Here is a 144,179-nt window from a genome sequence, read left to right as displayed (position 1 = left end):
CAATACCTATAAATTTTTGGATTTTTTTGGCCAATAGAATATTGTCGCTTACAAACTTGCAATATTTAAAAATTATGATATTCATGCAAAATCATACACTTGTTATACAATTTTCACATCAACACATTTACATATACATGTAAACTTGACAAAGATGTAAGTAGAGCCATAACTAAATATCGTATGCGAATAACCCTTAATGGTTTAAAACTTAAGTTTTTTAAGGTAGAACTAGTTTAGTTCTTGTTTCATTGTTTCATTTCACACTTTCTCTCTTCATCTCTTTATATCCACCACATCCCTCCTACCTACTACGATGGATGCTCGTGCACACTTTGATGAGTGGATCCACAAGACTATCTTTGCCAACCAGGGTGATGAGATATTCTAGGTTTTCTCTGAGAACTTCAACCTTGAAAGCGCGCTCTCATCGCTGGATCCCCCCCTTCAGGTTTTGGAAGACTTTGTGAGCACCATTACTACATGCACATACTCCATCGAGGGATCCAACATGACTTAGATGCCTCTGGAACGGCTCATGGTATTTCGGGCAGGGAAGAATCACCAAAAAGTGGTGAATAGGTGTTTGGCCCATGTGGATCCTTCGCATAGAGTATGCACTGTTCCCATGGGAAGTGCACCATGGACATCACCTTTGGGTCTCGTGGAGTGTGATTGCACATTGGCAATTTACCTCCTTGCAATGGATACACCCCTAGAGGAGGAGAGCGATGAAGATACAACTCCACAAATTGTTTCTATCACATAAACGAGAGAAGAACCGATTGAAGAGCTCATAAATGTTGAAGAGGAGCATCGAGTGGTGGTAGAGCAAGGGTTGGCTCTCATGGTGCCATCTTCTTCAGAACAGCCACAAGTCGACAAACCCAACCTTGCCTCCTTAACACCCATTGAAGTAGATGGTGTACAATACTTGCTCCTATCAGATGTACTGCAATACTTGGAAATGAAGGAAGAACAGTTGTTTTCTATCCTAGTCAGGGATTCAATGGAAGACCTGATCAATTATGATTACATGGATGTGCATCCAACAATGGCAGAGATTGGAAGATATGATGGCACAAGCTTAGATACTGTGAGTGCGATCATAGCAGCACAGAAGCATATTACCTCAGTTGAAGAAGATTACCTTGTGTTAGATGCTGAATTTAAAGTACTACAGCATGATTTGTTCGAATCGAGCCCTCTCCCTGACACATGAGAAAATGAAGATACAAGATGATTTGGAGAAGGTGAGATTTCTAACTACCATATATTTTTATGCAATGAAGCTTGATGGTAGGGTGAGTCAGGTCCCCCTGAGTCCACTGGTGAAATCTTGGCAAAAAATTATGCCTACAACTGCCCTGTCCGAAGTCGGTGCCTAGGGCCCCAACTTTGGATAGGGTAACTGCATTTATCATTTTTTGCCAAGATTTCACCGGTGGACTTCCAGGGACCCGATGCACCCTATTGTCAAGTTTCATCGCTTTCTAATAACTCTAGGTTAGTCACTAAATATATTGTTTGATTTGACTTTGTCACTCAGGACATACTGTATATAGATGAGTTTGCATCAAGGAAAGGAGGAGCTTGACATGCAGATCAACGGAAGGATTTAGCTCTAAAGGAGTATATTGTTAACCTTGTTTGCAGATTTGGTGGTCTTCCATAAGAAGTGCTCACCAGGAGGGCAAGAAATAATCATGAAAATTCGAGCTTTGACCAAGTTTGGACCTTTTCGAGCGATACCTATGACATCTAGATTGGAGAAGGTGGTGCTAATCAAGTAGTCAAATCTTCTTTACTTGTTTGACCAAACGCGTGGTGGAGCAATGTGTGTGCTTACTACATTAGGCAACCTCACTAAAGTGTCAGATTCGCTTCTCCTAGAGAAAGAGATGAAGGGGAAGCGCATCATTTTTGAAGCAAAGAAGAAACTTATATTTTCATCGGAAGCTGGCCTCTCCTCTCCACCAATGAAAAAGCCAAGGAACAATTGAGAGTTCTTGTTGGCTATTGGCTTTTATAAGTGTGACGATAATGTGTGGTACGTGAATGACGCATTCGTATACATTAATATAATTCACCGTGTCGTACTACTCTTGCGATTGTGTAAGTGTGACGATAATGTGTGGTACGTGAATGACGCATTCACATATATTAACATAGTTCAACATGTAGTACTGCACTTGCCATTTTGCATAAGCAATAACTTAACTTGTATCCATATATATTACTACTTTTGATGCGTTCGTACATTAAACAAAAATTAAGAGTCATGTGTTTCAAGAAACAAAACAAAACAACTTTACTCAATTATTTGAATTCAGTACACATCACATGAGATATTATGTATATATAAATAAATATTTCAATGTGGCAGAGTATACAAAATTTTTTGGCCTTCCAAGATATTATGGCAATGTAACACTCATTACAAACCTTGCATCATTAATCTAGTAAACTATGGCGGAGTCCTCTTGCCGTGTCGAAGCCGAATGATAAAGTTCATGTCTTTATCTGTGATTGTGACAAGCTTTGCATGGATGGCCGCAAGCTGTGTATCATTGAGCAAGTCAATGAGAAACGCCTCTGCAGCTGTTTGTAGGGCCTCCATAGCTGTAGCAGTCCACCTTCCCTGCTAATGGGCCATCCCTCACTCATGCCCAAAATCTTCCCATCCCTTTCAGCTCCCAAGTCTTGCATGACTTCTCAAACGACCTTATGAAAAGAACTTTACGGGATGAGAAGCTCATATTCGCGTTGGATTCTCCTTATCTCTCGAAGGGCAACAGTGCCCAGTTTCCATCTCCTCTTCTTTTGTGGTGGCCCTTGTGCTCTACGGGGAGCACCTGTTGGCTGTACTAAAGGAGGCTCCACCTTGTGCTCCAAGTGGCGGGCCTTTGTGTGATGTCTTTCCAGGGCCAAAATGGTGACATGCTTGCTTGGTCTAAAGTCTGGCATCTAAAGCCACTTTCTTGCATGGTTCCAAACACTAGACTTCGGACCAAGGGTTTGCAAACACTTTTTTTAACGAGTGCGCGTGTGAAGTTTCGTTGCATTCCGATACAGTTTAGTATTTTTAAAATTATCCCACACCAAAATTATGGATGGATTGATAATTGAGAAATCAACATCGCGACTACTAGCCCTTAGAAACTTCACACCACATAGACTATACAAAGGCATCAGGAGTAAAGTCTACAACAAGAAATGGCAAATTTTTGCATGTTATTCCTATCAAAATTGACAATGCTAACAAAAACTGTAAGTAAGAATTGAAAATACAGTGAAGATGCATAGTCAAAGTTGAGAGTGAATGACAAGTGTAAATTTTTAATTCATATTTTAAGGGCACATACAATAGTTTTGCATTGGGACATAGTCATATGTCCAATGCACGAGGATAACACTATGTCAAAAAAGATAACATTACAAACTGTGTTCATTACATTGGAACAAATGCATCCTTCACTGCTTGAAGATTTCTTACAAGTCATATGTCCAATGCACGAGGATAACACTATGTCAAAAAAGATAACATTACAAATTGTGTTCATTCCATTGGAATGAATGCATCCTTCACTGCTTGAAAATTTCTTACAAGTTAGAAGTCCTTGGGAGTTACAGTGATGCGCTTCACATGTATTGCACAACGTTGAGCATCAGCCATCAAGTCAACTAAAAAGGCCTCTACAGCACACTGTAAAGCATGAAGACATTCTTTTGTGAAGCGATTAGGTCTATCCTGACCTTGTGCCAAAAACCACCTCCTGCTTTCTGTGTGGTAGAGGTCTTGCACAATCTCGCGAACAAGTCTCGAGAAGCTCACCTTCGGAATGATGAGATCAAAAGAGTGTTGATACCTTCTAATTTCTCTCAAGGCCACCGAACCTGGCTTCCACTTGCGTTTCTTGTGGGGATGCTAAGGAGGACCCTTGTGAGGGCGGCTTGAGAAAGGTGGATTAGGTTGAGAAGGGGGTGCATCTAAGCTAGTAGATGCTCCAAGGGGCTGAACACAATATGGGGCTCTAAGCAAAAGCTTATTTGCAACTACCTTAGACCTAGCCATCTTTCCTGCACAAGAGATGTGAGAAGTCGATGAATAAGATAGAAAGTGAAACCCTCTTTTATATAACCCTAAACTGTGAGACTCACTCACATAGATGCATACTCTCTCCTTCTCTCTTAAACTATGAATTGCATTCACACTGACTCGCATTGTTCATCTTACTATCTTAGCTCTCTTCGAACCCATTTGCTACCTTGTCGAAGCCTTGTTTCTAGCCACTTAGCATGGTTTTCTTTGGCACTTGAGGCTTCATAACGCACTCTTTTAGTGACACAATGTAATTCCATCATGTCTGCAGTCGATTCATTAGCACTTTCATTTGCTCTCTTTTGCGAGAGTTTTGCGAGAGTTTAGCTTCATCCGCTACTATAATCCTATACCACCAAGATAGAAATTAGATCATTGGATTGCTACCATTCACCCCTCCACCATGATCAGTTTTTCTTTGGTATGCACCACGTGCTATCCAATGTGAATTTTCCATCCCTTGTGTGAACCAAATTTCGATGCTTTCCTTTTTTGCAAAGTATGGCCCATGTGCCTCAAGGATATGCTACAAAGACACATATCACACATGAGTAAAACTATGCTCAATAGTTTATACAATTCATACAATTTTAAAATATTAACTTAGTACACACCATGTAATGTGTGATAGAGCTTTTGCCCTATGCTTCCACCACGTTTTCGTAGAAGCTATGCATAGCATTGATAAATTCTTGCTTATCTTCATTGTTAAACACCATCTTGCGAAGTAAGGGAGCCAATTTATTAAGAATTATCCAAACCTTAGCTTTGGACAATCTTGTTTTTCCTCCATTACTTCAATCAGGAACTGCACAATGTAACTTTTTCCACCCATCATAGTCCTGCGGCCTACGAACCATGACATTCCCTTCCTCATTGACGGGTACTGAGAGAAAATTCCTAGCCTTTGCTCCTCCAAAGCAAGGCTTTTTTGGCAAGTTACTAGATTTTCCTAATCTCTTCTCATCTTTTTCAATTGTCACTTGATGCTTGTGTAGCCCAATTTCTGATAGCACTTGCTCCACATTCCTACATGTTGCAATGGCTTCTTTTTCTGGTTGCATCCTATAAGCAAAGCAAATGTATTCATATACAAGTTTCTCCATGATTCTGACAAAATCATGCAATGAAAAAATGTGAATACGATCCAAGGGAATGTTGAAGATGGGCTTCCAAGTGGAATCTTCTCTATTGCACATTGGTGCAGCACTTGTCACCTTTCACCGGTTCTTCTTTCCGTCCTTTCCTTCCACCCTCTTTGTCAAGCAATATAGGCATGGATTCTTTGTATTTGCACCATTCGAGATTCCACACATGCATTTTAAAGTTTTCAAGTCTCCTACAAGATGCCATTCAACCAAGTATTGACCATACCCTTCAACCGAGAGTATCTCACCATGTTCCTAACCATCGATGATGCTTGGAATGCTTGTGTACATAAAGAATAGCTGCAACACCTCAAATGTTTCCTTAGGAACTTCAAATGCAGCCAGCCACCACACATGGTGCTCAAATTGAACACTAAATTTCCCTGGGTTGTTCTTGTCGATTGTAAAGCTCTATTCATCAGAGTTACACTAACTCTTTCAAGCTTTACTCCTTTGACGACCTCACTTTCAACTAATTTTTTGTTTCAAGCTTTACTCCTTTGATGACCTCACTTTCATCTAATTTTATAATAAAGTGCAATTTACCATTACATTCCTCAACAGACATATTGTAGTACATTACCATTGCCGACTGCACCTTGTTCAAATCTAAATAGTACTTGTTGAGTTCGGTGAACTTCACCTCATATGCATTTTTGGTCCCAACCTTTAGTGTTTTCACACATTGAACATGCATGGGATCTCCTATCAACTCCAAAACCTTTGTATTAAGTTGTCGTCGGGCCTCCATTAACTTTGAAGGTTGAGGAAGAGGCATGATTCTATTTCTCTTCAGCACACGATCAAACCCAGCCTTCACACCTTTGAATATCTTTGAGTAAGTCATTGTGCTAATGCCAGCCCTGTCACAAATAGATTGTGCATCCACAATTGAGAACTCATTTGACACATCTTTTAACATGCACTCAATCACCTTTTCCTTCACAGCCTTAAACTTAGGATTGCTCAAAGCATTTTCCAATGTACTTGCCTTCAGCAATCTACTAATACACGATCCAACCTCACCCTCACCTAGGTTCTATTTCTAAGCTACCTTACGTGCTTTGATACGTCGCTTCCACTGGTCACTATTCACAATTAACTCATTGATTGGCTTCTTCTTTCGTTTGTGCTCATGTGTTGGCTTGATGTTGATCTTTCTCAAGTCGTCCTATTGTGCCTTTGCCTTCTCATATGAGATGCCAATGTCATGGATAGTGTCCTACATTGAAATAATTTGATTTTTTTTGTTGAATTATAGTGTCATTCAGCTGTACCAGTTGTCCTATGAGTTGTTGTATATGAAGTTGATGTGCAGCGATCACATCGTGGCAATTTTTTATGGTTGCTTGACAAGTTGTAAATACTTTAAACGCCTGATCATTGAGCCGCCTAGTATAACCAAGTAACCCATTTTCACCCTCGCACACATACTTCAGTAAATTTGTGATTCTTGAGAAAGTTAGAGGTCTATTGTTTAAGGGGTCAATTAGGTAGATTTTCCCATCAACCCACAAATCCACATGTTTCAATCCCATTTGCCTGTAACTCTACAAAAACCTGAGGGTTGACACTGGTACGGTGGGTTCTTTTGAATAACTTGGTTTGTCACAAGAGGTAGAGTGGAGATTCATAGAGAGGCACACAAAGGTGCCGAGGGAAAGGAGGGTGTAAGTAATTCACTCTGTTAATGAAGGTTGCATAAACACAGAGAAGAGGTCACAATAGAGCCATGAGAGAGTATAGATATGGGGGGAAATAGCTCAGAGGGTAGGGATGTCCAAGACTTTTCGAATTTTAGATATCTCTAGTTTGCCTCCAAAAACATCTCCAAAAAACACGAAATTTGACCAGTTGATTTGTTTTTTTACCAAAATCTAGGATATAAAAAATCCCCAAAATATCTTAAAAGGAACTTTCGAAATTTTGTTTTCCTTGTTCTCGATTAAAAAATCAATTACCTAGTATCTACTAATCATTTTGCATTGAAAATGAAGCACCACACTCCCGTAACTAACTCCTTTTTTAATATAAAATTTGGTTTAAAAATACTTCTTGAATGAGGAGAGAGAGGGAATTTGAGTATATCTTTGTAGATAATATAAAAAATGCAAAACGAGATTGCAAAAGTGGAGAGAGAGGAGGATTATTTTACTATTATTCTCTCCTCTTTTCCTTGTTTTAAGGAGGAGAGAGGGGGGACTAAAAGGCCCATTTGTGAGTTCATTTTTTTCCTAATGTTCTATGTCTGGCTTCTGCAAGGGTATGTCCCTCCCAAAGCCATCTAAACGCCCTTAGCCCTTCGCTTTCCAATCCTAGGAAGGATTCAAAACATTCCCGAGGGAGGGAGGGGGTAAGGAGGTAAGGAGGAAAAGAAATAGGCATAAAAAGAGAAAAGGAAACAAGCATAAAAAGAAAACTAGAAACAAAGAAAACAAACGTGCCTTTAAGTATCAATCAATGTTGAAATGACAAGACTTAGAATGTGGAAAATTTATCATAGATACTTTTGAATCATGTGGATTGCTTGAAGCATAAACTTTAATCTATGCTTAAGTATTTCGCATTCTCAAGAAGCTTTCATGTATGTTTTATCTACCTCTTGGTGGAAGCCGACTCAAGAAAACTAATGGTATGGGCCATGATATATATCAGGAACCTAAAATGACAAGGTAAGATAAAGGTAGCAAGCTCCCATTCCTGGAGGAAGAGTAAGCAAAGTACGGCTTGACAGTAGAAACGAAAGACTATAGCCAGTTCACATTCAAGCACACCCTAAACCTAGAAGATGCCGACCTTAGAAGAGCTGCCCATAAAACAACTCGTGGACCAATGCAGCCTACAGAAGTACATAGACAAGGTCGGTCGACTACAGCAAGTGTGTAGAATTTCTGAGGAGTTTCAATACCAAAAGAAATTGTGGCATGGTGACGATCAAAAAAGGGAAAGCAGCCCACCAAGTAGAGGTGGAATTGAGCCGTGCAATGGTAGAGAAGGCCCTAGGTTTGGCTAGCAGGACAGAGAGACCCCAAAGAGGGACTTGTATAGCATGTTGGGGATGAGTAAGGCTGTCATACACATAGTGGATGGGATAATCTTGGTGGACATCCCAAATCCTGAAATCAAACTACAGGCAAAGATGGTTCATACTCTCTTCTCTAGTCAAAGGTACAATGCCCTTATGAACAGAATCGAGGTGCCGTTGAAAGCTGGAAAGTGTCGTAGCTGGATCCCCAGATGAGGTATACTGGAATTCCTTCGTGCGAAAGACTATTGAAAGCTCAACAAAAGCCTTGACCACAGGCACATCAGTAGCAGGAGGGGAATCTCTGGCCTCCACATCAAGGTCCTCCTCCGAGGCATCCACCATCAGGTTCGGTGGAGTACTAATGCCCATCATCTAGGAGGCCCTAAAGGACATAGAAGGCAATTTTTACACAAACATGAGTAGTCTAGTGAGAGGACTATAAGTGATAGGGAAGAGCAAGAGACAGAGTTTGGCCAAAGAGAGCCCAAGACACCAAAGAAGAGAACCTTGTCAAAGCCACAAAAGGAAATAAAGGAAACAATGACAAAGGAGGAATGGCATGAGCTAAAGAGGGCCCAAAGAGAGTCCAAGAGGGCCGAAGATGAGAGGAAAAGAAAAGAAGAGCAAGAGGTGGAAGAGTTGAGAAGAAAGACAAAGACATAGCCAAGGCCATGCACAAGTTAGTGGAGGAGACCTTGGGTATGGAGGAGCTAGCTACCATGAGCCCCAGGAGGGAAAGAGAGCCAAGCAACAGTGCCAGGGCCTTAGAAATTAAAGCAATCTTGATGGTATTAGGCAAGGGCAAGGCCCCAACGCATCCTCTCCCATCAATCTTCACGTCCCACTCCATGACCACCTTGACTACCCAAGACATTGCAGTCGTCATGGACACTAGCAAGTTAATGTCCATGATGCATTTTTTGGTGGCGAAGATGTAGGAGATAGCTCCAGATTTGGGAGCAAGGGCCCCCCTTGTTGCAGGAGCTAAAAGACTAGCCGCAATGATGCCAAGCCAAGGCAAGATCCCAAGAGGCAGAAGCTAGAGGCCTCCACGACTACAACATCCCCTACAATGCCTGTGGCCTTTTGATGAGTATGTCTAAGAGCTCCTAATGCAGGTAGAAAAGGCCAAGGAGGAAAAGAGAGTAGTAGCAGCTGAGCTGGAGATTGAGAGAGAAGCCTCAACTACACTCAAGTTGGAAGCAACCCACCAAGCAGCAAAGCATCAATGAGAAATCTGAGAGCTAAAAGAGCAGCTTGAAGCAAAGAAAGGAGAAAAAGGAAAGTGGGTAGCAAGGTGGACTGAGGAGAAACAAAATCTCGTGAGCATGCAGTAGCTTAATGAGGAACTAGCAAAGTTGGGTGAAAAGTTGCAAGGGAATATGCAAAACATCCTCAAGGCTATGGAGTAGCTAGAGGCCACAACAGAAGAGAGGGCACGAGGATATAAAAAAGAAATAGAAGACTTGAAAATGAGGACTATCCTAGCACTAGAGGAACAAGGGAGACTGGAAAGGGAAATCAAATTCTTGGAGAAAGAGAGGGAAGAAGACATCGAGAAAGCAACCCAAGGGCTGCAGGAGGAGTTGAAGAACCTAGAATGGGAGGTGGAGGAGACAAAAACCATGGCCGAATCTGAAAGACATCAGCAAGAAGGAAACCAAGATGCCCACACAAAGATCTATCCAAAAGGCTGTCGAAAGCTTCCATGCAGCTCTCCGTGGCGCAACAAGCCCAGCAAATAGCTGAGGAGCAATTGAACCACCAGAACAAGGAAAAAATGCACATGCTAGATGTATGGAATGAATAATAGTAGGTGGTAATGATGTTGTCTCAAAGCATGGAGAAGGGCAAGGAGGAGTTGGAAGAGAAAGCCAAATAGTGGAAAGAGCACAACTTCAAACGAGTACGAGAACGTATCGAGTTCTTGGCCATAGCGGAATGCGAGCAGGTGTTGTGTCCAAGGCCAAATCCAAAGCCGTAGAAGCAAGTTCAAAGGCGCAATGGCAAGCCTTCTTAAGCACAATGCTCCATGTAGCACAAGCAAATAGCAAGAATTCCGTGGAGAGGATGAGAAGGAAGTTAGAATTGACAACCAAAGCCCTAAAATACAGTGTGCAAGAGCATGCTCTCCCAACCAGCATCGGCCTAATGAGAAAACAACAATGCCAATATTTGAGGCAAGCCAACCTCTCCACTGATGAGTTGAAGAAGTTAGGTTTTGAAGAGCAGGAGTACCCGCATCCAGCCCTAGCTCTAACCCCACAAGAGCAACTGCCAAAGGAAGGGCCAGGGGACTTCAAGCAAGAGTTAGGAGAAGGGCAACAAGCTTGAGAGCTTAGCCAACCACTGGCCAAATGTACCCCAAGAAGATTTCGAAGGTAGCTAAGTACCTGAGCGCATCATTGCAGCTAAGAAAAGAAGACGGGAATTGGTGGAGCAAGCGTAGCAGAGAGCTAGAGCACAACCCCAATAGCTTCTTGGAGAGCCCATGCCACAACACGGGGATTGCTAGCCTGTCAACTAGCCCCACGAACTGAGTATTTGGGAGCAAGGAGAACTCTAAACTCGGCCTTTCAAACAATTGATGGGTCGCAAAGTGGAGCATAGTCATCACTCGATGGAGGCGAGAAGTTCTAGACTACTAGCAGGATAAGGTGTACCAGGTTCCCAACATGGTCCAAGGCTATGGATCACAAGCCAAGTGGTGGAGGAGGATCTGGAATACGAACCTTGATGCATGGATGACATTCTAAGGCACACTCCCTGAAGAAAGAAATGATCCTATCTACATGGCATACCCTCGCAACATTACAATAGGGAGGAGAATGGTAGGTATGACTTCCCGAAGATCTACAATGCCAATGTAGAGAATCCTAAGGAGCGCCTAACCTTCAAGGTAGGAGACATTAGTCCTTCAATCACACGCTTCCTCAAGGATTTCTCATCTTGTCCAAACCCTTCTTTCATCACAACTTTTTATTATCTTAGGACTATTAGGTTTCTACCAAAGCAAAAACTAGCCGCCAAGGAGGCCCACCTACCTCCACTCTTTTTTTTTCAACCTAGGAATATATAGTTATGCCATGGCCTGGGCTAATGATGAGGGCTATGTTGTTACCTTCTTTTTGTATGAAGATGCTCGAAGACATGAACGATAGTCAGTTTATGAGGTGTGACACCCCTTTTTGTCAACCACACCTCTAAGCATTAGGGCTAATCTCAAGAGCTACATATAAAGCCGTGCCTTATTTAGCAAATCCCTTACGTCACCCCATGATGCATCATCAGAAGAGGACCGAGATGCAACCTAAGAGCACCCCTATATCTATCAAAAGAAAAGAGGAGAAGAAGGGAAAAAGAAAAAGAAATAGGAAATGAAAGAAAAAGAAAAGAAAATAAAGAAAAAGAAAGAGAGGGAAAAGACCAAGTCCCTCAAATTATTCGAGTGCCACAATCACTACACCTAGGATTTTTTACCTTGACATATTCCTCACTTCACGCTTGGGGCACCTCAAGGGCAAGACTTCTAGACCTGTCTCCCTAAGCCATGCACTGCACTAACAATGATGCACAAACTGGGTCCTCAAGTGTGGTACAACACCACAAGCTTGTGACCCCAATTCCCAGTTCCACTAGCACAAGCGCAATGCATCACGCCGCAAGATAGACACTACCCCTAAGTTGTGCACTTCTTTTCTTTTTAGATACAAACAAAGGTAGTAAACCACCAACTTTAGAGGCCCCGTCATTCACTCCAACCATTCTCGACCTCCACCATCTGAACATTTTGATCAGATGCCAACAACCAATCCCTACGTGGCTCCACTGTCATCAACTCACCCACCACCCTTTAGATCACCAAACTCTCATCAACAGAGACATGTAAGTGCCATGGGACTCACACTTGTCTAGGAGGGGGTAATTTTAACCCCAGTTCGAGATGGAGAAAAATAAATCCAAGAAAACTCCATGTGCGGACACAAAGAAAGAAGCACGAAGGGAAATGGCCAAAAGTGCAAGGGCGGCCTTAAAAGCTAAGCCAAAGGCAAAAGCGCATTTTTAAATGTAAGGCGCCCATAAAACTTTTGTAAAAAAGCGCTAGGCTCCCTCCTGTGAAAATTGTAAAGGGTAGAAGGACATAGGTAAAGAGAAGGGAATGGGAAAAGAGGACCTTGCCAAGATGGCTGGTCATGTAAAAAAGGGGATGGGTGCCCAAAGGGATAAGGGCTTTGTATATAAACTCGAAAAGTGAATGAGAAGCTCATTCTTTGGTGTGTGGCAAAGTGGACTCTTCTTCTTCTCTTCTTCTTTCCTTATTGCTTGCTTGTGTGTGCTTGAGAGGGAGAGGGAGAGGGAGAGTGTGAGGGTAAGGGATCACGGAGAATAAGCTCTCTATCATCTCCTTTCTTCTTCCCTTCTCTTCTCTTCTCTTATCTCTCATGCGGCTATGGAGGATGGAGCTTCAAGGTGGGGGCTTGAGGTTGCTTGAGCTCGCATCATGAATCGTGGAGCTAACGTTGTGCTTAAAGGAGGAGGGTACTCAATCGGGCATCGAGGTAAGCTCATTACACTCGTAGAGAGGGATAGTGTATCGACTATGTCAGAGGTACACTACAAGGGAATGGGGCAATAGCAACGGCCATTTGCGATGCAAAAAAGTGGTGTCGCTAAAAGCGTCACTAATTCTATTAGCGATGCAAATAGCGACACTAATAGAGATGCTAATAGCGACGCATATAGTAACACTAATAGCGACACCAGTCTGAGGAAAAAGTTTCGAAAACCCGAGCGTAAAAATTGCCAAGAAAACATTTGCAAGAAAGAATGAAAGAGAGAGCGAGAGAGCTTAAAGCTGGGAGAGCAAGAGAGATGAAAAGAAATATATATATATATATATAGAGAGAGAGAGAGAGAGCTCATCACCATCGTCACTGCCGCCGCCGCTATATACGAAGAAGAAAGAGAAGTGTGCAAGGGAGAAGGGAGGGAAGGTGCAAAGTGAAGGTACAAAGGGTTTCATCTTCAGGCCTTTGAGGTAGGTATGTTGCCTCTTCTTGCTTTATTTTTGTGTTCTCTTGTTTTCTTTTTTTGTTTTTCTTTGCGTGAGAGGAAGAGAGAAAAAGGGAGAGAAAGGAAACAAAGAGAAAGAGGATGAGAGAAATGAGAGATGAAGGGAGGGAGAGAGGAGGATGAGTGAGAGAAACAATGAGAGAGAGAGAGAGGGAGAAACAAAGACAGAAAACAAAGAAAGGGAAATAGAGAGAGAAAGAGAGGGGAAGAGAAATAGAGAGAGGGAGAGGGAAGGAAGAGAGGAGGAGGCGGTAAAAAAGAAGGGTGAGGTAAAGAGAGAAAGGAGAGTGAAAAGAAGAGAGAGAGAGAGGGAGAAAGAGAGATAGAGAGAAAAAATAGAGAGTAAGAGAGAGGGAGAGAGAAATAGGAAAACAATGAGAGAATGAGAGAGAAGGTTAAGAAAGAAAAGTAAAGGGAGAGGGGGGAGAAAGAAAAGAAAGAAAGAAAGAAATAAAGTTTTATTAATGTCTTCTAAAGACCAAAACTAGCCTATGAGACAAACTGTGATACAACTGATGAGGTCCAGCTATCCAAAATAAAAGAAAAATAGAGAGGGAGAGAGAGAGAAATAAAAAGAGGTGGGGTGACATTTCTTTCAATATCTTTATTTCTTAAGCTTTTTATTTTCTATCTTTGATTGTCTTTGCAATGAGATGAGTTGAGTGAGAGTGGGGAGGGAAGGAGGGAGAGAAATAGAGAGAAGAAGGGAGGGGAAGGAAGAGAGAGATGGAGAGAAATAAAAAATGGGAGAGAGAGGGCCTTCATAAAAAAGTGTCAAAACCCGAGTATGGCATTTTACAAGTTTGTAAACAAGCAAAAGAGAGAGAGAGAGAGAGAGAGAGAGGCCGCTGCCACTACCGCCATCCACGAAGAGGGAGGAGACAAGTATAAAGGAGAAGGAAGGAACTGCCGAAGGAGAAAAAAATGAGAGAAGTACAAAGGGATTCTTCTTCAAGCTTTGAGGTAAGTGCATTATCTCTTCTCTCTTTGTTTTTCTCTTTTCTTTACTTCTCTCTTTCTTTTTGTTGATGAAGAGTGTATAGAGAGAAGAAGTGAGAGAGATCAACGTGCGCAAGGGAGAGAGAGAGAGAGAGAGAGAGAGGTTGCTGCCACTGCCAATCCACCACAAAAAGAGAGGGGACAAAGGGAACACGTGAAGGAGAAGACGAAGAAGGAGATAAGTGCAAAAGGATTCTTCTTCAAGCTTTGAGGTAAGTGCATTATCTCTTCTCTCTTTGTTTTTCTCTTTTCTTTACTTCTCTCTTTCTTTTTGTTGATGAAGAGTGTATAGAGAGAAGAAGTGAGAGAGATCAACGTGTGCAAGGGAGATTGAGAGAGAGAGAGAGAGAGAGAGAGAGAGAGAGAGAGAGAGAGAGAGAGAGGTCGCTACCACCGCCAATCCACCACAAAAAGAGAGGGGACAACTACAAAGAAGAAAGATGGAACCCGTAAAGGAGAAGAAGAAGAAAAAGAAAAGCGCGAAAGGATTCTTCTTCAAGCTTTGAGGTAAGTGCATTCTCTCTTCTCTCTTTGTTTTTCTCTTTTCTTTACTTCTCTCTTTCTTTTTGTTGATGAAGAGATGTATAGAGAGAAGAAGGGAGACAGATCAACACAAGGGAAATTGAGAGAGAGAGAGAGAGAGAGAGGCTGCCACTGCCACTACCATTGCCACCGCATCCACTAAAAGAGAGGGGACAACTACAAAGGAGAAGGAGGGAATCCCCAACCTCTGTCTCTTCTCCATCTTGCCCTCCTCGAGCTTGCATGGCAGGCACCAAGCAAGCATGTCCCCGTTTCTCGGCCATGGAAAGGTCTCATGCCAAAGCCCGCCACCTGGAGCACAAGGTGGAGCCTCCTCTAGTGCAGCAATAGGTGCTCCCCATAGAGCACAACGACCACTGGAGAAGAAGAGGAGATGAAAACCGGGCACTATCACCCTTCAGGAGATAAGGAGAATGCAATGCGGATATGAGCTTCTCATCCCGAAAAGATCTTTTCATAAGGATGTTGTTCAGGAAGTCATGCAAGACTTGGAGCTGAAAGGGATGGAAATATTTTGGGCACGAGTGCGGGACGGCCCACCAGTAGGAAGGTAGACTGCTGCAACTATATGATGACAAAAAGAAGAGCCTACATGATATACTATATGTACCTTCTATTACCAAGAATCTATTGTCGATTGGACAGATGGCAGAATAAAATTTGCAAGAATCTACTGTCGGTTGGATAGATTATTTCAACTGATACACATGGTTGTACATTCGGAAATACAAGAATGAGGTACTCGATGTCTTTAAGAAAATGGGTTTATAAAGAGAAATGCAAGTCAGATGGTTCGTTGGAAAGGTATAAAGCCCGGCTCGTTGCAAAGGGATATGCATAGCAATACAGTCTAGATTATGAGAAGACTTTCAGTTCGGTTGCCAAGATGGAAATGGTGAGAATAGTCATTGCATTAGTGGCTTCTAAGGGCTGAAAACTATGACAGATGGATGTCAAAAATGCATTCCTGAATGGCGACTTGCTTGAAGAGGTATATATGGAGTAGCATGAGGGTTATGTACACAACGTGAGGTGTATATGGATGCTGGCTAGCAACCCCGTCTATCATGCTAGATCCAAACACATCGAGATTCATTACAATTTCATAAGAGAAATGGTACTTACAGGACAGATTGATCTACTTCATGTGAAGACAGAAGACTAGTTAGCTGATATCTTTACCAAATCACTTAATAAAGAGAAATTCGTTCGTTTCAAGGATCTACTTGGAGTACAACAACTAGTTTGAGCTCAAGAAATGGAGTTTGAGAAGGGGGAGGATGAGCTTGATTCTTTTGATCTTAAAACACCTCCATCCATTGAGATTAAGGGTGAAGACAAGAAAGAAGAGATAGAAGATGACTTAGACGTAGGTAAAAACAAGAAGGAAGAAGTAGAGCTTAGAGACACTACCACTCCCTATATAAGTGTTTTTGGCTCCAAGACCATGGTATAACTCTTACAAATGTCCAAATGCTCCCCCAAAAAGACTTGAATAAGTTTGGAATAAGCTGGAGTGAGCAAAAGATCAATGGGACTTATTCATACCTCAAGGCCCTGACTATAATGAAAGCTTGAAGTGAAGCTCTTCTTCTTGGGCCTAACAAGTGATAAAAAAGCTCCTTGAGTAATACTTTTTTGAATTGATTATATCTAGCTTTTGTAATCACAAGCTCTTTTTCTTCTCGGGCCTAAGCAAGTGATGAAAAAGCTCCTTGCGAAATATATTTTCGATTTGATTATATCTAGCTTTTACAATCAAAGGATTCAATTTTTTTTTAAAATCTGATACACAATTTTTAGACATTAGGTGTAGGTGACATTGGCAAATGAATTATGCAAGAATATTTAGTGCATATAGCTAGAAGGGCTGCATGCCCTGCCACCTAATTTTTTTCCCTCTGTAACCGTCGCTATTTGCGTCGGAAATTTACTTTGCAACTGTCACTATAAGTGTCGCTATTTGCGTCGCTAACCCAATTAGTAACGCTAATAACGACACAAATAGCAACGCTAATAGTGATGCTTATAGCGACGAATCGATCACGTCGCTAATAGCGACGCGAATAGCGATAATGGGGGGTAATTTTTTCCATGAATAATTCTGTCGCTTTAAACATCGCTATTGGGTCTATATGTTGTAGTGATAGCCATTAGTGCTCGGCTTGAAACGCTTGAACAATAAGTGGTTTGTGGATCTTGGCAATTGATCGTGAGCTCCCAACAATAGGTTTTTGGCAATGTTAACTTCGATGAATCGATGCATAAGCACATCCTCAAATCCATGCTTTACTTGATATATATAACCTCTACAAGACTTCTTAAATGAGTTATTATATTTGATTTAATTGATGAAAATCTCCATTTTGAAATACATTGACTATCTTTTTCAAATTATAAAATATGTTTAAAACCATTTTAATAGTTTATTTTTCCATCTCTCACCTTGGTATTCATTCACTTTCAAATCTTGAACAACTTTGGATCTACAATAGCTTCAAACCTTTGGCAAGTCCTATGTATGGATGTAGAAGAATGAACACCCATTGCCAAGCCCTAAAGAGAAAGGGGGGAGGGAGGTTATAGCTGGCCTTTATTGAGTGATGTGTATGCATGTGCACATATGGATGAATGGATATCCATTAGAGAGAGGGGGATTATTAGTTGGTCTTTGGCGAGTGCCATGTATGCATGTGCTCATGAATGAATATTCTTTTATCTTTGAGTCCAGGACACCTTTGAGTTAGGGTTTTCGGTTGCGAATGTGTTTATCAATTATACCTTCAATGGCTTTGAGATTTCTCTATTGGAACTCTTGTACTATGTTGAAAGTTTTGTGTAGTCATCATGGAACAAAGCAAAGTGATGGGGACAATGTTCCAAACATAGTGCGTTCGACTCCAATACAATTGATTCAGTGGAACTAAAGAAAACAACCATGACATCATCTCTTCGACGCTTGCTTTCTTTGAGTCATTTGCATGGGTATGGGAGATAGTTATTCTATTTGTATTTACATCAAGGTGTTGTATACATTTTTTTGGAGATAGTCATTTGTATATTTTGTTGCAGCCAAAATGTGGAGTCTAATAGAGTGAATAAAGTTAATATGTGAAAGATGAAAAAAGTGGCAAGGCAACAGGGAACGCATGTTGCTAAATCTACAAGAATGACAAGGATTCGAAGAAACATAGAGGCTGCTTCAAGTTCTTTAGAGGTTAAACATCTCGAGACTAGGATGAATGAGTTGACGGAATTGCATATGACTTAATGCACATGTGTCGATCATGCACTTGCCATTTACTCTACAAAGTTATGTGAACATGCTAAAGGTTTGTATGGTGTTCTGTGTGAGACAAAGCACACCTAGAGTGTTCTTCAACAAGTCTCAAGTGGTTTGGGTGTGGTAAAGTAAGGGAACTTTCGACAATTGTCTCTAAGACAAGCAGGTTGATGAATTTGTTGGTGAATGATATGTGGACATCGTTTTGGGGGCTTGGAGATAACTACGAGCCTATGATTTGCCAAAGGGTTGTGGACTACCATTCTTGCAATTTAAAATAAATGTTAATAGGTTTAATACATTGCTGGCAGTAATTGAGTAGCAAATGAACGGTCACGATAGAGGAGGAATTGCTCGGGATGAAGCATATGAGCTATTATTGTCTTGCTTATATTATTTTAAAGTGCTTGGGCCACCACTTTTTTTTGATAATGATGCTTCTTTTTTTTTAAAGCCGACATTGGTTTTGATGTAATAAAGCTAAATTGAGTAAAATGTATTGGGTACCTATAATGTGATGTGATGCCTCTTTCTTGAGATTTGATCTATAGAAAGAATTATCATGTCTTACAATCTAGATAAAACTTTATTGATTTTTGCAATTTAATGCATATGAGAATAATAATCTCAAGAGAATGCTTAGTGTATGATCTAATTATAATATTTGAATATTCACCTCTCTCTCTCTCCAACGTTTAGTTCAATGCATAGGGACTTGGATTAGGTTAGAATAATATGCATTTTTCTCTCTTTTAAAGAGAGTTTGTAAACATTGATCATATCTTTAATTTTCTCTCTTTTGGATTAAGCTAGACTGGATGTATCAAGTTTAAAGGTTAACTTATATAAAAATTTATTACCTCTTGCAATTTGTGAAGAAATAACTTTGTTACTATTTTTGTCGTGGGGCAAAGGTAATTATTGAATCTCAATCAAGTCTTCTTCGATAATTTCATGTTAAATGCATATGTGTTGGTTTCTCTCTCTCTCTCTCTCTCTCTCTCTCTCTCTCTCTCTCTCTCTCTCTCTCTCTCTCTCTCTCTCTCTCTCTCTCTCTCTCTCTCTCTCTCTCTCTCTCTCTCTTTGTGACATCCATCTATAATATTCGAGGAAGTTATTAGTGTTGGGAATAATTTAAGAATCCTAATGTTTTAGGTATATTGTACATTCCTATTGAAGAATGATATACTTGGGTTTAAGTTATAGTTATAGCTTTGGGGGATCGTTGCTGGTTAGATATAATTTTTATTTGTCTCTATTTGGATTAGATATCTAATTATATAGAATATAAAGATATATAATTTTGATTTTGACTACTAGCATTCATTGTGCATAGGAGCATTGTGCTAATTTAAATTGCTACAATGTTTTGATTTATGTGATTCTAGATTGATTCTACTTTTAAGTCTTTTTTAAAATACTAATCCCAATCAAGTCTCTCACTAAAAGAATGCATGGCCTCCCTTGACGTGCAAGCTTTGTGAGAATCCAATCAATATGGGATTTTTGCATTGGACAACTAGCAAAGTCTATGTGTTACGTATTCATAGGTATAGACTCAACTCTACGTGACATAGACAACGACAAGTTGCTAGGCTTAGTGCTTAAATGGCAAAATTGATCAAAGGGGGAAGAAAGAGATGTGTTTTACTATAGTTGGGTGCCATAACATTTCAAAGAGAGGAGCTCTAAATCATGGTAGCTTGATTTCTTATGGGAGTTCAAAGTTTGATGCATAGTATGCAAAATATGCCTTCTCACATGGGAATTTTAAATGGAAACAATGAATCGATTGAGTAGCAATTTGCTATGAATTATGATTGCGATATTGGAAATTACCAAAGTCTAGGAAATCCTGTGATTAATGAGTCACGTGTCAATAATGATCCAACCTTTAGCCCTCAAAATGGAGATTTTTGCTCCATTTTGCATGCTTTGCCTGCAATGGACATCCTACAACAATAATATTACTATTTCAAGACCCGATTATGCATTCCATGGGAAGTCTTTCTAAGATGTGTGAGTGATGTTCGACTAAATTGTGGAGATGTGAGACTTGAGTGCAAGGATCAATTTTGTTTGGTTAACATTGTTATCAAAATGAAAAATTAATGTTGCCACCATTGCAACATCCACCATAGCCATTGCATGATTTGTTGCATGGTATGCATCCTCAAAGTAGAATATTTAAAAATAATATATGAGCATATAATAGTGCTCTTGTATTTGTGTCACTTGGTACCAATGTTGATGTGTTTTTGTTTGTTTTAGGAAATTCTTATACTTTTAGAGTGCATGGCTCCATTTATCATCATATAGGCTCTTTGCTTCCTAATGTGCAATGCTAAGAAAGGCCAAGATTTGCACAACTTTATGTTTATGATACGAACCATGAGTTATCTAATTGATTGGGCGTTATGCCTAACTTATTGCCAAATTTACTTGGAAAGCTTCAATATATGATGTATCAACACAATGTATATGCACAAGCTTCTAGATCTGTGGGTATGCAATTGCAAAACAATCCCTTCCATGATTTGAGGATTACTATTTTTGGAGTTCAACAGGCTAATAGAGTACTTAGCTCCAGTGGCAACTCAAGTTGTGGCTATCATGTCAAGACAAGGTGATGAGAATACTCTTGATCATCAAGACATACATGTTTATAGTCGAGATGGATAATGTATTGCTATTTCAAACTTGCATAGGGTATATATGCCAATGCTATATGTTTTTCTTTTTCCTATGGGTGATGATGGTTGGCATGTAAAGGTACCTTATAGTAATACTAATATTCCAGTTATTAATATACATGGATTGTCTAATAAGAACTATGTTAGATGCAATTTTATGCATTTTGACTACAAGTGCATGACGACACTGAGGTGTGCATGTTGTGTGGTGGTTGATTGTTGCAACAATTTATTGTTGATGCTTATTGTAGAGTATAGAGCAATATAGCTTGGCTTGGTGTCGTCAGAATTGATCAGTTTAATGCTTGGAAGTTTATAAGGGCTTGGCAGATATAATGGGAGTGATGGATGATGGGCAAGTACAAATTATTAGTACCTCTATTGGTAAAAGGGTGGTTTTGCCATATTCTTTTACTGGTGGGCTAAGACACATATATCAGTTGTATTAAGATGCCACAGCTATAGTGCATGGCTATAGTGCTGAGTAAGGAAAAACCTGATCTCTTTATAACAATGACATGTAATCCAGAGTGGTTAGAGATAGCTAATGCTTTGTTGCTCATATAGATTGTTTATGATTATTCTAATTTGTATGCTCGAGTCTTTCATAAGAAACATGTTGAAATGATGCATACATTGTTGAAAAGGAATTTGTTTGGAAATGTTGCAGGTTATGTTAGTGTGATTGAGTTTCAAAAGTGAGGGCTACGACATTCTCATACTTTGCTAAATTTTTAGCACCCTTTTAAAGCCTATGAAGCATGCCGTTATGATAGATTTGTTTGTGCCGAGCTTCCTCATAAAGCAAAGTTTTCAGCTTTGTTTGAAACTATCTCAAAATGCAATGTCCATGGTCCTTGTGGTGCATTGAATCCCAAGAGCCCTTGCATGTGTGATGGTCAATGTACTAAAAATTTTCCTCGGAGGCTTGAGAATGTGATAACTGTTGATAGCTCTAGCTACCCTATTTATAGAAGACGGGACAATGAAAACACGGTCACAATAAAGGGTAATACTATTGATAATTGAAGGATTGTTCCATACAATCCTTACTTGAGTAACTTGAGTAAAAAATACAATGTACATATAAATGTTGAGGTATACTCAACGGTGGCATCTATTAAGTATTTGTATATGTATATATACAAGGGACATGATCGTGCAACCATTAAATTTTCTATTGGAAACTCGAGATTGAATGGTACAAGTATCCATGAAGTGGACAAGATCAAGAGTTATTTAGATGCACGATATGCTTTTGCTTCAAAAGTATGTTGGCGAATATATGACTATGCATTGCATAATGAGAAGCCTAATATATAGTGATTGTAGGTGCACTTGCCTAATGAGATATGTGTGGTGTTTCAAGATACATACAATATATTAGATGTTATGCAAAATGAAGGCATCAAGAAAACTACTCTTACAGAATGGTCTGTGTGCAATTGTACACAGAATGGTTTGTGTGCAATTGTATTTATCCAAAGACTTGATTATTAGATGTTATGCAAAATGAAGGTATCAAGAAAACTACTCTTACAGAATGGTCTGTGTGTAATTGTACACAGAATGGTCTGTGTGCAATTGTATTTATTCAAAGACTTGATTATTAGATGTTATGCAAAATGAAGGTATCAAGAAAACTACTCTTACAGAATGGTCTGTGTGCAATTGTACACAGAATGGTCTCTGTGCAATTGTATTTATCCAAAGACTTGAGCTATTCGTCGCTATCAAGACTTCCTAGTGTATTGGCTGCGGAATGCATAGTGAAAGATGTGGACGAGGAGAAAGCATGGAAATACATGTGGTCAAATATACGTTGTGCTGCCTACATGTGGTGAGTGTTATTACTTGCGAATGCTCTTAACAATGTCTCAAGGATGTATGTCTTTTGAGGATTTGCGTACTGTTGATAATGTTACATATTCCATCTGGCATGGTATGAAAATAACACTCTATTGAAACCTTGGTTGATAGTGTGTACAATGGGAGACTTTGAAGCATATTTCAGTGAGCATACTATACTTGCAGCGTGTAATACAAAGGTGCCTTCTTTGAATCATCATGCATTGCAATTGATGTGAGGAGACATTATACAATACTATAGTGTGGATTCGATTGCAAAGACGGATGATAGCTTATTTTTATACTCTATAGAGTATTTAAATACACTGGATCCTAGAGGTGGACTTCCTCCCCATCTATTATTGATAAAGATGAATGCACCTATTATTCTACTTAGGAACTTAAATCTAGGAAAATGTCTCTATAATAGTACACGGTTGACATGTAAGGCATTTAATAAAAAGGCGATAGATGTTGAGATAATAATATGAACAAATATAGGGTCATGGATTTTCATTCCTAGGATCACTTTTATTCCTAGCACTTGGCAATTTCCATTTACTATGAGGCAGATGCAATTTCCTATTTGATTGGTGTTTGCTATGACGATCAATAAGTCACAGGGCCAGACTTTGTTTGTTGTTGGTATTTACTTAAAGACACTGGTATTTACACATGGATAGTTGTATGTTGCATTTTCAAGGTGAAATCCTCATGTGGTATGAAAGTCTTGCTAGATGAGAATGGAAGCGTTGTGAATGTCATGACGAACATTGTGTACAAGGATGTACTTTAGAAGATGCATACAAAAATGTATTTTTTGGGGGATGGAATGATATGCTTGCTTTTTTGCAGAGATGTATCTATTGAAATTTGACAGCTTTGTAGTCCCTAGTTGGCACATATGTGAAATGGCCTTTATACTATGTTTAGTTGGCATATACTTGGTGGCAACTGATTATTTCCTACACTATATTTAAGTGTTTACTCAACTTTTGTAGATGCCTACTCCAAGTTGGGGTTATTATCCAGCTGAGTATCAGAGGGAAATACAGTGTATCTTGCGCACAATAATAATGCATGATATTATAAGAAGAACGCTTGTAAGGGTTGTTGAGCATTTATATGATGATGTCAATATAGAGATTTTACTTCTAGTTTTATTGAGGTGGTTCATTGTGGATATACTCACTATTTTCGAGTGCATATGGGTGAAGCTGAACATGATAAGAGGTTTCAATGATCTCACAATGATAAAATACCAAGGGGATGGCTGACGTATGAATTTCAAGACCTCAATTGTTTTGCGCGACATCAAGCTATGACAATGCCTACTGAGTGGTTTGCAGATGTTAGGCTATGTATTGTTATTCTAAAGTTAAGTAATGTCAATTGTTAGATGTGTTTATGTTTACACTATGACTTTATGAAATTTTCGGTGCAAGATCATGTCCCCTGTTACCATTGCCAAGACGAAGAGTGGTGACAAGACTTGCTTCAACTAACCATGCTATGTTAGAGAATGGAAAATTTCCCAATGATTCCTCGAAGAAAAGAGAAAGCTTTATTTTGGTTTACACTATGACTTTATGAAATTTTCGGTGCAAGATCATGTCCCCTGTTACCATTGCCAAGACGAAGAGCGGTGACAGGACTTGCTTCACCTAACCATGCTATGTTAGAGAATGGAAAATTTCCCAATGATTCCTTGAAGAAAAGAGAAAGCTTTATTTTGGTTTACACTATGACTTTATGAAATTTTCGGTGCAAGATCATGTCCCCTGTTACCATTGCCAAGACGAAGAGCGGTGACAGGACTTGCTTCACCTAACCATGCTATGTTAGAGAATGGAAAATTTCCCAATGATTCCTTGAAGAAAAGAGAAAGCTTTATTTTGGTTAGGCCTCATTGGAAGTTTCTAAAATTTTGTAACATTTGGATACAGATGCATAAGCACAATCAAGGAGTAATGCTTTGTGGTTTGTCGATACTTAACTTTGTGGTGCAAAGTTATTAGTGCAATCTCTAGAACAAACTCTGGTTTCAGGCTCTACTTCACTTGCGTGTATTATTAATACGGAGAGTTTATTTGTAATGCTTGGATACACTCAGACTTTGTGGTGTATTTCATGTATCTTTCATTTATGGTTCATTTCAATGTAGCAATGTTATTTCTCATTATAATATCCAAGGATCATATAGAGCTATTTCTAACTATTATACTGAGCAAGTGTGGATATAAGTTTACGAGTTTGGTGCACAGTCATTGCATGCATATATGAGTCTCTGTACTTCTAGATGCAAATGCATGTCTAGCCTTTTATACACGAGCGTACGAGAGAGAGAGAGAGAGAGAGAGAGAGAGAGAGAGAGAGAGAGAGAGAGAGAGAGAGAGAGAGAGAGAGAGAGAGAGAGAGTGTGTGTGTGTGTGTGTGTGAAAAGAGAGGGGAGAGGTGTGAAAGGGGTGAGAGATAGAGGGGTTGCATAAGAGGGATAAAAAAGGGGAGAGAGGGAGAGGTGAAAAGAGGGGAGGGAGAAAGAGATAGAGGTTGCAGAGAGAGAGGAGAGATAAAAAGGGAGGAGGGAGGGAATGAGGAAAATATATGAGAGAGAGAGAGAGAGAGAGAGAGAGAGAGAGAGAGAGAGAGAGAGAGAGAGAGAGAGAGAGAGAGATGTGTGTGTGTGTGTGAAAAGAGAGGGGAGAGGTGTGAAAGGGGTGAGAGATAGAGGGGTTGCGTAAGAGGGATAAAAAAGGGGAGAGGTGAAAAGAGGGGAGGGAGGAAGAGATAGAGGTTGCAGAGAGAGAGGAGAGATAAAAAGGGAGGAGGGAGGGAATGAGGAAAATATATGTGAGAGAGAGAGAGAGAGAGAGAGAGAGAGAGAGAGAGAGAGAGAGAGAGAGAGAGAGAGAGAGAGAGAGAGATGGGTAATAAATATATGAGAGAAGTCAGAAAGAGAGGAGGGGGTGAAAAGGGGTAGGGAGAGAGAGGAAGAGAGGCAAAAAATAGTGAGAGAGATTCAGGATAGAGAGAAAATAGTGAGCAAGCATGTGATTTCTTACACTGAAGGATACAAAATATGCATTTTGAATGTCTTTTGTTTTTGAATTGTAATATCCAATGATCGTATAGAGCTACTTCTAGATATCATACAAAGTAAGTATGGGTAAAGTTTACAAGTCTGGTGCATAAAAGGCATTGCATACATATACGAGTCTCTCTATACACCTATGCAAATGCATATCTATCCTTTTATGCATGTGTACATGAGAGAGAGAGAGAGAGAGAGAGAGTGTGTGTGTGTGTAAAGAGGGGAGAGATGTAAAAATCGAGAGAGAGAGAGAGGGGTCGCAAATAAAGGATAGGGATAAACAAGGGGAAGGAGGGAGAGGCGGAAAGGAGAGGAGAGAGAAAGCGATGGGTGTTACAACATAGAGGAAAGAATAAATAGGAGAGAGAGAGAGAGAGATAACAAATATGTGAGAGAAAAATCACAAAGAGAGGAGAGGTGTGAAAAAGGGTAGGGCAAGAGAGATTGGCAACAAATAGTGAGAGAGATTCAAAAAAGAGAGAAAATAGTGAGCAAGTATGTAACTTCTTGTGCTCGAGGATGTAAAAGAAAAATATATGTTCATATTATGGTTATTCAATTGTATACATGTTACAATTATGCATAGACTAACATGCGATAGCGAAGCATGTGATGTTTTTATACTCAAAGATGGCAAAGTTACGTGCAATAGGGAAGCATAGCACGGTAAGCACGGTAAACTTTGCCTTGTGTGAGACCCTCTCACACACACACACACACACATACGCGCACGTGTATGTAGTGTGCCAGAATTCGTGGGAAACTCATTTGGATGCTTTGGAGTTCGGAGTACGTTATAACTTTGCTTGACTTCGGAGGCAGGGGAGCACCTCCCTCCTCCTCCCCCTCCCCCTCCCTCCGTTCCTCCGTCACTCTCTCGCTCTGAACGCAGGATTTATCGATTGTGATCTGAGGGTGCGGCTCGGAACCACCCATGGCTTCCTCCAGAGCTCTGCTGGCCAGAAGCCTCCGGTCGCGTAGACGCCCCCTCTCCTCACATTCAGCCGTCTACTCCTGTGTAAGCACAAACCCATGCCGCTGTTTGTTCTGCATTGAGCGTCGGATGTTATTTTTCATACTTAGCTTCCGATACTGAAGCTTTATTTCGAGCTCCCAGCAGGGGTCCTCTCATTTGCTTAACGCTCTTTTTGTGGGAATGCTTGGATTTCATTCAAAAGGGTTTTTGAGAAATAGTAACAGCACTCACTGACTCTGTTAGCATTGCCTGTAACGGCAAGCTATTGTAATTGTTGATGTGCACCCTTTGGGTAGAGCGATCGAATTACATCATGTCTACTAACACAATAAGTTTTAGACGAATTTCCACTACAATTCCCACATTGGGAATTCTGACAAGCGTCCCTCCTGAGCAGAAGCTTATGATGTTCAACACTACATGAAAAGAGCCTCTTTTTCCATATGGAAAAATGTTAAAAACTTATTGTGTAAAGCTCACTAGTATACATTTTCAAAAATTTTAATGATTATTATCATGCAGTTGGAGACACATCATGTCTAGTTGTTACTGTTCACTCATGGGAAGCCAAGTGCATCAACATGTTCTGTCGACCCCTGTTAATTATCCATTCATTATGTTCTATACTTCTGATTTCACTCCTGTTAATCATCCAGTGTAGATAAGTTCTATTTGATTATCAAGCATTCCAAGTATACTTGAGGTTGGATTGGACAAGTTTTATTTGATTATCAAGTATTCCAAGTAGTGGACAACTAGTTGCCATAAGTTATGCCACACATGTACTTGGTGGTATTTGGTATTAGTTGTTGGTCTACGTTATTCATTTGGTCATAAGTGTTAGTTGGTGACACTAGAGAAGTAGTGTTTAATGGTACCTAACGCCAATGTGATGGTTAAAGATGTTGCTGAGACACTCGAAAATGGAAGTTGCCTAGCTAATTTATTATTGGCCAGTTAGATTATTTTTCTAGGCGCTGAAACAATTATTAGATTAATTTAAGCAAGTAATGTACTCTGGTATAAGACTAGTTGTTTTGGGTACTAATATCTCTTGTAGATCATCCTCATCCATTTCACCAAATGCAATCTCTGCTGATAAGGTATTTATAGCGGAATACTTAGCCAAGTCACTAATGTGATTCATGTCTATCTACCAATGGTGATACACAGCAACTTGTATGCCACATCATCAAGTTTTGAGTTATTAGGAAAGGGTCTTTATTCTTTGCCCTAACTCTTCTTTACTGTTCAAAGCACCAAAGCGTATTATCTTCTATCATGCAATTTTTACTGTCTTGTGTGAGTACCTCAATGTTATGTGCTTGCAGATACAACTCTCTTTCAGCATCATATCTCGGCTATCATATTGTAGCACATGGAGTTCAACGGTATTGAGAGACATTACCTTAAGAGACTACCTTCCATGCCTAAACTATTTTGCATCTTGTTCATTTGGATCTATGTTTATCCATATATATTCCTTGTTTGCATGGCTTTTTGTTTTTCCTTATTATTGGTTGGTGACTATTCTTGCAATAGTTGAGTCCTACAAGTCTATAACCTACGAGAAGCTTGGAGAGTATGTCTCAAGTCGAGTTTGAAACTTATAGGTGAATTAGAATGATCCATAGTATTTTAAGTTTCTCTGATTTTACTTGTTTCCTTCTTAAAGTCCATGTGCAAACTGGCATTGAGAGACATTGTCTAGAGAGATTTTATTCATTGGGATCTATGTGGGCCTGTTCTTGTTCATTTGGATCCATATGTGTTGGGTGTAAAGGCCCTTATGCTACTCTCATGTATATATTAATTTACACATGTGAACACACCCTTGCGGGTGTAAGTGTATCATACCCTGAGTATAAATACATTCTTTTATTCTTTGTGTGTACCACATTGGTACACACCCATCTCTCGACTCTTCACTCTCTCACTACACTGAACAGTTGCACGCATCTTGATTGACACATGGAGTTCTTGAGTGCTTCCTCTCGTACACTTCAAATTGGTATCAGAGCATTGGAAAACGTGTGTTCTGGAGGACCGAAACAGGCAGTCATTGTCAGTCTGACCGGCAGTCATGACCAGCTAGCATAGGCAACAGGATTGTATGATAGTCTGCATCCAGGCGACAACGTTTGCAGTTAGGCGCAATCATGACAGGTTGGTAGGCGACGAAAAGGGCTGCGACAGGCAGGAAAGTGACGAACAGGTCTATGATAGTAGTCGTACGTCACAAACAGGTCAGCAGCGACTAGACTCAGCACCTCGGGCCAGTGTTTCAGCTGGTGGCAGCTTGCAAGCAGTCGACAGGTCAATGGCGTGACTCTTCGACCTTGGGTTCATGCGCACAAGCATAGAGTCCAGATCTGTGCGGATTTATTCCCGAAAATTTGGGGCCTTTCTCGGATTTGATGCTGGTCATGCAAAATCGTGACATCTGACCTAGAAGTTGCAGACATTGTGTGTATTTGCCTAAAAATTTGGGGCTTTTCTTACACAAGTGAAATTTTTCTTAGCTGAGCCAATTTCATTGTAATTTATGCACATTTGGTTCCCAAATTCGGGGGTTTTGCAGAATTTGTGAAATTTCTGCAACATTTTCCCTTATTTGACACTCGGGATGATGTATTAATGGAATTAGGGCAGATTTATTGCGAAAATTTTGGGGCTTTTTGCATCGGTGATGCATTTTGAGCTGATTTGTGCTTTGACAGTGAAATTACAGAAGATTCATTGATGAGTGGGAGAAATTGAGACTTGGGATGTAGCAAATGTTATAAAAGGGCAGCTTCTCTTGGTACATGTATTGCTGAGTGCTCATTATGCAATGAAACAGTGGTACATACAGCACTTGGGTTATTGCATTTGGGCATTACGGTGATGTATTATTAAAGTGGGAGCTATCATTTGTGCAAATGTATCAGATTTGATTCATGTATATGCTATAATCGGAACTTGGGACTGAAATTGCAGCAAAACATTTGCTTCTTGGACACCTTTGAAAATACAAGTGTGTGTACTTGTTGTTATATTCAGCAACCTTGCTATTGGCTGGAAGTATTTAACATTTTATTGTAGTCTTTTGTTGAAGATGGTTGGTAGTCTGACACAAAGAATCGCTTTGAGATTTGTAAACTTGATGATGCTTTGGTAGAACATAAGCCTGTTTCTTTGTCAGATGAGGATTGGGCTAAAATGAATAAGAAAGCCATTATTTACATTAAAATAGTTGTCATAGATGAATATCTTGGTTGATATCAAGGGACTTACTACTACTTATGCAGTTTTGGAGAAACTCAAGGCTATGTATGAGAATACAACTCTTGTCAATCAGGTATATCCCATATAAAAGTTAGGTAACTTGAAGCTTAATGAGTCTAAGCCTGCTGCCTCAAAGCATTTAAATGCTTTCACTGGTATTTTGAGTCAATTACAAGATGCAGGCTTGCTAGCTTTTGATTTTAAACTGAGGACTATCTTCTTGCTCACGACTTTGCCTAATTCATGGGAAGCATTGGTTGTGTCTTTGAGATGGTGTGCATGGTTCTATTCTCAATGAGGAGATTAGACGCAAGGCAAGTGGGGAAGTGGATCAGCCTACAATGTAGGGAGCAAGAACACAAGAAGCAGGTTAATGCAAAAGGCAAAAAGAATGAGAAGGATGGCAACTCTTCCCCTAAAGAAACAGAAAAGACAAATGTGGTATCTAATGTTGTTATTGAGGAGATAGAAGAAGATAAAGATTCTGATTAGTTGGTTGCATCTTTAGAACCACATGCTATGACAATGGAAGACATGTATATCACTAAAAGGGATGCAATAGATGCCTTGTTATCAGCTCATGATGTTTTGTCACAATTGTGGATTGTTGATAGTGGTGCTCCATTTCATGTAACCCCATCCTTGGAGTGTTTCTCTTCTTATATAAAAGGTAACCTTGGTAAAGTCTATTTAGGCAACAACCATGCATGTGATATTGAAGGAATGGGCACCATACACTTGGCTCTTGAAATGGTTAGGAATTGATCCTTCGTGATGCTAGCTATGTACCTGGCATTAAGAGGAGCTTGCTTTTTGTTGGGCAGCTAGACAGTAGGGGTTGCTTTACTATCTTTGGTGGTACAATGCGGAAGATATAGAAAGGATCTATACTAATAGAGGTGGTAAAAAGGGAGCTCTATATTATCTCCATTGCAAGGCACTTCTTGGAAAGTTTGTTGCAGTTGCTGAAGTGCAGTCACACATGGAGTTATGACACAAGTGTCTTGGATACGAGCCAAAAGGGTTTACATGCACTTTCTTCACTTGGAAGAGTTGATCTGAAAAATTCAAAGCTTTACTTTTGTGATGACTGTGTTTTGGGAAAACATGTAAAGAGTTCATATTCTCATGGAGCCTCTAGGAAGGCATGTATCTTGGATTTAGTCCATTTTGATATATGTACAATGCCAATAAAAACTCATAGTAGTTTTCGTTTATTTGTGTCTTTTATTGATTACCATTTAAGAAAGCTATGGGTTTACTTGCTTAAGCAGAAAAGCGAGGCATTGGACGCCTTTAAAAAGTTTTATACATTTGTTAGTGTTAGAAATGAATGTAGCGATGGAAGAGTAGGAAACTGCTGTAATAGACTGCTGGACGAGAGAGAGAGAGAGAGAGAGAGAGAGAGAGAGAGAAAAGAAACACTGTAAGAGAACTCAAAATAAAAGAGATACTCAGGAAATGAAATCCATATACCAAGACATGAGACAGTACAGAAGCAATGTAGGTATCGGCTGGGTGTTAGCGGGTCATTCCCTCGCAACGTTAGCAGTACGGACAGCGCAAAGGATGGTGCAAGATGCCACATCAGCAGGTCGGACAGGTGCCATGTGGCACAGCTGCAATTGGCTACATTAAATGCAGCCGACCTGTTTTTGCCTATTTTTTGTGATTATTTTCTCTGTTATTTATAGCAGTTTAGTCCAGCACTTGGACACACATTTTGATCTTGAGATCTGACAAAGACAGAATGCAGAGACGAACGGGCTGACAGAGATTGGGGTCCTCAAGGCAGAGAGACGTAGATATTTTCTCTACATCCGTGTATATTTCTGCATTCCTATACAGCATACTACTCTGCAGATTTTCTGCGTTACAGTCTCCTTTTCTCTCTCTCTTCTCTCTGTGTTCACTCTCTCTCAGTCTTTGTCCTACGCTTCCGCATCGCTGCACTCTGACATGGTATCAGAGCGGTGAAGACGGACTGATTGAGTGCTAAACCTACCTGAAGAGGAGATTTCAGCGCGACACAAGGCTGCGTTTCTACCATTCTGTAAACACCCCGAACAACGTAGTATGCTTAACAATTATGATATTTACTTGTTTTTGAGATTTAATATAAAAGAGAATGAACACTTAAAGCTGAAAATGAAAATTACTCACAAAATTACAGCCATGAAAATATAAAAGTAATGGAGACAAGATTGAGGGTTGAAGATGGGCAACCAACCCCCCCCACCGAAGGAATGTATTTCCGCTTAAACCAAGTCCCTTAGGGAAGAGCTCAGTTACAATCAACCTGAGAGTGAGGAGAAGTAATTCTCACTCTCACAAGATCATGCAAAGATGTACAAACACACATGCATTATCTATTATGCAATGATAAGAACAGATTTCTTTACAGTATGAGAGAAGAAAGAGGGGAAATCAGCCTTTCTTCATCGTTGATTAGCGGTACATGGATAGGACTTGCTTCTTGTTGCTAAAATGGAAGAAAGAGTGGGACACTTGGAAACTTGTGTGACAAGTGTCTTGACACTTGTCTCTTCTCTATGGCCTCAAGAATAGAAACAACCAAATTTAGTAAGCACAGTCAGAGTACAGAATTTACTATTTTTAGAATGACATCTCTATTTTTTAGGACTAGCATTTTTAGGCTAATTCGAGGCTCCTAAAGTTTAGGGACCTCCTAAAATTTAGGGATCCCCCCAATATGGATGTTATATGAAAGCTTTTTCCGTGTACATCGCAAAAACGGTATCAGAATCTTCATGTGACTTTCCTATGCAAAGAAATGTGCATTTCAAGCTTTCAGCCCACACATGCACATTGTACAAGCATTTCATGATCATGCCATCTTGTTGATTGTAACTGTCTGTTCTGGCGGATCTAGCCCATACTTCAAGGCATCAATCCTTTCTGTGTGCGAGTCTAATCCTGATATGCGTGAGTTCTAGTCACAGGCGCCCAATTGGGCCATATAGGTGGAAGTGTGAACTATCTTTTCTCTAATCCACCGTGTGGGTCCACCATAACCTGTGACCACTCATCAGTGGCCAGCTTCAATGCACTTTTCTTTATATCTAATTAGTGCAAAGGAAACAAATTTAATAAATCATTATATAGACAAATTAATGAAAAAGGATACAAATTCTGTTTCTATAGAGTTGTGATACATTCAAGGGCGAGCGGGAGGGTTGTGCATCGGAATAAGGCTGAAGTGAGCGTGGATGTACGGGAAAGGAGTCCAGTAGGTGAATTTGCTGCAGGTTGTTGCTATTTGAAGGGGAGCAAGGCTGCATTTTAGGCGGAGGAAAGAGCCCTAGCAAGTTGCGTCTTCACAGTTAGAGGGGGCTGCTTTTGCGTTTGTGTAGGCATTGCAGGTGAACATGTCTATAGAGACTGATTTGGAGTTCTAGGCGATCATGGACAGGAAGGTGCCTGTGCTACTATCAGATCAGAAGTTTGATGGTGACAATTACCGTATCTGGCGGGTGATGATGTTGGCGATTTTGGAGTCTTATGATTTGACAGAACTTGTGATGGAGGAGATTAACAGGTCCGCAGTGAGAGATGAGCCCAAACTCTCCTCCAATGCTTGTGCGAAGTTGACCAAGGCCCAGTCTCATTCCGACAAACTAAATGCTAGGATTCGTTTTTTCTTTTTCTGTCTTGTACTACAGCCGCGATCGCTCACATCTGTGAGAGTGCGCAGCGAAAGAAGAACACGAACACAGAGGAGAGGAGAGAGGAAGCAGAGAATGAAGGAAGAAAATCTGCACTGACTGAGATGAATGCTGACACTGGAATGGACAGAACAGTCCCTGCACGCAGCCCGGAGCGTCAGTGAGGGAACCAGGACAGACTGGAAGCAGAGGCAGCACCAATGCCGGAGACGGAGACGGAGGGAGCAGTGCTGAACCTGCAGAGCATGAATGCTGGACTGACTGGGGGGGCAGCTATAAATAGCCCCCAGCCAGAAAACTGGCCGACCAGCTAAACTGGCCGACTATGGCCAGATCTGGCCGACTATGGCCAGATCTGGTCCGACTGGCCAGTTCTGGTCCGACTGACCAGAACTGGTCCGACTGCCCAAAATAATGGGCAGTCACCCCAAAAACAGCCCAGATCTGGGCTGTAAAATGCCCAGGGCTGCATGCTGACTAGAGCAGCCTGAAAACACACTGACAGAGCTCCTCTGTCTCCTGTCAGACTCTGACAGGAGCTCACAACCAGGAGATGACAGACTGAGACTAAATAAGAGCAGGCTAACACCCCCTCTCAACTCCTGGGAGAGTCTGAAGACCCAAGAACCGCATGTGATGAAGCAAAGAAGCCTGAGGCAAAGGCTTCGTAAAGAGATCAGCTGCATTGGCCGCCGTAGGACAATAGACCACCACCAGCTCCGAATCCACGATCCGCTCTCGAACATAGTGATACTGAACCTCAATGTGCTTCGTACGAGCATGAAACACCGGGTTCTTGGCCAGAGCAAGAGCACTCTGGTTATCCACGCGCAGCTCCGTAGGTCCGGTCTGGGAAAAGCCAATCTCCGCGAGTAAGCGACGGAGCCAAACTGCCTCCATAGCGGTCGAACATAGGGCCCGATACTCAGCCTCTGTAGAAGAAAGTGCCACAGTAGGCTGCTTCTTGCTGCTCCAAGAGACAGCACCAGATCCAAGGGTGAAAGCATAACCTGTAGTGGATCGTCGCGAATCCACATCACCTGCCCAATCAGAATCACTCCATCCAGAAAGGGTAATCCCATCTCCATACATGATCCCAAAGGATCGAGTCCCCTGCAAATAGCGAAGAACCCGCAAGGCCGCCTGCCAGTGATCCTGGGTAGGAGTCTGCATAAAAGAAGACAATAAAGCCACCACAAAGGAGATATCCGGCCGAGTGTGAAGCAGCCAGATAAGAGAGCCGACAAGGCACCTGTAACGAGTGGGATCGGTAAGAGGAACTCCAGCGGTCAGTAGCTTGGACTCAGGGTCCATAGGGCATGAGATAGGCCGACACTCAGCCATATCAAACTCCGAAAGAAGCTCGGAGATGTACCTGTGCTGCGAGATAAAAATGCCCTGTGCCATCTGATAGATCTCCAGACCAAGAAAGAAGTGAAGGATCCCTAGATCCGTCATGTCAAACTCCTGCTGTAGAATGGACCGTGTATGCTCCACCTGCTGAGTGTCGCTCCCTGTAATAATAAGATCATCCACATACAAGATGAGGAACACCGAAAGAGAATCCACAACCCGTAAGTAGAGGTTGGGATCATAAGCGGAGCGCGCAAAGCCACTCTGTAGAAAGAAGCGGTCAATCCGCTGGTACCAAGCACGAGGAGCCTGCTTTAGGCCATAAAGAGCCTTCCGTAGCCTGTAGACATGATCCTCCTTCCTCTGCACAAGAAAACCAGGAGGCTGTGAAACATAAATCTCCTCCTCAAGAACGCCATTCAGGAAAGCAGACTTGACGTCCATCTGATAGACAGGCCAACGGTGGTGAGCAGCAAGAGCCAAAAGCACTCGGATGGTGGACATCCTAGCTGTAGGAGCAAAAGTCTCAAAGTAATCCAACCCTGCACGCTGGGCAAAACCCTTGGCAACAAGCCTAGCTTTATGCTTGTCCAAGGAGCCATCTGCAAGATATTTGGTCTTAAAGACCCATTTCACACCAATCACCTTCCGTTTCGCGGGACGCGGTACAAGCTCCCACGTATGGTTGCGCTCGATGGAGTTGAGCTCGGCCTGCATAGCCTGTCGCCAAATATCCTGTGCAAGAGCCTCCTCCACAGTGGAAGGCTCAGAATCCTGAAGAATCTGTGACATAAGAGCATAGTTCACACATAGTGAACTGTCCCGCTGGGCCTGTAAACGGGCTGATCGACGAGGACCTGTAGAAGAAGCAGGAAAGTGAGTAACACCTGAATCTTGCATGAGCCGGCGATACCATAAAGGAATCCTGAGAGACTCCTTCTGTGAGGGAGACCGGGGGATCTCCGGAACCTGTAAAGCACCCAAGTCGGAGAGGGATTCCCCCTCACCGAGTGAAGGTAAATCCTCCGCATCTGAAGAAGGCTGTATATCCCGTGAAGATCCCGAAGAGGCGGTAGAAGAGCTCGTAGAAGACGAAGGCACATCCACCAAAGGGGAAAGGGAAGCCGAAGGAGGAGGAATAGGGGGGGTGCTAAGGGTGATCCTGGAAGGAAGTGAAGGGAGAGAAGGTGGGGGGGGGGGTCCGTCGATGATGAAGAAACATCGGAAATAGAACCATCAATCGGATCCTCAGAGGCCGAAGCCTCATCAAAGATCACATCCCTGCTCACCTCAACCTGCCGCGTCGTCGGGTCGTAGAGCCGATATCCCTTCGTGGTCGTACTATAACCAACAAAGATAAGCTTTCTCGACTTAGAGTCGAACTTCGTCTTCCTCTTCTTCTTGTCCACATGGACAAAAGCATCGCACCCAAAGATGCGAAAATGGGACATGGAAGGCTTCTTTCCAAAGAAAGCCTCATATGGAGTCATGTCCTATAACGCCGAAGTCGGAGAGCGGTTGCGTATATGCACCGCTGTAGCCACCGCCTCACCCCAAAGGAAATGAGGAAGACTCCTATGCTCCAGCATAGATCGGGCCATCTCAATCATGGTCCGATTCGCACGCTCCACCACACCATTCTCTGATGGTGTGTTCGGATGGGAATACTCCACCCGAATACCATGATCCCTGCAAAACTGAGAGAAAAGGTGAGAAGTGAACTCTCCACCGTGATCAGCTCGAACACCACGGACTTTGGAAGTTGTTTGGGTCTCCACAAACACCTGCCACTCACAGAAACGGGAGTACGCCTCGCTCTTATACTCCAAGAAATAAGGCCACACATAACGACTAAAGTCGTCCACAATCAGCATCAAATACTTGGCCTTTCCAAGGGAGGCCGTGCCCATAGGTCCGCAAAGGTCGGTATGAACCAACTCAAGTGGTGAAGTAGCCCTCCTAGAAGCAACCTGCGGGTGAGGCTGCCTGTGCTGCTTGCCCCTCAAGCAGCTAGGGCACAAAGTGTGAAGAGGAGGGAAATCAGGAAGTCCCTCCACCATCTTCCTCCTAGAAGCCCGGCGAAGAGAATCGAGGTTCAAATGACCATACCGAGCATGCCAGAGCAGCCCAAGCTCATGGGAAGTCCGCGCAGCCAAGGCTGTGAGCGTATAAAGCCCACCCTCCTGTGTACCTGCCCAAAGAGCATCACCTGTAGAAGCATCCTCCACTGTGACTGCATCCTGAGTAAAAATGACTCGGGTACCTAACTGAGTAAGACCATGCACAGATAATAGGTTAAAACCCAAATCAGGCACATAGAGAACTTTGGCGGAGGAAGACCGCCTGTCAGAAAACATAGGTAAAGTCCCCACTCCATGAACAGGAACTGTAGAATTGTCACCAATGGTGATTGTACCCCCTCTGGAACGAAGATCCTGAAGCCAATCCTGACGGAAGGTCATATGTGAAGATGCTCCACTGTTGACGAGCCAAGGCTTCTCCTGAGTGGTAGAAGCTAGGGCAGTGTCTTCCTCAACAAAGAGATGCACAAACGCAGATTCTGTTGTGGCTGGGGCCGCCTTCGAGTCCTTCTCCTTAGGCTTCAAATGGGGATACTTCTGCCAACACTTCTCCTCGGGATGAGTGCCCTTCCCACAATGGGGACACTTGGGCTTCTTCTCCTTCGCATCCTTCTTATCTTCCTCCTCCTTGTCCTTGGACTTCTCCTTCTTTTGTTTCTTCTTCTTGCCACCACCTGTGGCAGCCGTAAATGCCTTGGTGGAGCCACTGGCTTCCACCTCTTTGAGTCGCTCGTCATGCTTCAAGACAAGCGGGGAAAGCTCCTCCCATAGGAGAGTCTCACGGGTTCTCGTAGTGATGAGGCTGGTGTAGAAGACATCATAACGGGGTGATGGCAGCTGAGTCAATAGAATCATCGCCATATCCTCAGACGATATTAGACGACCAAGAGAGGCGAGCTCGCCTCGCATATCCTCCATCTTCGTGATGTGCTCCTTCATGGAAGAAGAACCATCAAGACTGAGCATCCGCAACTTCTTCTCCAGGGAAATCTTGTGGGCAAATGTCTTGTGCTGATACAAAGACGCAAGCTTTGTCCATACTTCCGCCGCGGTCTTTAACCTGTGAACATGTACAAGAACAGAATCATGGAGACTCATAAAAAGAAAGGAATGGGCTCGAGAGTTGAGCCTATCCCATAAGGCTGCACGGTCCATAGAGGTGCCATCGGATGAATCCACGGGGGGTCGGTCGATAGGCGAAGAAACAAGATCCCACAGATCAAAGGTATCAAGGATGCAAGCCACCTTGCATGACCATAGGGAATAGTTGGAACCATCCAACTTGTCTTCCTTCGGAAAGGAAGGGAGAATCGGCACCTGGATAGAGGGAATCAAGGAAGGCATCCGCACAGTTGATGTAGTCTTCACTGAAGAAACCTTCGCAGTAGATGGAACCCTCTGAGATGCATGGACTGAAGAAGGACGAGTGCGAGGAGGGTCATCCCGATGTCGAACTTCACGATAGTCCCGCCTCCGCTCAGAGGAATGATGAGAAAGAAGCTCATCCTCTGAGTCTTCAAAGCCTGAAAACTGGTAAGACATCTTCCAATCTACAAAATACCAAAGAAAGTTGTGCCGCTGACGAAATAGGACCAACAGTGTGGTCACCAACCACCAAGATGCAGGCAGAGAGTGCCTACAGCCACCTGGATCTGCAAAACGCAAATAGATCTGATGTCGAACACCAGAATCGAGACCACCAGCACCGGGAACTTGCCCAGACAGAGGTCGCCTGCAGGATAGAAGCAGCCAGGGTAGAAGCGACCTGCAAAACAGCAAAACGCAAGCTGGAGGAGGGTCGCCCTGCAGCAGAGGAGGTCGCCTGGCAGCAAACGCAGGGTTGCTGCGTCATTGGATGACGTGGCAGCCCATGTACAGCAAACGCAGGCTGTACAGCCTTCTGATGCAGTCGCCTGGCTGGAATAGACCTGTTGGCAGCCTCCTGAAGGAATCGCCTGGCTGTTGTGGAACTGTGGACAGCAGCAGTAAGGTATTTCTCTCGTCCTCCGTGCTCTCAATCAGGCGATAATACCATGTGAGAGTGCGTAGCGAAAGAAGAACACGAACACAGAGGAGAGGAGAGAGGAAGCAGAGAATGAAGGAAGAAAATCTGCACTGACTGAGATGAATGCTGAATACACTGGAATGGACAGAACAGTCCCTGCACGCAGCCCGGAGCGTCAGTGAGGGAACCAGGACAGACTGGAAGCAGAGGCAGCACCAATGCCGGAGACGGAGACGGAGGGAGCAGTGCTGAACCTGCAGAGCATGAATGCTGGACTGACTGGGGGGGCAGCTATAAATAGCCCCCAGCCAGAAAACTGGCCGACCAGCTAAACTGGCCGACCTGGCCAGATCTGGCCGACTATGGCCAGATCTGGCCGACTATGGCCAGATCTGGTCCGACTGGCCAGTTCTGGTCCGACTGACCAGAACTGGTCCGACTGCCCAAAATAATGGGCAGTCACCCCAAAAACAGCCCAGATCTGGGCTGTAAAATGCCCAGGGCTGCATGCTGACTAGAGCAGCCTGAAAACACACTGACAGAGCTCCTCTGTCTCCTGTCAGACTCTGACAGGAGCTCACAACCAGGAGATGACAGACTGAGACTAAATAAGAGCAGGCTAACAACATCAAGCACTTGACGGTGGCTCAAGAGATATGACTGGAGCTCGACCAGATGTATAACCGGATGACCCTGATGAAGAGGGTTTCTTTGGAGGTGCAGATGCGGACCTTGTCCGTGAATAAGTCTTCTTCACTTTGGGAACACATCAACAAGCTTTGGTAGTTTCAGATGCTGGTTTAAAATGCGGGGAAGCGTATTTCTTTTGAAGACATGGCGATCACTTTGTTGTCCCAATTACCGCCACAATTCGGTACCTTTTATTCCGCTCTTATTGCATTAGGACTGGAGTCGACTCTTCGGTGGGAAGAGTTGGTTCCTATGGTCTTGGACCAAGAGGAATAGTTGAAGGGACAGAATGCTTCCAAATCGGAGGCTTTGGTTGATCAAGCCTCTCAGAAGAAGGGGAAGGACCAAAAAAAGAAGGAGGATAATAAATCCAAGAATCCAAGAAGGACAAGAAGAAATCAACTTTCCATATTTGTGGTAAGACTGGTCATTGGAAGAAGGATTGCCCCGACAAAGACAAGAAGGACACCAAGAAGAAGGACACGAAGGATTCTAGAGCAGTGGCTGCACCCTCATCAGTTGCTTTTCTGCACTTAGCGATCATTGAGGACCCTACACCAAAGACTCTTGATGCTACGATGATAGCTCCCCAGGCTCGAGAGTGAATTGTGGACAGTGGTGCCTCATGGCACATGACTCCTTTTCCCGTTGGTGTTGCCCATTTGCGACCTTCGCGTGGGTAGATTCTCATAGGAGACAACTCTTATGTGTCTGTTGCTGCATAGAGTGAGATGCAGCTGATTCTAGATGGACGTGGTGCACGCTTTTTTGGTGTTGCATGTGCCAGGCTTGGGGTATCATTTACTTTTGGTCCATTAGATTTATGCTCTTGGCCTCTTGGTGGAGTTTGACAATGATATTGTTCGAGTCCTTGATCGTGGATCGAGGAAAGTTCTCTCTGCAGGGTATGAGGAGAGTTGCATCTATAAATTGAAGTCTTCTACAGCTCTTACCTCTCTTCTTCTTACCTCTCAGGCATAGTCTGAGCTATGGCATGCTCGGTTTGGCCACTTGAACTATGAGTACCTTGGGAAGGCGTCTTGAGGATCGTTTGTCGCGGTGAGCCATCAGCCATATGTTTCTTGCATTTGGGGGAAACTACATTGGGATGCGATTCCCAACAAAGCTTCGCGGCGGTCTACTTCATATATGGAGCTTGTATCTACCGATCTTTGTGGCGTGATGAGGATTGAGTCCCTGAAGGGGAGCTTGTACTTCATGTTGATCGTAGATGACTACAACAGGTTGACATGGGCCTATTTCTTGACATTGAAGTCGGAGGCTTTCTCTCACTTTAAGGATTGGCTTCTCTTTGAGGAGAACCGATTAGGCCAGAGGCTGAAGACCTTGCATTCAGACAAGGGCGGTGAATTTATGTCTAATGAGTTTGCTCGTTTTTGTGCTAATAGGGGCATTCACAAGGAGTTTGCTAACACCAACACTTCTCAAGAGAATGGCATTTTGGAGCGGAAGAACCGAAGTGTGATCAAGATGGCGTGCACCATGATGGCGCACCGACAAACGCCTGAGTTTTTGTGGGCTGAGGCAATGGCTTCCGTAGTTCACATCCTCAATCGATCTCCCACTTCAGCCATTGACATGATGACTCCTTTTGAGGCTTACTTTGGGACTAAGTCTGATGTCTCGTATTTTAGGATCTTTGGGTGTGACGTCTATGTGCACATCCCAAAGACGCAGCGTGACAAGTTTGAGGCGGCTTCTCGATGACAGGTTTTTGTTGGCTACAGCTCCCAGTCCCAAGGTTATCGTCTATTTGATCCTATTAAGTGGGATGTTTATACAAGTCGATATGTGCGGTTCGCGGAAGTTCCGGCCCCACAGAGGAGGGTGAGGAGCACCCTATCCTTGGAGATTTAGGGGAGAGTTGGGCTCTTGAGACAGTTCCTTTGAAGCCAGAGCCTCTTGATGGAGATTCTTCTTTTGATTCAGAGTCTTCCCTTCCACTGGCCACCCCAGTGGAGCTTCCACCGGTGGATGTACTTGAGTCTTTAGTAGATAGAGAGCGATGGGGAGAGATCCGCCGGCCTCCTCGTTGGGCCCATGACACACTCCGCGATTTAGGGATCGAGGGGGTTCCTAAGGAGTGGGAATCGCAAATGGACCGTGGAGGTCACGGAGGAATCATGCACATTCTTGGAAGCTTGTTTGCTCTAACTATTGTTTGATGACCCATGTTATGCAGGATCGAGAGTCCATTTCAGTGAAGGAGGCTTTGGAGTCTAACCATTGGTGGAAGGCTATGGAAGCTGAGTTGGAGGCTATTGAGAGGAATAGCACTTGGTCTCTTGTGCCTCGTCCCTCTCACAAGAAGGTGATTGGTGTCAAGTGGGTCTTCAAGACCAAGTACCTTAGCGATGGTTCTTTGGACAAGTACAAGGCTTGCCTTGTTGCTAAAGGTTTTGCTTAGTGCCCAGGCATTGACTTCCATGATACCTTTGCCCCCACTACTCGTATGGCAACTATTCGAGTTGTTCTTGCCTTGGCTGGCCATAGGAGATGGCTTGTTTATCAGTTGGATGTGAAGTTGGCCTTTCTCAATGGTGACTTTAAGGGGGAGATCTATGTAGAGCAGCCCTCCTGGCTTTGGATCCTTGGATGGGCAAGTTTACAGGTTGAAGAAGGCCTATATGGCCTCAAGCAAGCTCAACGTGCATGGAACGAGAAGATTAACTCGTTTCTTCAGTCAAAGTTGGGATATTGGTGCTCCACGGCCGATCCGCAGCTTTATATGTACACTTCCAAGGCTGTTCATGTGTTGTTTGTGTTGTATGTTGATGATTTGATTTTGACAGGGGATCATGCACAGAAGGTTCACGTGACCAAGACAGCTTTACATCAGACGTTTGAGATGACGGATTTAGGGCTTCTTCATTTCTTCTTGGGTCACGAGATTTATCAGTCTCAGAGGGGGATTTTCATCTCTCAGCAGAGATACATTGAGGAGCTCTTGGTGACTTTTGAGATGGAGACTTGTCGGTCCATTTCTACTTCTATGGATCCGAACTAGAAGGCCACTTTACACTCAGATTCTCCCTTGACGGATGCTTTCCGCTACCGTCAGTTGATTGGATCCTTGATTTGGCTACTCAACACTCGTATTGATCTTTGTTTTGCTGTGGGTCTTTTGGCGGGGTTCATGAGTGAACCCTAGCAGGTGCATTGGCAAGTTGCCTTGAGGATTCTTCGGTATTTGAGGGGGACCTCTGACTTTGGGATTTCTTATCCAGCAGGTACAGATGCTTCAGATCTTGTTCTTGCAGGTTGGAGTGACTTGGGTTGGCGATGTGGACGACTGGCAGTCTACTACAGGCTATTGTTTTACCTTGGGTACTGGTGTTATCTCTTGGAGTAGCAAGAAGCAGCCCACAATAGCCTGTTCTTTTACTGAGGCGGAGTATCGGGCCGCACCTTCCACCACATGTGAGGCTTCAGAGATTGTTGGAGGAGCTTGGCTGCCCATCCTACTCTTCTGCGGTGCGACAATGAGAGTTGCATTGCCTTGGTACGGAAACCTGTATTCCATGCCCGGACGAAGCACATTGAGATCCAGTATCACTTCATTCGGGAGAAGCTTCTGGATGGGACCATTGATGTGGCGTACTGTAAGACGAAGGATAATCTTGCAGATTTGTTCACGAAGGCGCTTCCCCAGGCTCCTCTTCCGTAACATTCCAGATCCCTGAGTCTTCTGCCCTGTCCAAGATCTGAGAGGGGGTGTTAGCGAGCCATTCCCTTGCCACGTCAGCAGTATGGACAACGCAGAGGATGTCACATGATGCCACGTGGCACAACTACAGTTGGTCAGTTTTCTGTGCAATCAGTTGCATTAAATGCAGTCGACCTGTTTCTGCCTATTTTTTGTGATTATTTTCTCTGCTATTTATAGCAGTTCAGTCCAGCATTCGGACACACATTTTGATCTTGAGATCTGACAGAGACAGACTGCAGAGACGGACAGCACTCCGGCTGATGGAGATCGGGGTCCTCAAGGCGGAGACACATGCAAATATTTTCTCTGCACCCGTGTATATTTCTGCATTCCTATACAGCATACTACAGTGTAGATTCTTTGCGTTACACTGTCTCCTTTTCTCTCTCTCCTCTCTGTGTTCACTCTCTCTTAGTCTTTGTCCTATTCTTCCGCATCGCTGCACTCTGACACTGGGGGGGCACTGGCACCTACTCCCTCTCCCAAGGACTGTCAAGTGATGAATGAATGTGGAGGACGGAGCCTGCGAATATATAGGCCAAATAAATGCCATAAAATATGACTGGTCGGCTGGCATTAAATGTTGACCGACTGGCTGCAAATAATGCCAAATCACAATAAATGTTAGCAAATAAAATGCCTAAAATATCTCTAGTGCCCATTTTGTTGTACCACATTCATAGACTCAGCCATGAGCTGACTAATCTGCTAACACTCTCTCTTAGATCATGGGTGATCTGACAATACAATATACAACGATAATGTCTCATCATAGTACAAACAGCAATGTCCATCAGAGTAGAACCATGGATCCCCAAGTAGTGGGTGTGCAAGCCACCACCAAGGTGCTTTGAAGAGAACCTAATGTCAATGTCGATCGTACCACCTCCTAAAAGAATCATAGTAGCTCTCATGTCCGTTAACGATGCCTTTGATGTAGCATATGTGACCATCCTGTCACCAATGCCGTAGCACATAAATGACCATGAATTCTCCTCCTTTGGCCAGACCGCCAAAGTGTCCTCTCATGTGAGCTCTAGATGAAAGCCACCCGCTCCCTGTCAAGAAAATAACAGCTCATCATGAACTTGGATGGCAATCCCAGCTCTAGGATTTGTACCTGCCATTATGCGTCAGGGAAACCCTCTTTGAATCCTGTGCACTTGTATAGAAGTATAGATGAGGTCTAATTGCCCCATCACACCACGCTCTCACACTCCCTCTCTGGCACAAGGAAGTTGTGAGGGATGTCCACACCACCTGCACTAGCGAGCTGGAAGGGAAGCCCTTGCAGCCATCACCCTAGCTGCATAACTGGAGCCCGTACCTGAACCCGTAGATGAGGAAGACCCTCGGAGAGAGGCATCACCCGTCGAATGTGGTCACTCCCTTGCCTCCTGAATAACTGCTAATGTCGTGCAATCCTTTTGGAGATGTCCCTTCTTGCCACAATACTAGCACTGAGGTCGCTTCTTCTTGGGCCAAATCTCACCCCTCTTGAAAACTGGAACAACAAAGTACCAAGAGACAGCATCGGCATTCCAACTTGAATCTAAACACAACATTGCTTCAACATAATGGTTGTTGATGAGTAGATAAAATCTGGAGGTCAAGCATTAGAAGGAGGATATGGAGATGCCATGATGAGATAGGGATTGACAGAAGATGAATAAAGGCAAGGGAGCAACTGGAAGAAAGGTTTGCTAGTATTTAGACTCACAAAAGTTCCACAAGTGCAAAAGCAAGAGATAAAGCACATAGAGCAAGAATCAATAGTAATTAGAGTGTAGCAAGAAGAACACGACAACTTGGATGCACATGAACCCTCCCTAAAGCTGAGCAGCGTATCACAAAATACAGCCAAAGCCTGCAAAAATGGTCTCAAAATAGTGTCGCCCAGCCCTGCATAGACACGGAAAAAATGAAATGCAGATGCTGAGGACAAAATTGCAGACTGAAACTGCATTAAATGCAGTCGATTGGCCCACAAACAGGTCGCCCCAGCCTGCAGCCACCAAAACGGTGATGAAGAAGGGTTAAAATTGGGTCCCAGCCCTGAAATCAGTCCCAAACCAGCAAAAACGAAAATGATAGACTGCAAATGTTGAGGAAAAAGGCAGAAAACAAGCCGAAAACTGCCAAGAATATGGTCGCCCAGGTTGTAGTTCAGTCGCAGCAGTCAGAATCAGGTCAGATCAGCAGCAGAAAATAAAAAATCCAGACCTGAAACAGTAGAAAACAGCAGCAAAAACCTTGACCCAAAATCTGAAACAATGTTAGAACCCGAAATCTGATACCATGTCAGAAGTGGATGCAGCAATGGAAGCGTGGGAAACTGCTGCAATAGACTGCTGAGCGCAAGAGAGAGAGAAAATAGAATCACTGCAAGAGAACTCAGAAGAAAAGAGATGCTCGGGAAATAGAATCCATATACCAAGACATGCGATAGTATAGAAGCAATGTGAGTCACCGGCTGGGGGGGCACTGGCATATGCTCTCTCTCCCCAAGAACTGTCAAGTGATGAATGAATGTGGAGGAGGGAGCTTGAGAATATATAGGCCAAATAAATGCCATAAAATAATGCCAAATCACAATAAATACTGGTAAATAAAATACCTAAAATATCTCTAGTGCCCAACCTGTTGTACCACATGCACAGACTGAGCCATGAATTGACTAGTCTGCTAACAGTTAGTACCCAAAAGAGCTTAAAATTAAAATGCATTAGAATAGACAACGGGGGGAAGAGTATGTATCTAAAGAATTCAATATGTTTTGTGATGTCAATGGGATTAAATGAGAGCTTACAACTCCTTATTATTCATCATCTAATGGTGTGGCTGAGTGAATGAATCACACTTTATGTGAGAAGATTCGGTCCATGCTGTCCACAACTAAACTCCCGCAATCATTTTGGGGAGAGGCACTTAAAGCTGCAATGCATATTTGCAATTGATCTCCACATTGTGCACTTGAAAGTGACATCCCTGAAGAGGTTTGGTTTGGCAAACCTGCTTCATATGATCATTTATTAAGGGTCTTTAGCTGTGAATGCTATGTACATGTACCTATTGATAGCATAACTAAACTTGAGATGAAATCCCATAGAGGCATCTTTATGGGTTATGGAGATAAAGGTGAAATGGGCTATAGAGTTTGAGTTCCAAGCATGAAAAAGGTGCTACGCAGTTGAGATGTGGTATTTCATGAGTCAAAGCTGCTAAAAAATGCCACATCTAATGACATGGACAAAAAGAAAGTGAAATTTTAGCATGATCAGCCACTTGAACAACCATCAGCCACCCAGTGAAAATTCAGCTCCATTTGGTGTTGGTTATGATAATTAGCATATCATCATTGAGTCATATAAAAATGGGCAGTAAAGGGATGCTAAAAATCAGTTTGGGCAACAAAATCAGCATGTTGAAAATGAATTACAGCAACTTGAAAATGTAGTACAACCACCTGAACATGTAGTTGAGCAGCCAAATAATGAGGTCATTGACATTCCTTTTGATGTGGATCCATTGTTTGATAACACATATCATTGGGTAACAAGGTCTGTACGTGTCAAGAGACCTATACAGAGGTTTGATCCCTCTTTGGATTGCATTTTGCTCACAGATGAGGGTGAGCCTCTCACATATAAAGAGGCATTATCATGTGAGTTAAAGAAAAAGTGGGAGCTAGCTATGCAGGAGGAAATGAAGTCATTGTATTAGAATGATACTTGGGATTTGGTTCCATTGTTCAAAGATAGGAAAGCTATTCCTAATAAATGGGTCTATAAAACAAGTGTGTGGATGGCAAACCCAAATACAAAGCCAGGCTTGTGGCTAAGGGCTATATACAAAAAGGGGATTGACTTTTAAGAAGTCTTTTCACCTGTTGTCAAAATGACCACTCTTCAGGTACTGTTTGCTATCAGTGCATCTATGGTTCTTAAACTTGATCAGATGGATGCTAGAACTGCATTCCTGCATGGTGACCTAGAAGAAGAGCTGTACATGAAACAACTAGAAGGGTTTGTTATGCTAGGCTAGGAGCACTTGGTGTGTAGGCTTAAAAGAAGCTTATATGGTTTGAAATAGGCTCCTAGACAACGGTATTGCCTTCACACTCTCACATGGGTATTAAAAGAAGCAATGCAAATCACAATTTATACATAAAGAAGACTGATGATGGAAGCCTTCTAACACTGGTGCTTTATTTGGATGATATGCTTATTGCTGGTAAGCATAAAAGTCAGGTTAATGCATTGAAAAGATAGCTGAATTCAGCCTTTTCTATGAAGGACTTGGGTGCAGTTGAACACATTTTGGGCATGCATGTGATAAGAGATAGAGAGTAACAACTCTTATTTCTCTCACAAGAAAAGTACATCAGCAAAGTGCTTGATTGTTTTTCTATGGCAGATGCTAAGCCACTTGGTGTTTCTTTATCACTATAACTTAAGCTTAGCAAAGCAGATTGTCCAAAAGATGATAAGGCAGCCAGCTCTATAAAGGATGTTCCTTATGCTTCAACTTGTGGTTTACTCATGTATGCTATGGTTGCCACTAGACGTGACATTGCTCATGCAATGGGAGTTGTGAGCAGGTTTATGTCAAATCTTGGCAAAGCACACTAGAAAGCAGTGAAATGCATCTTCCGGTACCTTAAGGGCACACAAAGAAAATGTATTTGCTATGGAAAGGGTACGTTAGATCTGCAGGGGTATTGTGATGCAAACATGGCAGGTGACTTGGATACTCGTAAGTCTACTAGCGGATACATATTTACCTTGACTGGTGGGACAGTTTCTTGGTGCTCAAGATTGCAAAAGATAGTAGCACTTTCTACCACTAAGGTTGAATATATTGCAGCCACTAAAGCTTTAAAAGAAGCTATTTGGCTTGGTCGTTTGGTCAAGTATTTTGGGCTGCCTACCAAACACTTGTACTTGGATGTGATAGCTAGAGTGTTGTATGCTTGGCTAAGAATGCCATGTTTCATGCATGTACCAAATATATTGATGTGTGGTATCACTTTATCAGACAGGTTTTGGATGATAGACTAGTCACACTGACTAAGATCAAAACACATGATAACCCTGTAGATGTTCTCACTAAAAGTCTTGGGAAGGCTCAACATGGGCATTGCATTTGAATAGTGGGAGTTGGTTAAAGGTTTGCTTAGGACCTTTAAGTGGGAGGTTGTTGGGTGTAAAGGTCCTTATGCTACTCCCGTGTATATATTAATTTACACATGTGAACATACCCTTGTGGGTATAAGTGTACTGTATCCTAAGTATAAATACATTCTTTTATTCTTTGTGTACCACATTGGTACACACCTCTCTCTCGATTCTTCACTCTCACTACATCAAACAGTTGCGCACACCACGATTGGCGCGTGTAGTTTCTGAGAGCTTCCTCTCGTACTCTTCAATGTAGATCAATACAATATTCCCTTTTTGCATGGTTCCTTGTATTTTTCCTTGTTGGTTGATGACCATTCTCACAAGAGTGGGGGTCTACAAAATATGTTAGGTCGGCCAGTATTAATACTCACCGATCGGTAGCAATAAATGCTATAAAGCATAAAATGCTACATAATAAAAATGCCTAAAATATCTACATAATGTGCCCAGCCCACAATACATGCTTAGACTAACACATGAGTTGACATACTCTGCTAACACCCTCTCTTAGATCATGGGTGATCTGTACAATACAATGATACAATGATAAATGACTCATCATAGGCCATACAACATAGAACCACCAAGTAGAACCATGGATCTCTAGACAGTGGGTGATCAAGCCACCACCAAGGTACCTCAGAGAGAACTTGATATTGATGTCGATCGTACCAGCTTCTAAATATAGAGAAGATCATAGCAGCTCTCAATGTTTGTCAACAATGCCTCTGATGTAGCACAGGTGATCATCTTGTCACCAATGCCGCAACGCATAAATGACCATGGATCCCTCTCTGTTGGCTAGACCGCCAAAGTGTCCCCTTATCTAAGCTCCAAACGAAAGCCACCCGCTCTCTGTCAAATAACCAGACCATCCGATCTTGGATGTCAATCCCAGCTCTAGGATTTGATCTTGCCAGGTTGATGCGTTAGGGACGTCTCTCTTTGGATCTTGTGCATCTGTATAGAAATATAGATGAGGCACGGCCACCCCATCTCACCACTCTTTCACACTCCCTCTTTGGCATTGGAGAGTCGTGAGGGATGACCTCATCACCACCACTAGAAAGCCGTTGAGGAAGGGGCCACCAAGCCCTTTCCACGATCCAAAGAAGAGGATTCCTTGTACGCCTTGGACTTCACCTTGGCCGGAGGATCTGAGTTGGAATTTGAGGTAGGTGATGACTCGGAGGAGTCTGCATTCTGCTTCGTCTTCTTCTCCTTCTTCTTCTTGGAAGCCACTAACTCTTTGCAGTTCTTTTGTAAATGACCTTTCTTCCCACAATGGTAACACTGGGTCTTTGATTTCTTCTTCTTCGAACCCCTCTGTAAAACTGACAGAAGTCGATGATGTCTGCGTCCTCAAAGCATTCGTTACTCCATTGAACACTGAAGGGAATCTGGAGAGTGCGAGTCTAGTAAGATGAGCCTCTAGAAGGACAAACTGCATTTGCCGAAGCTAGTCTTGGATTTGGGTCACACAAAGTAGAAAAGACTGGATAGTATCTTTGGTCTCGAATGAAATTTGTTGGAGTTGTCCATGAAGAGTAACTGTCCTCATGGTGGAACATGCCGCGTACAACAACTGCAACTTCATCCATACTTCGGAAGATGTCTTGCAAGAGGTAATCGCCGGACCCTGGTAAGACTTCTTTGGAAATACATCGAAGTAAGGCAGAGTAAGCACATGTATCATCCAAATCCCATGTAAGCACCGCTTCCTCATGGTTGTCTTCATCAAAATTAGTTGGAACAGGAGAAGGCCGTTGAGGACGTTCAATAGCTCCACAAACCACGTACTATAACTACTTATGTATAAACCAAGCCTTCATCATGGCACTCCAGGTAAGATAATCAGATCCATGTAACCTATCATCAATGGATTTGCACGGAGGTGCCATTTGTAGAGGATTTAGAAGAGATGTGGAGAAAAGAAAGTATTTGGAGAGGGAACACAACCAAACCATAAGCTTAAATTGCAGAAAATGAGAGTTCACATGCAGTTTTTCACCAAAATTTGGCCAAAAAAAGAAGAAATCTGCCGCGAAAAGTCAAAATATCAACTAGAAACAGCTTGAAACAGCAAAAACGGCCTGATAATGCAGTTGCCCAGCCAAGAGGAGATGCAGAAACACCAAAACACAGGCTGGAACTCCCATGCAGGCCAGAACTGTGACACAAGCAGGAGAGGGGCTGAGTCAGGCTGTAGGGATGCTGATGTTAGCAAAAACGCAGGTGAAATAGGTTGCCTGGTTGGAGTAGCAGTCGCTTGATCAGGAATGGTCAAAACAATCCAGAAATCAGCAAAGAAAATACAGTAGAAGCATAGAACTTGAAATGTGATACCATGTTAGAAGTGGTGCAACAATGGAAGCATAAACATGTGCTGAAATAAACTGCTGAACACAAGACAAAAGAGAAGCGAAAAGGAAGAACACAATACAGATGAGAACTCAGATGTGTGCTCAGGAAATGGAATCCATATATCAGACACGAGACTATCGTATACAACAATGAGTCACTGGCTGCGTGGGCACTAGCACCAGCTCCTCTCTCCACGAGACCTCCAGATGGGGAACTGACCTACAAGAAGTAGAAGCAACCTCCGTAGTCTATTGTGGTGGTCGCAAGGGGTTGTGGCACTTGACGATCTTGCTTTTGCTTGAGAGGACTTAGTGCAGTGCGGATGCATCTTATTGCCTTGAGCATAAAAATCTGAAAGCCGGTGCAGAATAAACTCTGTGGCTCAGAAGGGAGAGGTGACACAATGAGTGCTTGGGGTAGAGGTTGGCTCCCGGACGAAGGTGAGGGTACTCTTTCCAACATTTCTCCTTTGGATATGTCCCCTTCCTACAATATAGGCATTTAGGCTTCTCCAAGTCAGAGTCAAAACTTGAAGAACTCTCCTGTCTTTTAGTATGTGACTTCCCTTTCTTTTGCATCCTCCCTCTCGAACATGCACCAAAAGCTTTGGTGGAGGTGGATCCACTGGCTACCACTTTGGTGCTCTCGTCATGCTCCAAAACAAGCGGGGTAAGCTCCTCCCATAGAAGCTTCTCATGGGTTCTCGATGTAAGAAGTGCGCTGTAGAAGACATCAAAGCGGGGAGGTGGTAGCTAAGTCAAAAGAATCATGGCCATATCCCCTGAAGAGATCAGCTTGCCAAGGGACGCAAGCTCATTCCTCCAACCCGTCGATATTCCTCATGCCCTCCAACCCGTCGATATGATCCTTCATGGAAGAAGAATTATCGACAGCGAGAATGCGTAATTTCTTCCCGAGAGTAATCCGATGGGCAAATGTCTTCTAATGGTACAAAGAAGCAAGCTTTGTCCACATTTTCGTTGCTTTTTGCAACCTATGCAAATGTACTAGGACAGAATCCTATGAGCTCATAAAGAGGAAAGATCGAGCTCTTGAGTTGAGCCGATCCCATAAGGCCGCACGATCTATCGATGGTCCAATGGTGGGATCCTCCACTAGATGGGAAATAGGATGGGTAACAAACTCCCAAAGATCAAAGGTATCAAGGATACACTCCACCTTATATGACCAAAGCGAGTAGTTGGATCCATCAAGTCAGTCTTCTTTGGGCAAAGAAGGAAGTACGGGCCATGCATATGAAGGCCAGCAGAACGAGCCTTCTGTGAAACATGGAGAGAATGGGGAGGAGAGGGATCTCATACAAACAGGCTAGGTGACCTCTGGTCGTCGCGTGAACTAGCACATAAATCTCTCCATCTCTTAGAGGAAGGAACAAAGACCTCATCCTTTGAGTCAGCAAAGAACCGGTGATAAAACATCTGCGTATATATCTGCAAAACACCCACAAAAAGTTGCGTTTGGCTATGGATAGCCCCAAGATAGGAGAAATCGGCTACAGGATATAGAGAGCTCGACGTGGAAGGTGCCCCTAAGGGAGAAAAAGGTAGAACAAAGTGCTTTGTACTTTGTCTTGGTAAAAGACAAGGCTAAAATAGGCTGCTTTTTATTGCTCCATGAGATACTCTCGATCCAAGGGAGAGCAAAACTTGTAGTGGAGCGTCTAGACTCTAGGTCTCCTGCCCAATTCGATGTGACAAATGCGGGATCTAGAGCATGGCAAAACCGGAAGCTATGGAGGATGAAATGAGAAGTGTGGACTCATGATGGAGAAGACAAAGACACTGTTTGTTACACAAGTGAATTAGGTTCCAAGATTGAGACTTGGACTCATAAACACAATCTTGTGTATGTGGACAATGACATTGACACTTTACTGAAAAGAAAAGAGTACTATCATTGCATTAAGAAAAGGAAGCAAGTACAATGCTTTATAGGAAAGTAGGAAACTGCAGTAGGCACCATTGTGCATATGGGATAAGTTAGCCTGCATATCCTTGACCCTGAAGCTCCATACAAAGAGGATGTTTAGTGAGTGTGATTGCTGATTCTCAACACCCCTCCTCAATCACAACTAGAAAGGGACAAAGTGTGTAGAGGCTGTAATGAGAACCACCTGCAAAGTGTGGGCATATCGCAAACATGGCAAAACACCAGAGGCTATCGTAGAAAAGGCTAAGTGTGGGTACCATAAACATGGTGGACATCCAGAGGCTGTAACAGGGGCCTCACAAAGTGTACAGGGATTGTAATGCCAAGTTACATAAGGAGTTTACAAAGCTTATGGCAAGAAGCATTAGGGCAAGGAAAATACAAGGCTATTAAAACAGTCTATCAGAATTATGAGAGTACAAGGACTGATGAGTCTTGTTCTTCCGTTCCTGGTGGTCTTCATCTTCATCTTTTTCTTCCTTTGCTCCATTTTCTTCTTCTTCTTTGACTGCGACTAGATAGGTCTTTTGGGATCTCTTTCTTGCGTGGCAGAACTTCTTGGTGTGTCCGGTCCTTTTGCAGAAGTCGCAGAAGAGCTGATCCTTCTTGCCTTTGTACCTGTTGCCAACATATAATGCATGCTCATCTCTAGAGGTACTTGGTTCTTCTTTACTTTTAAGTTTCTTTTCTTCTTCTAACAGTGATGCCTGGATATCAACAAGTTCAGGATTTGGCATGTTGATTAAAGTTGTTGATACATTATTATATTCAGGAGGCAAACTCTTAAGTAGAACACCGATGCAAACATCTTCATCCATTTTAATGTTGATTCCTGCAAGTTGGGTTAGGAGTCCTTCCATGTAATTAAGATGTGTGGCAAGTGATGTGCTGGACTTCATTTCAAGCTTGAAGAACTCAATTAGGAGACCATACTTTGATGATTTAGATTGTGCACCGAACAGGGTGTCAAGTCTTTTCCATGTATCCTGTGAGGTCTCATAGTTATCCACATGATGGATATAACTGTCGTCTAGCTCCAGTTTGATAATGGCCTGGGCTCTGTCATCATTCTTTTGCCAAGTAGTTGCAAGGTCCGCGTCCCGAGGTTTCTTCTCTTTGCCATTTGTGATGGCCCAGAGACCCTTTTTCATCAAGATGAGCTTGATGCGGGTTTTCCAGGTGTGAAACCCGACTCCTTTGAATCGAGCATTTGGAGAATCTTTTCCCATGTTGAGGTTGCAAGAGCAGCAGCAAATCAATACCAGAATTTTGAGATTTTATCAGTAGAAGAGCAGAATGCAGTGTGTCAAGAGACACAGTTAATGATAGTGTGAAAATACACTATGTCAGTGTTGATGTTTGAGCTTGGGATCGTTCGGTCGTTCTTCAATCTTCTCAGGTCCTTCCCCTCCTTGATTTGATGCTGATACCTTCAAATTTGAGTGACAGTACTTTAATGAACTTCAGAGAGTATTGCTCAGTGATTAAAATCACTGTTGATAACTTCAGTGAGAGAAACAGTGAAAAATGTCAGAATTTTGAAGCTTTGGCTATGGCTTTTGCATTAGGGTTTCTGGGGGCAGCTTGGTTTTTTGCTGATTGCAGAAGCTACAGTGGATCATTTTCAAAAATTTTTATATGCCTAGGAAGCTGACTTCATGGGCTATCAAAGCCCCATGATAATCGTCAACATCGTAGACTGTATGCAGCACGCAGAAAGCTCGAACGTAAGCAGGCGCAATTCTGACAGATTTCCGCGATTTCTGCAATGCTGGAGTCAGGGCGCAGTAATGCAGTCGATTTTTGTGCCAGGATGAATCGCCTTGAGTAGAGGAACAACTCCCTAGAAGAAATCGTGGGCTGAAATGGCCTGGTTGAGGAGTTATTGAAGCTCCAAGTAAGGTAGGTCCTGTCTGGCTATGGCAGACACAGAGCAGAGATTGAGGATTTTCACAATGCTGAGCTCCAGATGGTCCAATGTCCTGGATTGATGTGATACAGGGAAGCTTTGTGAGTTGGGGAATACTTTTCCAGAAGGAAGCTCCAAGAGATTTGACCTGTGGAGTGAGATATAAGCAGCTCAATCTGACAGGGTGCTGCTGGCTATGGCTGCCATGGAAGCTTCAGTGAGAGTAGAGTTGGGAGATGAAGTCATGAGCTGACATTGAGCTAGACTGAGGTTGAGAGGAATCAAGAGAGGCTAGAGAAGCAATGCTATGCCCAACTGGGCTCTGATACCATGTGACAAATGCGGGATCTAGAGCATGGCAAAACCGGAAGCTATGGAGGATGAAATGAGAAGTGTGGACTCATGATGGAGAAGACAAAGACACTGTTTGTTGCACAAGTGAATTAGGTTCCAAGATTGAGACTTGGACTTATAAACACAATCTTGTGTATGTGGACAATGACATTGACACTTCACTGAAAAGAAAAGAGTACTATCATTGCATTAAGAAAAGGAAGCAAGTACAATGCTTTATAGGAAAGTAGGAAACTGCAGTAGGCACCATTGTGCATATGGGATAAGTTAGCCTGCATATCCTTGACCCTGAAGCTCCATACAAAGAGGCTGTTTAGTGATTGTGATTGCTGATTCTCAACATTCGAGTCACTTCATCCAATGAGAGTGGCCCCCCTCTCCATACATGATCCCGTAGGATTGAGTCCCCTATAAATAGCACAACACTTGCAAGGTTGCTCTCCAGCGAGCCTAAGTAGGCGTCCTCATAAAGGAAAAAAGTAATGCCACCACAAAAAAAATGTCCGGCCTAGTCTAGATAAGCTAGATCAAAGATCCAACAAGACACTTGTATTGAGTAGCATTTGGAAGGGAATCTTTGGTAGTCACCATCTTCGACTCATGGTCAATGGGGCATGAAATGGGCTTACACTCAAATCATATCAAACTTTGAAAGATGCTTAGAGTTGTGTTGGGAAATAAAGATGCCATGTGTGAATTGTCAAATCTCAAGAGCAAGGAAGAAGTGAAGAATCCCAGGGTTCATAATGCCAAATTCCTATTGCAAAATCTCCAGAGTCCAATCTACTTGTTGTGAGTCACTCCACGTAATAATGAAGTTATAAATGTATAAGATGTACAAAGCACATCTGTCCCCCTCAACCTTATAATAATGGTTAGGGTCATGATCGGAAGGATGGAAGCCACCCTGCAAAAAGGATCGAGATCAATCCATTGGTACCACGCCCTAGGAGCTTGCTTTAGGTCATAGAGGGCCTTCTGCAACTTGTAGACATGATAATCTTGCCCTGGTCGTACTATAACCATTAAACATAAACTTCTTCAACTTTGGGTTGAGCTTGCTTGATTTCTTCTTGTCCACATGGATATCAGCATCGCACCCAAAGATGCAAAAGTGAGACATGGAAGGCTGCTTACTAAAGAAAGCCTTGCATGGAGTCCTGTCTTGTAAAGCCAAAGTTGGAGACTTGTTGCAGATATGTATTACCATAGCAATTGTCTCACCCCAAAGAGAACGAGGAAGGCCTTGATGCTGCAACATTAAACGTGCCATCTTAAGCATAGTCCTGTTGGCATGCTCCATCATACCATTCTTAGATGGTATATTTGGATGAGAATACTCTATTTGAATCCCGTGCTCTTTGCAAAACCCATTAAAAGTCTTGGAGCAAAACTCTCCTCTCCATGATCTACTCTTACACTACGAACCTTGAAAGAAGTTTGCATTTCAACAAACACATTCCAATCACAAAATTTGGCATATGTCTCGCTTTTGTACTCTAGAAAATATGGCCATATGTATCTACTGAAATCATCAACAATAAGCATTCGATATTTGGCTTTCCAATGGAGGCTCTACCCATAGGTCCGCACAAGTTTATATGTACCAACTCAAGTAGTTTAGGAGTCTTGTGAGAAGTAACTTGTAGACGAGGTTGCCTATGTGGCTTGCCTGGTAAGCAACTAGGGCTATGTGTGAATTTTTTGGGGGGCGGGGGGAATTTGAAAGTCCCTCCACTAACTTCTTTTGAGAAGTCTATCTAATGGAGTCAAAATTTAAGTGCCCATAATGGGCATGCTTGTCATGAGGACATGTATTTTTGAAACCTCACTTAACATGTGGATTAATTTTTAATCACATGGTTAAGCAAATGTTGCACAAGTGAGGTGTAACTGGGGTTAGAGTAAATTTATGAGCCGGGACCCGAGGAAATCACGAGATATCAAAGGCAAAAGTTGCTATAAGTTATGCCGCATAGATACTCGGTGGTATCTGGTGCTAGTTGTTGGCCTAGGTCATTCATTTGACCATATGTGTCAGTTGATGACACTAGAGAAGTGGCGTTTAATGATACCTAACGCCAATCTAATGGTCAAAGATGGCGCAGAGACACTCGGGAATGGAAGTTGCTTAGCCAATTTAATTATTGGCCAGTTAGATTATTTTTCAAAGCATTGAAATAATTATTAGATTAATTTTCAGTATTTAAAGACTGAAAATCAATATTTAATTATGGATAATGCTGGAAAAACCATTTGGGAAGGCTGTTACTTCTCAAAAATGCCCATGTAAGACTGAAAAACGTATTTAGAGGCTGGAGAGAGGCATTTTTAGTGTATTCAACTTGCAAGAGAGAGGGAGGAGATGTTGTTACTCTGATTTGCAGTCATTGGAGGACCTTCTAAGGCAGCCAAGGACAGGAGAAGACCAATCAACAACAGGTGATAGCATCTATAGGCTGTTGAGACAGGGCAGCAGTAGTAAATGACTGATTTACTTCAGTTCTTTGCATCTACAAGCTGTTGTGGCAGGGCAGCAGGTGCATTTGACTAATTTTCAGTTATTCTTTGCGACAAAACTCCAAATTTTCTCTCTCTACAGCTTTCTCTCTCATCTCGCAGCCATTTCACAGCCTTGCTCTGAAGATCTCAGCATTTGGACCCTTGGAGGTTGAGAAATTGCAAGTTTCTTTGTTGTAAACCCTAATTTACAGCAGAAATTAGGGTTTAGCAATAGCTTTGGGAAGCATGCAAGAAATTGGAAGCTCCAAGACTTGGATTCAACAAGGCTGAAGATGAATTTCAGCTAAATTCAGGTGGAGGACTAGCCAACCATTGAATTCGGGGCATTTCCATCGTCTATGAAGTGGGTGAGGGCCAATTAAGTGCTTAAATCAAGGGGCAAAATAGATTAAAGACTTGCTGGTCACTTTGGACAGCGAGGGGAGTTTGGAGTGCGAAGGGGATCGAGAGAATCCCATTGTAAATCAACTTTTTCTTCCATAAAGCTAAAGAAATACTGAAAGGGGCGCCAATTTTGGGGCCAATCGGGTGTGCATTGTCCAAGATCAGTAGGTAAATTTGTATTTTCAGATTTGCACTAATTATTTGCTACTATAATTAAGTTGTAATCACGGATTTACCACTCATCCACTGAAGGAAGGCTGGTTTCATGGTTCCATTGCCGTGAAACCTCTCAATTCCTTGATTTGGTGGGCTCGAGGCACCTGATTGCAAGCCAAAGTTTTGTGCTAGTGCTGATTTTTACTCTCAGCTGAGAAATTACAGCATTATGTCTTCATATAGTGAGATGGATTCAAGCAATGATGATGCCTCTCAGTATGAATGTTCACATGGGAATGAAGGGAATGCAATGCCTGCTGACCTTGGACAAGGCTCAGACCATGGACAGCAAGCTGAAAAAGTTGATGTTGGGCAAGATGTATAGCCTTCAGGGCATAGGGAGGCTGATGACCAGCAAAGTGAAGAGGAATTTGATGACCAGTTCAAGAATTGGATGAGGACAACATCAAATCTCTTTGTTGAATTGGCATAGGATCCTCAATTTACCTGATTCTTAAATGCCCCAAAGAAGGACAGCAAAGGCAAGAGAAGAAGGCACCTTCTACAACTTCAGGACAACCACAAGAACTAAAAGAAGGAAATGCCTAAGCTTTCTTTAGAAGAGTCCAAAATGCCTGATGAGCACAAATAGTTGGTATCCGTGGGGCAGCAAGTGCAAATGCATGGCCAACTTGGTAGTGCCAATCCAATGGACTTTGGACAGTCGGGGGCATGCATGCTATGATGGGGCAGCTAGGATATTTTGGTGGAAGCACGATTTTTCATGCTATGGTTGGACAGGCACCGCATACAGGAATGAATGGCACAAATTCCTATGTTATGCAGCAGCCAATGCATGGCTCACAACACCCAATGTATTCGGGTAATGCAAGTGGAATGCCTAATCCCATGTATGGCAGCATAGACATGAAGCCTGGGGCACAAATCGGGCCATATGGATATGTATTGGCACCCTCAAGAACTGTTGGAGCACAAGGATTTGGTGCTGATCATGTAGGTGCTTCAGATAGTGCTGGTTTTTATGCAAATACAACCAATGCATCCTTTTTCCAGCAGCCCATTTATGATAACTTGACTCCCATAGGTAAGCCGAAGGACTATGATGAAGGTGGCAAAAGCATGAAGTTTGAGCCTTTCAGTGGTGCACAAGATAGGCTGAAAGCACTTTTTTTTATTCAGTAGTTTGATGCCGCCTATTCTGGAGGCCACTTGACAGAGGCAGCTAAGACACACAAGGCAGCCACATTTTTGAAGGGAAATGCATTGCAATGGTGGTCTACACTTCTTATTCAAGAGAAGTCACCTACCACTTGGGTCCAGTTCAAGCAAATGTTTGCTTGAAAGTGGTTGACAAGTACCTTTGAAGTAGACATTATGATAGCTTGGAATGAGTTGAATTCCAAAGATTGCAAGAACTTGGATCAATACAATAAGAATTTTTAGGATGCATTGTTGCCAATTACTTCTTATCGCACAGTACCCCTCCATGAGCAAGTGAAGTATATTTGTGGTTTGCCAAAGGGTATTCGGGATTTTTGCATTAAGTCCACTGTTTCTAGCTTGTCTTAGCTTATAGAAACTGCTACTATAGCCGACATATTGTTGCATGGAAAGGATGCAAGATTCCATGATGATGATGCCAAGTCACATGTCAAAGAGCCAAAGGCTGAGAAAAAGGGTAAATCTAAAAATAAAGCTGAAAATCAAGGCAGATCTGAAAAAATAGGGCTGGAAAGAGGAACAGATCGCAGAGAAAGGGTGGAAAAAGTGATGCACTGTTACGTAAGCCACAAATTTCAGTTGCCAGCATGGCTTATCACATTGAATTGGATGCCATGAAAGAGCAATATGTTGCTAATTGAAATTTTGCTAATGTTTATGATCAGCTTTGCAATGGCCAAAGGCATGGACACTTTGTGTCAAGAAATGGATTTTTGATGATGCATGGACAACTATGTGTCACAAAGCAGTTAAGGGCCTAGAGTTATCACTGAAAGTTATGCTTCTCCGTATGTAGGACACAGAGGTATTGATGCCACGGTCAAGGTAGTGGAGCATTTCTTTTATTGGCCAGCTTTGAGGCATGATGTAGAACAATTTGTTAAGACATGCATCGTATGCCAAAAGGTAAAGCATGATAGGCAAAAGATGCCGGGTTTGTTATAGCCCTTGTCTATTCCAAATAGGCCTTGGCAGAGAATTGCAATGGACTTTATTTTTGAGCTTCCTATGACACCTACAAGGAATTATGGGATATGGACTATCATTTGCAGGTTTAGCAAACAAGCCCATTTCATTCCGGTGAGGAAGAAAATAAAGGCTAATCATATAGCACGATTGCTTTTGCAGCACATCTTTAAGTATCATGGTATGCCAGAGTCGATCATCAATGATTGAGACCCCCGGAGGACCAATTTATTTTGGAAGGGCTTGTTTGAGAATATGGGTATCATGCTGAAATTCTCATAATCCTTCCATCCGTAGACAGTTGGTCAGTTTGAGAAAGCAAATTCCATAGTGTTAGATCTTTTGAGGTGCTATGTTTTAGACCACAAGACACAGTGGGAGTAGTATTTCCCCTTGGTTGAGTGTAGCTTATCGCCACAGACGTGCTTTGTAGTTTGCAGAGGGTGATTATGTATTGCTGCGTTTTGAAAAGACAAGGTTGAAAAAGATGAAAAGAAGAGAAAGATTGTATCCGAAGTTGAGTATGAGATACACAATGCCTTTTATGTCAGTTTGTTGAAGTCTTTTCATGGAGATATGCCAGAGGATGTATCTTCTGAAATTCAGCCGGAGGTTGAAGAGCTTGATGAAATATTGACTGAAATTACCTCCACATTGGCGGATACACAATGCCTTTTATGTCAGTTTGTTAAAGTCTTTTCATGGAGATATGCCAGAGGATGTATCTTCTGAAATTCAGCCGGAGGTTGAAGAGCTTGATGAAATATTGGTACCAGAGCAGATTTTGGCACACAAAGAGAGGAAGATCAGGGGTAAGGGTTCCAGAAGGTACTTGTTGAAGTTTCATAATTATTCACCAATGGATGCCAAATGGATGGAGGAGGATGACTTGACAGACCATCCTTAGTTGTTGCAGCTTTACCTTGATGCTTTCCAGTTAGAGCCGACTTTAGTTCGCGCTCAATCACGTTTAGTAGAGTAGAGGTCAAGAGTATTACCTGATGCTTGTGAGGGAGCTAGCATCTCCGCTCCTCAGTAATGGACAGCTCTCGTATTTAGTGGATCTCGGATGTATTCAGCATGCATCCAAGGTACTGCGCTGATAGTATGTTTGCCATGAGGTCACTACTTAGTGTACTAGTCATTGTGAGATGTATGCAGATGAATATGAGTTCCACTCGGGCACTGGAACTATACTTTTGCATGAGCTTATGATCAATTTAGCATGAATTTGCCTCAATTTTGAGACAAAAATTCTAATCAGTTTCAGCTCAATTTTTGATCAGCTTGAGAACCGTTTATGGTCACTTTTTGGATTAGTTGTGCATCAATTTTTACACTGATTGCTGGTCAGTTTTTGCAATGAGTTTGTGATCAATTTGGGGTCACATTTGCAGCAGTTTGTGATCAGTTCTTAGATTAGCAAGTGATCAGTTTATGATCGGATTATGCTCAGTTTTCAATGGTTTACAGCTAGTTCCATGGACAATAGCATATATTATGATGCCATTGATGTTTCAGCCATGGTTTATGCTTGGTTATGCTATGCTATGGTTTGGTTTTGCCAGATGAGTTGAGCTCATGAGAAATGGACATGTCACATGATAATGTGGCAATGTTTTTGAGATTCTTTGTGAGTCTTATGTTATGTTATATTGGTTGGTAATTTTTAGCATATGTTGGGCATATGGAATGGTTGAACAACAATGTGCAAGGTTATGTTGACTATGATGCCTTACGGAAAATTCTAGTGTGATACTTTGCTTTTGATGCATTTGGTAGTGCAATCGAGGACGATCGTAAGGATTTCAAGGGGGAGGGTTGTCATGAGTATATGCATTTTTGAAACCTCACTTATTATGTGGATTAATTTTTAATCACATGGTTAAGTAAATGTTGCACAAGTGAGGTGTAACTGGGTTAGAGTAAATTTACGAGCTTGGGACCTGAGGAAATCACGGGATGTCAAAGGCAAAAGTTACTATAAGTTATGCCGCACAAATACTTGGTGGTATCTGGTGCTAGTTGTTGGCTTAGGTCATTCATTTGGCCATAAGTGTCAATGGGTGATACTAGAGAAGTGGCGTTTAACGGTACCTAATGGCAATCTGATAGTCAAAGATGGCCTAGAGATACTCAGGAATGGAAGTTGCCTAGCCAATTTAATTATTGGCCAGTTAGATTATTTTTCAGGGCACTGAAATAATTATTAGATTAATTTTCAGTATTTAAAGACTGAAAATTAATATATAATTATGGCTAATGTTGGAAAAACTTGCTACTTCTTAAAAATGCCCATGCAAGACTGAAAAACGTCTTTAGAGGCTGGAGAGAGGCATTTTTAGTGTATTCAGCTTGCAAGAGACAGGGAAGAGATGCTGCTGCTCTGATTTGTAGCCATTGGAGGACCTTCTGAGGCAGCCAAGGGCAGGAGAAGACCAATCAACAGCAGATGATAGCATCTACAGGCTGTTGAGACAGGGCAGTAGCAGTAAATGACTGATTTACTTCAGTTCTTTACATCTACAAGCTGTTGTGGCAGGGCAGCAGGTGTATTTGACTGATTTTCAGTCATTCTTTGCGACAAAACTCCGAATTTTCTCTCTCTACAGCTTTCTCTCGCATCTTCGAGCTATTTCACAGCCTTGCTCCAAAGATCTCAGCATTTGGACCTTTGGAGGTTAAGAAATTGCAAGTTTCTTTGCTGTAAACCCTAATTTACAGTAGAAATTAGGGTTTAGCAATAGCTTTGGGAAGCGTGCAAAATTGGAAGCTCCAAGACTTGGATTTAACAAGGCTAAAGAGGAATTTCAGCTAAATTCAGGTGGAGGACTAGCCGACCATTGAATTTGGGGCATTTTCATCAACTATGAAGTGGGTGAGGGCCAATTAAGTGCTTAAATCAAGGGGCAAAATAGATTGAAGACTTGCTGGTCACTTTGGATAGCAAGGGGAGTTTGGATTGCGAAGGGGATCAGGAGAATCCCATTGTAAATCAACTTCTTCTTCAATAAAGCTAAAGAAATACCGAAAGGGGCACCAATTTTGGGGCCAATCGGGTGTGCATTGTCCAAGATCAATAGGCAAATTTGTATTTTCAGATTTGCACTAATTATTTGCTACTGTAATTAAGTTGTAATCATGGATTTACCACCCATCCACTGAAGGAAGGCTGGTTTCAATGTCAAATTAGCCCAAGCTCATGGGAAGTCCGCACAATAAGGGCAATGAGCTTGTAAAGCCCTCTCGCTTGAGTACGCGTCTAAGAATAGAACATGCAGAAGAGTCCTCAACACACATCTTGGGTGCAGACCATGTGAGTACCTAGCTATGTCAAACCATGGACAGAAAGCATATCCTGAACCTCAAACAAATGAACAAAGACAAACTCAGTAGTAGTAGGGGTAGCCTTCGAGTCGCTCATCATGCTCCAAGACAAGCTGAGCTAACTCATCCCAAAGAACAGTCTCATGTATCATGGCGGTAAGGAGACTAGTGTAGAAGACATTGTACTTAGGAGATGGTAATTGGATAAGAAGAACCATTGCCATGTTCTCTGAAGATATCATTTGATCTAGGGATGCAAGCTTATTCTGCATATCCTCCATCTTCTTGATGTGATCCTTCATAGAAGGAGAGTCATCAATGGAAAGCATTCTAAGTTTCTTCTCAAGAGTAATATGGTGGGCAAAGGTCTTTTGATGATAGAGAGAAGAGAGCTTCATCCACAGCTCCGCTGCCATCTGCAACCTGCATACATGAATAAGGGCAGCAACCTATACTCATAAAGAGAAGGAGAGAGCTTGAGAATTGAGCAGATCCCATAGAGCAGTTTGGTCCATAGTAGAACCAATGGCATGATCCTCCCGTGAAGGAGAGAGCTTGAGAATTGAGCAGATCCCATAGAGCAGTTTGGTCCATAGTAGAACCAAACCAATGACGGGATCCTCCATGGGGCAAAGAATAGTAGTCCCATAGATCAAAGGTATCCTTGTAAAGAAGTGGGAGGAGGAGAAACCCACTTTGATCTATGAGACCTATCAGAATGATGCTCTTTTTTGGAACAAGGCTTTGACCTCCATTCTTTGCATCACTCTTCGCGTGTTCTGACTAGTGAGGATGCCTATCTTCAAAGGAAAATATAGTTTCCCATGTGAGAGTGTGCAACGGAAGAGAAACACAAACACAAAGAGAAGAGAGAGACAATGAAGTGATAATTTGCACTGAATCTAGATGGAAGGCTGGACATAAAGGCAGACTGATCAGTCCTTGCACACAGCCCAAGGTGTCAGTGAGGGCACCAGATGAGGCTTATGGCAATATGGCTGCACCGGAGGTGGAGAATGTCAGAGATGGCGTGTGCTCAACTTGCAGAAGAAAAATGAATAAATCTGCCAAGTGGGGGACTAGTTATAAATAGCTGAAAAATGCCAGATCTGGCCGTCCTGATCAATGGGTGAAATATATGTAGCAATTGGCAACATTTAATTGTGGTGACACACCAGCTGCCTTGGCAAAATGGAAAGGCTGGCGCAAACTCCAAGGACTGGCTGCCCACTCTCTGGCACAAAAAAACAGGCTGCCCAGCCATTGAAAAAGAAATGGTTGGCTGGTGACAGTGTGAACACACACAAACCTTAGTGAAAAAGATATGCAATTGGCTGGTGCCAGTGTGAACACACTCAAACCTTACAGAAAAAGAAATGCACACAAACAGAATGGGCTGAAACAGTCAGAGTTCCTTTGTTTGTGTCAGACTTTGACTGAGCTCACAACCAGGAGATGACAGACTGGCTAAATACAGGTTAACAGAAAACAGATACACCTCAAGTTATGGAAACAATGGAAGATATAATCATAACAAGCTTTGAATTAGCACATGACTTTAGTGCCCTTCTAAGCTCAGATAGAAGAGTAGAGCATTTAAACTTTTAAAACATGAAACTCAATGTATATGGGCAAGCCTGTAAACAACTTGTTATAAATGAAAGAAAAAAATGAATGAAGTTCATGAAAGAAGATATCTTAATGGAATGATAAACACAAACACATCCTTTGTATTAACTTCTTTTCCAGCATAACTCTCTTATCTCCTCTCTTAACTCACATCCTCCATTGTGTGGCCCTCAACCCACTCTCCTTCATCTCCATACTCTTCTAGGTCCACACTCCTTGTGGCCTTCTCCTCAAGTACTATGCTATCTTGAGGCACACTAATAACATGTCCTCCATAAGTCTTCTCCTCCCTTATATAAGTTTCTTGGGGTTCCCTTTATATATGGTGTTTCCCTTCTTTTACTATGTTTTCCCTAAAGATAGTCATGAAAATCTTTTTGTTGGTGGAGTAAATAATTGAGCTTATTGAAACGTACACATTTCGACTATTGCCTAGGGGGATAACATTGGTAGTTTCTTAGGGTTCTATCCCAATCAATGCCATCCGGGTCCCAATTTGCAGATTTAGCTCACTAGGTGGTTCTTGGAACTACCTTGAATACAAGTGCCATAGCTTCAACCCATGAGTATTGACATGAGATTCCTTCGATTTCTTGGTCTCTATTAATAATCTAGCACCTTGTCAAGAAATCACTTTGCAAACAACCAATCAAGACCGAGATCGTAGTAGCAATGCTCTTGGTTCATAGAGATCGTGCGACGAGGGAGATGAAACCAGCTTGCCTTCTCGGATAGGGTGGTGAATAACCTGATTAAGCACTAATTACAGCAAGCATAAAATTCACATAACCTGAAAATGCAAATGTTACCACTTAATCTTGGACATTGAACACTTGGTTGGCCTTGAGTATAAAATTCACATAAACTAAAATTGCAAATGTTACCACTTAATCTTGGACATTAAACACTCGGTTGGCCCTAGAACTGTTGCCCCTTGTGGTATCTCTTTATCTTTTGTTGCAAATTGGATGGAATACATTGAGATTCCCTGAATCTCTTGTTAGTAGTCTAGTCAGCTCATGTGTGAGCACAGGCATGAAGTTTAGTGGGTGAGGCATTCCACTTAATCTTGGACATTGAACACTCGGTTGGCCTTGAGTATAAAATTCACATAAACTAAAATTGCAAATGTTACCACTTAATCTTGGACATTGAACACTCGGTTGGCCCTAGAACTGTTGCCCCTTGTGGTATCTCTTTATCTTTTGTTGCAAATTGGATGGAATACATTGAGATTCCCTGAATCTCTTGTTAGTAGTCTAGTCAGCTCATGTGTGAGCACAGGCATGAAGTTTAGTGGGTGAGGCATTCCAGATATTTTAGGTATTTTTAATATGCCATTTGGTCGTGGTTTAGGTATAAATTGATGGCCAACCAGCATTAAATGCTGGCTGACATGATCATTTTTGGTTCATACTTTTGGCCTTCATATTCATTCTTCTTCGTCCATAGTTTACCATTCATCATTTGCAAATTCCAATGCAGGCCTTGTTGAAGAGAGGGAGCCGTGCTAGTGCCCACGTAGGCAATGACTCATTGTTGTACGCGACCATCTCGTGTGTTGGGAATAAAGGCCTCGTGCCTTTAAATATGCTCAGGTGTGAACACACCCTTAGCACTTGTACTAACACATATATATCTATCTAAAAACCTGAAGGTACACACTCGTCATCGTACCTACAAACGTGCTCACTCTTTGCTATGCTTTGCTCTCACTCTCTCTATCTCTTCGCGCACAACAAACACCTACTGTCTCGATCTTCATGCCTAACCCGCCACTACAAACTGGTATCAGAGTAGGCAAGAGACAACTTGGGTGTTACAGGAGTCCTGGGTGGACTCGATGAATGTCAGTAGGCAGTTAGGTACGAGTGGCAATTGCTGGTAGGCAACAGCGCAGGCAGTGAGAACAATCGACAATCGACAGGTGCAAAGAGCAATCCAGCGGGCACCTGCTAGCGTGTGAACAGAACTGACGGGTCAACGTTAGTCAGACGAGACCAATGCGGCGGTCAGGTAGCTATCGATAGGTCGTAGCCCAGGTGGGACGTTCGACGGATAGTCTGGTTCGCAAGCCTGACGAGCTGCAGACAATCGCACAATCACACAACTGCAGGCGACCAAGAGATGACCACGGGATTGTAGGCGACTAGGTGACGACCACGTGACTGCAAGCAGCCAGGGACAGGTCCAGTGGGCAGGTGCACGCTCGCGTGACGGGCTGGCGACAGCAGCTGTCAGTTGCGCGAGGGTCGACGGACACCACCCCCCCATCAGTTGGTCTTTTTAAAAAAAATCAAATTTTTTTCTCTTCAGTTACCACTTGTCTTGGTGGGAGTTCATGTGTTGAAGGCACAGATCTTAGATTTGTGCAAAATTGAGCTAGAAATTTGGGGCTTTTCCCAGATTTGGGGAATGTGATGCAGGACAAGCAAATTTGTCTTAGAAGTTGCAGGAACTTATGAAATCTTGCCTCCGACATTTGGGGCTTTTCATGTACATGCTCAAATTGGGCTGAAATTTACCCAATTTCTTGACATTGATGCACATTCGACCTCGTGCAATTTGGGGCTTTTGCAGTTTGGGCAAAATCTGTGCAGCATTTGGTCATTTTATGTACATGTAGGTTGAATTCCACGTAATTTGAACATCAACACTTGGTAAAATTTGGAGGTTTTGTTGAAATTGCTCTATTTTGGCCAAATTGGCATGTTCTATGCATGACAGAGAAAATGCATATGTGTGGTTGATGCTTTGAGCACAAAAATTTTGGGGCTTTTGACCGTTCGTGTCAAATTTTATGCTTGTGGGTACATGTACAACAGAAATTGCAGCTAAAATTTGGGATTTCTCATGTAATGTGATGCATGTGTCCTTGGAACAGCTGTAAGTAGTTGTGGAATGCTGTAGCACATGGTTTGGTGCTTCTGAAAATTTAATTACAGATCTGAAATCTGTGCTTCTACGTGGTCATTTATTGCTGGTTGGTACTTGTTTGTACCTTGGTCACTAGGGTGACAATTTGGGCCTGCGTTTGCTGATTTTTGGTCACATTTGGGCTGAAAATCATGGCTGGCAGCAGTGAGAGCAGTAATCTCATGCACATAAAGAAGCTAGAAGGAGCACATAACTTTGCAGTTTGGCAAAAACAGTGCTACAATATCCTGTTGGAAAAGAAGCAAGCAAAGCCGATTAAAACCAATGGGGCAAAGCCCGCGGACATGGAACAAGGAGATTGGGATGAGTTAAATGAGCTTGCACGCTCAACCATCGAGCTATCGATTTCTGATGCCTTGCTATTTAACATTGAAGGTTTGGATTTTGCATATGCTATATGGACTAGATTGAAAGAACTGTATGCACAGAAGAGTGCTGCAAGCAAAGTGTACTGGCTGAAAAAGCTTATGGATTTACGTATGAAAGAAGGTACAACGATGTCTACTCACTTGAGTGAGTTTAACTCCATTTTCAGCCAGTTGGTTGCCTTGAAGTTCATGATTAATGAGGAATTTCTTACTTTGCACTCTACCAGAGAGTTGGGATACATTCAGGACTGCTATGAGCAATTCTAATGTGATCCTTTTGTATGCTGATGTAGAGAGTGCTCTACTCATGGAAGAAATGAATCAGTAGAACAATGCATCCAGTAAGTCTTCCAGTGCTTTGTATACTAGGGGCAGATCACAACAGAAAGGTAAATATGATAGCAAGGGACGCAGTAAATCACGTGGCAAAGATGTTGAATGCCATCATTGTGGCAAAAAGGGTCACTTTAAATGTGACTATTACAAATGGAAGAAAGAGAAAGGAAAGGTCAAGAAGACAGATGATAGCAAGGAAGAGAAGAAAGACAGTCAGTCTAAGAAAAGTAGTGTCAAAATTGAAGAGGTGAATGCAATCACTCATGGCAGTGATAGTGGGAGTGACGCACTCTTTGTCTCTTCACACTTTGGCATACACGCTTTACTTGCAGATACAGATGATGACATGCATACCTGGATTCTCGATTCAAGTGCTTCCTTTCATGTTACCCCTCATTGTGAGTGGTTCTCTGTCTATACAGGGGGTCGACATGGTGTTGTCCATCTCGGGGACAACTATGCATGTGAGATTGTGGGTATTGGCAGTGTGTAGTTACAGTTTCAGCATGGCTCTGTCTTCACACTTTAGCATGTACGGCATGTACCTCAGCTCAAGAAGAGCTTGATTAGCACAAGGTAGCTAGATGATGATGGTTTTCATACCACCTTTGGTGATGGAAAATGGAGATCTGTAAGGGATCTAGAGTGATTACTAGAGGGTGCAAGAGTGATACTTTGTATCCACTTCATGTATCTAGTGTACGTGACCATGTTGTTGCCGTGACCGAGCAACCAAGTGTTTCTTTGTGGCATGGCCGGTTGAGACACATGAGTCAAACATGAATGAAAGTCCTTTCTCATTTGGGTTACTTGCCTTGTCTTTGTTATGTTGATTTTGAGCATTGTGATCATTGTATTTATGGTAAACATCCACATACATCTCACAAAAAGTCTCTTTCTTTGAAATCTTCTCCACTAGAGTTAGTACATTCAGATGTATGTCAGATACTAGGATTATCTTTAGGGAGAAAAAATATTTTGTCACCTTTGTTGATGATGCTACATGGAAGGTATGGGTTTACCCTATTTGTAGCGAGGATGAAGTGCTTAACAGATCAAAAAAATTCTTGGCATTGGCTGAAAAGCAGATAGATAAGACACTCAAGTGTCTTCGCTCTTATAATGGTGGGTAATATGTGTCCAAGGCCTTTCAAGCATTTTGTGACAGCAAAGGGATAAAGAGGGAGCTCACTGCCCCTCATAATCCATCCCAAAATGGAGTTGTAGGGCGTATGAATCGGACCATATAGGATAAGGTCCGTACGATGTTGTCTCATGCTACGTCACCCCATGGTTTTTGGACAGAGGCTGTTATGACAGCCGTTCACTTAATTAATCGGTCACTAAACAAGTCTTTGGGGGAGGGGGATTCCCCAAGAAGCGTAGTTGGGCAAGCCACCTTCATATGCTCATCTGAAAGTGTTTGGTTGCGAGGCTTTTGTGCACATTCGTAAAGAAAAACGCAGCAAACTTGAGCCAAAGTTCCGTAAATGCATTTTTCTAGGATTTAGGGACAAGGGTGAAATGGGGTATAGATTGTGGGATCCCGAGAAAAGGAAAATAGTATGTAGCAATGATGTTATCTTCCGGGAAGATCATACGCATAAACAACCCAAAAAGATTGAGGAGGTCAGTAGGGTTGTATTCCGGGAAGAAATACCTTTTGGACAGCAAAATGTGCTTGTTGTGTACAATAGCAAATACCTGCTGTAAATGAACCTGTAAATGCAGAAAATGATGCTGGAAATGATCAGCCAGCTATTGCCCATGATAATGAGCCACTACATGTGCAGGAACAGCCAGGATAGCAAGCTGTTAATGTTGATTAGCAGGCTGAAATGCCAGGATAACATGCTGAAAATGGAAATTTGCAGGAACAGCCAGCAAACAATGATCATTGGGTTAGGAGATTGTCTAGGGCTACTAGACAACCTGACAGATTTATTCTTGGTGTAGACAATGTGGCTAATTATGTCATGTTGACAGACTGTGGTGAACCATCTTGCTTCAAGGAAGCAATGGATAGACAGGACAACAAGAAATGGTTTAAAGCCATGTTGTCAAAAATGGAATCTCTTGAGAAAAATGGCACTTGGGACTTGGTGTAGTTGCCTAAAGGGCAGAAAACACTTCCATACAAATGGGTTTACAAGATGAAGGTCACCAAAGTATAAAGCAAGATTGGTTGCTAAGAGGTACAAGTAGGAGCATGGAATTGACTTTGATGAGATTTTCTCTCTTGTAGTCAAGATGACTGCATTGGGAACCATTTTGGGCTTGGTTGCAGTTGAAGATATGGAACTCATACAGATGGATGTAAAGACTGCATTTTTACATGGTGATCTGCATGAAGATATATATATGCAGCAGCATGAAGGGTTTGTGGAAAAAGGGAAAGAAAAGATGGTATGTAAACTTAAAAGGAGTTTATATTGGCTGAAACAAGCCCCCAGAGAATGGTATCATAAGTTTGATACATTTATGGAGTCTCAAGGTTTCCATAGAAGTGAAGTGGATCACTGCTTGTACACCAAGAATGCAACAGATGGCAGCTTGATTATCTTGGTTCTGTATGTTGATGATATGCTGATTGTTGGCAGGGATACTCGTGCCTTGAACTCACTGAAGTAAAGTCTTCATGGCAGCTTTGACATGAAGGATCTTGGTGATGCAAATCACATTCTTGGTATGCAAATACTCAGAGATCGATCGTTAGGCTTACTCTATCTATCTCAGCAGGAGTATATCTCCAAGGTTTTGCATCATTTCAATATGGAGAGGGGGGAAACAATTCTCCATATGTGAAACTCAGTGCAGAGGACAACCCTACATTTGATGATGAGAAGGCTGAAATGGCCAAGATTCCATATGCTTCAGCTGTTGACAATTTGATGTATGCTATGATTGCTACGCGTCCTGACATTGCCTTTGCAGCGGGAGTGGTTAGCAGATACATGGCAACCCCTGGCAAGAAGCATTGGGATGCAGTGAAAGGTATTATGAGATACCTCAAAGGCACAAAGGAGTTGTGCATCTGCTTTGGGAAGTAGAAGGCATCTGTTGTTGGCTTTACGATGCAGACTATGTTGGTCATGCGGATTACAAGAAGTCCACTTCTGGGTATGTGTTTATTTTCACAGGAGGAGCAGTCTCTTGGATCTCCAGGCTACAAAAGTGTGTTGCATTGTCTACTATAGAGGCAGAGTATGTGGCTGCCACTAAGGCATGCAAGCTGTCACATGTTGTAGGACTCATCCTTAGTGGCTGCAAATCACATTAACAGCCTCTCCTTGCTCTCTAGCAGCCTCCTTTTCTCTCATAATGGTTGGAATAGACTTTCACTAGCCCTTAATGTGTAAGTGACATTAGCACATTTGATTAACTTATAATTAAATGCTAAGCAAAGCAATAGAATTTAATGTCTTCGTGACAATGTGAGTTGATCATTGGCAGCAACAGGAGGTCGGTGACAATTGTAGACCACGTAGCAACAATTGCTAGGGGTTGGACAGCTAGTGGAAGAAGGCTGATGGGTGAAACCTGCAAGATAAGGATGGGGCTTATTGGCGGGTAGCTTGTCTATTTATAGATGTGAAAGGATCCTCCCAAATTAGGGTTTTACATGTGGGACTCAGAAACTCTCTAGAATTGCTCTTTGTTTAATGAAACTCTTGGTAATTTATTGTTTTGGGGTTGTTTTGAAGAGCTAACCAACAAGGTTGTGTGTAGATATTGATTATTCCATTGTATTCAACCTTTTTCTTTATTTAGTATAGATCATTCTTCTCTTTCTACTTTCTCTTTTTCTCTCCTTTTCTCAGAGACTCTCTAGAATTGCTCCTTGTTTAATGAAACTCTTGGTAATTTATTGTTTTGGGGCTGTTTTGAAGAGCTAACCAACAAGGTTTTGTGTAGAGATTGATTATTCCTCATTGTATTCAGCCTTCTTCTTTATTTAGTACGGATCATTCTTCTCTTTCTACTTTCTCTTTTTCTCTCCTTTTCTCAGAGACTTCTCATTATCCCTTTGACATGCAGCATGATCATTGTGAAGAACAAAGGTCTTCAAGATGTTTTGTTCAGTCTCATTGTTCAAAGCAGCATTCTCCTCCTCCTCCTCCTTCCCCCTCTCTCCATGTTTCCCATAGAGCCTGTTCTACTTGCTTTAAATTGCCCCACATGTTGCCACTGGTTTAGGTGCTTGTTCTCCCTTCTTTACCCAAAGAAGGTTCGGCTAGATGGTTTCAACTATTCGCTTTGGTTATTTATGGAATGCATACTTGACACCTTTGATCTTTGGGAGTTTGTTACCCTACCTATTCCCTGTCCCATGGAGGATCCTCATGCCAGAACCTTGATGGATCGTTTAGCTTTTTGAGGTAACCTCAACTCTCGAGCTTGATCCTTCCTTTTCATGAGCATACAAGATTCTATCCTATTGTATGTTGGCGGATTGAAGACAATGGCGGAAGTATGGTCAAAGCTTGTGCCTTTGTATCATTAAAAGATGTTTACCCACAAGGTTTCTCTCAATGTTTATGACTCCCTTTTTATGAAGGATCACATGAACAAGCTGGAGAACATGAGGGATAAGGCTGCATCCCTTGGAAGGACTATATCTTCAAAGGATATGGAAATGATTCTCTTGACTTAATTGCCATCTCCAAAGTTTGATGTGTTCTACACGAGCCCTCTAATATCCAAGACCCAAGAGACTTCTTTGGAAGAAGGCTTTCACAACTGATTCGGAAGGAGGGAAGCAATAGGTGAAGCCAAAGGCAAAGAGATAGGATGACAAGAAAGAGGTCACAAAGGATACTAAGAAGCCCAAGTGCCCACACTATCATTTGAAGTCATTTGAATCCAAGGAGGAGTCTAAGGATTCAGAGGTTACCCTAAATCCCACTGAGTCTTCCTTTGTACATTCCTTCGAAGAGGAGGATACTGCTCTTGCTTCTTCTTCTACGAAGAAGCCTTGGCATGTGGATAGCGGGGCTTCTTCCTATATGGCTTTTTGATAGGATTGGCTTCAAGATGTGTTACAGAGGGGGATCTGCCACCATTGGTGACAACTCTTTCAGACCTGTTTATGGAGCGGGGACCATTCCCCTTTGTTGGATTGGCAACACTCTTCAGCCAAAGTTCTTTATGTATCAAATTTGAGATTTAACCTATTGTTTGTTCATGTGCTTACATAGCTATGTAACCGCGTTGTGTTCACCCAAGATGCAGTGACTGTGGAGGATGCTTCTACAGGAGCAGTTCTTTGGATAGGTACACAAGAGGGTGGGCTTAATATGCTCATAGCCCTTGCCGTGAGGACTTCCCATGAGCTAGGATTGCTTTGCATGCTTGATATGGGCACCTCAACTTTGATGCTATTAGACGGTCTTCTTGTAAGAAGATGGTGGAGGGACTTCTTGATTTTCCACCCATTCATAGTCTCTATCCCAGTTGCTTGAGGAGCAAGAAGCATAGGCAGCCGCATCCAAAGGTTGCTTCCACCTTGCTCGACTTGGTTCACATTGGCCTTAGTGGACCTATAGATACAGCCTCCCTTTAGAAAGCCAAGTATTTGATGCTAATTATTGATGACTTCAACCATCATGTGGCCATACTTCTTGGAGTACAAGAGTGAGGTATACTCCAATTTATGTGAGTGAAAGGTGTTTGTGGAAATGCAAACGTCTTTTAAGGTTCAAGATGTACGAGTAGACCACAACGGCGAGTTTTGTTCTAATGTTTTTTCTCAGTTTTGTAGCGATCATGGTATTTGGGTGGAGTACTCCCATCCGAATACACCATTTGAGAATGGTGTAGTGGAGCGCACCAATTAGACTATGCTAGAGATGGTCCAATTGATCTTGGATCATAGGAATTTACCTCATTCTCTTTGGGGTGAGGCAGTGGCTACAACGGTTCATATCTGCAACACATCCCCTACTTCAGCATTGAAGGATATGACTCCCTATGATTCTTTTTTTGGGAAGAAGCCTTCTTTATCCCACTTTTGCATCCTTGGCTGCGATGCATATGTCCATGTGGACAAGAAGAAACGATGGAGGAAACTTGATCCCAAGTCGAAAAAGCTTATCTTTGTGGTGAACATAATGACCTTGAAGGGCTGGTGGCTCTATGTCTCGAAGAAAAGAAAGATTGAGGTGAGCAAGAATGTGTTCTTTGATAAGATTGCGGCCTCTGAAGATTCGATTGAGGGTTCTTCATCAATTGAATCTCTTCCACAAAAAACAATCCCCCGCCAAAACCGCCCCTCCCCCCCCCTCTTTCTCGCTCCCCTAAAAAAAAAAGAAAAAACATGAGCCCTTCCCTTTTCTTCCAAGTTACCCTTTCATACCCCCTCTTCGTCTGTGACTTCTCGCCTTGCTTCCTCTACTATCCCATCTCCCTCTCCTTCTCCCCTTGGACCACTGATGGCTCCTTCTTCTTCTATCACATCCTCGAAATTCCTACCCCTTTCCCATCTCCTTGGTTTCTTTTGGGGAGATTGAGTCCTCAAAGAGGGAGTCTTTTTCTTCAGACGAGGGGGATTTACCTTTCCTTGGTGAGGGGGAGTCCCTTCCACAGACATGTGCATTATAGGCATAGGAGACTACTTGATCTCCTTCGCAGTAGAACTATCACCATTTCTAGGTGGTATTATCGTGGAAGGTGATTGGTGTAAAGTGGGTCTATAACACTAGGTATCATGTAGATGGAACCTTGGACAAGCATAAGACATAGCTTGTTGCCAAGGGATTTGCCAAGTGCGTTAGGTTGTATTATTTAGGGACCTTGCACCCAGAGCTTGGATATCCACTATTTGAGCTATCTTGGCTTTTGCAGCCCATCACCATTGGCCTGTTTTTTAGATGGATGCCAAGTCTGCCTTTTATGAATGGTGTCTTGGAGGAGGAGATTTATGTCTCACAGCCTTGTGGTTTTCTTGTGTAGGGAAGGAGGACCATGTTTTCAAGTTGCGGAAGGCTCTCTATGGCGTGAAGCAAGCTCTCGGAGCTTGGTGCTAGAGGATCGATTGCTTCTTCTTATCGAGTAGCTTTCATTGATTGGATCATGACCTCGACCTTTACTATAAGGTCAAGGGTGATGTGTGTCGTAGTCATTTTGCATGTTTATGACCTTATTATCCCAGGGAGTGGCTCGCAAGAAGCTGATTGGACTGTGGAGATATTGCGCCAGGAGTTCAACATGACTGATCTTGGGATCCTACGCTTCTTCCTTGGTTTAGAGATTTATCAAATGGCATAGGGCATCTTCATATCCTAGCATAGATACATTTCTGAGTTAATTTCAGACTTTGGTATGGCTGAGTATTGGCCTATTTCTTGCCCCATGGATCCCAAGTCCAAGCTTTTGGGAATTGGTGATCCTTTTTGTTCCTTGTTGGCCTATTGATTTGGCTTATTCACACTTGACCGGATATTTCTTTTGTGGTGGCATTGTTGTCTTCTTTTATGAAGATTCCTACTTAGCCTTACTTCTCCCTTGTATCGGAAGCTATCTCGTGGAGTAGTAAGAAGCAACCTAGTGTGGCACTTTCTTCTACAAAGGCTGATTCCCGTGCTTTTTGTTCTGGAGCTATTGAGGTAGTTTGGCTCTGCCGGATGTTGGTAGAGATTGGCTTTCCCTAGACAGGTCCCACTCAATTGTGTGTGGATAACCAGAGTACCTCAGCTTTGGTTAAGAACCATGTGTTTATGCTTGCACGAAGCTCATAGAGGTTCAATATCATTATGTACGGGAGTGGATTGTGGATTTCGAGTTAGCAGTGGTCTACTATCCTACAGTAGAAAATGTGGTGGACTCTCCATGAAGCCTTTGCCCAAGGCTTCTATGCTTCATCATATGAGATTGTTGGGTCTTGAGACTGTCCTAGGACCTGAGAGGGGGTGTTATCTACTTTATTTCATGTATGTCAGTTTGTCATCTCTTGGTTGTGAGCTCTTGTCAAAGCTGATGGAGACATTGGAGCTCTGATAGTTTTGTGTGCATTTCTTGTGTTTGCTAGCCATGTGCTAGTTTGTGCTGCCCTATTAGTCAGCAATTTTGCTCCAGGATGCTGCTATTTTTACCAGGGAGGCCACATCGGTATTTTTGCATTTTCTGCTGCTACTGATTGCAATGAATGCAGGTTGGACAGATTTTTTGTGGCCCCAAACAGCTTGTTGGCCAGATTTAGTAGTTTTCAGCTATTTATAGCTGGCTGGCAGGTTGGGGCAGTCAGTCACTTTTTGCCATTTGGTCTCATAGGTGCTTTGTTAGGTGGCTCCAGTCCTCTCCTTTGTCATGGACAGCAGGCTGCATACTCTTTGTCTCCATCACCATCTCTGTTACCATCACCGTCTCCATCACCATCGATGGTGTTGTCATCTATTCAGCTTGATCTGGTGCCCTCACTTACGCCTTGGGGTGCATGTAGGGACTGATCAGTCCTAATTGTATTCAGCCTTCTTCTTTGTTTGGTGTAGATCATTCTTCTCTTTTTGCTTTCTCTTCTTCTCTTCTTTTCTCTCCATGTTTGTGGTTCTCTTCCGCTGTACATTTTCATAGGCTGATGGTCATATATTCTAGGAGAGGATAGTGTGACAGTGCGCAATGGAAGAGGAAACACATCCATGGAGAACTAAGGGAAGAGAAAGACTGCAATGAAAGACGAGAATGGAAGAAGAAAATCTGCACTGAACTCCAAAAGAATGCTGAATATAAAGAGGACGGATCAGTCCTTGCATGCAGCCCAAGGTGTCTGTGAAGGCACCGGATCAGGCTGATGACGGAAGGCAGCATTGGAAGATAGGAGAATCCTGGAATGTCATAGTGTGCTGAAATCTGCAGCAGAAAACCTGTGAATGAATGCTGCCATCAAATCGCCCTATGAATGACAGGAGGGGCAGCAAATTGGCTGACCTGGTTAAACAGGGAACAATGAAGCCGACCAACCTGAATAAAATAATCAAGAAAATGCTGTCGCTTACTGGATCAGCTGGTTGCCTCATTGCGGCTAGTGCGAACGCAGTCCAAATCCACTGAAAAAGAAATGCACAGGCTGAAAAATAATGTAGCCAGTGTGAACACACCTCGAATCGAGTGGAAAAGAAATGTGTGCTCTAAACAGAGCTGCCTTCTTTATCAAAACAGATGATAGACTGAGTGTCAGAGCTCCGAATGTTCCCGTTTGACTCAGACTGAGCCTCATAGGCTCAAAATAGGATATTACACCCACTGCTAATGTCTTCTCACATGTTAGCCATCATGTAAAATATCTAAGCTTGATCTCTTATCTTATGCTCTAACAACATATATTGTACGCAATCACAACTAATGTCAAGGAGGCCGTATATCTAATGACTTAAAACACTGGCTGTATATCTAATGGATTAAAACACTGGCTCGTCATGCACATTATTAAGACAGAAGAATAAGAGGGAACATTTAACACTAATGTATTGATGGGGGCTATTGCTACTACATACAAATGGCATAATGCTGATGCTCATGTGTTCTAAACTTTTGAACTTGACTGTAAGCCATGACTGCTTAGCAATTGGTAGAGTTTACCATGTGGAAGTTGAATCCCTATGGACTTGAAGACTGAAGCAAGCACATGGAGGCTGGGAACACAGGCTGGTTATGCATAAAATAAGAATCGACAGCAAGAGGGGAAAACTCACAAGCTTGCACTAATTATGGATGCTATTTGCCATGAGTAAAAAAATGCAGAGACTGACAATAGACATGTCCTTCAATGCTCTTCCTTGTGAATATTAACACGTAAGGCATTGTAATGAAATTTATACTTTGTCATACTGCGACTTCTAACTCTATCAACAACCTTTTCTATTCATTCAACCAGAGACATGGATAAAATGTGAAAGAGAAGAGGTGAGGGAGTGAGGTTCTTATCTCCTCATTTTTATTGACAGGTGAATGAGAGCTGCCAAATGGATGCCCTAAAGAAGTTTCAATGGAGAGGAAACAAGGACAGAGTAGATCATGAGTTTAAGGTTGAATAATGGTTAACCCTTGCATAATAGTCAATTATATCGTGATTGATGTGATTCAATATCAATAATCTGTGAACTGGTATATTAATATTATTTGAAACTTGTTTACATTCAAAATTAGTAGTTCTACAGCAGTGCCATTTTAAGTATTGGATAATCTTAACAAATTTTTTTGAATGATCAAGTTTCCCTCTGGTTTAGGATTGGGCACCAGTATTATCCTTTGCTGCAGCTGGGTTGATCACCTGGTACTCAACATCCTCCATGGAACAGACCATTTCCATGTGTTTACAAGAGGTAAAATATCTCTGCTTGATTAAGAAGCTCTTACTTGTACTTTATACTTTAAGCTGAAAATTATCTCAATTGCAGACAAAAGATGATCAAATGGAAGTTCAGTCTGATTCCAAGAAACCCAAAGTTGTATTTGTGTTAGGTCAGTATGGTTTGTACAAGTTAGATATGCCTCTTTAGCTGCTATCATTATATTATTCTAAGGGGCACATAGCCACTCAATTCATTGTGAATGGGACCCACTATTTTTCTTTTGAGTGCGACGACTGAAGTAGAGGTCACATCTACATCCAGGAGTATTTCTAACTTCTCACCAGGTGAGTAAGGCCAACAGAAATGTGCTGGTTAAATGTGACAATCCAGCTTTATTTACTGTCTGTCTCAAGGCTATTAATCAGATTGCTTTAAAGGACATTACATTTTCATTTACTGTCTACCTCTAAGAGGTATTTTGGACAGACTGGTTAATTTTAATTATCTTCTACATCTCAGAGGTAGTTGGTCAGATTGTTTCAAAGGACATTACATTTTTACTTACTGTCTACATCTCAGAGGTGATTGGTTAGGTCAACTCACAAGAAAATATTTCTGGTGGTCATAGAGCAGAGAAGACAATTTTGTAGCCTATCATTGAGGGTTCTCACAGGTCAGTGCACAGTGGGATCCTAAATGTCTTAGACATGGCTCTTCCGGGATCAAAGGCCAGTCCCTTTCATAAAACGAAAGAAATGACAATGTTGTGATTGATTGCCACCACAATGTTCTGGATCCAACACCCATCCCTGTCTAGTAATCCTTTGGTGTGTCAGAGGTGGTCATATCCTGGACATAAATGTCTGACACTACTAGGCATGATATGAAAAGAGTGCTCATACTTGTATTACAGAAGACACAAGTCTCGACTCTCCACACATGTAGTACAGAACTGAGAAAATGTTATGCCTAGGCGTAATTTTATGCGTTTGCAGCACTGCACCATATCTGATGCAGGGAGGCCACCAAACAAAACTTACCAATCAAACCTTACTTTGATAAGGAATCCAAAGGCTTGGGGGATCTCAAAGTGCCTAGGGCTTAGGGTTTTGGCACTTTGGGCTAGTTGACTAGTTGCCCATCTTTGGCACCAGCCTGCTTGCCATTCAGGTCCTCATACACCGTTTCCCTTGTGGCCTTGTAGAACAGTTCATTCTATTACATAAATACCCGCTTATTTTAGTCTCATATACCAGATCATTGCGTTGTTCGTTGGCGCTCAATGCCATCTAACTTTCATCTCCCTTCCATTCTCTCTTTGCGTTCTTGATGGCCTTCAAGTTGGGTGTGAATTGCATTAAAAAAAGGCTGTTTGGAGATGTCATGGGGGTCTTCACCTACGTATGCCATAGTTTTAAGTGATAGATAATTTTTCTCCCAACAATTTCCGAGCTGTGATGCTATTCTAGCTTAGAGAAGATGATATATAAGTCACTGTCTTGCTTAGACAAAATGCTATCAGCAAGGTCATTATAGATGACTAGATTGTGAGCTGCTCCCAGATTTTTAAAGGCCATGTCTGCTCGTGTGACGATTGAGTTAGAGGAGGATCAAGTAAGCTTATTATCTAGCTAGCACTCATGAAACATGGTGGGCCTGAAAAGACTAAAGTTCCCCATACTTGGGGACATTGAAGGCTCTTTCCATCTCAGTTAGACTACAGGGCATCACAGTGTAGTGGTAATATGGGATCAATCTTCAATACTGGATGTTTTAGGGTGGAAAGTAGCTATATATGCATGGCCTTCCCATCTGAGCAACATAAACAGGGCTTCGGCTTCTCTTTGTGGCTACTAATTTAAGGGGTCTCAACAGTTCCTTACCTCTTGCATCCTTCCATTTACTCGCTCTGTGTAGCGGCTAAGCTCACATTTGATTCACATAAATTTGGGACCCTCTCCTCGGGCTTTGATATATCCAACATAACTAACATTGCAGTTCCAAACTGATATTTGTAGATTTGATTTTTCCCTCCATCCCATCCTCTAGCGGATCACATGTAACAGGTTCTGACCATCCCATTATATTTTTGACTTCTTGTTTCTTAAACTTGCGAGCATGACCATCAGATTATCTTGTAGATGCATCTTTGAGCTTTGCAGGCTTGCAGCATGGAAACTGGAACAAAATAAAACCTAAAAAACAATGACAATTTGAAACCTTTTTTTTTTTTTGGCAATTATGGAGCAATGCACACTTCAATGAGTAATATATGAGACATTGGATGGATGCCATTCGACCATCTGAAATTTCTCTTGGACGGATGCCATTCGACCATCTGAATTTTCTCAAGTTCAAATCTCTTTAATGGGATAAAAACATTTGGCTTCTTTAAAACTATTTCTTACAAGGAGCTGGTTGGCACACATCATTTCCTTATAGTGCTTTTTGAGCATTCATAGCCAAAAACCTGCTTGCATATTGCGGAATGTAATCCGTTATTTGACCATTTGGAAGGATGATGTGAGCAGCATATTAATCTTTCAAGACTTAGAACCTGCATTCTCTGTTCAAGTTTAATGCTCCAGAGTATGTGAACAGGTTTGTGGAATAGAAGATATCTTATAATGGTGGCAAAGCACATTCTATTCATGAACTACAAGGCCTTGTAAAACTCATCACTTCAAACACAGTCCTCTTTTCAAGTGTTATTCATGACCCATGAGCCATGGAATTGCCTAAGAATATAGGTTTTGTCCACCCTTTGAACTCTCCGCAGGTCATTTGTCATACACAACTGCCCTCTTTGTACATTTATTGGTCAAAGTTTCAAGCTAATTTCAATTTTGAGTACTTATTGTTGCTGCTCAGGAGGACCTGGAAGTGGGAAGGGCACACAATGTGGGAAGATTGTTGAGGCATACGGCTTTACTCACTTGAGTGCTGGAGACTTGCTTCGGGCAGAAATAAACTCCGGCTCAAAAGATGGGTAAGAATTCAAGGTTTGTTACAATTTATTATTTTTGGTGGCCATGTTATTGTTTCATATTCTGAGCATCTCTCATTTTTTGTAGAATTATGATTCAAAATATGATAAAGGATGGAAAGATTGTGCCCTCAGAAGTCACTGTGAAGTTGCTACAGAAAGCCATGCGTGAAAGTGGGAACAACAAGTTTCTGATAGATGGTTTTCCCAGAAATGAGGAAAATCGTGCTGCATTTGAATCCATTGTAAGTGTTTATTTATTGTAAACTTTATCTTATTATCACCAACGATATTTTATTTTGTATCAGTTAAAGATTGCATATTGTATTGACATTAGTATATAAAGACTAAGCAAGCAGTTTCTTTTGAAAATCTTCTTATCTACTGATCCCTTGCATTTCAGCACTTGCCCGGTGAAAGCTAATATTAATATCAGTTTGATTGCTAACGAGCACATGTGAAGTTTAGAGAGGGAGGTCTTAAAAGTTGCTTGATTACATCACCGAAAAGCTTATGAGACTTGAGTTGAAAGGGGGCATGAAAAGTTAACATGTGCGTTCATTCAATAAGGAATTGTGACGGTTGGTCATCTTGGTTTGTTCTGGTTTCTTTTTCTCAAATTTTTTGTTTGAGGGATGAAATGGGGAAATCCTGTGTCTGAATGTTTTGCTTAGCCTTCTAGAAGTGTGAGGGGAGTCAAACCTCATAAATTTGCCACATTCTTTTCTAGATTTTCATTTATATGACAAGAATTAAAAATTCCTTTCTTGGTCTTGAATTTTTCTCAGTAGAAGCAATTACTATTTCTGCACGCAGCTGAAATAGTCAATAATGATGATTGGATTTGTTGCATTTCTACCCTTAGGATTTACCTGCATGGCTAGCTCCTAGCAATAGGAATCGAGATGCAAAATTGACAGCAGAAGGAAGTAGTCACCTTTCTAATGGTTGCCATGGTAAAGAGGGCTCAATTACCTACCTCTCATACAATTAACTATCTCTGAGTGCCCAATCTTACAAGGCCCCAAATAAGAAGCAATGATGGATGCACTGAAGATCAGCAGGGTTTACCAGTTTAGTCACCCTTGCAATGTTTCTTAGAAGGTCCAATTACCTACCGTCACGTGCCCAATTTTACAAGGACCCAAGTAAGAAGCAATGATGGATGCACTGAAGATCATTAGGTTTTACCAGTTTAGACACTTGAAGGTATATAAATCAGTAGACTAAGCAATTAGGGGATGACCTCTGTCCATCATGGGGTTCATCATCCTTTATCATATCCTAGACCAATCATTTAGAAGAACATCAGGCTGGTAAATTTCTTTGAGAAATCCTTTGTTTAAGTCAATAGATGTAGGTGATGGTCGCTGATTTGATTGCACCCATGAACATCCATGAATTTGTGCATACTAGCTAACTTTCTACATTCTATACTGGATTCCCACCAGCCAAAATATTCAATGTGCACTACCTTCTAATTTTGTATACTAGTGGGTTGTTTTAGATAGGATTCAGATGTACAATGGGCCTTTTGCACACCATGTAAGCCCATTGTTATTAATGATGGTAGACTTGAAATTGAGGTTAGTCATTCTAGTATCTTTGTCCATGAAGACCCAAGATGCTACCTTATCTATGTCCATCACACTTGTTGTGTCTAAAGAAGATGTTGACGTAGTCCCTAAATCCTTGCAAGATGAGAGAAAATGCCCAACCTGCAATCAAAAATAAAAGGACTCCTTTGCAGCCAATATGCCAAAAGCTTAACCAATGGAAGAAGGGAGGGTCTAGAGGCCTGCTTCAAAAGATTTAGACACATTACAAAGTCATTAAGAACAATTTGCATAGATGCATGTCTCCGTGCACATTTCTAAATTGTTTCCCAAGAATGGACAATCGCTCCATTAACATGGCTCTATCCTGCACAACCTAAGCTTGAAACTTGCTGTGGTAGACAATTCCAGTGGTTTGTGGGTGCCTTGATACTTCTTGCAAACCTTCCTAAAAGATAACAATGGTGTTTATGGTGTTTTGTCAGACAAGTTAATATTCTTTAGGTGGACCAATGCCAAGCATTCCATTTTACAATAATCTGTCACCTGATAAACTTTCTCTCTAGCTTTTCTATAACCCAAGATCTGGTAGTGAATTAGCTTGTTGTCTATGAGTTGGAGGGTTCCACTTTCTGTGAACCAATGCACTTTGGCAAGAGGCTAATGGGTGAGACAAGAACCATGTGGAAAACAAAAACTTGAGGTCTTTGAAGCAAAAAATTGTGTTGCTCACCATTTGCAATATCTAGCAGAGAGAACATTGCCAACGTCAAGGTTATGCAGACATAGATATTCAGGAGAATATCTTGTAACTTCTATCACACTCTTATGAGCACATCTCCAGCACTTACTGGAATCAAATTAATCACATTCTTTGTCCCAGTAACACTAATACAGTTATATTTGACATATGCTAAGAAAAAAGAGCATACTTCAATTCTATATCCAACATGTTATTTCCAGCTCTCCATGAGCACAATCAGGAGTGTTGATACATGTCTAATCACATTCACATACTATATCATTAGAAGCTGATGAAGAGGTGGAAACCTTCTAACTACCACTCATAATATGTCACATGTAATAGTAAATAGCTTTCTCCAGTCTACTAAATTAAGGCTTTGCCATCATGTCTATCTTCTAAGAATGCAAAATGCAACTAGCATATTCAATTATATATCTTATAAGGCAGCCCCATAAAAAAGATTTGTAATATGGTCCCAAGACACTTGTCCCTAGCTCGGTACCCTATTTCTTGCATTGCATAAACTGGATGGGCTGAACAAATTTCTAAAATGGAGCTCTTTGAGACCATGATAACTATGGAAAGAAAGATGCGGGTAATTATTATCATCTACCCTGCTTTCACATGGTCATGTAAAGGCTAGCCTTGTGATTTCCAATACATAAATGTCTCTGGTTCTTTCCCATATCCATTTCAATCATGTATTGGGTGCTACCTGGATTATTATTGGATAGCCTAAATCCTCAGCCATGGCCCATGAATCATGGTTCCTCAATGAGCTCACTATCCATGGCCTCGGTTTGAAAGCCAAACTAAACAACTCTCATGCAGCCAAAGCTGTGTGCCAGTTATCTTTTTCGCACATAGAAACATGAAAGAATCATTAATCAAGACTTTTTTCACCAATTGGAAGTTGCAATCTCACAATTTCCCCGGTAGCATCCAACTTTTCGAACAATGAAAGCATATGATGAGTAATGATGGTAAATAAGAGTGGACTATACCGGATGTCAAATGAAATGGAATAAAAATTTGGAAATGGAAATGAAAACAGCATACCTTGCTGCAATGGCAATGACTCGATATTCAGATAGAAATGACTAGGAAATGGATGACTTGTACAAGTGTATTGAAATTCATAGTCCCATGCTTCCTATTCCAAAGGTCACATAAAAACCTATAGTTTGACAGATTCTAACAAAATCAAGGGGTGAAGACTTAGAACTGAATGAGAATAATTTAAAGCAGATTCAAGCAAGAGCTCTATGACTTGGTGGTCTAAGTCATGATGTGAAAAGAGAAGTTTCTAATACATGGAAACGACTGAAATGAAAGTAGGAAGACATAAATATGAGTCCTCCAATATGATCTAAATAAAAGGCAAAAGACTTCCTTCTTTCTCATCCAAGCAGACTCTATTTCCTCAATACCCCTCCAACAGCACCATCAAGCGTAGAAGGAGAAAACGGAAGCTCAACAAAAGTCTTTGCAGCTGAAGATGCAATTTTCCCAAGCAGGTGCTAATTAGCACTCATAAAACAAGATCATTGGTTCTTTGCTCACCAAGCCAATACTTGCTCTTTGATGTAGTTTTGAAGCTTTGAACATAGTTGCCAAGGTTTTCTGAAACAGGAGGTATGAAACGGATTTCATAGGTTTCATACGAGTTTCGTAAAATGTTAGAAACCAATTTCGTTCAAGACGGAAAAAAGTATGGAAGTTTTATATACATATACTATATGATCCACGTGATGTGGAAAACACAGATAGACATTATTGATTATGAACATTCAACATAGCATCAATACTTGCATGCATCATGGTCCACTATCCATGCCCAAATTCAACTTAGTTATAAAAGGAGCCATCAATATATGCGATCGTCATGGATAACAACTCAAAACATAACTCCGGCAATCAATGCCAATACCCATATCAACGTGTTATATAAATCCATTACATTCAACATAGCATCAATACTTGCATGCATCATGGTCCACTATCCATGCCCAAATTCAACTTAGTTATAAAAGGAGCCATCAATATATGCGATCGTCATGGATAACAACTCAAAACATAACTCCGGCAATCAATGCCAATACCCATATCAACGTGTTATATAAATCCATTATAAATGATGATTACAAAGGTCCCAAGTCATTTAGGGTATAGCATTTGTGAAAGTTTAAAATAGGTGTTTCATACATTTATGAAACGCCTAGGTCTGAAACAAGTTTCCTAACCTTATGAAACAGGTCTCTTGGCAACTATGGCTTTGAAGTAGCTGCACCATGATCCTTCCTATCCCACCAAAGAGCACCGTTAATATTTCATCTATCCTACTATGTGTCACTTATACCAAAACTAATTTATTATAACTCTTCTTTGGGGAGATTATTTAACCAATTTTCCCAAAGAACTCCCATCCATGCTTTTTCCAAAATAAAGTGTGGCTAATCATATTACTGAGAAGAACAATAATGAAGTACAAGTGCTCAATAGTCTTAAGTGTATCAAAGCAAACCAAATCATGAGTAAAAATATGAGTAAAATGCCTCTCAAGGCATTCTAGAGAGAATGGGGAAAAGAAGCAAGGTGGGTGGGAGTAACACCACTAGGATTTGCCACCCCATAGGGTGAAAAACAGATTGTGGTCATCCAGGGATGAAGGAGCAATTGCTGAAGCTCCTGTCTGTGGCAAGAGTCCCCTTGAGGCTGCACCTAACGGCCTCGGAGGAAATGGATAATGGATGACCAGATCTCTACTAGGGGTGGATATGCAGGAAGGATCTCTCCATTGAATGCTAGTTTGTAGTGGGCCTTCCAAACATGCCACCTTTGAGACGCCCAGTAAGCTTCCACACCTTCGTTTGTCACACTGAGAGCTCCAGTATCTCTCAGCTAAAAAAGGCACCTGATCCCACCATCACACAAGAACTAGCGTCAGTGATAAAGATTGTCATGCATCCCCATCTCATAAGAGTAAACGGCATCCTTCATTGACTGCCTGCTAGAATAGAGCTCCCAAGTAATGCATGTGAGGTTGGGCTTTACTCAGTGGAGAGTCCTATAGGCATAGGAACATTGGATAGAGGTGGCCAAAACCAGGGAATGGGGACCCTGGGCGGGACGGACATCAAGAACAGTTTCCAGCTTATCACATTGAATGATGCTTACAGTGAAAGGATATAGAAACACATTGAAACTTTGGAACATCAGTTTTCATTGAAATTTATTAAAGCAACGCATAATGAGCATGAGACAACAAGTACACACAAAATGAGATATTGCTGTCCAAATGGCAAATGTGCACCGCTGTCCAGTTGCAAATGTAGTGTCTACCCAAAGTTTCTTATTACCTATGAAAGACATATTACAAAAAAGTGAACATGAAGAGTCAAAAAGACTTGAGACTCTAAGAGTCAAAATGGAGCAAAAGTAACTTGCAATAATAAGGGTCATAGGCAGCTAGTTTGTAGCCTGCCACAAAGTAATGCACAAAATTTTGACAGAAGTAACAATCATGACTAGCAAGGAGCTGCAAGTGAGAACTCTAGTCTCTGAAGCATCATTGTCATTATCACATTAGAACACGACTCACATCAATATTTGCAAAAGCATCAACATCTATTCCTCTCCTAGTGTTCTCTTCATGATCACAAGTGGTCGGAGTGTGCTTACAATAGTCTCCATTAAACAAGCATTCTCCCCCTCTGGCTCTCTCTTTGATTGTGTAAATGGATTGGCCTTTGTTGTGACACTTTGATGTAGCAATCTTATGTTAGCATTAACAGAAACGAAATCCATAAATAAGGCCATGGTAGGGTACTTCTTACTGCTCCATAGATAGCTCCCAATCCAAGGGAGAAAGTAAAACATGTGGTGGAGCATCTAGACTCCACATCACATGCCCAATCTGAGTCATTCTATCCAGCAGGAGCTGCTGGCCCCCTTGGGGCTTTCCTAGTTAGGGGCTGCTTGTGCGGCACTTCGTACCCGAAATAGGGGTCTGTGATAACTCCCACACCCTACAACTTGATGCAGTGTTAGTTGCTATGGGCTCAAGTCCCTAACCTAAAGTCTAGACCCAAGAAGGTCACCTTTTTGCTACCTCATTTGACATACAAGTTAGGACTCAACCAATGGCTCACACATGGCTGCCATGATGCCATCTCTTGAGGCATAGAGAGGTAGCCACCAATGCCACAAGAGAGCAGTCACCAAGAAATCTCGATGACCAAGCATGACAAAATCCACCATCCTTTGTAGAAGCCTCTAGAAGCACCAAAGCTGTGGATTGGAATTGCGAAGCTAAGAATGTGGTCCAAGTAGGTGTAGAACCTGCAGTTGTGGTGAACACTATTCCCAGCATACTCTCAATGTGAAGAGTAGCCTCAAAGGAACAAGGTTACGCCATGGTGAGAGAATCATAAGCCCCTTATGTAGAACAACCATGATAGGAACAGTGATATACAAGATGATGATGGAGAACAGAGATGGAGATACCTTGGGCACTTGTGGTCAAACAACCTGAGGAGCACAAGAATTCAGCAGTTCACGCATAGTTCAATCACACACAAACAAGTAAAAGAATATAGAGGCTGACACAATAGTGAAGTGAGTTTAGTGCGAGAACATGAAAACCAACACAGGAGTACCCTCTTTGAAGCTGAAAGCAAAATGCAAGTCTGAAGATCAGAAAAAAGTGCATGTTACCTCAGTCGAATGGAGCTGTCAGCCCAAAATGTAAGTATTAGGACATTCAAAACCAGCTGGAAACAGCATATCGAGACTTGGTGATAGTAGAGCAGCTCAAAACCCAGAGGAACCAGCACTCTGGAGCAGGAACAGGTTGTCGAGCTCAGATTTCAGGTTGTTCAGTTGAGGACTGGCCGCCTTGTGTAAGAGGAAGGGCTGGGACAGAAAAACACAATGATCAGCAGCTCAACAGCAGGAAATACAGCAACTGCAGACCTGAAACAGTCGGTAAACACAGCAGAGACAGCACCAGAATTGAAGATTGTAGCCATTTGATACCATGTGCATGAATGAACGGAAGTGAGACAACACAAAGCATAAACACTGATACAACGAACAATGAGAGATAAACACAAACTCAGAATGATGATGAATGGGCAATGGTATTCTTATCTAAAAGCATAAGAATGATTGGTACAGACCACATGGATACAAAGCATGGGAATGATCAGTACAGGCCACATGGTTACCTACTACCAGCACTGGGGATGACCAGTAGTGCCTCTAGTCTCCCACTCTCCAAGTGATGTAATTTGATACAACTGACAGTGGAGGAACAGTGCAAATATATAGAGCTCGCAGAGTCACCGGAGACAAACAGGCTGGCCATCCACAAGAAAGCAAGAATTGACTGTTGAATTTCTTACAGAAAAACTGCATCATGTTTCTTCCCGAAACAGGCGATGGGTTGACACTGGAATTATCTCACTTGGAATGATTACAATGCTATTGCTGCTCCCTACATGGGCTGCTTTGTTGAATCAGAAATTAGAATCTGTGACTGTTTCTACTTGCTCTCACCCATTTTTGTCACAATGTTTCACAGACAGGAATTGAACCAGAAATGGTTATCTTCTTTGATTGCCCAGAGCAAGAGATGGAAAAGCGGCTTCTCAACAGAAATCAGGTTTATTTAGCAAGTCGGCTAAACTTTTTTGGACCTTTAGTTGATCTCAATTATACATCCTTAACATCATATTTGTGACTGCAAATATGTGCAGGGCCGAATTGATGATAATACTGAGACCATAAGGAAACGCTTCAAAGTATTTGCTGAATCCACGCTTCCTGTTGTTCAACAATATGAATACAGAGGGAAAGTTCACAAGGTAAACCTCTGAGCCTTTGGAATTCAAATCACATACATTTGTCCTACTTAGTTCTGATCTGGAACAATTGGTTTCTATTGTAGATAAATGCGGCAAGACCAATTGACGAGGTTTTTGAGAATGTTAAACCTCTATTTGTACCCTTTGTAAAGGTGTGGTTCTTTCCGTTAGTTATTTGCTCTTTTTTGTCTGATGCGAAATTTAATCTCTAATTAGAAAACAAATATGTAATTCCGTTGACTCATAAGTTTTGTATTACACATGTCACCTCAACAAGGAGAGGCTGGGTCATACAAGATGCTTGATCTTACAGCATGAGCACCATGGCTATGGAGGCCCATGGCACCTAGTTCCAGTGGACCTATAATAATGAGTTAATCTTTCAACACTAGGCTAAAGTGCCTTTACATGTAATTTTGGGTCTACAAGTGGAAAGCAAGGCTATTGTGAGGGGTCTCGTCTACAAATCTGAGCCGAAGCTGGTTGTTTCATGGGGGCTTAAGTGGCTTTTCACTCTATGAGATGGATTCTCACCATTATGCCCACCATGACAACCGACATATTCCTCTTTAGGTTTTAAAGGTAACTTTTTGGGCCTCATTGCTTCAAGCTTCTGATGTTGATGGAGCCTCATTTTCAAAAGAGTTCCACTTGAGATTATCTCATCAAACTATCAGGTCAATCTGTTGCTCACTCACAATCCTCCCGTTAAGGACTCTGTTAAGGAGGTCATCCTTACAGGTATTGCGTGCTACCTTCGGATTCTCCATGGGCCTATAAATTTTATCCAATCACTGATTTATCCTAATGTAGGATGAGATGAAACTGACCTTTTTGAGTTAGGCCAACTCTTACTTCTAAAAGAAGTGCCCAGGGGTTCACTGGATTTGATATTCAATCATGTTGTAAAAATTCAATTTTGGCTACTGCATGCCCATCTGAAAGTGGCATAGTGTATCATGATTTCTCTTTTCCTGCCATTCTTATATGGACATGAAAGTCCTTGGATAAGCTAGTCCAGCCTATTGGCTTTATGCTGTGGAATGAAGGGTGTGGTTGTTCAGGACTGATATGGGTTTCTTGGCAACACGTGACAACCCTTTGATACCTAAAGCTGTAGACGCCATGGAGGCTGAGAAAGGCAGTATAGACTGGACAGTGAAAATAGTTGGTGCAGGATTCAAGACATGATTAGTGCATTGAAGACCATGTAACCAAAACTTATGTGGCAGCCCTTTGCTCTCAAGCATACATCTGGTCATTTCCATAAGAGTCTGATTTTTTCTTTCAGCAAACCCATTCTGCTGAGGGGTCATCCTGACAGTGGACCATAGTTGTTTTCAGATTTGTATGAAAAAAATTTCAGACGTCTGAAAATGTTTGAAAAACAGAGGCTTGAAATCAGCATTTCAGACTTGGATTTTTTGGGGCCTTAAAAATATGAGGAATTCTGGTCACTTTTCTCTGTTTTCTGGTCTGTGAGTGCATGCACTCTGCAAATCCCTATTGTTGAGTGAAAATGACTGGTTTCACAGCCTGCACAAAGTCCACAAACAGTGGGAAACATAGCTGCCTGCTTGGAAACATTGTTGCCTCAACAAGAGTGCAGTGTATTCAGCCTGCACTGTTACTGTTCACAGCTGAAAGCTGAAGTCCTCTTTCTCTCTCTTTTTTTTTTCGTAAACCTCTCTCTCTCTCTCTCTCTCTCTCTCTCTCTCTCTCTCTCTCGGGTGACAAGAGCTGAGCGCCAGTTTACTTTTGATGGAGAGCCAGTGGAGATGGTTAGGCAGTATGTCTATTTGGGGGTCACATTGAAGGGACCACAGTTCTCTTGGAGAGAGACATCAGAGGCTTGTTTGGCAAAAGCATATGCAGCTTTAGGTGCATTTGAGAGGCAATGTGCTCGCATACAATTTCATGAGCCGCGCACCAAACTGTGGCTTTTTGACACCTTGGTTACACCCACACTCTTATATGGGGCAGCTATTTGGGGTCCGAGTCTGTTTCACATGAGGAGACAGCCTTTGGGAGACCAGGATGGACCAGAGAAGGAATACTATGACGGATGGGAGCATATGGAAAAACCACTGGTCATGATGATCTCACGTATGATACGAGCGAAGAGCTCGACCCCACATGGGATTATCAGAGCTGAGTTGGGAGCATCACCCATGGTGGCTGAGGCCTTGGTCCAGGCAGTGACTTTCATACATAGACTATGGGAGCTCCCCCAAGATAGATACCCACGGCTAGCCCTGGCCTCTTCTAGACAACTAGCAGCAGACGGTGACAAATACTGTTGGTATGCTCAAATGAGTACATGGATGAGTCTACATGGGCTGCAGATTGACAGACTACCCCCCTTTGACTATAGCCTGGATTGCCCTACACTTGACCTAAGCCGATCAGAACTAAACCATGTGATCATAGTAGACATACTGAAGTTAGATACGGAGAAGACCTGGATCCGACCCCCCTCCCCCCATGGCACGAGGATGGTACACTACCAGACCCACTTCGTTCAGGTATCTGAGGATGGTTTCATCACCCGACCCAATTACATGGACACACAGCTGCCTCATGGACTACGCACAGTTATTGGTCAGATCCGCACCTCATCCCACCACCTGAGGATTGAGACAGGCAGATGGGAGGGTATACAGACAGAAGAATGCATATGCCCACTATGCGACAGAGAGCCAGAGACAGAGGAACACTACATCTGCCGATGCATTGTATATTATGGCATACGAGGTAGATACCACTGTCTCTGTTTCGAGAGGGTTTTGGATCCCTGAGACGGATCATGCAGTTTGAGGATCAGAGATGCTTGGGATTCTTCCTCTTGGAGCTCCAGAGGCGCAGAGCAACAATTCTATGGAGTAGGAGGCCCCCACAACACGGCTCACATAGACAGAGAGTAGTCACTGACTTTTTCACTGATACACGACAGAGTATGGCAGATACCACTACTACTGCCACACAGCCTACAAGAGTACATCATTGGACCTCATCTCCTGTAGGTGTCCCTTTGGATAGAGCAGTGGCATTTAGCCAGTCTAGGCGCCCATGTCCACCCAGACGAAGGCCTAGACATCCACACCACAGACAAATTAAAGCCATCATTGAGCGCCACAGGAGACAGATGCCGAGACGCCTCAGCCATGCAGAGATACACCTCCTTAGAGAACAGACATATCATTGATGGAGAGTTTTCCTTTCTCTACTCTCACTTTCAGATCACTGACATGTTTCCCATTTATAGGACACTATTTCATTTTTTTCAGTCTTATAGGCATTTGTTTTTCATCTTTTTCTCTTTCCAGATGAGAAACACACCATCATTGTATGTATTGCTTTGGTCTCATAGGCCACATTGGCCTTTTAGAGACCTTAATATACTCTCTCTCTCTCTCTCTCTCTCTCTCTCTCTGTGATGCAGTGATGGCGCCGGACTGTCAGTGGAATGCTCACCGTGATTTGATGTGACTGTCTGACATGAGTGTTAGTGAAATGCTCGCCATGACTGTTTGATGTGACTGTCTGACATCAGTGGCAAAACTTCGCTTGAACTTCTCTTGAACAGTGGTTTGATGCAAGTTGTGTGGGACTGTCATGATGAAGGTTAGACTGGGGTGATGCAAGCAGGACTGGAGCAGTGACACAAAAGTTGGTGATGCTGGACAGTTATTACAGGGCATTTCTCTTAGAGAGGTGATTCTGGCACTGGAACAGTGATTGACTCTCTTGAAAGTGACAGTGTTTACTGTGACAGTGACAGCAACTGCTGAGTGTCTTTGGGGCTGTGGTGACCTGATGGTCTGATGCAATAGTGACCATATGCAATAGGGAGAGCATACATTGTATAATACTTTGCAATAGTGCAACAATTATTGCAATGTGTGAATACAATTAATTATAGGGATGGATGATGCAGACAAATGTAAACATCAAACCATGGAAAATGAATATTTGGGAGAGGAATCTGATCATGAGTAATACAACCAGCCATGAAAACAATGTTCCACACCCCTTCTAAGAACACATGCAACAAGACGTATTACCGTAGGGTCCGTGACTGGACCATCTCCCTAGGATCTGACAGGCATGGAAAGACCTCATGCACCATAAATGAAAGGAAGTACAAAGAAATTCATCTCATGATTCGCTTTGAACTATGAATTATGAGACGAAGAGCAGCCCATAGAAAGATGCTAAGACAAAGGCCTTCCTCTCTAGGAGGAGAGCCCTCAAAGGCGAGAAGATTTATTTGGATGAGGACCTTACCCAAACACAGATAGCACATTGCAAAGAACCATGCCCAAAGTATTGGAAACCCGCAAAGAAGGGAAATGGGATGTTTATAGGGATGGACGGAGGTCATCATCATGGATAGAAGGACTGCATGACAGTACGAGGCCTATGAGGCACTTAGGATATCAATATAGAATTATATTGGAGCCTATAGAAACACACCAATGTAAAGGTAGCCGATTGCGAGATATGTAGGGCTACATGTGGGAAAGTGTATTTCATCCAACAATGAGAAAACTAGGAAGCACTAGGGGTTTTGGAGGTGTGGCCATACTATACCGAGGTCCGGGAAGACCTCAAAGGGATGGTGCTTGTAATGAAGAGAGATGATGATGCATGATACTTATGGATTAGGATACATGTAGGAAGACTATGGGATGTATTCATTATATGCTACTTTCCTCTTACAAACTCAACCTATGCCACATGAGATGGATCTCCCTTTGATGTACTATGAGGATATTATGAGATATGCTAGCATTGGGGACATATTACTAGTGGGAGATTTCAATGCACGCACTGGAGATAGATAGTGTAACTTTTATATGCATGATAATTCCATGTTAAAAGAGATTATTATGGATGGAATAGGCCTATTCAGGAGAGCTCAGGATAAATACGTGAGTACTTATGGGACACATCTATTGGGTTTGGGAAGTGCACATAGACTAGCCATCTTTAATGGTCTACCACAATGGCCAAGATCAAACACTTTGACATGTTGGAACCACAAAGGAGAGGCTAGTACTGTGGATTACTTGATAGGTTCACCTGCATTGATACTAGACATCCAAAATCTAAGAGACCAATCGGTATAGTAGCAAATCATGCTATCTTGACTTTCGTGCTCTCTTGTGGATATATGAAATATGGAACACCACACCTCTCTAAACATCTCAAATACCACTTTGTGGAAGACACCTCACACATCTACAGTGGCTCTTTGCAAAATAATTTACATACATTGGACTTAAGTAGATCGTTAGAGGAACGTACAAGGAGCTTAGCAGAAGCCATACATAGATCAGCCATGTATGCATTCCCACACACCTTGCCCTGATGTAAACCCACACTCTCTATTGCTCCCCAAAATAGGTGGTATTTGATGAGTGTAGTCACTGGGGCTAGCTTATAGAGAAGTGGAGCCAAGCACTCGGACACATCATCAAGCAAGGACATTCTTCAAACACTTTGTGTGGAAGAAGAAGTGAGACTTTTTCGCGAAAGGAGAAGCAGAGATATATCAGATATTTTTGGGACAGGACAGCAAGAGTGCATGGAAGATGTTCATGAAAAACAGTCCCTCATACAGATTACATCACCAAACACTTGGCTTGATTATGGTAGATATTTGTATGATCTACTAGGAAAACCACCTATGCAGTCCCCACAGGCTTGTAGGCCAACACCGTGGTCTTTCTTCACTTGGAAAATGGTTAGAGATGCAATTTATAGATTATAAAATGGGAGGGCACAAGATGAGGATGGGCTAGTGGCAGAACATTTCTCACATGCTTGTGACATGAGAGTCATGTGCTCACATATAGTTGCAGGAAACTCACACCAAACTATGGTTGTTTGACACGCTAGTCACACCTACACTACTATATGGAGTAGAGATATGAGACTATAGCTTGTACCACAGGTGTCTCAGTCCACTCATTGATCAGACAAGAATAGAGAGAGATTATTATGATGGTTGGGATAGTATGGACAGATCACTGAACATGATGATAGCACATATGATTAGGAGTAAGCCCTCCACTCCACATCCCATTGTTAAGAGCAGAGCTATGGTTTAGTATCTATAGTACGGAGGCACTCTTCAGAGTGGTGACCTTTTGACAGATTATGGGATCTCTTACGTCATAGATTGGCACTAACTTCATCTAGAGAATTAGCAGCAAAGGATGAGAAGGATTGTTGGTTTTCACAAATGACTATCTGGATGAGCCTACATGGTTTTGATATTGAGTGCCTTACACCTTTTGACTATTAACCTTGACTGCCCTACACTAGCTGTCATCCGATCAGAGCTGAACCGGGTGATCAAAGCTGATAGCTTGAGGATTGAGACAAAGAGGACATGGATCCACCCACCACTCTCTCTAGGATCGAGGATGGAGTTCTATCAGAGTCACTTCTTGCATGTCTTTGATGATGGATTCACTATTCGGCCAGCATATATGGACACTCGAGCAGAGGATAGAGCCATTTCACTTTGTCAAGCATGACAACCATGTCTACCAAGTCCACATCCGAGGAGATTGCACCACTGTTAGATCAAAGGCATTATCACAAGACACCAAAGACTGACTACCGGGCATATCAGTGGAGCAATTAGGGATTGCATCATAGCTGAGATCATGTGCAGACCTTGAGATTCGCTACAGCCTATAGTCTCCACTACATTTTTCTCTATATAGTTCTGTCAGATTTGGGTTTCTGTTTCTTTCTACTGATGGGACAATACTAGACATGGTTTTAGTCTAGCATAGTCCCATCGTAAAGCTATTTCTTAGCATTGTTTCATAGGCCACTTATTTTAAAGTTTTCACCTTATTGATGAGATGGCATTAGACATAGATGTACTTTGGATTTTGTCTCATATGCTACATTGGCCTTATGTAGTCATTAATATATTTTTCTTTCTTTCTTTCTTTGTCTCTCTCTCTCTTGGCCCTCAAAGTTTGTAGTGCAATGAGCTTGCATTGTAAAAGTTGAACACGCGCGTGCGTGCACACACACACACACACACATTTATCTTTTTATTTGGAAATTGTCTGCTGTGATTTATCTAAAAGTTTTTTAAAGATGCTTGCAAGATTAGTACTTTTTTCATAATTCGTTAAAATATGTTGATAAATTAGAGTCATGTATGATTCAAGTCTAGGGCTCAAACCAACATTTTTATAAGCGTTTGTGTTTGACATTTGATTCACACATGGAAAAACTATGTAGTGGATTGATGTATGATGCCTGTTTCAAGCAAAAATGTCTCAAAAGCACGAAATGTATAATTTCCCCCCTCTAGTTGTGAGAAGTGTCTACACTTTAAACTAGCTTCTACCTCAACCTTAGCAACCAAAGAATATTGAGAATGTGAGCACCCGCCATCACGTCGCAAGCTGCCCCCTGCCTCCGTCTAATCCGACGCCGCACCAGTCCCACCCCCCCCCCCCCCCCCCCCCCACCCCCCCAACCTGCGCTAGCCCCCTCCCCCCACCCTGGGCTAGTCCTCCCTCCTTCTCGCTCAACAATCCTCCCCCTCCCTCCCGCTCGATAGTCTTCCCCCTCCCCCCCGCCTTGTGGCCGCCTGCCGCCCTGCTCGCCCGCCGCCCTATCAGCCCCCTGTCCGCCCGCCCCCTGCCCGCCCTCCTGCCCGGCTTGAGCCCCCACCCCCCCTTGTGCGCCTTTGAGGCCCAGCCAGGTGGTCTTACCACCTTTAGGACAACCCCTCCCCCCCCCCCCCCCCCCCCTCCTTCCTCGCCATCGACTCCCCCCCACATCGAGCTGCTCCCTCCCCCTTGCAACAACTTTCTTCCCGGTAGCACATCAACATGATTGGTAGGTTCCTAGCAGGGACGTGCAATGGAAACCCTTGGTCAGACGCCGGCGCATTCTGCGAGTGCCCCCTAGTCAAACACCTTGCGCATCATCCTCTTTGAGGAACAGCTCTCAGCCGTCTGGGCCACAGAGTTGGAGCTGAAAGAAACAACGATATTTGGTCAGGTTGTTGGACACTCCCCGTCGAGGGCCGAGCTGTGGGACTAGCTTCACTCCACGTTGCGCATTGGCACAACACAGATCGTGGAGGCAGTCCTCATGGGCCGAGGTATCTTCATGGTTCGACTCACCTTTGCGGACGCAGCTCGTGAGTTAGTGGAGAGCTCGCCCTATGCCTCCATGAAGGGGGTCATCTACATGGTTCCTTGGTATAGCGGCTTCATAGTGGAGACATTTGTGCTCCACAATAATTTTCTCAAACGCCTAGTCACCTTACTTTTCCCCGGACTGGCGGTAGAGTACCTCCAGTTAGTGGAGGACTTTGGACGACTCTTTGGCACAGTTCTTCCTGCCTCCTTCGTGGATGCAGTGACAGCTGCAGGAGTCCTAAAGGTAGGAGTGGCTGTGAAGGACACAAAGAGTATACCAAAGTTCTTGGAGATTGAGGCAGGAGGTCACTCCTTTAGGCAGCAAGTCATTGTGACAGGCAACCAGGGCAATGCGTGCGCTGCCACGACTTTGGGTATTAGGTTGCAGATTGTACACGTTTCGGAGCCAAGGCGGTTCTGTCGACAGGTCCATCGGTGGACGTTGATGGCTTTACACGGGTCTAGAGACGACAGAGAGGGAGACGACGGGGGGGCCCACAGCCAGCTCCTCAGACCTAGCCTTGGTAGCAGGAAGCAGGAGGGCGGGCGACGCCTCCTCGGCAAAGCACTCCGCAGGAGCCCCCTCCGCCCACACCCCCCCTTTCCCCCCCCCCCCCCCCCCCAGGACCACAGTCCCCCACACTCACCACCTGCACCACAAACTACCTCACTTGAGATCCCACACCCATTCCACCTCTCCCCCCCCCCCTGACACACATACACACACACACACCTCCCATGCCCCCCCTGACCCTGGCCCGCAGCCCCCCCTTCCAGGACCACCAATCCCCCCAACACACCCACCACGTACCTCAGACCATCCCACCATCCCCCAACCCTCTTTTCCTCCACCACCTTTCCTACCGAGTACCCCCCTTGATCCGCACCCGGTTTAGGTGATCCCTCCCAGACCCACCCCCCCTCCTCCCACAAGAGGTGATGAGCCACACACGCCTACATCCTCCTCGCGTCAACAGTCTTCTCCCTTCCACACAGTAACCAGCTCATCCGCCCCTGCCGCCTGTCACACTTTCCCGAGACAGGCACAGCTGTTGCCACAGGAGTTTTTCCGCAGTGACCCATGGTCCTACTTGAGAGTTGCGGAGCGCGGAGAGTTCCCACTATCTCTAGAGGTGGAGATCTTTGTGGTTCGTAAGTCAAGGAGGGGCAAGGTCAATCTACGAGCACCACCGGATGGACCAAACTACACGTTTTTTCTTTAGTTCTCTCACTCAGAGGAGTGGACGACGACACAGATAGAGGAGGAGCTGAAGGTGGGGATCTTCATGATTCGTAAGTCAAGGAGGGGTAAGGTCCATCTACTAGCACCACCGGATAGATCAAACTACGCATTTTTCCTATAGTCCTCTCACTTAGAGGAGTGGACGACAACACAGATAGAGGAGGAGCTGAAAAGTCAGGTGGCGGACCACACCTCCCAGTGGATGGGAGAGGGAGGACTAGCACTATTTGCGTAGCAGTGGCCTGGTTGCATGATGGACATTAACTGGTGGGTTGGTGCCAAGGTTCCACACTTGAGCATTATCTTTCGAGCCCCTCCACAGTGGAGAGCTCCGTGAGATGTGGTCGAGTGGCCCTTGGCACAGGCGGCCCGTTTTTACGAGTGTACAGAGTCACTACTCTTAGCATGGTTGATAGATGCATTGATAGTGCCACCTGGAGCATCTATCACCCCTATGGTCTCGACCGAGGGCCACCATGGGGGATTGGAGTTCGCCGTCCAGACTGCGGCAAAGCGTACTTATATCCCCCATAGTTTTTCCTCCTCATCAGCAGCCTCCATACCGAATAGATGCCTGTTCGGTTAGTCACAGGTTTCCCCATGAGCTTACACCTTGCATCCTGGAATGTGAATAGTCTCCACTACAGTGGGGCACGTGGTTCCAAGAAGTTGATTGTTCGATAGGAGCTGTAGCTTGCCCTTGTCGGACGGATCGACATCTTACTGCTACAGGAGCACAAGCTCACTCCTACCTAGGCCCAGCGGGTTGGGAAGATACTCCCGGGCAGCTCACACACTTACTGGGAGCACGCCATAGGTGCCCATGGCAGGAGTGGAGGCATATGCACCTCTATTGGCCCGAGTCTCACTGCTTGTGTATGAGACCGCGGGACGATAGTGGCAGGGAGGGTTCTATGGATCAGATTGGATATTGGGGACTTGTGCCTTGGAGTCCTCAATGTCTATGCCCCTACGGAGGTTAGGGCACGCAACAGGTTCTGGGTGGAGATTGCGGATGGACTCCTAGAGGTAGACTCCTGGATCATTGGAGGAGCCTTCAACAACTTGGAGGCTTTGAAGGACCAGCAGGGCAGAGGCAGAAACTACCAGGGCATGGCGGGGGAGGAGCAGGAGGCATGGGAGGTCTTTCTATTGACAGTTGGAGCATGCGATGCCTGGAGAGACCCTGCCTTTTACAGGAGGGAGAGGTTGCTAGACTTCTCTTGGGGATAGAGGCAGCTAGGCGGAGTCATGCTGCAACGGTTGGACAGGTTTTATGTGGAAGAGTGGGGAGGCTCTCGTGGAGGCCAGATGACGGGCACCATGCTATCAGATCATTGCCCGGTTCTTCTAACACTTGATCCCCCAGTGTCTGCCCTAGACACATGATCTTGTCGAATTCCTGACTCGATCTATAGGAGGGAGGAGGTGACGAGACAGATAGAGCAGATTTGGACTAGAGAGTGGGGCCAGGAGGGACTGGATCGCAGAGGAGGTTGCAGAGGTCCTAGTCGAGTCGAGCAGAATCTGCCAAGCGGTAGCCATACAAGCTAGGCAGCAGAGCTGGGAGGAGGAGAGAGCACTCCAGCAGGACCTCGCAGCCACGCAGAGATTATTACAGGAGGTACCAGGGAATCCCACCCTCCACGCACAGAAGGTGCGCGCGCGAGCAACCATTGTTGGCCTAGAGGACAGGCATTCGAAATTCTCTTTCCGCACCTTAGCAGCCTTCTGGACACGGAAGGGGGACACGACGTGCGAGGAGTTCTTCCAGGTGTACCAGCCTCGCACCATAGGAGAGCAGATACGCAGCCTTTGAGATCAGTATAGGAGGATTAGTTCTAGCCCAGACGAGGTGATGGAGATTGCCAGATCACTACAAGCGCCTTTTCCAGCAGGAGACAGCCTTAGCTATAGGACAATGATGTAGACAGCAGGTCTGGACTCCCTCGTCACAAAGGAGATTGGACGCTCCCTCCTAGCCCCCTTCACAGAGAAGGAACTAGAGGAGGCTTTCTATACACACAGGATGGGCAGAAATGCCTGGAAGAGGATGGCCTCTCTAAGGCCTTCTTCACTACCTACTGGGAAGTGGTAAAGGACCCCCTATTGATGGCCTTCTAGGAGATTTTCACTTCAGGACAGATGCCAGGGAGTCTTTTGGCAGGCCTTATCAGTCTTCTGCCCAAAGGGGGAGACCGGTTGGAGCTTTCCCAGTGGAGATCGATCACCTTAGTGCCAGTGGCCTACAAGGCACTGGCAAAGACAATTAGTAGGCGACTACGCCTTGTGCTTCCAGACATCATCCATGGCACACAAACAGGCTTTGTCCAAGATAGGAGCATCTTGGACAATGTATTCACCTTCTTTGAGGCGACAAAGTGGGCTCAGCACAGTGGGCAAAGATTGGCCATACTACTCTTGGATTTTGAGAAAGCTTATGACAGGGGAGATTGGGACTTCCTAGAGGGCACCATGGCGAGGTTGGATTTCCCTTAGGCTTGGATTTGCAGGGTCTCCGCACTTTATAGATTGGCTACCAGTAGGATTCTCATAGGTGGAAGGCGAGGAGAGGAGTTTTGGATGGAGAGTTCGGTCCGACAGGGCTGCCCCCTGGCCCCATACCTATTTCTACTCTTTGTAGAGGCGATGTCTCACTTCCTCAGGTCACGTGTGAGCGGATTACGCGGCCTCCAACTTCGAGTGAGAGAGGAGACTGAGTTGTTAGACTCAAAGTATGCAGATGACACAACACTCTACATAGAGGGCGATGAGTTGATGTTGGAGAGAGTGAGGCTGGCTTTTGACGTGTTCTGTTCTGCAGAGCCGGAGCGAATATCAACTGGCAAAAGTCAGTTGGTTTCCTCACAGACCCGGACTCTAGCACAGAGTGGGGCATCCACCTGGGATTTAGATGGGTGAGTAGAGGGCAGACCGTTCGGTACCTAGGTTTCCATGTGGGACTCCACATCACTCCTGCCCAACAATTTCTTCCTGTCCTTGATTCTATTTGGAGGAAGCTGACATATTGGAGCATAGCTTGCCTCTCACTAGCCAGCCGAGCCGTGGTGGTCAACTAAGTCCTCGTAGCAACGGCTTGGTACATCGCCTCGTGTTGGTGCTTCTCCTCATCCTGCGTAGTGCAGCTTCGCCGCCTAATGTGGAATTTCCTTTGGTCAGGGTCAGATGGCTCCAAGGACTCCAGGGCCAAGGTGGTGTGGGCGACCATCATACGGCATCAGTTAGAGGAAGGGTTTAGGATCATAGACCCAGAGTATTAGAGTATGGCCCTTTTGGGCAAGCTTGTTGTCCGCAGCCTCACACCAAGTGGGCAGACCTGGAAGGTCTTATTGCAAGAGGGTCTTCAGGATTGTAGACTTGGCTGTCCTTAATACAGATCTTCACGTTAGCGCACATCACCCCCCTTCCCTCCCCCCCCCCCCTAGATCACCTTTTCTACGCAGCTTACTCCACATGTGGCAGGGCCTTCGTAAGGCCCTAATCGAGAGACCCCCAGGCTACTAGGAGGAGATAGATCATCAACCGGTGATCTGGAACCCCCAGGTCAAAGATCGGGAAGGGGCACAGATTGGCGAGTTCCCCCACATCTAGTGGACTGGTTGGGAGGCCGGCCCAATCCGTACCATCAAGACTTGGGGGGAGGTATATAGAATGGCGGACGAGGAGGTGCTGCAGCGTGTATCAAGCTGCTAGAGAGGAGTAAAGTTGAGGAGAAGGGAGATAGACGCAGCGATACCTCTGGAGTGGCTTGCTCCCCGTATACGAGAGTTGATAGAGCTCGGGGAGATATGGGCCGCTAGGTTTTCACTAGCAGGCATCCCCCTACAAGTGGCAGGTAGGGTGGGCGGCGCCCCGCAAGGGATTTTCTTTACCGTTCAGGAGGAGGGGCGTTTGTAGAGGGTAGCAGGATAAGGCGATAGCTGCCCTTTTGTAGAGGCGGATTCGGGTGGTGGGCCCTTAGGGGAAGACATGGTGACTGGACCCCTATGTTTTGTGGAGGGAGCTTAGGGAGTCGCGGCTTTGGATCTGGGAGAGCAGACCACTTGATGAGCTGGAGTGGGATCCAGGAGAGTGGCTATGGCCGGCTACTGCGGTTGCCAAGAAGCCACCGAGGTTCCTGGAGTACATTGCCAAGATTGGCAGACATGTACTGATGCAGCAGGATATGGATTGGGCGCCGTCATGTAGCAGGCATTGGGCGGAGCACAGTATTACGGAGCCTTTCCGACGGACTTTCTAGTGTTGCCTATGGGATAGCTAGAGGCAAGAAGGGTATCATATTTTTTATGGCTGGTGGCACATGGAGGCTTGGCGGTGGGAAGTTGGCTTGCCCAGATGCAGGAGGGAGGCTGTAAGTGCTGTACACAGCAGCCTATGGAAACCCCAAAGCACTGCCTTTGGTCCTGTGAGGAGGTGCAACTTGTGTGGAGAGGAGCATGCCGCATCCTTTGCCGGATAGCACCTAGCGTTGGATGTATCTCATGGGGAGCTTTCTGCTGGCAGGCAGTTAGCTAGGGCCGTCACCTTCTGTATGAGGCTGGGATGCAGGACACAATATTCATTATCGAGGCAGGGTCATGTGCAGTGGTCGGTTTGGAGGCCCTACCCATCCGCAGGTAGTACTAGAGCCCACAACAGACCGCTCTGAGATATAGGAGATCATAGGGAGTCTTATTGGATGGCATATCCGGAAGGCGCGGTGTCAAAAGGCTTTTGGCAGACACAGACTTTCAATACATGCGACCTTAGCAGAGCTTTGGACCTCCATCATCCACTCCCTCTGCGACCGATGGGATCAGGTGCAAGGCGAGTCGAGGGCTTGTCAGGAGCTCCGTTGTCAGTTCATGCGCACTTGGGGTGGTCAAGACCTGTTCTTTGTGATGCAGGCAGGCAGCCCCAAATGGCGATACACCCCCCCTCCATGGCTTCTTGGCCCTATTTCCCCTAGACCGCCTTGAGAGGCCGGTATACATGATGTAATTATGACTTTGCATCAGCTCCAGCTAGTCTGTTGAGCATGAGCACTCCGTTGTAATCTGTTTTTTTGAGTAACATAATCAGCCACATTTTACTTGCAAAAAAAAAAAAAAAAACCTTAGTAACCAAATGTTTAAAGTACATAAATACATCAAATTTTGTTTTGAGCCCTTATACCCATGTATAGTAGTGTGAGTAGTCATCTATAAAACTTTAAGTGACAAAATAGAGATGACCCCCAAGTGTTTGTATCCTTATGGGACCACATACATCCGAGTGTATTAGCTGCAATTTTCGGACAACATGCACATCAACATCCTTTTTGAAAGCAAACCTGTGCATTTTACCCAAGATACGTCCTTCACATGCACAAGGAGGTGGGATCTTCACACAAGGTAAGGCATCCACCATTTGACAATGCTGAAGAGTCATTAGACTAGTAACACTCATATGACTAAATTGGGCATGCCATAGCTCCACATTCTACATAGCGGGCATAAGAGTGCTAACTGTCAGAGCATCATGAAAACTCTTCTCGTATGTGTCCAACAAAAATAGACCCTTATACAAGGTACCTGACAATCGAAGAGCGTAGTCAAGCTGTTTGTCTTTGACAATACACTTGTCATCCATCAAAGAAGACCTTACTCCATGCTTATTGAAAGTTGAAATGGACAATAAATTATTGTTGATACCAGGCACAAACAAGATATTTAGAAGCATAAAATTTGAGCCATTGGTATTAGTAATCAGTATTGAACCAATGCCACAAATATCATAATTTTTGTTATTAGCACATGTAACATGCTTCCTTGTAGGGGTTGAATGTAATGATGTGAACAAACACTTTGGTGAGGTGATATGCTTGGATGCCCCACTATCAAAATATCAAGTGTGCTACGTTTCAGTAGCATTAAATGCGCTATCAGCTATGGAAGTGTCATAATTGCATGCCAAGAATGCATAGTCCTCTACAAAATTGGTTGTAGTATCCCTACCCGAAGATTGAATGGCAGATGTCTCATGGACAGCCAAAAGTGGACTCTTTTTTCTCTTTGGCCAATCTTTTTGTGCATTCATGTAATAAAGAAAATTTAACCTAGGCTTAGGAACTAGACACATTAATTAGGGTTAGCTATAAATAGTGGAGTATGGCCAAATGTGGGGACCTTTTTGATTGTAATAAAGCAATTTTCATGCTACTTTAATTAGGCCAATTAGTCTACTTTAGGCTAGGGTATAAAAGGCAAGAGAGTGCCAATGTAACATATATTTGTCAATTCATTTCTTGAAACTCCACTTCTTGGAAGGTTTCTTCCTTCCCACCATTGCAAAGGGTGTATACCTTGCAGCAGCTATCATCATAGTATTCTCAACAAGCAGCCATGGCTTCAACATTTGTATTTCTCCTTCTCATTGAATATGAATGGCAAGCTATGGTTTGTTTCTAGCATTTCTTGGAAGCATTTCTTGTTAGTTTTCTTGTATTTTCTTGGATGTGGCAAAGTATCATTTCAATTGGTATCAGAGCTTTGCTTTGATCCAAGGCAGGCTTTAATTCCATCATTTTCATGATAATGATCTGGCTGGGGAGGTCATTTTCATGGAAGATTTGGTTACAAACATCATTTTTGTGTAACTGGAGTTGAATACAGTTACATGGTTTGGTTTCTACTTGACAGTGACTAGTCAGGTGGTTGTACTACTTCAAACCGTGTTGAAGATGGTGGATCTTGGTAATATCCAATGGGCAATGGCGGGCTCCATCCAATTTTAACAGGTCGTGGCTCAATTTCAGCTCAAAAAATGAAGAGAGATGGACAAAATGCAGGTAACTTGAGTTGAGATTGAGTTTGGTGGGGGTTACTTTTGAGAGGGAAGGGTTTGCTTTTCAGACACAGTCTTTCTCTCTCCCGTTTCAAGCTCCCTTCATACTCCATAGCCAATATCTTGCTTAAATCTTCCAACCATGGCTCTTTCAACGACAATGGACTCCATAACTTGGTTCTTGACCTCTTGAGCAACCTATAGAATAGAGATTTGGCTCTATTAGCCTTCCTATTACTCTCTTCATCACGTTCAGGACAGCAGCATGAAATGTGCCTGTTCTGAGATGTGCCATATCCTTGTTCATAGATGAGCTCTATTGTTCAAATGGACCATGTTTGGTGAAGTAGGAGAGGTCAAGGGAGCAAATCTGACCATGAAGAAGTGCAAGCGCGGAAATGGAATCAGATTCACAGCAAGCTTTCGCAGATCTGAGTTAAGCTGACCAGGGAAGCACAAACAACAAGTCACGCCGCTCATAGTAGCTGATATGAGATGATTCAGGTCACCGAAGGTAGGCGTCACTAGTTTCAAATTTCTGAAGCATATGTCATATAGAGCTTTGTTGTCAAGAACCATACACTCGTCGGCATTCTCTATGAGCTGATGCACAGATAATGTAGGGTTGTATGGCTCGACGACTGTGTCTGAAACCTTCAAAGAGGGGAAGACCGAGAAGGTCATCATCATCCTATGTGGATACTCCTCCCTGATCTTAGAGATAAGGAGAGTACCCATACCTGAGCCAGTGTCCCCTCCCAGAGAATGGTAAACCTCGAAACCTTGAAGGCAGTCACAGTTCTCAGCCTCGAGAATGGCAAACCTCAAAACCTTGAAGGCAGTCACAGTTCTCAGCCTCCTTGTGCACAACATCAAGAACGGAGTCGATGAGCTCCGCTCCTTCCGTGTAATGACCCTTGGCCCAGTTGTTACCGGCGCCGAACTGGCCGAAGACGAAGTTATCAAGGCGGAAGCTATAGCAGAGGCTTATGAAAGAGCAGCAGAAGCCAGGGAAAGATCTGTTGGCTGCTGTTGAGAGAATCACAGCCAAAGCACAAGAATGAGTAGCTGCAGAGGCACGAGAGAGAGCTGCTATTGAAAGAGCTACAACAGAGGCTTGCAAAAGAGAAGCAAAAGCTAGGGAAAGATCTGCACATAGAGGCTCATGAAAGAGCAGTAGAGGAAGCCAGTGCAAGTTGACAGGCAACAGCCATGTCTGCGATAAGAACTGTGACCGAAGGATCTAGTCAGGAATAAGAATGTGCAAAATCCTGTCATCTACTCCAAGACTTGGTGCATCTAGTTTTGACTGTGGAGATCTTTCTGGAACACACTCGCATATGAAGATGATAGCACCTGCTATCTGTTGTGCATCCAATTTCCTCAGAAGAACACTCCATAAGCTAAAGCCTCTTGACAAAGGCTTGGGAGATGGCAGCCTAGTCCTTGGATGCTCATAGCTCTCATTTGTAACATCAGAAGGCATAATGGAAGCGTCATCATCTGTATCCCCATCATCACTGAACTCAACGCCATTATACCTGCCCACTTCCCTTGCATTACCTAAGGAGAGCTTGCCTTTCTGTATTCTCTCCTTCAAATCCACTAGATCTCTATGATTCTACTACAAGAGTGGCAACTTTGCCAAGGATTGTTGCGAGACAGCATTCTCAACCTCCAACTCAATCCTTCTTTGAATTTCTTCCTTTAAGATTCTTTGCGAATGCATCCTGCATTGTTTAGAATCCATCAAGCTGGTAGAAGATGCTATTTCTAAACTTGAGGAGGCCTAGAGAGTGAATCCAAGAACCTTCAACAACACTTTGGTTTCTATGGAATGCCTATACCTCACAGGGATTTCTATTAACAAAGACACGAAAGGCCAAAGAGCACTTCACAAGGGCATAAGAATGTTTTCAACAAGTTTTTGATATGGAACCTAATAATGTTTTGTATAGGGAGGCAGTGGAGATGTCTGCAAAGGCATCAACTGTCCATCAACAACTTCAAATGCAACTGAGTGCTTAGCGAGTTGTATTTGACTCACCATTTGAAAGTATCATTTACATTGGTATCATTGTCACTATGGACAGCATGTATAAGAGGGGGTACAGACATGTAAGTGTGAGACCTATGCTCAGTCAAAGGCAACAACCTAATCATCAGCATTCCTATAGACATCAAGTGCATGAAGGGCATTGTTCTTATGATGATAGATCTCATAGGTATTGTCCTTATGGTCAGCAAGAGTATGCAGGGAATTACCATATGGGGCAGCATTCATATGATCATAATCATGGTTATTTTCATGAGATTGATGGGCTATGCAAATGAGAAAAATATGGGAGCAAATGATGCCTATGGAATACACTATGCAGAGTACCAAGGTCAGCCAACATACGTTATGGATAATCATTTTGAAGAAGAAGAACCCATCCATCCTTTCTCATTCAACAATGTACATGGCACCTATGTGTCAAGTCGCATGTTTGAGGATATCACTTCAAAAGGGTTTTGTTATAAATGCGGTGAGAAGGATATTTGTGGTCACATAAAGGTATGCAGGGCAAAGCATATTAAAGTATCGGCTGTCCTAGAATTTCCTACTTCCTATGGCATTCAACAAAGGCTTATACCTCACCAAGAGTTGAAGGAAATGTGTCGGCAATTCATATGCTATAAATGTAAAGAACAATGGACTCCTAGTCATGACAACTATTGCAGAAACAAACATTTTGCTACAGCCATTGTTTTGGAGGATTCAAGTGAATATGAAGAAGGGGATTACCAAGTTCAACAACAAGAGTTTTATGGAGTTGAAGTTGAAGACAAAGTTGAAAATAAAGCTGAAGATAAAGATGAAGATGAAAATGAAAATGAAAATGAAGATGAAGCTGAAGACAAAGCTGAAGATGAAGATGAAGATGAAGAGCAAGAGGATACACATGACAAAGTTGATCAAGAGTACATTAGTGTACAACAAGAAGAGCAAACTCAAGGTTTACATACATTTCATGATGATGTTGAAGAGGATTATGTTGATCATATATGTCATGAAGATATTGAGGCATCACATGAAGATATTGAGAAAACACATGATGGGTTCTATCAGCCCATTGACAACTTTGGTATGCTACAGCCAATAGAAGAAGATGTTGATTGGAATGCATATGGAGATGTACATGAGAAGAATGTTTGGGATGCATATACTTTTGATGAGAGTATCAATGAAGACATGCCTTATGATGATGATGAGGTATCTTTTCCCTATGATCCGGATAGTCATGATGGAGATGATTCTCTCTTTCCTTTTGACCCGGGTGGTTTGACATTTATGGTTCATGACAATCCTACTTCTCTTGATGGTTATTATCTCGGTATTCCATATGACCCGGGTGGTCTTATACTAAGAGAAAGTCATTTGCAGCAAGGCATCCTGCATACAAAACTTAGTGATACTTTGTTCTCATGGTTTCTTCATGGTTTATATGGGAGAAAGGCTGAAGAAGATGGATTTTCCTGCAGAATACAGCTTGCTGTATTAAATTCCTGTCATGGAATTAAATGATTTATCTTTGTCAAAATCATGGATTTTTGCTTGGAGAGGGTAGCCTACATCATATACTTCAATATGACATATCATTTGTCCAATTTGGATGTGTCTATCGAAAGTTATGCCTATTTTACTATGGCAGCCCGGTTATGCCAGCATGCAAGAAATTCACTATAGATTTCTTATGGAGCTTCATCGATCATGGGATCTTTTCAGCCACATATGCTTTGATCTACAATTTCATCCATTGTATTCTTTCCCATTTTCTCAAGCTTTGAGGACAAAGCTTCTTTAGGCTGGGATGGCTTGTAATAAAGAAAATTTAACCTAGGCTTAGGAACTAGACACATTAATTAGGGTTAGCTATAAATAGTGGAGTATGGCCAAATGTGGGGACCTTTTTGATTGTAATAAAGCAATTTTCATGCTACTTTAATTAGGCCAATTAGTCTACTTTAGGCTAGGGTATAAAAGGCAAGAGAGTGCCAATGTAACATATATTTGTCAATTCATTTCTTGAAACTCCACTTCTTGGAAGGTTTCTTCCTTCCCACCATTGCAAAGGGTGTATACCTTGCAGCAGCTATCATCATAGTATTCTCAACAAGCAGCCATGGCTTCAACATTTGTATTTCTCCTTCTCATTGAATATGAATGGCAAGCTATGGTTTGTTTCTAGCATTTCTTGGAAGCATTTCTTGTTAGTTTTCTTGTATTTTCTTGGATGTGGCAAAGTAGCATTTCAATTCATCAATGTAATGTCTTGGTTTCTTACAATATTGGCATTTCCCCTTTTTCTTTGTCTTTGTTGTGTCTTGGGTAGAGCCTTGTTACATGGCTGTCCCACATCTACCTTGGGCTGATTTTTTACATATTGCTTTGCTTTACCCTTGCTTGTTTATTTAGAGAGCATGGCTACATCACCGGAATGTGTCGCGACATTTCTTCGAGTCTATTCCTCTTGTAATAAGAGGCCTTCCAATTTCACAAAAGTACCCAAACCACCACCAAAAAGAAAGAAGAAGAAGCAGAAGAAGAAGAAGAAAAATTCAGTGTGGTGTGGAAGCCAAGACTTTGGGAGTGAATTTGCAATAACATTCACCATTTTTGCATCCAAAATAACCTCATCAATATTTTGCAGCTGCTCATGTAAGTCTTGCAAGTGTGTAAGGTGATCACTTATGTTGTCACTCTCATTCATATGTGCATTAGCCAATTCTCTTCGTAAGTAAAAGATTTTGGCTTCATTACAAGCTGCAAACATGCGTTCCAAGACATCCCAAGTTGCTTTAGAGGTCTTGCGTGATCGTATATGAGGTATAATAGCTCTCCTAATTGACAAGGCAATCAATGACAAAGCATGCACATGCTTTTGAATCCCATCTCCTCTAAATCTACGGTAGGAGGAGCATGGGCAGCAATAGGAGCACTTGGTTGTCCTCTAGCACCATGTTGAGGTGTCTGAGGTGCAAGCTCACCCGGTCTCTGCAAATCACTTGTGGCATAATCCCAAATATCCTTTGCAACAAGTAGATTGCACGCCATAAAACTCCACAAGGGATAGTTGGTGCCATTTGGCTTGTCCTCCTTAGTGGGGACTCCCAAAATATTACCGTGATCCTGGGTATCCTAATTTGATATTGCTGCAAATTAATGCATGAATTCAGCAGTGAAAGACTTCCAAGATGAAGTGTGAAATGTACTCAACTGCATACCAAAAATCCCAACATAGGATACTAAAGCAAGTGCAAAACTATCAAAACTGTCTATCTTCTCAAAAAGCATGCCTACTTTGCACAAAACAGCACCTAGTTTGCGATTTACAGCAATTCAATGCTGTAGCCTGTACTACTGCATGTGCCTTGAGATGTGTGCCAAACATTAAATGCAGCAATTTGATGCTGAAAATCTCCAAATTTTATCACAAGTTTTCAAAATTGTACAAATTTCTTTCCCACTCTCACATAAACAGCAAGATAATGCTGTTGCAACACACAAAGCCCCAAATCTCCACGAATAAATTTTGAGAAATTGAAGAGATTTTATAATTGAGCCTAAAAATCTGATGGAATGTCGCCTTAGGATGCGTGCCAATAGCCACCAGCACCCTCAAGGCACCTCGGGATGTGCATCAAACTTGAGAATCACAAAAGCCCCAAATCTTTGGTGCAAATGTTGAAGAAATTGTACTATTTCGATGATTTTGATAAAGATTCTTGTAGAGGATGTAACCAGCCTTTCTCCTCGGATAGGCTGGTAAATAAACTGATTAAGCACTATTTACAGCAATTAACAAATTCACAAAATTGAAATGCACAGTTCACCATATAATCTTGGAGATTGGACACCCTGTTGGCCCCAAAACTGGCACCCCTTTTGGTATTTATATAACTTAATTGAAGAAGTTGATGTACAATGGGATTCTCCCAATCCCTTTCAGTATTCCAACTCCCCTTGCTGTCCCAAATGACCAGCAAGTCTTCAATCTGATTTGCCCCTTGATTCGGGCAATCAATTGGCCTTCACTTGCTTTGATGGAGATGGAAAGTTCCCCAAATTCATTGATTTGCTGGTCCCTCCACCCGAATTTGACTGAAAACAGCTTCAGTCCTATTGAATCCAAGTCTTGGAACTTCCAATTTTTGGCACACTTCTCGAGTTGTTGCTAAATTCTAATTTCTTGCAGATTAGGGTTTAGAGCAAAGAAATTTGAAATTTCTCAGCCTATGGTAATCTCAACGCTGTAATCTTTGGAGCAAGGTTGTAGAAAGATTGGCGGAGGAGAGAGAATGCTGAGGAGAGAGAAAATCCAAACTTTCTTTGCGAAGAACTGAAGAAAATCTGTCATTTACTACTGCTGCCTTGTCTCAACAGCCTATAGATGCAAAGAACTGAAGAAAATCAGTCATTTACTGCTACTTCCCTGTCTCAACAGCCTGTAGATACGGTTACCTGCTGTTGATTGGTCTTCTCCTGCCCCTGGCTGCCTCAAAAGATGCTGCAATGGTTGCAAATTAGACTAGCAACATCTCCTCCTCCACTCTTGCAGGCTGTATACACTAAAAATGCCTCTCTCCAGCCTCTAAAGACGTTTTTCAGTCTTACATGGGTATTTTTGACAAGTGGCAACCTTTTCAAATGGTTTTTCCAGCATTATCCATAATTAAATATTAATTTTTAATCTTTAAATACTGAAAATTAATCTAATAATTATTTCGGTGCCCTGAAAAATAATCTGACTAGCAAATAATTAAATTGGCTAGGCAACTTCCATTCCCGACGAGTGTCTCTGCGTCATCTTTGACCATCAGATCGACATTAGGTACCATTAAATACCAATTTCCTAGTGTCACCAACAGACACTTGTGGCCAAATGAATGACCTAGGCCAACAACTGACACTAGATATAACCAAGTACCTGTGCGGCATAACTTATAGCAACTTTTACCTTTGACATCCCGTGATTTCCTCGGGTCCTAAGCTTGTAAATTTACTCTAAACCCAATTACACCTCACATATGCAACATTTACTTAACCATGTGATTAAAAGTTAATCCACATATTAAGTGAGGTTTCAAAAATACATGTCCTCGTGAATGAGGATCTTAAATCAAACCAAAGCCCCAAATGTTAGTATAGCACAGAGTGGCTTAGTTGCAGGTGCATAGTTGGAGGCGCAGGGGATTGTGTTGAGGTGGCGGTGAAAGTTGGAGCATGTTGCATTGGTGAAGCCAAAGGTAGTACAATGAGCGGGTTAAGTTGCATAGGCGTAATTAAGGCAGGAGACAGGGTAGCATAGCTTGAAACAAGCAGCGCAAAAAGTAGTAGTTGTTGGATAGACTGGGGACAAAGGTGGTGTGATTGGTGTAGTGCTAGAGTTGCAAGCGGTGATGTTGGTGCTAGGCTGGACAAATTACAGTAGGTAGCAATTGCAAATCTAGAGACTAGCAGTGTAGGGACAGAATGGCAGACGGAGCTGGCATAGCTCCTCCCTCTTCTTATAGGCTAACGAATTGAGCTGGCCACTGCAAGTCATTGGGTGGAGTGACCGATTGATGACAGTGGTTGAATGAAATCCACACATGTACGGTTTTGATACCAAATGTTGGAGATTGAACCAATTATGGAGAAGAGAGAAATGAGAGAGTGAAAGTAGATAGTGTGAGTTGAAAACGATAGTGTACTTGTTGAACTGAAAGTGATAGACGAAAAGTATAACCCTTAGGTCTAAGGTAGACCAAACTTCTATCTCAACTGGAGTCAACTAACTCTAAATGTGGTGACATAACTTATTAACTTAGTTATGTTCACATTGCAAACTAATTGACAAAAACATTGGGCATTGCCCCTATTTATGATTGTTGTTCTCATCAACAATATCCTTAGGGATGAAGTGAGAAAAACGACTCTTCAAGGAAGATACCGATTCCTAAGTAGGCTTTGCCTCTGTGCGGTTTTTCCGCTTGATGAAATACTCGAGATAAATGGTATGACATAATCATTTAGTCCTAATATCAAGAACCAATTTATATTGAAGTGGAATATGTCGAGTGGTGTCCTCAAACCACGAGGCTTTCTCAATCGAAACAGTTAGTTCATCTTGTTCCAATTGTTCCTTCAAACAACTAACTTGAAATACAAGGTGAACTCGGATTTTCGAAGGTAAATCCAGCTCATAGGATATGCTACTTATCTTCTTGGTAATCTGGAAAGAACCACGGTAACTTGAAGACAATTTATAGCAATTGCCGGTAGTCATTGAATCAGAGTCCTTTGGGACTTTAAGGTAAACCCACATGTCCTCGTGGAGCTCTTGAGGAGTATGGTGTTGATTAGCATAAAGTGTGGCATGATCATTGGATGTTTTAATGCTTTCCCAAGCAATCATCAATATCTCTTGCATATCGCATAGAAAGTCGATCACGGAGTGTATTTTCAATCCCTAAGCTTTGAGGCAATTAGTGGTTTTGGCTCATAACTGTACATAAGCATAAACTGAGCTATAGCTAGTAGTTGAATGCTTAGCATTATTATAAGTGAACTCAATGTGAGAAAGATAACACTCCCATTAGTTTGCCTACAAGAGACATATGCATGCAAAATATCCTCCATGGTTTGATTTGTCCTTTGGTCTACCCATTGGTTTTAGTTGCTTCGAGGAAGACATGGATAATCAAGTTTTGAGCTTTTGGAAAACCGTTTGTCAAAAATGACTAGTGAACTTAGGATATTGGTCACCAACTATTTCATCGGGCAAACCTAAAGTTTATAAAGATGTTTTGACAAAGAGACCAGCCAACTTGTGACTTTTCTTGGTCGTCTTTGTGGGAATGAATCGAGCCATTTTCGTTAATCGGTCAAGCACAAACTGGATTGTGTCATGACCTTGATTCTTACAGGGCACTCCTACTACAAAATCCATAGAAATTTTAGTCCACTTTCCATTTAGAATTTGGAAAAGATGTAATATTTTTGCTGTTCAACTTTATTAAGTTGACACTAGGGGCACTCACACATATAAGACTCAACCATAGTCTTAATATGCAGCCAATAAAAGTAGCAAGTAACCAAGGCAAAGTTTGTTGTATGCCAGGGTGTCCAATGCTCGGCGCGTCGTGACTCTCGTATATATATATTAGATATCTTGATCATCGAGCACACACACTTAGCCTTGTTTAAAAAGTAAACCATTATGAATGGAATATTTTTGTGCCATCTTTCTCTCAGCAGCAAGCTTTTGGGTGTGTGGACCGCGAAAGCTTCTTGGGCTACTTGATCTGTCTTGAACTATTTGCTAGATCTTATCAAAGTGAAGACCCCTTGAGAGAAACATAGAAATAAATGTAGATTTCAGAGATGGATAAGGTATAAACTTTGGGAATTCGACTAAGAGTATCAATAATCATATTAGTTGCGCCCTTTCTATAGTGAATCTTGAAGTCAAACTCTTGCATAGCTTCAAAAAATTACTGTCAATCAAAATACTGATGCTTATCTAGGCTACAAGATTTCAGTTCTCAACAATGGTTTGCCATAGCCCTAGAGTGGCAACTCCCCAAACTCCAAGTATCAAAACCACTGAAAATTATTGTGCATAAGCGTTGCCCCAACACAAAACCTAACCATAAGTAGTGGACAAGAAACATACCTTGTCATCATACCCACCACCTGCAACACGTGCCCCCTATGCATGCTCCTCCCACTGGTAGTGTCCCATAGCACCCTAAAAGAGATAAAGGTGTACGTATTAGGCATGAACCATCACGGTTCTGTGAGCAAAGGTGGTTTTGTGCACATCATCAAATCTCGCTCTTACAAGTTGATAGTTTGATACCAATGAAACATATCCCTAGGATTCAACCTCACACAAGACACGATACAAGCCATATCCACAAATAAAAGGGTTTGGACTTCAGACTCACCTCCTAGCCATAGTGCCAAATGGGCTCATCCTTGAGCCTAGTAGCTAGCAGTACTCTGGGTCACAACCACATCCAAAGGGTTGGCATCCTATACCACTAGCCCTCACCATTTGAATATACGGATGTGTCGACCCATTAGCCAAGATTCCAAGAGTGGTGATCACACAATGATGTGCACAATAGGGCCTTAAGTCCTATAAATAAGACTTGGCTGCCATAACTTTGAAGTGCCCTTAGTGCATTCGCACTAAGTCACTTCATGACCATAGTGACTAGTGATACTAGCACCCATCGAGATATCCAAGGATGCAACACCTTTGGTGGTTATATGAGGCAGCTTCTAGATCAGTTTTGGCTTACCTTCACTACTACTAGAGGTGCTTTTTATGATCAGCTTGCAGGTAATGTGCAAAGAGTGGCTAGACGATAGAGGATCCATTATGCCATGCTTCAAAAGTAGAGATTAGCAAGCAGTGGAGCAGCTATTAGCATTGGTGCATTCACTTTTATTTGGCACTCCAAATGGTCATGTCTTGTTTTTTGCATCTTTGCACTTCACAACTCTAGTTAAACATTTCGGTTGCAATCCTATCAACAGGTTAAGCTTGTAGCTTTGATCAAGTGTTTGCACGACATAATTGCCAGCCACACAAGTTTCGCATCCACAGAACGCTGCCCATATGTGTAGACATTAGCTTATGGACTTACTTGGGCCCCAATTGCTTGCCTCTAGGAAGGATGTGATTATTTGGTATGTGTTTTATGATTTGGTCAAGAATCAAATTTGCATAGCAGCTCGCAGCTGCATCCTTGGAAGGATATATTAGTGAAGATGATGAGGTGGATGTAGTTTTGGTGCATATGTCAAAGGACAAAATCTCTAGTTGGGATGGCCTAACTAATGAATTATTTGCAAAGTATGTGAACGTGCTTGTGCCACCTTTAACCTCTCTTTGTTAGGAAGTTTGGGAACTAGGGATTATGGTTCATTCTTGGAAAGTGTAAGTTATCAAATTGCTACCGAAGGTGCCCTCGCTTTTGTTCCTCAAACATGATCTCATACGACTGAGCGTTGTTGCGTCAGTTAAAAACAATTAGGTTACCTAGGTTACCCAGACAATTATGTTGCCCCTGATCTCATAGTACTTACCATTGTTGCCTCGGTTAAAGATTGCCTTGTGAGAAGTAACACGGTCCATCTGCTTCATGTTATGGAAAAGAGACTCCACACATTCTGATGGATTTCTTGGGATCATATACCTGCACCTAAATGAGTGGAGGGCGGTGCAATTTAAGACGTGGAGACACACATGTCAGCCCCCTAATGGACTTTGTTTAGTGCCATGTATGTTTGGCGGGCAGCAGCCTTGGCATGCCATTGCCAGAATTTTTTTAAAGACGGGTATTTCACATGGCAACAATCAGATTCAAGCCTCATGGTGGAAATGCTTAATATTGATCAGCCCATATGACCGAAATCCTCGTGTTGACTTACTTTGTCCACTCTCGGCAAGCGGTACTCAAGAAGTCCTTGGGGCATCCCCTAGAAATTCGATTGTTAGCCAGTTCCTTGTGAATTGAAATGTTGGCACTTCTAGAATTATTTCTTAGGATGCAAAATAAGAATCTCACCCCCAGTTGAACAAGATGGAAGGACTTATCCTAGTCTCTATTGTTGATGCACTGGAGTCCTCAGGCACAACTTTGGTGGGCATTCTATTCCGTGTGAAGGAACATCATCATAGGTTTCTGGCTTGCCTAATCTCTCACCGCATATGATCTCTCCTGCCTGGAGTTTGGTGTTTAGTTGCTAGAAGCTCTATGCATCATCTTTTGGAAGGGGCTTGTGCCCGGGCAGCATATCTCTGTTCTTGCAAGCGTTTGGGACACATTTCTCACAGAGATTTTGTGAAATTTTGGGTTTTTGAAGTCAGCTCAGAGCAGTCTGTAATAGACTGAATTCGTGCATTTTGGAACAAGAAATGTTGGGGCTTTTGCATTTTTTATGCTGCTAAGCACTGTTTATGCTTTGGACAGCGTGTACATCAGATAGCTTTTTACAGACTGTGATTAGTTTTGCTAATTACGGCAAAGTGCTTGCTGTAATTTCTGAAAATTCTCAGATTTCCAGATTGGTCCAGCTTGAAGTATTGCTCTTGTGCTCCTTGATCAGTGACATTTACCATGGCCAATCAAGGAGGTGATGTATTCACATATGTGCCCGAGGAGGATAGGTTGGATGGCAACAACTATTCTCTATGGTCTTTTATGATGAAAAATGTGGTGACTACAAAGAATCTTTGGGATTATGTCAATGGTAAAGAAGTTCGGCCTGGAGTTGTGGCTCCTGCTACACCTTCTCTTGGAGGACGTGGACAAAGGGTAACTCAGCCCCATAGAAATATAAAACAAGGAATGGGAACGCCAAACCTAGGGAATGGGAACGACATTTTAAAAAATAAAATTCATGAAAAAAAAAATATTTCACTCATAATCCATGTGGAGTGTTAAAACCAAGGTATATAATCCACAAGGACAAATCGTTTTAAGTTTTAACTTTAAAGATTCTTCATCATCTTCCTTGTGCTACGGCACCCTTGTTTCCTTGTATCACATTCACTCCATGATTCAGAACTTCATCATTCCATTCATCAGAGTTTCTTCTCTCTTCTCTTCTCTTCTCCATGTTTGCCAAGTTCACTCTGTGTTTCTCTCCGCAAATCCTACTGTCTCGCTGGTACTTCATCTTTTGACATGGTATCAGAGCTAGGTCTGCTCACCTAGCGGCAAAGATCCTCGACTCCAGTGAAGGCTAAGACGGGTGGCGGGTTCGGCATTCACTTCTATTCTTCTTCCGCTACATCAAAATCTCGTTTTTGCAGGTTTTAGGTGTTTTCAGCTTGCTACCCACACCCCTTTCACAGAGGACATCGCAGTCTCAGCTGTCCCTTGCTGTTATCTATAGTCTGGCGCATGTTTCCAGCCTTCCACCCGCAGTTTGCAGCTGTTTACAGCAAAGTAACTGTTGCTGATCACTCTCCATTCAGAAAATAATCTCGTTTTTGCAGATTTCAAGTATTTCAACTTGCTGCCCACACCCAAACGCAAAGGACATTGTGGTCCAGACTGGCCATTGCTGTCTACAATAGTTTGGCGCTTGTTTCCAGCCTATCACACACTGTTCGGAGTTGATTCCAGCATATTGACTACTGCTATTGTTTTTTTCTGCGTTTTTAGTTTTTCTCTCTCTCCTACAGGTTTTTCTGCTTGTGTTTTTAGTCTTTCTCTCTCCTGCAGACTGTCATGCCTGTGTTTTTCTCTCTCCTGCTGTCTGCGTTTTTAGTCTTTCTCTCTCCTCACCTACGTTTTTCTACTAATTTAGTCTCTTACTACTGGTCATATCCTCCTTCCACTGGCAGCTCACTTTCAGTCCTTCCACTACCCTTCTACCCCTTAAGGCAGACATTGCGGTTCGTGTTTCACACTACCCTCACACCCCTTGAGGCGGACATTGCGGTTCGTGGTTCATGGTGACTGATCCCTTCCTTCTTTAGCAAGGCACACTGGTATCTATGGCTTCTTTATCAATAGATGACTAGACTACTAGGTGCTCCTACTGTGGCATCACCGGATACACCACCGATGCTTGTCGACTTCGATCTTTTCTCCCCACCCCTCTGGAGTATACGCGTCTTCGACCAGGCACTCCTTGTGCCACCTCTCCTTTTTGGGCCACAGAGATCGTTCTGCATTGGCTATCAGAGTACTATGCTCAAGGCAATAAGATGCATCCAATGCACACTGAGTCCTTTCGAGCATATGGCGAATCGATTGGCGCTACGGCCTCCTGGAGATCGTCGCAATGCCAACAGCAATCTTCTCCCACCTATTTTCGGGTACAGTGGCTTCCATAACCTACGGATCTACAGTTCGCTCCATCGAGAGACAGTGATTGTTTGATCCCGTCTCCTCATCAATCTACTCCTTCGAGAGACAGTGGTTGCTTGATTCCTTCCTCTTCTTCGGCTGCCCAGTCCACTCCATTGAGAGATAGCGAGTGTTGCCCAACTCTTGCTCACTCTGAGCCTCACCCTTCCCCACCCTTGACTACTCAGGTTCGAGAGGCTCCCTCTGGGAGCTCTTCAACACCCTAGATACCTTCTTCAGAACGACCGGCAGCACTTCCTTCGTCATCAAACATTTCGGAGTCCGTGATCTATGAGTCTTTGGATTCCCTATCTACTTCAGAGGGGGATGCTATTTCTTTGCCCTCGAAGGGGGAATCTACTTCTTCTTCGACTTCAACGGGGGGTCCTCCACCTCCCACCTCAGATGGGGAACCTACTCCACATGAAGCTCTTCACCCATCCTCTACTTTCTTGGGGTAGCTGTCTTTGACCAATCATCTCTTTTACTGATACTAGGATCTTCAGGTACCACCTAGATCGGCACTTCAGAAGTTCAGCCGTGACTTCGTGACAAGGCCTTCGTATTCCTTTCAGCATGGGTGCACGGAACTAGTGGCTTATCTTCCGAGGCTGTGTTTCGGGTTCTCCAATTCACTCTGTCTATTGTTCTTTACTATGGGGTACCTTTAAGGTGGAAATCTTGGATCTTAGGGATTTTCTGCATCCTCTTCCTCCTCTTCTCTTATTGCCTTCGTCACTTGGTTAGCATGGAGCCACCCCCCCAGATCGAGTACGGGCATATCCTTATGGTTCTCGGCACCACATAAAGTCCGACATTCCTCCTACGCATTGCATGTTTTTATTATCTTTGTACTATGGCACTTGGACAAGTGAACAATTTTCCCACGAGGGATACTGTCCAAGTGGCACCTGCTGCATGAGCATTCTTCAGCATGTAGCATTACATCTCCACCTCCCTCTTCTCTTGTTCCCCCTTTTTGGGCTTGAGAGGGAGTATTGAGAAACCCTTCACCTACAGTTTGCGTTTCTGCGTTTTGCGTTTAGGGTTTGCAGCCCCAAAAAGGAGCGCCATCCTAGACTGACTATGCCTATTTATAGGCCACTCTCTCATTCATTCGTCACGGCTGATTCGTTTAGTGCATCACCTATTCTCTCCAGCCTCTCCATTGCTCTCGCACCCCTTTAGGAGGACATTGCGATTCATGGTTCGTAGTTGTCTTCATCATCTTCCTTGTGCTACGGCACCCTTGTTTCCTTGTATCACTTTAACGCCATGATTCAGAACTTCATCATTCCATTCATCAGAGTTTCTTCTCTCTTCTCTTCTCTTCTCTATGTTTGTCGAGTTCACTCCGTGTTCCTCCCCGCAAACCCTACTGTCTCGTTGGTACGTCATCTTTTAACAGAAAGGTCCTATAACATGAAAGTTGTTCTCTAATCTTTCGTCTAGTGCCATGATCATGCACTAGACGAGACAATATAAGTCTCCATGCATCCATAACCTCAATGTAATTCTCCTAACCCTTGCCCTAGAACTCAAGATCCACAACAAATGCAGCTACATGCATGGGTGAGCTCTAGGAGTTCCACTTCGTCGCAACTAAATGGCATATCTCCTTATATGCCTCATCATTTGGTGCCAACTCTTGCACCTTTTCATTCAGCCTATCCATAGCCTCATATACCTTGCCAATGTAAGGTTGCATAGAATCCATAACCCTCAATTAATGCACAATAGGTGATACCATAGCATCTACCCGCTTTACATCATCCCAAAAAGTGAAGTTATTTGCTTTCTCCAAGCATAAGATACCTGTAGGAGTATCTGCCAATGTCGATCAGGTGAACTCATCACTAAGAAATAACTGCCTCAAGGCACCACTGCATTCTCTTAATCTGCCTAGTATTAAAAAGTTAAAGACAAATATGGTATCAAAGTATTTTAAAAGTATCTTCTTCGACCGCAAAGAGAACTGATGGCGAAGAAACTGGTCTTTCAAAAAAAAGTTAACAATTTGAGCTTTGTGCTCTATGATAAGTGCAATCCATGACAGGTTACCAATATCCTTTAGTAGGTTATTCGAGCAATGAGCCATACAATATGAAATTGTGATATGTGGATAATATCCTTGGGTAATAGCACTTGCTTTCCTATTTGCAGGCTTTCCATCTGCAACAAATCCTACGACATGCTCTGGGCCAATAAGCTCAATACTTGTAACCCACTCTAGTGCAAGTACATCTGCTGACTTTCTTGTCCCTAATGCATCATGTAAAGATATGAAATATATTTTCCCACAAGAATAAGCAATCATAACATGAATGGATTGCTTGCGTGTATCACTCCAACCATCAGCAATCAACGAAACTCCATTTTTAGCTCATAGGCTCTTTCTAGTCACTGCTGCTTACTCAACAAGGCGCTTTTCCTTGTCGAGCAAAGTGGTGCGTAAGGTCTCTGATGATGCAGGCACATACGAAGAGCCATACTCACCAATCTTCTTACACATCAATTTAAAATACTCTGACCTCGCTGCATGAAATTGAATGTGATCATGATTAAAAAAACGTGCCACTGATATATCCACCTCTTCCTTCTTCTTGGGATTCCAACTAGCATCAAGCGTGCTTTGTCTATGTGCAACATGTGCCGTTGTTGATGCCAAGGCGATACAATGCTTGTAGTAGGTGTGGAGGTAGCACTTCTTGATATTGATCCTACTCTAGATACATTTGATAGGGATGGTGTCACAAAAAGGAGAAGTTGATAATTTGGCACTTAGAAGAGAGAAGGGAAAAGGAGAGAAGGGAGAAGGAAGAAGAGAATAGGAGAAGAATGAAGAACTTGGAACTTGGAGAAGAAGGAAGAGAAGGGAGAAGGAAGAGGAGAAAAAGGAACTTATTGCAAGCGGGGGGAGGCTCGAGTAGACCAGGAGGTTGGAGCAACAAGGGGCAGCAGACCGGAGGCGGGCGGGAGCATACAGTGACCAGTCGCAGGAGCATACAATGGCAGACGGGCAAGAGCGTGCAGCCACAGGCAGGGCGGGTAGGAGCAAACAACGCGAAATGAGGTGCACACAGGAGGTAAATGGAATGCCACATGGCGTTCCTTGTCCAAAACGGGATAGGGAATATTTTGCAGTTTTTGAACGCAAAACATGACAGTTTCGTGTCAGGGATGGCATTTCGGCATGCCGGGGGAACTGTTTCGGCTGTTTCCTGTTTCTATGCTCAACCCTCTTTGCCTGTTCAGCCCGCTCTAGCTCAACCACTTCCCCAGAGATTAGCAGCAGAAAAGGCTTAGAACACACAGAATGCTCAGGCATTATCGTTGATTGCATTGGTAGTTCAGTGGTCCATCATCCCACACACTCGGTTTGCAGCTTCTTAATGAGAAGCATGGTTGACCTTAGAGTAGTTTTTTGCTAGGAAAAATGAGACACACATCTCTTTCTTGAAGGAGCTTCAAATTGTGAAGATGGATGAGAGTGATTCTATACAAGATCATCAGGACTTGTGTGAGCAGCTTATGAATGTAGATGAGTATTACTCAGATGTATAGTTGATCTCTACTACTTTGAATTCATTGCCACCCTTATATTTGGCCTTTCATATAGCCTTGAATCTCACCATGAGGATCTCCTAGCCACTTACTTTCCTTCAATTGGTCAGTTTGCTCTTAGAGGAAGAGCAAACAAGAAAGAATAATGGGTTGGATGTTATAGCCTTTGAGCAGGCTTTCATGGCAAGGTAGAAGGCAAGAGTAGCGAAGCTAAAAATGCTTTGTAGAGCTTTGGGACTTCAGGTACTTCACAGAGTGGCAAGAAACAAGGGGGCAGGCAAGCCAAGAAGGGCAAGTGCCACTATTGCAAGAAGCCAGGTCACTACATCAGAGAATGTAGGAAGCGCATAGCCAAGGAGGAGTCAGGGATGTCTATTTTCGATGTCCGTTTCTTTTGTTGCAAACCGTGACTATTGTTTCTATACATGTAGTTATGACTCTTCTTGGGCTGATAGCTCTACTGAGGATGCGAGCACATGGTTCTTTGACAGTAATGCTTCTAGGTATATCACATTGTGTAGGGATTTGTTTTCCTCTGTTATTGCAGCTCCTGTTGGCAAGTTTATATAGTGCGCCAACAATGCATCATATCCTGTTAGAGGTATTGGGGAGATTGTGTTGACAACCATTGATGGCTCTATTCTCCATTTACAGAATGGATTATGTGTGCCAGGCATAAAGAAGAACTTGTTGTTTATTTATTCTTTGGCAAAGTGTGGTTTGCAAGTCACCTTTGATGGTGACAGATGTATGGTTAGAGATAAAGATTACACGTCTTTGATTTTGATTGACACTTTATGTCATGGGTCATATGAGTTAGATGCTTATTCAATTGATCAATTGGTCTATCTAGCGTCTACTCTCACTCTTACTATGTCACAGGCAGAGTTGTGGCATGCTTGCATAGGGCATGTAAACTATGGCAGCTTGATGCTTATGTGGCTTATAAAGATGCTTGATGGCTTACCTCTCTTGGAGAGACCTTCTAAGCATATATGTGAGGGATGCATTTCGGAAAAAATGCATCATTTTCATTTTCTCGTGATGGTGCTTTTAGAGAAACTACTAAATTACAGATTGTGCACTCAGAGTCATTGGGTAGCTAGTACTATTTTGTCACTTTCATTGATGACTTTACTCGTTTTTGCTGGGTCTACTCTTTGGTAAAAAAGTCAAAAGTATGTGATGCATTTTTGGCTTTTGTAGCACTGCTGAAAATCAATCAGATTGTAGGGTTAAGACTCTCCATTTGGACCGCCGGGGAGGGGGGGGGGGGGTTTATACATGTCTTCTATACTGAATAATTTTTTGAAGCAAAAAGGCATTGTCGATCAATACACTATTGCTTATACTCCACAGTAGAATGGGGTTGCAGAGAGGAAGAATCGGTCACTCATGGAGATGGCTAGATGTATGCTGAAAGCAAAGAGCTTGTCACAATTTTTGGATGGAAATAGTTATGTATGCTTGCCATATTTTGAACAAGTGCCCTGCAAAGGCATTAAAGAATGTCACACCTTTTGAGGGTTGGAACAGCTGGAAACCTTCTGTCGGACATTTTTGTATATTTGGGTGTCTTGCATATGCTCACATACCCAAGGTACTAAGAAGGAAGTTGGATAACAAAGCTGTCAAATGCATTTTTGTGGGGTATAGTAGTGAGAGCAAAGGATATAGACTATATGATCGTGTCTCTAAGAAGGTATTTGTTAGTAGGGATGTGGTTTTTGATGAAATTTTAGAATTATTCCTTGCTGGTGATACAGCTGGAGCTTCAACAAGTGAACTTAATGTTAAAGCAGCCCATCGGTTTTGTAGTTGTGGGATCTGAACACTTGGTTTGCAAGTTGAAAAAGGCTTTGTATGGTTTGAAGCAAGTTGATGCCTTTTTACTCGGCCAAGGGTTCATAAATAGCTCATCAGAGTCTACATCTTACGTATGTAAAGAGGGGGGATCCTTTCTGGTCATATGTCTTTATGTTGATGATCTTCTACTTACAGGGACACATTTTGATCATATTTCAGCATTCAAACAAAATTTGCAGCGAACTTTTGAGATGTCAGATATGGGGCCTTTGTACTATTATTTGGGCATTCAATTCATTCGTGATGCTAGAGGCATTGGATTATCATAGTCTAGATACATTGGTAGACTTCTTGAGAGGTTTGGCTTACTGGATTGCAAACAAGTTTGTACACCAATGGAACCTGGACTCAAGCTGTCCTTGCATGATGACAGTGATTTGTTTGATATCCATACGTATGCTCCAGTAGTTGGATGTCTCATTTACTTATGCAACACAAGGCTAGATGTTCAATTATAGTCTCAGCCTTGAGCAGATATATGCACGAGCGACACATGCCAGAGTGGCAAGCTATGAAGCGTGTTTTTCATTACTTGCAGGTACTAGGACTCTTGGATTGCTTTATGCCAAGGGGGGACCACTGCAACTACATGCTTATAGTAATTCATATTGGATTGGTGATTTTGATTCATATCACTCTACGAGTGGTAATATTTTCTTCCTTGGCTCATCTTGCATCTCTTGGCTTAGTAAGAAACAATCCATTGTTGCCACATCGTCATGTGAAGCTAAATACAAGGCAGCTTGCACAACCTCAGTTGAATGTGTATGGTTGAAATGTTGGTTGGTTGATTTAGATGTATCTGTCACGGAGTCTACTCCTTTGTTTATTGACACTCAAAGGACCATTGTAATGGCATAGAACCTAGTGTTTCATGCAAGCATGAAACACACAGAGATCCACTATCACTTTGTCAGAGAGAGGCTACATGCAGGTGATATCGGCCTTGTCTTCTGTCTTACCACCACTAATGTGGCAGACATCTTCACCAAAGCTCTTCCTTTTGTGACAAATTTGAAGCATTCCGCAATGCTTTAAATTTGATCTCCTTTGGTGGATAATCCTTATATATTGATCACTCTTCACTCCAAGGGATTTTGTTGGGTTTGACTCAGGCCTACGCTCAAAGAGGAGTGTTGGTGATCCTTGGTAGGACATAGGGGTACTTTTTACTCTCCTTACAAGAGGTTTTTTCCCCTAGATTTATTCTCTTTTATTTTATGTGCCTATGTTACATGGTTTGGGCACTTATCGTGTTTTACACCTTTCAGGTTTGAACACACTCTAGCAACCCTAAGGTTTAAGGGTTGCACTTTGTACTTGCACCTTACACTCTTTGATTATTGCATTGGGAGTCGTGCCTTCACTCTATCACTCTCTTCATTGTCAACTGTACTCTCAACTGAGCTTCGATCTCTATGCATTCTCTCACTTCTCACATTTGTATCCTTTTGGTGCTTTTTTTAAAGTAACAATCCCCCTAATGCCACCGCAGTGTTAAGGCCTACAGAAAGGTAATTCAATAAAGGTAATCCCCAAGGAAGTCATCCAAAATGGAGCACTTCCTTATTGATATTTCATGGAAAACAACTTGCTAATGAGATGATACTTTAAATCTGGTGAAGTTTCAAATAATTAGTAACATTTTGCTTTTGCCAGGAAGATTTACTTCAATCAACAAAAGATATTATAAAGGCAATAGATTCTGGAGATTATGGAACATACAAGTGGCTCTGTGATCCTGCATTAACAGCTTTTGAGCCTGAAGCACAAGGTAAGTTAATCACCACCCCTAATTTTCTTGGTTAACACATATGGAGCATAGGTGGATTTGATGATTGTGCAAAATCACTACATGAATATTGATTGTCCAGCTATCTCACAGGAAGTGTTAGGAAACGTGTCCAACTCTGGTCATCTTTAAAGAACCTTCTAAAACTTAAAAGTCTTTAGTTGATCATGTTGAAGAGTGATGGTTAGGGAGATCAATGGTGCATACATAGATCATGGTAACTAGGATTGTGCCACAAACATGCCAAACTTGATTGTCATACAGGGCACATGATTGAAGGGCTTGCATTTCATAAACTTTACTTTGATCAATTCAAGGAGGGTCTTACATCCACCCAGTCGGGGATATCTTCTCCGAGGATCACACTTCTTGGTGACGATGTTGGGCTTGTAGCATATACAAGAGTCTATCAGAGAGTATCCCACAGGGGTGTAAAAGTGGAGACTACTAATGAGACACGGGTTTGGCAGCGCAAAAATGTTGGGACTGGGAAATATGTCTGGAAGTTGGTGCATTTTCATAGATCCAAAAACCCTAGCAGCCATTGTAGTTAAACTGTGACGAGTATTTCAAAGAGTGTTAAGACTTGAAGATCATGTAGTTGGGCTCTATTCATAATCCATTATCATTTTGTGATGAATATTTCACTGTATTCATAATCAGAGTCATTATCTCCTTAACACACACACACACACACACACACTCACTCACCCATACCCACACACACACACACTCACTCACTCACTCACTCACCCATACCCACACACACACACACACAATCACTTACTCAGACACCCATTCCCCCCTCCCCCCCCCCCCCCTTCTCACACACACTCTCTCTCTCTCTCTCTCTCTCTCTCTCTCTCTCTCTCAACATATATAAGTTCAAGGGATGCGTCAAGATCAGCCCATCCAACTGTGAAAGTCCTACTATGTCAACATTACTTGGTGTCTATGAGAATATTATGATTTACTACACGTTCTTAAAATATAATTATTGTGGTTTAATGTACAAACAAGAGTGCACTGATGCATGTGGGCATGTTGGGGAGGTACTTTATTAATTTGAGTGAATGGTTGTTTGGGGCTTGTATTTCCATGTTCCTTTTTGAGAGTTCAAACATGAAGAGCCACCCCTTAAGGAGGGTAGATGTTTGATAATTGTTGGCCCCTATTTAGATCAAATTTGTACATCTATTTTCTTATTATGTCTGTCTCGCCTGGGCATGTTCAATCTCATGGCAAAAATGACTGTCACGGGGAGCCCAAGACCAAACAACGAATCAAGGACTGTAAGACCATGAAAGGGGTGATTGTTGTTGCCCTTTTGCACATCGCAGGCAAAGATTGCCATGAATCTGTGCCGCTGGTCTGGTCAGTTTCTGTGGGGCTGTTAGGACGAGAGGAAGGCAACTGTTTTCATGCGATATCAGAGTGGTTGTGGAGCAATCCTCGTGCCAACGCTGGAAGTGCAGCTAATGATTTTTGGCAGTAATTTGCATGAGAGGTGACTTTGTCCAAAGCCCACCTACAAGACAAGAGTTTACTCGAGAATCACTCTTGCTTAGGTGCCACCCATTGACTTGTTAAAAGATGTCCTGTTACTCGATCACAACAAAGTGTATCACTACTTGTTTTTCAAATTCTGTATAAGATTCTCAAAATAAAAATTTCATTGTTAGACTCGTTCAATTCCTCTTGATGTTGCCAATATCCTCTCAAATATTCGCATCTTTGAAAAATAAAAAAAGTAAATTGCAAAATACCCCTCCCCAAACCACCTAAAACACATCTTTTTCCATCAGGTGCTCCATAATTGGTCCCTTTACCCTAGTCAACTTGGTGAATTTTGGGACGTTGCATGCTTTTGCACTATCTCCTTAGCATTGCATTGATTGGTCATGCCAATTATTAAGAAGACAACCAAACTACACAAGGAAACAAGGATAGACACATTTCATAGGAACAATCGCATAGATTGCATTGACATGTGGTTATGGAAGAGTTTGCCACTGGCCAAAAAGTTGATGATTACTAGAGCATTAATGTTCACTTTGTACCTTCTTTACATCTTGACATTGCAATCATCTTTAGAACTAAACAAAATATCGATCTCGTAAGGATACATAACACTTTAATGCAAATTTGGCAAGGATGCATATAACGCCCATATTGCTTTGTTCTTTAATGTCAAGCCATGTAAGTTAGCTAGGAATGTGACTCATTTGTACTTTGATAACAAAGAATCTTATTATACAAGCATAAGGGCTAGTTATCATTGTATTATCTCTTTGTAGCTACATGAGGTTGGTTGTTAACTCAAAAGAGTGTCTTGGAGTTTATGATGAATGTTGAGGTTCTAAAACTCAAATGTTTCATTTTAATAATAAACTTGGGCATATTTGCACATCTCTTTTAGGTTCTTTGCATTAGATGAATTAATGTAAGGCCATTCTTGGGTCTATCACATCATCTCTCAAAGTGATGTTCATTGGATGTATTTTGTCTAGGTAATGGTGCTCAAAAAGTGCATCATTCACTCAAGCTTAATGGCCCCTTGTAGTAACCAATTTGGGCATACTTGCATGTCTCTTTTGGGTTGTGTGCATGTAGATAAAGCAGAGTAGTTATATTCGAGCATGCTTGGATCTACCATAGCAACTTTTTAAATGATGCCCATTTGATGTATTTTGCATAGCTAATGGTCATGCATCAAACTCTTCCACTGTTCAATAGTCATAAGCTCTTAAAGTTACCTTCACTTCTTTCTATTGTATTAGGATGCACCTATTTTGATGAGATCCTTTTCCAAAGTTTATTGATGACCTCGTTTTTTTGTAGAGAAAATTTCAATGGGTTTTCATAATACTTTTGTATTCAAACTCTTCAATTGTTCAAGAGTCAAGCTCAAAAATTTACCTTCACATTTAATCATTGCTATCATATCAAGAAGTACCTATTCTAATGAGGTCCCTTTTAAAGAGTTGAACAAAATAAAAATTTCAGGTGGTGATATGATTTTCTACGAAGAAAACAAGTTTTGATGGGTTTGCATAATATGTTTATGCTCTTTCGAGTTTTTAAAAGAATTTTCTTTAGTTGCCTTTTCCCAAATGGTTTCCTTTATTATTTATATAGTTTTATTTGTACCATCTTTACAAAATTCTACATAAGTGTGGATGGCACCCCTCCATGGTCACACTTTGATTTTGTAGGCCAATTGACATGTAATGATAGTAATACATTACCTACCCATTAATCTTATTGTAGATCTTTGGATGGCACTTGTCGATGGTCACTCGCTTGTTTCGTAGGCCAATTGACATGTAATGATAGTAAGACTTTACTTATCCATTAACCTTATTATAGATTTTTGGATGATTAGTAGTGTGCATACAATGCCCACTAGAGAATGCTCATGCTAATTATTTAAAAAAACTAAAACATGTCTCATTACATAGATGAGGCTACCAAAGTTGGAACCATTGTCAAAGGATATGGTGAAAATATCTATCTTTGCATATGGAAAGCAATGTGAAGATCAAGTTTGGTTTGAATTTTTTGTGGAAATGTCCATTATAAAGTTAATTAAATCTACATCTATGTTTTAAAAAAAGTAACAAATATGATATTCTCAATCATTTACCAAAAGTAAGGGAGAAATCTACATGGAAAAGATGATGAATTATAACCATTGCTTTTAAATAAATAATAGTATCCTTTTTAATACAAGTCTTGTGAATATGTGTAAAGGTTACATCTTTCATCATTGCTTTTTGAATATTTGGAGAAAGACGAGGATTAAGAGAACTTAGTTGCAAGCTTCCTACAAGTAACAAATATGGCATACGCATATTCCTAATTAATAAAAGAGAAGTATGACAATGGCTGTGTTGTCACACTAATTGTTTTCATCAAAATGAGCAGTCATGCACTGCCAATAGTTGCTCACAATCACCTGTGTGAAGTATTAAAAGAAAATCTCATGTGTGTAAGTCTTAAAAGAGGAAATATGGATCTCTAAAGGAGGACTCAATGTCTTTAGAAAGGCCTTAATAGACTTATATTTCATTCTTTCAATTAAGGTCTCTATTCTTTCTCTTGCAAATCTCTCTCTCTCTCTCTCTCTCTCTCTCTCTCTCTCTCTCTCTCTCTCTCTCTCTCTCTCTCTCTCTCTCTCTCTCTCTCTCTCTCTCTCTCTCTCTCTCTCTCTCTCTCTCTCTCTCTCTCTCTCTCTCTCTCTCTCTCAACGATCCTATTCACCTCATGTATTTTAAATATAAACACCGATGTTTATTCGTGTACTTTATTGTCTCTTCAAACATAGAGTAATTAACCAATCTCTTGTGTTAATATTGATATTCTCATCAAATTAGAATGCATGAAAAGAAACACCTAGAATATATAAATGTCCAATGTGATCTAGTTTTGATGTGAAGGTCTAAAATACAAAAGCATGGAGCTTATCTCGGTCCTCCTTGCCCCATCATTAAATGGTGAGTCATAGACAATTTCAACGAGTCACTCATGGTTGAGTCTAACTCAAGACAAATCACATATTGATGCAACTCAACTCTTGTATGGTCTAGCCCTCAAGAACCATCAAAGATATCAATGGCATATTCCTATTCCCATATGAAGGTTGCTAGCAACCACCTAGATACCAGACCATGATTAGAATGTGATAAGTGAATAAGGAAACATGTATAATGATGTGAATGTGAGGATGGGTACCTAAAGAATAGAGGAAATCTTTCTGCTCCACCCCTAAGTACATGTTCGTCCACTATATGTGAGGATAGTTCTCATTTTTTAATCCATTGTAATAGTAAGCTCCTTCAATATAGAATGATAAGAGCTTTCCTTCTCTTGCTTTGTCACAAAAGGGCATGACCACACCATCATAATAGAACAACCCCATTAATAGTGTGATGATCTACACAGAGTTAAGCATAAGAAAGAGTAAGAGCATTGTACATTTAGTTCTAACCCACCAAGGATGCATAGTCATTGATTATATCTCCTTGTGGAAGTAGGGTGTTTATATCTACTATTACACATGACTCTCTAGGTGAGACCAAGCTTGAGCTTTGCAGCACAAGCAAACCTAAATGTTTAGCGAAATGTTGCACAGCTTACGAACTCCACTATTCCCTATACGAGTTGAGTGGAGAAAACATTCCAATTAAGCACTCCCTTTCACTAAATTTGTACAAATATTTTCAAACGATAGAGATCAAGCATGAGTAATAACCATAGAAATATTAAGAAGTACCTTGGTCTTCCACTTTGTTTATACTTAAAGAAGTACAAAAATCCATAGATATAAGACAAGCCATCCCAAACAATGGCTCACCATCACATGACTACATGTCCTACTCATTATTCTCTAAGAATGCCCTTATATGCTGCACAATAAATTTAGATAAAAAGAATGGAATCAATTTTGTTAAAATTGATAAGATAGTGTATGTCATAGTGGAGACCAACACCATATTTACCTTTCAAATGAAAAATTACCTAACATATCCACATCCACAAGAGTAGCCTCTGTTGAGGTTTGGAACTACAAACTTGCTTTCAGGCATGAGCTAGATAATGATTAAGAACCTTTACAGAGAGCATTGCTTCACTCCTTTGTGGTCTTCCACTTCATGCTATTTTGACTTGCCTTTGATTTACATTCATGCGACTTCCCCTTCTCCTCCTTCTGCATCTCCTTCACCTTATTCTACGTGCTCAATCCCTCTCTAGAATGGTCTTGGAATACATGCAATTTCATCCATGACATCCAACCATTCTTTAGTGAAGAGAGACCATGTGTGCAAAGCTCCTTATTCACAAAATCCAATAACTATGTGCAATACTAGTTAGATTCATATGTTACTATGTTTTCTAATAAAATACATAATAGCTTAGGTAATTAAGTGCAAACATATAAACCAACGATGTACTCAAATGTGTGATCTTAGGCATCTTCTCTACATCATCCACATTCTTAATGTTTCCAAGTAAGTATTGAGCAATATATTCCCATTCACATCAAGGATTTGAACATGTAAGCATGCCTCACTAGAGATGTGATGTCAATATAGCTCCTTATGCATATAGTCCTAGAACTTTTTCACATCCAAGAAGTGGAGGACACTAGGATCTTTAGGCTTGGACAAAATTATTGCCATGAGGTTTTCTTATTTTCTATAGTTTGGCCAACAAGGATAGTATTTTGGAGAGGTAACAATAGCACCATGGTATCATAACATGTGTATACTGATGTCTGTTAGTATGGAAGGTAATTCATTGTTTCTGTTACTATGAAACTTTTTGTGGGTTGAATTTATTTATTTCTTCAACAATGTAGACAATTTTCATGTGTTATTTATGCATGTAGAATGAGTATTGTTGCCAAGAGGCATTTATTAGCCAATGCAATGTGTGTATTAGGTAGAGGGATGGTGGCCTTAAATGATTCTCCTTTATGTAATGAGGCACATTCTCAAGGGAATAATGGCCTTACATGGTTCTCCCTTGAGTGGAAAGTTGATAGAGACGTATTTCCTTTTTGGGCATGAGACTCGCCTTTGCATATGTGGGTGATTTCCACTAGCAGGTGATTCTATAATATAGACTTCATCTAGTGCTAAAAGTCACTTGAAGGTGTGTACATTGCATCTACTAAAATTATAGATTTTATTAAACCACAATAAGTGGCCATGCAGGGTTGGACATTCATATAGATAAAGTTGAAATTTATCAGCACAAATCAAATTCTTTTAAATAAATATACAGACATTTGAAAGCAATATAGCATATTAGCTAAATTGGTGTTGGTAGCATATATACTATGCATGAATGTGTACTTCAAATACTGAAGAATGGCATATGTTGGTTTCCCATTTTTATATATATACGAGATTCCCCTGTCTCCTTGGCTAATCCAAAACGCCCTTGGTGGTCCAACAATCAACAAATTGGGCAATTTGCCCCTTGAATTTCACATGGGACTTGCCCTAATTGGACCCCAATCGGCCAAATGCTGCCCCAAATCTAAAATGGATGGCTTGCTATATGAAATCCTTGACAATTCACAACTTTCAGGTCCTCAAGTTAAGGCAGTTGCTAAACCCTAATTTTTGCATAAATCTATATTGGATCCGCTCTACTATGGCTCTAATGACCACCCTCCAATGGCTTTAATTCAACTAGCCTCTTGAGGGTTATGTAAATTTTAAAGAAAAAAAAAAGCACCTTGTGGAGCAAGCAGCCTACCAAGCGACAAGAGGATGGGGGAGAGTGATTATCAGCCTATGCCTCACAAATATCATATATTTCTTTGTGAAGGAAACTTAATAACAACTAGATATGTAGACTATTGAGTTGTTGTCAATGTCAACTTAGGAGTAGTGGGGCATTGCAAAGGGGGGACCACCTATTATTATGTCAATAAGGCTAAGTCTTTTAAGGTTTATACATCAATTTTTATTATTATAAAAAATAGTACTTATTAGGCTTTCAACCAATGACGTCAAATGAATTGTAGGCACCTTTGGTTCTGATAGATTAATAACCCACAAGTTGTTGGTTCAATCGAAGCCAAAGTAAGGACAATGCTTATTATACCAAGCCTTCAAATACCACATCATTATGATTGCACATGATGCTACCACCCTAAGGCTTTATTTTTGGAATTGTTACAATGGGGGCCAAGCTATGTATTGTAGCTTAGGCTTTATTAATAGCCTTAATTTAGAAAAATGCTTCTTTTTTTCCTTAAATCACAAGTTCCCAATGTTCATCTCAAGAGAGGGGAGAATCTTATTAAATGTTATAAGGTTGACCATATTAAAAGCCTTCATAAGGCTTTTCCAAACTCTCATGGCTGATTAATTGACAATAGGGATAAAATATTTAGCCCCAAAAGTTTAATAAATCCCCTTTTAAAGCTTTATTATCAATTGATTAACCATATGGAAATTTTTGAAAATGGGAGAGGGCCTAATTACTAAGCCCTAACATGCTTCTCAAAAGTGTGTTCCCAAGGTTTAGTTGGCAAATATGAAGTGCTTGTGCACATGCAAATACTCTCAAAATCAATTGTGTACCCACAACCTTGGGTCTCCATGCTGTTATCCATAATCAATCTCCTTACAAAGTTGTTTTCTAAATCAATACTTTAACTTTCTACTAGTTCATAATTTGACAATGATGTAGATACAAACTTTTGAGCCCTCAATGAGATTTACAATTCTTATTAGACACACTTTCTATAGATTATTAGTATTTAGTGAGATATTTTAGTCCTAAGGTGACCTTGAACTCATATCTCCTAACAGTTATGAGAAACTTAAGCTCTATTTTGATGATCTTACCTTTAGACTTAGCAACCCATTATGACAACATGATTTGAATAACTTTTTCTTACCTATAAATCTCTAATTATAATCTTGAACTAATTCTAACACTTTAGAATGTTATTTGTCCCCAAAATTGGGCCTCAGACTCTTAAAATTTCCATGTTCAAACCAATGTAGACATTTGACTTCTTAGAGCAATATAATTTTTAGTCTATTTAGAATTTAAATATACTCAAAGAAAAATTAACTTGTACAAACATCTACAACTTGTATTCGTGATGGCTTTGATTAAAATTTCATAGATTTTAATCATTTTATCAAAAGTTATCCACTTAGTCCAATGTAATTTGGTATAGAAACATGCTATCCCATCATTTTTTAGTATTGATTTGGTCAATTGTGATGTGCTTTTAGAGCATAATTCAATAAATGTTTTTTCTAGATCATTGTGACATCTGCAAGTTTTATTCAATGCATATCTTTCAAATTATTAGTGATTCTTGAGTTATTCTAACGTAAGATGCCCAAACTCATATTTTACTTCAATAATTAGAATATTAAGTTATGACTATCTTCATGCTCCGAATTGATGCACTTGTGCTTAGCACTAGACATGCTTCAATAGTAAATATTTCATAGAGTTTTTCATCAACTACAATTTTGTAGCCATGATCATCACTAATTCTACACCATAAGATGACTATGTACATTCAAAGTAGACATTTTACCTTGATTCAAACTTAGTCAACATGCCATACTCCTTGTTTTTTAGTATGTAAATAGTATATGACTAGTAAGTTTTCAACTTATGAATCTAACATTAGAAAATGAACCAAGATTAATTAATCATGAGATACTAAGTATATTTACTATCTCTATTAATTAAATAAACATATAACCCTAGAATCTATTATAACTTTTTAGTATTGAATAATGTGTCATATACTGAAAGACATGATTCACTTAGCTTGAACTTGTACTAGTAATTTTAGCATATTTTATGTTATATTTATACATTGCAGTGTCTCTTTCATCTCTATGAAGTGCTCCAGGAGCAAGTTTGTGTCAATCAAGATGCACTAATTGACAAATGGCATGAGTTTGAGCATACTCTCTTTGCTTTGCATGGTTGGGGCCTTAGCCATCCAAATCATCCATGGTCATTCCAACTACTATGGCTTTGAAATTTGATCATAAAGGACTATTCAGTCATAGGATCAATAATCGTTAGATTCAAAAAGAAGGTTGAAATTAGAAATGGAAAAAATTAGAAATGCAATTATGCATCCAATAGTAGAAACAATGATGACAAAAGTGAACAATTGTTTGTTATGCATCACTTTATGAATACTATGACTACTAATTGTTCATCAAATGATGTATGGTATGTAGATTCAAGGGCCTCTAACCAGATGACTTCTCACACGAAGAGTGGTTTAAGGAGATGCAAAGTCTAGAGTCTCCAGGCTATGTGGAGACAGGGGATGATACAACTTACCCCAATACTCATGTTAAAAATGTTCCTTTGAGTATGCAGGATGGTAAAACTAAGTACTTGGTTGATGTGTGTGGGAGCTTTCACTCAACCGCCAAGACCCTCGGACCGCTTATTGTTTCAAGTGTTCCAAGCCGAGCACTAATGGCTACCTCTCACATAGCCGACGCGCCATCCATATCTACAGGTGTAGTGAGCTTACCTTGATGCCGTTCGAGTTACCTCCTCTCCCGCGCACTCCGGTAGCTCCACGATCCAAGTGCAAGCTTCAAGCAAGCTCCATCCTTAAACTCCACGCTCCAAGCTCCATTGCTGCGAGCAAGACAAGAGAAGAGAAGAGAAGAGAAGAAGAGAGGAGACAATGGAGAGCTTCTCCTCCTCGGTCCCTCACCCTCACACACTCACTCCCTCACACTCTCACACTCCCTCTCTCAAGCACAAGCTCAAGCAAGCAAGAACAAGGAGAAGAAGAAGAAGAGGAGAGCTACTTTTGGCCACATACAAGAATGAGCTTCTCATTCACTTTTCAACTTTATATACAAAACCCTAAATCCCTTTTGGGCGGTCATCCCCTTTTTACATGGCCGGCCATAGCCTAGGCCCTTTTTCCCATTATCCTTCTATCTTCCTAGCTTCCTTTCCACCACCCGTCTACATTTACAAATTGCATGGGTGAGAGCCCGGTGCTCTTTTACAAGATTTCAGGGTGCGCCTTTTTATTTTAAAATGCGTCTTTCCCCTTTTGCCTTTGCCTTGGACTTTTAAGGTTGCCCTTGCGCTTTTGGCCTTTTCTCCTTTTCTTTCTTCAATCGGGCTACCTTTTTTCCGCCTTTGCCCTGCGTCTTTTCCACTTCCTTTTGCTTTCTTCGTGTTGGGGTTAACATTACCCCCCTCCTAGACGAGTGCCAGTCCCATGGCACTCACCGTCATAGGTAGTAGGCTGTACCATGCACCGAAGACGTGGGTGACAAGGACGCCTGTGGTTTCCGTGGAGGAGTGTTGGTGGTGGTGTGGCAGAAGGTCCTGGGGGCCTGTTGGTGGCCAAGGTGGCTGGTGGAAGGTTGTTGGAGTTGGTGGTAGGGCATGCTGTGTTGGGGATTGCATGGATGGCCAGCACAAGTATTGGTTTGTTGGGGATTCTGCGCATGACGATTCCTTGCGGGCTTGTCGGATGGTAAAGGACAAGCATTCAGAGTTGAGTGTTGATAATGAGCGATTGGAATTTCGTTGGAGGCTTCAATACCTGCAATTTGAAAACCTCTCGTGTGATCTCTTCCTAAGGGGTAGTGCTAGTCTTATTATCGTGCACCGGACATATTTGATTAGTTTGGGAGACAGGTCGAACACTAAGCAAGCCTAGAGTATTGTCCTGCACTTGAGGACCCAAACTGTGGATATACTTCGGTGCAGATATCATGTGAGTGCTCGTGCATACTTAGATATTACATAGTTAGAAGACCGTGGGCTAGCTTCTCATAACAATGTGTGGATGAAGCAAAGTTGTCCATGTGGAGAAGGAGTACACGTGAAGGTATATGAGACATCGTTTGCATTGTGACTGCACGATGTAGCATAATTGATTACAAGGACACCGCACTTTCAGTAGCTGGAAACTATTGGACTTGCTTGATGAGTACGGTGTACTTTTCATGGCCAATCGTGCGGTGCTTATCACCACTGATTGCAATGGTACTAAGGCAGAGTGCAAAAGAAAATTGTGCAAGTGGGTCAGGGTGACAGGTCTAACCCTAGGCAAGACAAGCTCCCCAGGTATGTCCTGCCCTTGATGTGCCCTAAACAATTGTGGGTGAGTGTAAGGGGCTAGGGGACTAGAGACGAAGCCGGTCGACCAAGGTCACCAGACGTACCTAATTTGAGGACCCCTAGGTGCTGTGCTGTGATCGTGGGTGCTTCTATTTTTCCATTCATTTCTTTTCCTTTTCTTTTCCTTTCTTTTCGTTTCTTTTTCTTTTTCTTTCTCTTTCTTTTTTTTTTCTTTTCGTTTCTCTTTTTTTTTTTTGTGCCTGAGTACAACCATTACAATATGTTGAGGCTATCAACCTTTCAATGGTTTGGAAAATGTCAAGCTTCGAAGGCTCAGAAAATGAATAGTACAATGATGATGGCGCCCTAGCCTCGCTGTTAGAGAAGCAGTTGGCGAAAGGGGGAGATACACTTGAGATATTGCAACCCTCCTTGCGGCACATGCGATGTTGGTACAATTGCGGTAACGACTGCCATGAGCCAACTATAGAGCCTGACCCAAAAAGGGGGCGTGACCCAGGAATGTTTTGTGGGCCATGCAATGTGGGCGATTGGCAAGGGTTCTTTCGGCAGCGTGGCTTTGCCGCGGCTCGCTGTGGGGTTGTGGGTGTTGCGGTGATTGGGCATTGAGCATTTTCGCACAGGGACCTGTATTATCCTGCATCCACTTGTCGCTTCATGAGAGCATATGCATTGTGTATGCCGCAACTATAATAAACCAGTGCAATGCAAGGAGACATCACTTATTTGAATTCTATAGTGTTGACTAGATATTTCTCACCTGCGCTTGATTAGCTTTTTCTTGTGTGTGTTGATATTGTTTATACATGGTGACACAAGAATCAATGTTTATTTATATACATATCTATGAATCCATGTCACATCACGAGGATAAGAACCAAGTGTAGAACTCGGGGTTGTACCAGAGCATGGCACACGCATCTAGTATTCGTGGCAGCTGACTTAATACTGATAGATATTTTGCCACGTCGAGTAGCATGGAACCTTGACCGAGTCTACTGGCAATATGTAACTCCTCTTCGGTGAGAACCTTATCAATCAAAGGGTCCTGTAACCTAGTCCCAGCCAAGTCCGCACCCTGAATGTCAGTGAGCACTCGAAGGGAAGTTGGTGCCACGTAGGTTGGGTCTCTTTGAGACCGCCATTTGGCCAATCGCTCTTCTGAGACCGCCCCTAGTTCGGCCATTACGACGCGGCTTTCGCACCAACGCCGCTCAAATTGACTCTGGCCTGCTGACAGTCGCTTTAGTAGCTCTATGTCTACGAGATTTGGTCGACAGAGCACTTCATTGAACGTGACGGTTAAGCGTAGTTCGTCAACCTCCTCGTCAGGGATGAGTCGCATCTGTGCATGCAGGAGCCTATCGTAGTGCCCGTTAAGATGTTCTTGTTCTTCCCACGATAGAGGAAAGGTCAAGTAATCTCCAAGCTGTTCCTTGGGGATCGTGCCCACGTCTGCAAGGACGTAGACACGTGCGACCACTTTGAGCTTAGCCTCCAACTCAGTTAAGCATTCTGCGGCACTTCTATGTTCAACGAGGGCTTGCTCGGTTGCCATCTCATGCAAAGTTCTAAGAGTTTCCTTAGGCTTTAGCATGGCTGGGGGCTCAGGCCTAGATGAGCAAGATTGGTCCACACTAGGTTTTCTTATGCTCTTGGGGTTCTCACGTTTCTCCTGAGGTTTTGCTGTTATTTCGTCCTAGTTCTTCTCGGATGTGACTGGTACAGATTTGTCACCCTGTTGTGACAGCGTTGTATCCACTCTTGATTGATCAATGCGAGTTCTATTATCAGTGGATAGAGTGTTGCAAGTAACTGTTGATGGCAACGGTTGCTTTGGTTTCCCAGAATACACAGATGTGTCTGAGATTTCACCGCTATTAGGAGAGGCATCAGTGGGTTCATTGGTGGGTGGACTCGATGCTTCATTCATCCGCTCTCCAGTGCCCTTCGTCTCAATGTTCTTGGGGTCCACAACCACCTGCATCTGTTGTTGTTTTCTCTCCTTTCTCCTCTTTTTCTTGGTTAATGAAGGTGCCTCTTTCAGCAACTCAGGACCCTGGGCTATATCGACCGTTGATGTGCTTGGTCGGGCTTCAGCATTTCCCTTCTCTAGTGTGTCCTTATGGGGCATAGCCGTGGTTTGCTGAATAGCCTTGCCTGGTTGTGAGGGCACAACTGTCATCCTTTTCGAAGAGTCTAGCTTTTCAACCAACTCCCTTGCGTTAAACTCCTCCGTCCTAGGCTTTAGGCACTTTGCAGGTGCTGGAGTTGTCGAGGAATTTGGTTGCGACACCTCCTCCACAGGTAAACTACTAAGGACACGTTCCACAAGGGGCATTGTCATGGCCAAGGGCTGTGACTGCTGTGATCCCTGATTGGAAGTAGTAGCAACTAGTTCAGTGGGCTGGCTACCCTTGGTGGATTGTGGTGTCAAGTCCCTAGGGCGATCAGAAGTGGCTGTGTCTTTCGTTGGCCTTTAAGCACTCATTTGTGTAGATCGAACAGGAGCTGATCTAGTCGCATTAGGTGGCTCAGGCATATCCTTGGGTCGAGAGGTACAGATGGCATCATGTCCCGCCTCTTTAACGGTTGGAAGCTTAGATGGAGGTAGAGATTGGAATTGAGCAGTCGCCCTTAACAACTGCTTCCTGTGTCTGGTTGGGAGAAGAGGGCGTAGGAGATCTAGGACTCCTAGGTGGATGTGGCACTAGCTGAACAATTTTCTCAAGGCTATTAGACGATTGTGCCATTTGCTTTGTTGAGCGATCAGCCTTGCCTTGAGCAATGTTGTGCCTATGATGCTTGTTCTCCCCTTGGGAAATCAAAGGCACCTTGGGCACAAGTAATTTTTGTGCCTGCTCAATGGCTACGTATGGCATCTGTTTGTTTAGCATGCTAGGCTGGGGCTCTTTCCTTCGAACAATCATGTCTGGTTTCTTGCCTTGAGACCTAGAGTTTCTCTTAGATTTCCTCCTGTGCTTCGTTGCTTTTGATGCACTCTGGCCTTCAATCGACCCGGGAGGTTTGGCAAGGGGTTTTGGCACCCAAATCCATCGGTTGCCTGCATAATACCCTTGAGCCCGAAGCAACGCCTTGGATATCCATCGTGGCGTTGTGCTGGCTCTCCATCGACGCCTCCGTCTATAAGACTTGGGCTTCTTTTGGGGTCTTCTACGATATTTGTAAGTCCAAAGCCCGTCCTTGGCATTGTCTCTTGACCTTCTTGTTTCAGGCCTGGCCTCACTCACTGGTTCTCGTTGTTCGACCTGTGCTTATATCGGTTTTTCCAACAAGTCCTTGCTCTCGTCAGTAGGCTTGACTATTACGTCAGCACCTTCCTTGCCTTTCCCTTGAGGTTCGATGAGGTCACCCTTGCTAAAGGTGGTGACTATCCTCACACCCAGTAGTGTCAAGTGTATCCTCTATGCTACATAGCCAGCCTCACACTTAGTCGCCCTTTTGAAGGGTCTTCCAAGGAGGGTTTCTTTCCCGCAGCTAGCACTATTTGGAGGAACATGAAATAGGATAGGCAAGCTTTCTTTTTCAATTGTCACAAGGATTTTGCACTTCCCTATGAGTGCTTGTGGGTGTCCCCCATAAGGGCTAAGAGTTGCACTAGTCGGTGTGAGCTCTGGTTGGCCTAGTAGGGTCCATGATTCATAGGTCAAGATGTTAAAATCTGCTCCTTCATCAATCAGAGCATCGATAGTATGCTCTCTTTTCGCGGTGAGTTTGACCCTAAGATAAGCAGGTGGTACCATGTCTTCATCTTCCGGGTCTTGGCTTGTAAATTTAAGTCTTCTGATAGATGCCCTTGAGTTCTCGACTACACGACCAGATGTGGATTCTCCACTGCTATCTTGGATCGTCAGTGCAGTGCTATTCAAGGTACATCTCTCGTCAAGAGTGTCATGTCTAGTCATCTTGGCATTTGTCGCTTGCTGATGTTGCATTTCGCTTTGACTAGACATGGTATGAACACAATGTCTTTGTGTTCTAGTGATGTGACCTTTTTGCCCTTGATGGCTAGATTGGCCCGTTGAGGTTCTAGGGTCTCTGTTTGTCTCTATTCGGGTATGGGCTTTTGGCTGCTCTTTTGCACGTGAGAATCCATGCTCGTGTAGAGCCAGTACTTCACTAGGGTCCAATTTGGAAGACCTGTCACGGCACACGTTTTCTCTCCAACCTACTCGGGGGAGGTGCGGAGGGGGCAGAGCCCCCTCTGCAGGGGTCCGGGGGGGGCAGTCCCCCCGGCCCGCAGGGCCGTTACGGTAAAAGCCATGCACAATTTGGAGGACCGTTTATAGCCAAATTTTGAACTAAGTGTTCTAAATTTTAGCCCAGTTATGGATCTGTGATGTGCCTTCAGCTCTACGTAGCCTTAGGGGTCAATCTCGAGGTTTTGATGTATCAAAATTTATGTTCTAGACACGTGTCCGATTTTGATAGTTTTCTGTCCGATTCTCAGATGTCCGATTTTCAGAAGTCCGAATATCA

At 42.5% G+C, this 144,179-nt stretch overlaps 2 protein-coding genes across 4 annotated transcripts; one reads left to right on the top strand and one right to left on the bottom strand.

Annotated features, from left to right (window-relative positions):
- Nucleotides 1–26,628: 26,628 nt before the first annotated feature.
- Nucleotides 26,629–129,727, top strand: LOC148030542 (UMP-CMP kinase 3-like). 3 transcript variants are annotated; one of them, XM_087686898.1, is made up of 11 exons: nucleotides 26,629–26,826; nucleotides 79,163–79,243; nucleotides 79,445–79,540; nucleotides 79,616–79,679; nucleotides 82,382–82,499; nucleotides 82,585–82,741; nucleotides 90,382–90,462; nucleotides 90,557–90,664; nucleotides 90,748–90,816; nucleotides 127,913–128,027; nucleotides 129,386–129,727. In XM_087686898.1, the coding sequence occupies exons 1-11, from the start codon at nucleotides 26,743–26,745 to the stop codon at nucleotides 129,538–129,540; spliced, it is 1,128 nt and encodes a 375-aa protein (XP_087543024.1). In that variant the 5' UTR covers nucleotides 26,629–26,742; the 3' UTR covers nucleotides 129,541–129,727. The 3 variants fall into 3 exon arrangements, with proteins under 3 accessions (XP_087543024.1, XP_087543025.1, XP_087543023.1); XM_087686899.1 differs by lacking the exon at nucleotides 129,386–129,727 and adding an exon at nucleotides 129,316–129,356 and having other exon boundaries at nucleotides 26,631–26,826; XM_087686897.1 differs by lacking the exon at nucleotides 129,386–129,727 and adding an exon at nucleotides 128,310–129,302 and having other exon boundaries at nucleotides 26,636–26,826.
- LOC148030543 (tubulin beta-2 chain-like) lies at nucleotides 107,225–109,039 on the bottom strand. Its single transcript, XM_087687096.1, has 4 exons — nucleotides 108,969–109,039; nucleotides 108,278–108,462; nucleotides 107,753–108,070; nucleotides 107,225–107,703 (listed from the first exon to the last, which is right to left on the bottom strand). Exons 1-4 carry the CDS (start codon nucleotides 109,037–109,039, stop codon nucleotides 107,225–107,227), a joined length of 1,053 nt encoding a protein of 350 aa, XP_087543222.1.
- Nucleotides 129,728–144,179: the final 14,452 nt, after the last annotated feature.

The sequence above is a fragment of the Lygodium microphyllum genome, chromosome 10, assembly GCF_053477565.2.
Source record: "Lygodium microphyllum isolate KBCC chromosome 10, Lygodium_microphyllum_v1.1.10, whole genome shotgun sequence".
Classification (NCBI taxonomy): Eukaryota; Viridiplantae; Streptophyta; class Polypodiopsida; order Schizaeales; family Lygodiaceae; genus Lygodium; species Lygodium microphyllum.
Note: the sequence above shows the minus strand (reverse complement) of the source record. Positions and strands in the feature narration are given on the sequence as shown.

What these genes read in the sequence shown, in the direction of transcription:
- LOC148030542 (XM_087686897.1), top strand. Translation starts at nt 26,743, where the DNA reads ATGGCTTCCTCCAGAGCTCTGCTGGCCAGAAGCCTCCGGTCGCGTAGA. An exon ending in AACTCCGGCTCAAAAGATGG is followed by an intron (nt 82,500 to 82,584) that starts GTAAGAATTCAA and finishes CATTTTTTGTAG; the next exon opens with AATTATGATTCAAAATATGA. An exon ending in TATTTGTACCCTTTGTAAAG is followed by an intron (nt 90,817 to 127,912) that starts GTGTGGTTCTTT and finishes TGCTTTTGCCAG; the next exon opens with GAAGATTTACTTCAATCAAC.
- LOC148030543 (XM_087687096.1), bottom strand. Translation starts at nt 109,039, where the DNA reads ATGTCTGTACCCCCTCTTATACATGCTGTCCATAGTGACAATGATACC. An exon ending in GTAAATGATACTTTCAAATG is followed by an intron (nt 108,463 to 108,968) that starts GTGAGTCAAATA and finishes GGAAGTGGGCAG; the next exon opens with GTATAATGGCGTTGAGTTCA. An exon ending in GAACTGTGACTGCCTTCAAG is followed by an intron (nt 107,704 to 107,752) that starts GTTTTGAGGTTT and finishes ACTGCCTTCAAG; the next exon opens with GTTTCGAGGTTTACCATTCT.